General features: G+C 40.4%; 3 protein-coding genes across 6 annotated transcripts; 1 reads left to right on the top strand and 2 right to left on the bottom strand.

Moving 5' to 3' along the window:
- Positions 1–17,061: 17,061 nt before the first annotated feature.
- Positions 17,062–72,624, bottom strand: slc6a9 (solute carrier family 6 member 9). Of its 4 annotated transcripts, XM_061797632.1 has the most exons (15): positions 72,536–72,624; positions 71,730–71,834; positions 70,954–71,237; positions 38,319–38,475; positions 31,162–31,293; positions 29,974–30,241; positions 28,582–28,714; positions 28,293–28,427; positions 27,895–27,998; positions 25,619–25,856; positions 24,999–25,133; positions 24,488–24,587; positions 23,795–23,895; positions 22,091–22,261; positions 17,062–20,855 (listed from the first exon to the last, which is right to left on the bottom strand). In XM_061797632.1, exons 3-15 carry the CDS (start codon positions 70,981–70,983, stop codon positions 20,613–20,615), a joined length of 1,947 nt encoding a protein of 648 aa, XP_061653616.1. In that variant the 5' UTR covers positions 70,984–71,237; positions 71,730–71,834; positions 72,536–72,624; the 3' UTR covers positions 17,062–20,612. The 4 variants fall into 4 exon arrangements, with proteins under 4 accessions (XP_061653616.1, XP_061653615.1, XP_061653617.1 ...); XM_061797631.1 differs by lacking the exon at positions 71,730–71,834 and having other exon boundaries at positions 72,536–72,615; XM_061797633.1 differs by lacking the exons at positions 38,319–38,475; positions 71,730–71,834 and having other exon boundaries at positions 72,536–72,615.
- Positions 72,625–81,957: 9,333 nt separating this feature from the next.
- Positions 81,958–88,043, top strand: ppp1r35 (protein phosphatase 1, regulatory subunit 35). Its single transcript, XM_061798371.1, has 6 exons — positions 81,958–82,218; positions 83,499–83,709; positions 83,855–83,993; positions 84,493–84,614; positions 84,701–84,791; positions 87,580–88,043. Exons 2-6 carry the CDS (start codon positions 83,527–83,529, stop codon positions 87,882–87,884), a joined length of 840 nt encoding a protein of 279 aa, XP_061654355.1. The 5' UTR covers positions 81,958–82,218; positions 83,499–83,526; the 3' UTR covers positions 87,885–88,043.
- A 915-nt stretch (positions 88,044–88,958) lies between these two features.
- On the bottom strand, positions 88,959–90,917 carry klf17 (Kruppel like factor 17). Its single transcript, XM_061797230.1, has 3 exons — positions 90,751–90,917; positions 89,795–90,680; positions 88,959–89,717 (listed from the first exon to the last, which is right to left on the bottom strand). Exons 1-3 carry the CDS (start codon positions 90,817–90,819, stop codon positions 89,542–89,544), a joined length of 1,131 nt encoding a protein of 376 aa, XP_061653214.1. The 5' UTR covers positions 90,820–90,917; the 3' UTR covers positions 88,959–89,541.
- Positions 90,918–135,311: the final 44,394 nt, after the last annotated feature.

The raw sequence follows: 135,311 nt of genomic DNA, 5'->3' as shown, positions 1-135,311 counted from the left end.
TCACTTCCACACACAAGTGGATGTGTCATCATCTCCTGGCTTGGCGCTCACACACACAGTGAGAGCTGTCAGTGATTTTAACACGTCTGATAACAGAGAAAAGGATTACCTTCATCAGTAGAATCCCAGGAATCATTTCTGGAGGGGCTGTTTAGACTGACTGCATTGTCTGATTATTATGTCCATTTGAATCAATAGGAAAACCACAACCACAAACAATCATATCACAGAAACAATAGTTTATCATACTGGGAAGCCAAACACTAAGAACAGTCACAGGAGAAAAACAAGGAATGCAGTGGGCAGTGATATATTCAAGACAAGTAATCTTTTTGCGTCTAACCATTCACAATAATATGAAAAAATAAATTGCAGCATTTCTCGGGGGCCCTATGGGTGCTCTACTGAATTTCCAGGAGGATTTGTTGACCCCCTGCACTGCCCCTGGATGTGACTTATGGGTAGGACTTTGGCAAAACAACTTATTCGTCAATCAATCTTCTCATTTGTGGCGGGCCGCAAATGCCGCCAGATTTGGATTTCCGTGCAAGCGCAAGGCTTGCTACGCGTGTTTGCCAATTTGGCAGACTGGTCTGCGGGCAAGATGGGTGTTCCGGTACAGCGATGGTGTGTCCTTGGATATCCACCCGGCAGAGTGACAATTTGGTGGCAGAAAGTCGCTCTAAACTTATACCCACTCAGACCACATTAAATACTAGTGCAAGGTAGACCACGAGTCTAATGCGATTTGGGTGTATTTGATTCAAGGTCCGTGGACATATTTAAGAATGCATTCACACCAGGGAAGTCCTTTGGTCCACTTTATTCTTTTCGTTTGGTGCCGTTCGCATTCACATTGTACATTTTGTAAGCAAATTATAATTTGTAAACAAAGCCACACGTGTGACGATCATTGCTCCGACTGGACAAAAATGACGAGGACGAGACAAAGCACAGACCCCAAAATGCGCGCTGCATTTCTGTTCTGCAAATTTACGCTCTTATTAAATATGCAAAAATAAAGGACGACGTAACCTGACATTCAGCATCTGTCGTTCCTGTGTTAAGCCTGTAGTTTAAACAATACAGGCTGCCTCACTAACAAAACAAAGACCAGCTCATTCACCAAAAGAAACAAAAATAATACATAAACAGCAGAAACTCTTTGTAGGAAAAACACGGAGTAACTGTCTTTTCCGGTAAAAATACATGGAATACGATTGCCATGTATAATGTTTTCCATGCAAAAACGTAAAATGTGCTGTGTGGGATTTGAGCACAAGTCCACTGTTGCTTACAAAATTTTGGAAATAGCAAAAATTGCAGAGCTAGAGAACAGTAAAGTATGATAAATACAACAAAAATGGTCTGCATGGCCAGCTATCACAGGAGGTAATGAGAAAAGTGATGTCAGATATGGTAAATGGACCTTTTAATAGTGTGCTTGTACTTTGGTGCTCTCCATCTAGAAATAGTGCTGGCGAGCACACACACACACGCAAGTACACACACACACATAGTGGCAAACCAACAAATAACAAGGTGCAAACAAGCAGGACAGAGGTGTTTGTCTCTTCCTGGATATCCCCTGATGGCTTTTCATTTGTGATTTCTCAGGAAGTCCATTACTATTGCAGACGGGTATCGTGCTTCTGCACCACAATCAATACTCTTCCATTAAGGTGATGAACAGTCCGTTTCCCCAACCTTCTAGAGTCAAGACAAATTCTCAGGACCTACTGATCCAAATCCGTCAGTGCGGATATGACAGCATCCAGCGGCCAGACGGCTGCTGGATGCAAGATGAAGAGGGAGAGCTACAGATCCTACAAGAATGACACATTCAGAACAAGAGGGAATTTAATTTAATTCAACTTTGGGACTCCTGCTTACATGACAAGCTAGTATTGAGTGTAAACAGATGTAAAGACCATTATTTAATTTCTCAGTGTAAGGAGATCAGACACCCTTAAATAATACTCTCATTAAAACATTACTTTACCCAAGTTGATTATTTTCTGAAGTCTATTTAATGTGATTTGGCAACAGTTTTTTAATACATCAGGGATATTGAAATTCAATCTTTGGAAAACAACACTTGTCTTAACTTATGAGTATCGACATGTTGGGAAAAGCTTGGGAAAACTCGTGTTATGTAAAATCAGAGAGAAAGTTTCCTCCACACAGAAAGCATTTTCTTCAGTCTACCAACTGACATGTTTGATTATCGCTTGCTATTTGAAGAAAATAACTGAGCAAAAATACAATTTACTGAAAGGCTCATGGCTGAACATTGAAAACCGGGGATGTACAGTACTACAAAATGTTCATTTGAGCTGTCGCTTTAAAACAGGTTATGGTTACTAATCATGTTAAAGTTGGTGAATTACTCTAAAGAAGTAATTGAGGGGACTGCCATGTTTAAATGGGGTCGGTTTCTCCAGAAGACAGAAAGAGAGAATGCTTTTGACGGAACAAATAACAGATCTTCTAAATCTATATTTGATTTGTAAAGCAATGAAATGTGCCCGAGGGCTTTTGTGCTAAAGCAGGGGTGTCAAACTAATTTTTGTCGCGGGCCGCATCGTAGCTATGGTTCCACTAGGAGGGCCATTATGACTGCAAACCCATATGAATGTATGATTGCCTCATATTATTACATATACACAAATTAATGGACAATTAGTTTTGAAATCAGAAGCCAGTCAAAACAGTTTGTTCAACTACAGTATGACTCAATTTTATTTTAAAAGAGGGGTTGGTAACAAAAAATGCTTGCAATATCTCAATATTTTTAAAAGTGAAGACAATTTGCAATTTTGGTATTTTAGCAAGAAACACAAAGTCGATGCACACTCTCACGGGCCACATAAAATGATGTGGCGGGCCGGTTCTGGCCCCTGGGTCACCAGTTTGACATCTGTGAGCTAAAGCATCAGACTGCCTTATAGTGGGAAATATAAACTACTGACAGTGAGGCACATTATTGTTTTATTACATTCAACATCAGCACCCTCTTGTCGATTCACCCACACACATTTATAATATAATATTAAAATGTGATTTATGAGTGCATATAACAAAATAACGTTAAGTCATTTGACACTGCAGGTGTTCAGTGCAAAGCCTAAAAAAAAAGCCTAAAAATATGGAAGACTCTAATAAGGCCTTTACGTGTGATGCTTTCACACCACAGGACGTTTACCCCGGAATTAGGAATTCTAGCAGGAACTTGGCATGTTCACGCCACTGGAACGCTTCCAAAAGTGAAGTTCCTGGTCATTTTCCGGAGCCAAACAGAATCCCTGCTAGATGTGAGGGATGGGGGGGGGGGGGGGGGGGGGGGGAACGTTTTCCATAGAGGTGGGGGCCTGCAAGCTGAACAACATTTCTGATTGGATGACTACTTGCTCCATTATATTTCAGCCGGCACTTTAGAGAAGTCTACGGCTGTTCTTGCACTCGCTCCTGTTTTGATTTGACATTTTTTGCATGGAGATCTGATTTCCTCTGCAAATAATGCAAATAGAAAGAATCTATTCTTAACTGTCATATGAGTGTAAAAAAAAAAAAGAACTGTTGATAGGATCAAGTGAGAATAATTCTGCAAACTCCAACGACAAAAGCGGAATGCGAAAGCAATTTGTGCGGCAGAGGCTTATTTCTAAATTGTCACCTGGCATATACTGACAGAACCGTTAACATGTGACTGCGTGTATGGTCACGCACTTACCAGTACCACTCGGCAGTGTATGCACTCCTTCTCTTCTCATAACGCCTCCCACACCAACCAAAATAAAAGGCACAAAACCTTTGATACTTCTTGTGGCAGCACTGTTAGATCAACTGTGCTTGTAATAGTAGTTTAAATGCAACATACTGTACGTTTTACTTTTGCTTGTGTATTTCTGTTGAGAAGAAATGCCAATTTTCCTCTGTTACGTTGAGCTAAACTCTGCTCGCCACTTCTACAAGTATTTATTATTGTTTGCGCGACCTATTTTGGTTAGTCAGAGAGACTTTTGTCCCATGACTCTGTTTCGACAATACAACGTAACTACGAGTCAGGCCGCCACATGACTGCACACAGTTTCAACGTGGCCCCACACCGAGGCAAAGTTTTCAAAGTGACTCATTTATGTGAAGAAATGCACTAATGTTTTTTTTTTTTTTACCTTACAGATAGACTCCAGCTCACCCGTGACCCCAGTGAAGATCAGCAGTAAAAAAGAACAGCTTTGTCGTGTGCTGTCATCTTTGTTGCCTAAAATGTTGGAATTTCAGCCTACAACAACTCCAATTGGAGCTGGAGAAACATACAAGAAGCTGTCTCGGCATTTGCAAAATGTAGTTTGAAATGCTCTGTGCAATAAAACCAGCAGGTCAAACACGGCATGTGAACGCAAACTGCAGTTCCTGTAACCCAGTCAGACTCGTAGGAGTTTAATGTTCCTCGCTGTACAAAGGAATTTGCACATTCAAAAGGAGCAGGGAGAAAATCAATCTGTATGTGTATGTGCAGCACTGAAGATAAAGGTATAAATTGGCAGAACTCGTGTTGTGTTTGAGAAATGAAACACGTTTGCATTGACACGTTTGCTGCTAAATGTTGGAGAACAGAGTGATCTTGTTGGGCAATATTTGAATTTCCCGGCTCAGATAATAGCTGGATGGATGGATGGATATTCTTATGTTGTATTTTTTTTCTCGTTGACATTCATGTGCTATTTACAAAATAAATACATTAGAAGGTCCCCACCACTTAATCAGTACTTGAGTAGTTTTGAACTGAATATTTACTGACTCATACGCAATTATTTGGAGGACTACTTTTACCTGAGTCATATTATTCTTGAGTCGCTTTATTCTAAAGTAACAGTACTCTTACTCAACTTTAGAGATTCCCCTGCTCTGACTGGCTTGTGAAAGATGAACGCAACACATTCCTGTTCAGAGATTTTCTTTTTCTTTACCTATGAATCACTTGAGAAATGGCAAAGCTGTATGCGCCATGAAAAACATCCAATATAGCATTTGTATGCAGAATAACATTTGTGTGAATGCTTGACTTTCTTTGCAGCCAGCAGCTGTGCTTTCATAGTTGAGATGATACAACAAAATCTGCTTGGCTTGTAGTACTGAACCTTTTATACAGCCAACAAACAGGTTGATTTATGATAGACTGATCAGGATAAAAGATTGCATAGAGCACTAATTCATCTTGGCCAGTGTCTGGCGATCTGAATAACAATAACAGCCACTTTCACCAACCTTATTAATAAAAGTGTTAAATTGCTGAATCATGCTACTGCTTCGTTGTATCTTATCGGACACAAAAGTGTAGGTTGATTTTCTCGCTACTGTGCGCAGCAGTTGTATTCTGTTAGGTAGGCTTCCCTGAAGTAGTCACCTTTTTAAACTAAATGCTACAATGATTTCGAGGCTGCAAAAATCATTTTGTCAGAAAATGGGAATCTAGTCAGGGAGACGTCTTTCAGCCACACACACACACACACACACAATCACACAAAATGCAGTACCACTCTACTGCAGTGCAATGAGCACTCTTTGAGTAGTATTTGACCATTAAATAACCAACACAACTGCCCTGCATATTTGTTGCTGAGTAAAATATTACTTTGGCTGTACTATTGGTGTTCTATTTTTTTTTAACTCCTCTTGCCTTCCAAAACAAGCTTTCTGCAGTGAGCAATGACGCAAAAATGAACAGCAAAAAGATTGTTTTGAATGGTCAAGTTTGATGATAATTAACAATGCTGGCATGTATTTTTCTTCATTCAAGAATCTTATCCTGCAGGCACAATGATGGATGGCCAATAAAATAACCTTCAAGAAGAAGCGATGACTTCATGTGAAGAAGAAGGCCTGCACGTTGAAGCCTTTCAAGCTCACTAGCTTCGCTTACCTCACTAGCCGCTAACAGAGAGAAAAGAAGCGTTTGTGATCAACACATTGCTCATCAGGGATCAAGTATGCAAGTGGTGGTGCAGATGCTACTCTGGCATGAGTGGACAGTATTGGTGAACAACAGATATGCAAACAGTGCAGCGTGGCGAGAGTACTACAGTGTGTGCACGCGTAGTATATAATTGGCCCGACAGAAATGTGACAACAAACTCAAGACAAAAAAATTGGCAGCATGTTGCAATGGAATTGTAGGTTAGCTGTTTAAGAAGTTGATTGCAAGAGGGAAGAAGCTGTTGGAATGTCTGCTAGTTCTAGTTTGCATTGATCGGTAGCGGTTACCTGAGGGGAGGAGCTGGAAGAGCCGGTGACCGACTTGATCACCCACTTCAGGTTCTGAGAGACTGTAATTCCCAGGAACTTGAAGGTCTTGACGGTTGACAAAGGGCAGTTGGACAGCGTGAGGGGCTGCTGTGGCGAAGGAGGCCTCCTTAAGTCCACGATCATCTCTACAGTCTTGAGCGTGTTCACCTCCAGGTTGTGTCGGCCATGCCACAGCTCAAGCCGCTCCACTTCCTGTCGATATGCAGACTCGTCACCGTCCTTGATGATGCCAATGACAGTGGGTGTCATATGCAAACTTCAGGAGTTTGACAGCCGGGTGCGTTGAGGTGCAGTCGTTCGTGTAGAGAGAGAAGAGCAGCGGAGAGAGGACACAACCTTGGGGCGCCCCAGTGCTAATGCTGCGTGTGGATGAGGTTGACTCCCCCAGCCTCACCTGCTGTGTCCTGCCCGTCATGAAGCTTTAAATCCACTGGTAGATTGCAGGTGAGATGCTGAGCTGGAGAAGCTTGGAGGAAATGAGTTCAGGGATGATGGTGTTGAACGCTGGCCTGAAGTCCACGAACAGGATCCTCGCGTAGGTCTCTGCACTGTCAACATGGGACTGCATCCTATAACACTAGGATGAAGTGCAGTCCCATGTTGACTGCATCATCCGCAGACCTGTTCGCTCGGTAGGCAAACTGCAGGGGGTTGAGCAGGGGACCTGTGACGCTCTTGAGGTGGTCCAGCACGAGACGTTCAAAGGACTTCATGACTTCAGATGTCAAGGCGACAGGCCTGCAGTCATTTAGACCCGAGATTTTGGGTTTCTTGGGGACTGGAATGATGGTGGAGCGTTTGAAACAGGATGGTACTTCGCACAGTTCCAGAGATCTGTTGAAGATCTGTGTGAAGACTGGAGCGAGCTGGTCCACGCAGACTTTGAGGCAGGATGGGAACACATGGTCTGGGCCTGCCGCTTTGTTAGGACACAAAAGAGGAGAACGAGCAATAACCTCAAGTACTGGAGCTGAAACTTGCAAAATTGGTGGCATCTTTTAAATCACCTCTTAAAACGCACTTTCACAGACTGGCATTCATGTAGTGGTGTCTTCTCCCCCTTTGTATTTATTTGTATCTATTAATTGTATTTATTGATGTTATTTATTGATTTTATTTCTTAAGTATTATTATTTGAAGTAGTAGTAGTTGTATTTGGACTACATTTTATATTTATATATAAATAATATATATATATATATATAATTTAGAAATTGGATGGAGACTGGACCCAAGAGCAGACGGAGGCTGAGAGGTTATGATGAACTGTTTATTGAAAAGGGAAAGGTCGATGTCCTTGACATGCGCTGGCGGGTTGTTGAGGCAGAGAATACGTGGCAGGCAGTGACGAGGACGGGCGGCTGGCTTGACGGCGAGGTGGCAGAGATCCACTTGGCGAGGGACACGGAGGATACAATGAGGACTAGGAAGAACACGAAGGTCAGAACAATGACAAGGAATTTCTGTAGGCTTACTTGGAGACTGGGGAGCCGTTGCACCGCTTAGAAGCTCCAATACTCTGGCAGGCTGAAATGCAGGTGGTAACGACGACAGGTGCACGGCCGAGGAAGGTGCTGGAAGGAGAGAGGGGAGGGGAAAGAGAGAGAGAGAGAGAGAGAGAGAGAGAGAGGGGGGGGGGGGGCGCAAAGCGCCACCCAGGCTCCAACAGAAGAACTGCAGGATGGCTCATGACAGTGTCGGTCTTAACGACTATTTAGTATTTATTTAACTATTTTTAGCACTACACATGGTCTCATTTGGGTTTGTTGGGTTCTTGCATTGCTTGTGGCTTCTCTATCATTGTTGTTATTGTCATTGTTGTTGTTTTTATATGATCATGATGTTGGTATCCTTCTGTGTTTTTATGTATTGTGTCCTACGTATTCAATCTGTCAAAGGACTTTGTAAATGTGTTTTTAAAGGTGCTGTATTAATCAAGTTATTATTGTTACTCGACGCTGTTTCCAAGGCTCACATTTGTGCTACGAAGAGCACGTTCGTTTATATATTTAGCTCTCTATATATTATTAACACTATTCCTAAAATATTTTTCTTATGAAAACCTCACAGTGCTTTGTTTCTAGCCATTAGTGTTTGACTGTTTGGAACGGGGGCTCTTAAACTTTTGGTCCAGCGAGGTACAGTGGAGACATTTTTCTAAAGATCCCCTTATAATTCGACCACCAATTAAATATCTCTTTTCAAGGAAAAAAACTGGCCAAACAAATAAAATCAAAGCTGAAAAAATATGAATAACAATAAGTTGCTGTTTTCCCCTTTGTTATATTGCAAAGCAATATATAACAATATTTAATGACCATAATTAATTTTACCTGACTCAAAAAACAATAGGACATTTCACCTGTACTGTCTAGGATGCAGGTATTTGTTTCACAGTCACAATGGATGAATTTTGGGCTAAAACGTTACTGTCTGTTGCAGATTAGAGTGGCCATAAATCAAACTAAATTATACCATTGTTGTAGTGATGCAGATGACTATAGATGTGATTTCTCAGCAGACAAATGCAACAGGGACATAAGCCTGAATCCTTACACAGTTCCGCTACAAATTTGAGAACAATAAATCACATGTATAGTCATCTGCAGGCTTCTACGTTTATTAATATATTTATTTCTTCAAATAGACCCAAAGTTTTTCTAATGTCTTGACATTCAGGCGATTACATTTTTCTTCATACAGGTTCTCCAGCTTTAGAGAATACCTGCTCACATGGACCTTTTATTCACCATGTGCTATGATGTCATGTAATATTTCACATTGTACAGTTTGTATATGTATTTGCTTCTATTTTGTTTTGTCTTACTCAGCTGTCTGCAGCCAGATTACAAATGCCTAACCTGGATAAAGTTCAATACATAAATAAATAAAACTACTGACTGACTTAGACAGGTCAGTTTAGGTTGTTTTAAAATGGGGTAAATGTTTCGGAGGTCTTAGCCATGGACCAGTTCCCTCTCCTCATCCCAACTCATCCTATCGTCTAACAGCCAGAAAGGCAGAAAGAACAGTTGGCAGATTTACCACTGGTGCCGTGTTCTCTTCATAGATGACAGCAGTTTCAGACTTGGAGTGTGACAGACGGGAGACTGTGTGGGACAGGGACTGCTCCCTGCAACATCATTGGTGGTGGGTCAGTGATGAGGCCCACACAAATAGCCTCTTAGCGGGAACGATGTAGTAATTGGCGATGGAGATCTATTGTTAGATACTAATACTACTACAATTATTAAAATAATAAAAGTAGTAGCTAAGCATTTTTCAAAGTTATAATTTGTCTTGCAGTAATTAACATTTTGTCTTCTTAATCACTGAAAAAAAACCACTACCGTAGTGATTTTATACTTCATATCCTTTACTTTTGAGGAAGATTACAATATATTAACTTGGGGATTAACCAGGATAAACCTGAGTTATCCTGACAGTAAGCTTTCATAAAACAGGAAAGTCTGCCATTAAATCATCAGCGAGTGTGTGTGCTTCCTTGACCAAATATGGTAGATGGTTCCACAGGAGAGAAGACTGATAAACTCGGTGCTACCTCGTATTGTGCTTTTATGGATTCAGGACGCCACACATACATGCGAACTCTGTGATCGTAGTTCTCTAGCGGGTTGATAAGGCAGCACACGTTCTTTGAAAGTACAGTGGTATCTGTCCATTTCAGGTCTAATTTACAGGGCACACATATCGCAGGCACTAAATTGCGTGTTCACTCTAACAGATTGTGTACGCTGTTGGTGGTCGTATTGCAACTGGCCTACTAAGATTGTGATCTTTTACTAAAATCCCAAATAGCAATTCCGTGTTCACTCACTCTTAACACATAAAAGTGGTGGAGAGCACTGTATTTAAAAATGGTTTTGGTTTTGCACCTTTGGGTCATGCTGATGGTTTTCAGCATGCAACATTAATAGTGGAAGTTACCCACCAGAAGGGAATCATAGAAAGACTGAACAGTACAGGTCCAAGTATGGACCCTGATGGCACACTTCCTAACCTTTACACGCACAGCGGGACTGATTTACCGAAGGTAAATGTGTGCGAAAACATGCGGGGCTATCTTAATTGCTCATGCAAACAGATATGGAAAGTGTCAAGCTGATCTACTAAGCGGGCACACACAGGATTGCGTTTGCCAAACATGCAAAATTGCCATGCAGTTCATTTTGCGCAATCTGAGTGGACTACGTATATGCAAATTGTTGAATTTAGCACACGCCTCATCAAACTTAAGACAAATTGCGATGTCTTGAGATATCGATATATATATATATATATATATATATATATATATATATTTACAACCCAGCGTTAGAGGTAGAGCTAAAGCACGAAACCACTTTTATACCTGTTGCCAACAGTACCCACAATCTGTTATAATCAGGGGTGTCAAACTAATTTTTGTTGCGGGCCTCATTGTTGGTACGCTTTCCCTCGGACGCGCCGTTATGATGAAACCATATAAATGGTTCATCGCATGATCATATTATCATATATACACAACAAAATGGTGGATAACTAGATTTCAAATCAGAAATCGAGGATAATCGTTTGTTCAACTATTTTTCAAGTAACTGTGAAAAAAGGGGTTTCGCAATGTTATTTTTGATAATATATTACAATGTGAAATTTATAATATATTTTGATAAATTGATTTTTAGCAAGAATCGGAGAGGTTGATGCAAATGTTTGCTTTGGCCAGCCACATACAATGATGCGGCGGGACTGACGTGGCCACCGGGCTGCGAGTTTGACTTGCCTGCAGTATTTGGTTTTATTATATCCACTTGTAAAAGCTCATAACGTAAAAACGAACCATAAACGTAGTAAAGTTGCCCTTTTTAAAATGGTAACAGGCCCATAATGTAATAACTGGCCAATAACAAAATAAAATCCTGATCATATAAAATAATAACTTTTGTCTAATAACGCAATAAAACTCCTGAACCTATAATGTAATAACTTATTACGCTATTGGGCGATGATTACATTATTGGCCTGGTAACCAAAAAAATGCAAATGTATTGCCTTCTTGGCCGTTATCACGTTATGGGCCATTATGTTGAGCTTCAGACCTTTGACCCTGATTTTGCATTCAGGGCACGGAAGAGGGAGAGGGCTGTGGAATAATGGCGGACAGCATGAAGGAGGCATCTCCTCTGCTCGGTCGAAGACGCTGCTCCCTCAGGGGACGCTGCTGCTGTCTACTGAGGCAACAGCGAACACATTGTTTCACAGATCATCTATCGACACCCTTCCCCCTTCATACCAAGTCAAAAGATTGGAAACTGTATGAATAACATTTTGGGGATAATACTAAATGACTTATTCATAATAAAAATCATTCTGTTTTGAAGTATATAAAAATAACAGCATATCAAAGTAGCCGAAATCCCACTCTTTGCCACTGGAGTGCCACAGATATTGCGTATGAGATGAGACATTTAAGTTTACTGCCCGATATCATTTATTTCACTATTTTCATACTTATTTTCTGTCATCGCCCAACCTTCTGTAGAGATGCTGTATATTAAACTAACAAAAGGGTCATGTGACGCAATTCATGGCATCAGATGAAATAGTTGTCTATTGCTGTATAGTGTACACTGTTGTACACGATTCTTTATTTTAATTGCTTTATTAGATTTGATTGTATTATAAAGCTTATGGTCACGATTTAATTTTGATTCTTTAGATTTTTGCCACTTCTAGATCAGTCTAATATAGAATCATTGGTTTTATGCCATAATTGCTAACTTATTATTTTTTACATTCTTATTTCAAACTATGACCTACATGGTGTCATGAGTAATATTTATAATATACACGGTATGTACTGGTGCTTGAAATCCTTCAAAATAATACAAAGCACTTACTGGAACTGAAAATTAACTTTAGCACTTTTCAGACCTTGAAAACACAACATTGTCACATTTTAAGGTGTGAAACTTTGGGTTAAGTAATTGAACGTTCTTGGTATTTGACAGTAACACCTTGTCTTTCACAACTTTGGAATGAGACTGAATTGCTTTCCTACTCTACAGAGAAATAAAATCATTCTTCAAAGAAAGGTTCGTGACCACTTTTTGGCTTGGACTCCGCTGAAATTCTCTACAACCTGCAGTTCATCACGTGTCCAAGTTTAGCATTGTTTCTGAAGAGTTGAAACCGTGGAACCGCCATGTATCACATGGCTACATTTAATGTTGTGCGCGTTGAAGTTTCCTCACAATGTTACTACATTTCCTCAAGTATGTTGAACCATAGAGATATTACAATGTGAATTTTGTGATATCAAGATTTAAAGGATTCTTAACTTGGTTGTTGTAATTTGTGCTTTATTTAAAAAATTTTTTTTTTTTATAGTTTACATCATGAGCTGTGTCACATCTTCATTTTTGGTGAAGTGTCCCTTAAAGATTTTGTAATGATCATGCTTTGTTGACTTTTAATAAAGAATATTAAGATTCAGTCAGATCCAGATTGCTTTATTCATCCCAAAAGAGAATTTCATTTCTCCTCTGCCATTCGCTATAGAATTATAAAGCCTAATAATAACTGTATGTACAAAGATCTTCTGTATATCTCAGTCCTACAGTGAAGAGAAAGCCTCCAACACTGTTTCTTTGCTCCATCAAGATATGAAGTGGATGATCAGTGTTGTTTAGAAATGATATTAGAAATCCAGTCAGTTGGGAGAAAATTATTCAAGTCTTATATTATTTTAATTGCCTCAAAATATTAACTCTTTATCCTGGTAATATTTTAATGGAGAACCTGACATGTATCTTATGTGTTCCAGCATTTGTAGTGTGTGTGTGTGGGTGTGTGTGCACGACTCACATATTCCTCAATAGGAGCTCCAGTATTACTCATTTTCTTCCCCAAATGAGAAATAAATGAGACATTAAAAGCACTTATTTGAGATTAGCAAGGCATCTCCATGAAGTCTCAAGTATAACTCCCTCTACTTACTTGGTCTCAAACTTCACAGGAAATAATAATAGTGAATAACGTCCATATAGTTTTGTTATGGGTCCCAATCCTATAAACGTGTGATTCTCGACACCGAAAACACTTTTTGCAGTCAGGTTTGCCCTGTAACGACCGTGAAGAAGACATTGCCACAAATTAGAGGTCAGTTGGCGTTCTTTTCGTCGTTGTCGTTTGCCAGTCACTTTCACTTTAACTTTTTGCAGTCAGATTTGCGCTGGCACAACCACGAGTTATTCGGCAATGCGTCTTCATTCAATCGACAACAAACAGAGCTTCCAAAATTAGCAATCACAGTTACAAGCACCTGCGATTGGCTGACGACCAGTTCAGGGTGTACCCCGCCTCTCGCCCGAAGATAGCTGGGATAGGCTCCAGCACGCCCGCGACCCTGGTGAGGAGAAGCGGTTCAGAAAATGGATGGATGGAGTTACTTAAAATGCACAAGCGGGTGCATACGTAGCCATGTGGCTCCTTTGAAACTGGTACCTGACTGGCTGACTAGTATCCGCAACACCCCCTAGTGGCTTCTTCATGACTTCAATTTACATATTCTGCAAAACAAAAACAAAAAAAAAACTTGTTTTTCTTTTTTTCGTGACTTGGCTCAGACTGAATTGGTGTTTTGTCATGGCTGGCCACATATATAATATAAAGACCTGTAGAACGGGATAGTTTACTTACCTGTAAATCTCACTATGGGTGAGTACTGTTTACGAAGACACTGCTCGTGGAATTTACGTGCACGTTTGGCTGATGCCAATGTCGTGCTGACTTCAAATTGATCCCTCCGGCCAGACAAAATTGCTGCGGGGGCTGGGAGCTTGACATGTCTGTGTTATGTCTGGATCAGACTACAAGACAAATTTGGTCTTTCACGATTGCACTATGTCAGACTACTGCCATAAAATCTTCCGTATCTCGGACAGACAATGGCAACACTACATGACTTGTATGCCAATACCACTGTAGCCCGTCTATTATAATCACTGGGCTTTATCTTGTCAAATAAAACATTGTCGGGGAGACATGAACAGAAAATGTGTCATCTTTCACCGCAACCAGATTCAACCGTTACCATGGTGACAAGCTGCTGTCAAACAATCGAATGTTGGGGAAAAAAAGAACAAAAAGAGGAAAAAAAAAATCATGCTCAGGAGAGGACATTTTGGCCTGTCCATTGAAGAAGGGCTTGAGGTATGTTCACGTACATTTAATACGATACGGCTCGCAAGCAGGCAACAAAATGTTATGTAGCCTAGAAAGCTAGTTCTAGCGCTTACGTTTGTATGTAAACATGCCGACGTTCTGTCGAATCATGCACCAAAGCTTTGGTAAACATTGGTTTGTGCGCATCAATAAATGTTGACAACGGCAACCAAATACTGTACATTGACAACGCTAAGCGCGGGAGGCGATGCACGCTGGTCACAATACGCAATCCTATTGGTCGACGTCAAGGTGCGCTGTTGGAGAGTTGTGGTCGACATGTCACACTACATTGGAATCCATCCATCCATCCATTTTCTGAGCCGCTTCTCCTCATAAGGGTCGCGGGCGTGCTGGAGCCTCTCCCAGCTGTCATCGGGCAGGAGGCGGGGTACACCCTGAATTGGTTGCCAGCCAATTGCAAGGCACATAGGAACAAACAACCATTCGCACTCACAGTCATCCCTACGGGCAATTTAGAGTCTCCAATTCATGCATGTTTTTGGGATGTGGGAGGAAACCGGAGTGCCCGGAGAAAACCCACACAGGCACGGGGAGAACATGCAAACTCCACACAGGCGGGGCCGGGGATTGAACCCGGGTCCTCAGAACTGTGAGGCTGACGCTCTAACCAGTCGGCCACCGTGCCGCCACTACATGGGAATATCCCCAAAAATTAAATATGCTAAACTTTTCATTTTGGGATCGTAGGGCTATTGTAGTGCCAAATCGGTCGTGGATTATGTCACACTACAAGAAGTTTTGACGTTCCCAACCAAATGTGTCGGGCCTGATCTGGGAAATCACGCATGATGGCTAATCATTTCAATATCGGGGCTAAAATTCTGTAGTTTGATCTAGGCATTAGAATGAGTGAACATGCAATTTAGCAACCGCTACTTGGGATTTTAGTAAAATATTCTATTGGTAGTTCAAATCCCAAATCCAATGATATTGGGATGCTGTGTAAAATGTAAATCTAAACAGAATACAGTGATTTGCAAACCCCAAAAATCTGGGAGAGGGGCATGTTTCCCACTGTGTTATATCACCTTTCCTTTTAATAACACTCAATAAGCATTTGGGAACTGAAGACACTAATTGTTAAAGTTTTACAGGTGGAATTCTATCCCATCTGACTTGATGTACTGCTTCATTTACTCAACAGTCTGGGGGTCTCCGTTGTCGTATTTCATAATGCGCCACGCATTTTCAATCAGAAACAGGTCTGGACTCTGGACTGCAGGCAGGCCAGTCTAGTACTTGTACTCTTTTATTACAAAGCCACGCTGTTGCAACAAGTGCATAATGTGGCTTGGCATTGTCTTGCTGAAATAAGAAGGGATGTCCCTGGAAATAAAAAATGCTGCTTGGATGGCAGCATATGGTGCTCCAGAAGGATCCAAAAGACTCGATATTTCAGTTTTATCTGAATTTTTTAATAAGAATTTGTCTGTCACAATGTACAATTCCTGACCTTTTTTAAGGCACGCCTGAAGGTTGTGGAACTAATTGGTTTCAACAGATTGCATTCATAACTAAAGTTGTGCGTCATTTGCATAATAGTGAAGTTAAACACCTTAAACCTGGGACACACATACAATAAGGATTTTTCAAATCTTAAATGATTGTTTATCTGTTGCAGACCCCACACATGAAGATAGATAATCAGGTTTTGGTACCACTGTGTGTGGTATGCTCCAATAATCTCAACACAGAACACTACACACATAAAGATTCTGTTCTGCCACCAATCTAGAAACAAGTCCTCCAAGGCAGCAATCTCACGTGATCACCTGTGCGCTAACATAAATGAAGAAGAACAAACATTTCCGTATATGTTGCACCAATGTTTCCCCAGTGTTTCTGAAAGGACTGGAGGCGGGAGTATTATCGAATGGTGATGTTGTCAAGTAAAAGACTTGCTTTGGTAAATACTTCTTACCGTCTAGGGAACTCATTTTTATTTAAAAAAAAAAAAAAAAGGAGTAGGACATGTTTGTTTTAATTTACATCTGCTTCATTGTTCCTTAATCAGATCGCTTCTTGGATTGTTTACATTCTGTTCCACGTCACAATTCACAGTACCACGACTCGGGACTACTTGGCTTTCCCCACACCAGACACAGAGTTTTGGTCTTAAATACTGAACATGTTTAATATTTAAGTGTTGGCCCTGACCCGTTTCAAACCCTATTATCGGGGCAAATCCAATCTCAGATCTCAGACCTAAGGAGAATTTAAAAAAAATTATCTTATAAAACACAAAATAGTCTAGCATTTGTGTTCTTTGGTCAAGAAGGGACAAAATCGGGATAAAAGCAGCCAGATTATCTTTATGTGAGTATTAGTTTTTAAAACTTCAATATTTCATCCATCAAAATGTCTGCTTTAAGTATGTAATATGCTGAGGATGTATTAAAAGGAATGTGCTTTTATAGATCATAGATGAGAGATTCTAATGTGGGCATGAGCATGTGAATATCATTCGTTTATTCATGTTGACAAACGTAATCACACAAATGCTGATCTTTAAAATAGATTTTTATTTATCAATTTAATTGAACAGTTTTACAATATACAGCTGACAGGACTAAGAAGACATTTCAATGCATTTTGGCCCTAAAGGTTGAAGAACAAGACGAACAGACAGTTAGATAGAGATATGATAGAAGGTATCAGAAGAACTGTACTCTTTTAACCTGTGCATTTCCTCTTGAATCCTACCATGTAACATTTTATACATGGTAAGAAGACAGCAATTCAAGAACTACACGCACCATTTCTTTGTGTAGGACCACTGCAAATGTTTTTTTTTTTTTTTTTTTTTTTTCAACATGGAAATGTGCATTCATAGTCAAAGCACATTTCCTCTTGTTGCTTGTAAAAAAAAAAATAAAAAAAAAAAAAGTGCATTTAAATTAATATTACATGAGATAAATATTGGAGAAGTGGTAATTTCAAGAGGCAATGTTGCAAACAGGGTCGTAGATTTTGTACAATATTAGCAACATTTTGCACCTCAGTGTGCTTTTTTTGTTCTTTTCACATTAAAATATGCAGTGCTAACCATATTATAAATACCTTGTGCAGAATATACCACAGACTGCGAAATGAAAAATGGGTCCTGAAATCTGTGGAATCATTCTTCATCAATCAACTATTATTGCTATCATTGATATTAATATAATTATTATTATTTGGTGTTTGTTTTGCTCAGGTTTTAAAATCGTGAATGTCTGGGATTAGTGTGATCATTAGTGGCCACTGTCGGTATTGAGCTTTAACCACATGTAAAACAAACGAAAAAATTAAAATCAAAAACAGAAACAGAAACAATGTTATGTTGCTGCAACCACTGTCCATACACGAGACCACTCACTGTGAAAACTGACCATTTGTCTGTAGTTCAAGTTTCTATCCAAAGCTTTTTTGTTTGACAATACTCATATAATACCAGCTGGATATATGTTTTCTGATAATATACTTAAAAAAAAAAAATAAAAAAAAAAACAGTAGTGTCATGGAACGCAGATAAACAATGACTGAAATTGGAAGATAAAAAGGTTGATTTCTTGTTCTTCTCATAGTACAAAATAGTTTTAAAAGATGGGCTTTATATGATTAGCAGAATAAGAGTCAAGATTAGAGGTACATCGACATTAACTCTACGTCTGCGATACATGCAGACTCAGCAGTAAAAGCTTATCCACTACATGCAGTACACAATACATGACATCTTCTACATTAAACAACTAGAAATGACAACTCCAAAGGCAATGACCCACAATTCTCATACTCGCCGCGCTCACAATAAAAGTAGAGATAAACGTACACACAGTTATTTATAGAATTTATACATTTTCTATACAAAGGTCAGAAGAGATGGGGTGTGTAGAGCTAAAAGGACAGACAACATGATGTCTTTACTTCGAACTGCAATAATACAGAAATCCTTTGAGCTCTGTTTTATAACCAGACATCCTATATTATGTCAAGTGCATCTCTGGCCACATTGGGAGCTGTACTGTGACTTGACTGCTGTGCATGTCAACATGGGCCCATCTTGTGGAAACATTTAGCAACTGCACTATGGCACGTGGCGAGCAGACAAGAGGAGACTGATCTTGGGAGAAAAGTGTTTTCACTAGTTTTAAAAAAAATAATAATAATAAAATAAAAAATAGCAGGAGAATTGGATAATAGCTGGCTTGATGGGCTCAAACAAATGTGGTAAAAATCTTTAGGCATTCACTATTACTACTACTTCGTACTTATTGGCTGGGGACTTAAGTTTACACTTTTCAATTTACAAGAATAAACAATGTAAAGTGTTGCACTATTCCTTAATGCACTTTAGATTGCAATATAATGTATACAATATTGTATCACATGTTGTTATAGCGTTCTGGCTCTGAAAAGAACTTGGACGAATGAAGGTTCATCACCACACACGCAAGAAAGTAGTCAAATCTGCACCTGTGGACTTTCAGGTGTCCACAAAACATACCAAAGATGGAAATACAGAACAACCATGTGAAACACACACTTAATGGTATTGTAGTTTTGTGCAGGGTTTGTAGCAGGACAAACCTCAAATTTGTACTTTTAAAAACATCAACATCAATTATTCTCTCTCACAAAATCTCCAAATAAATCAGAAGTGAAAGGGTAAACATGAATATTTCAGAGTCTGATTCAAGTTTTTATTTTTATACAAAATAAAACAACTGTCTTAATAATGATTTACTACACTATCACTATAGTGAGATGATTAAATGATACTTCTCGTCCAAAACTATATAACTACATTTCACATTTATGATAAAAACTCAAACAAAAATGGGTGCTGTTCTGGAAACAAGCTGCCCTTTTTTTCCACATCACATCACAGCCTCAGAAGACGACAAACTTGTGCAGACCTGAACACAGGACACAGCACATTGGGTGGACTGCTACAACCACACAAAGTAAGACGAGATTAAAAACCAATCATGCCTTCACTGGCTACCTCCTCCATTTAAGATTCTCCCTAATGCACATCCCAAAATTTCATTTCACACAAAAAGGATTGCTGGAAGACTAGAGAAGAGGTGTCACTTCTTGATACATCAAATACTGTACACAGACGCACCCAGTGTGTGTGTTTGTGTGTCCGTGTAGGCTAATATTATATACTGTCGAATGTATCATTTTTCAATGAGTTCATTCATGAGGTCTCCCCAGGCACACCACAAAGTTTACTTGAAACCTGAGAATGGCCCTGGTGTTTATTTATTTTTTTTTAATTACCTGTATGTGCAAGAACTATGTGCTACAATGTGTGCGTGTGCGGTATGTATGAAAGGGAGACAGTGGCTAAAGTTTTCAATTCAAGCAGCAGCTCTGGTGGCGAAAAAAAAAAAAAAAACTTTTCACAGTCAATCACCCATCTTGGAAGCTTCTGGTTGTACTCAGCGTCTCATCATCGTCATAAAGTAAGAAAGAAAAACCAGCAATCGTTCAAATCAACTTTGTGTGAGGTGACTGCATTGTAAAACGTGCATAATGAATGCCCCAGTGTAAATTAGTGTTTGTAATTATATTCCTTATATGTGTATAAATCTGAATCAGCAGGTCCATAATGAGATGACAGGCGTGTGTCTCTGTGCTGCTGTGAGCCCGACAGACGCGATCAGCCTTACAATCCGCCATAGCTTGAACTGCATCTGAACATGGCATATGCAGGTACGTGTTTTTACAGACAAATGTAACGAAAAACAAACTGAATTATTAAATTATCTCAAACACAAACAATCCACGCACACACGCAAATGTACAAACTAAATCTTTTGGACAGTGATCCAATTTATTCTTTATTTATTTTTAAAAAAAATTTTGTGCCTTGTTTTTTTTTTCCCATAAAGATATCACGCAGGTAGCTAGCAGAGGTTAGATTGAATATAATAAGCCTTTACAATATGTAAAGGTCTCCAGCAAAAAGGGATCTTCCCCACAGAGGACTGTGGGAAAGTGTGGTGCAGATAGAGGAGAAGGGGGAAATGGCGTCAGTAGTGGGTGACAGAGCGGGACGCCATCTATGCACTTGGGTTGGGGTTGTTGTGTGTGTTGGTGGAGCCGTTGCTTCCCTGGATGGTGAGGCTGATTTCATCCTTCCTCTCATTCTCCTCCTCCGGCTGCTCCTCCTTCAGCTCGTCCTTCTCCTTGAAGGGATGAACCTCCGCGCTGTCTTCGGAGGCCGTGGTGGCGTAGCGACCCGTGCGGTGCTCCCGCAGGGCCGGGCCCCACTTCGGATCTGCCTGGCACGCGTGCTTCAACCGCTGAGCGGCAAAAGAGGAGGACAGGTGATTTAGAAGACGATGCAATACATGAATGGAGTCACTCACATTCACAACGAATTGTCTGTAGGACAATTTAGTCTTCAATTAACCTACCACGCATGTTTTTTGGGATGTGGGAGGAAAGCGGAGAAAAAATTTGTTTCCATTGTGGGCCCTGAATCTATAATCTATAATCTATGAATTATGGAAATAAATAAACTTTACCATGATATACATTTTTTTTGGGAAAAATGTGTATCTGTGTGAGTGAGGGGGGCGGGCATTGATTTTAACTAAGGAAAGCACTTTCATATCATTTTATGAAAGGTGATCTATAAAGCATTTAAAAACTGTATACATCCGTGATTGGCATAACTGGCAGCTAGTATACTATGTATAATTAAACATGTATACACGTGGTTAATAAATAAAGTCAACTGCATGTAGTATATTGTATATAATATTACATTGTGTTATGGAAGTAGTTTATGAAAATAATGAAATAATGTTGCAATATTCAAAATGTAATGCAGACTAAAGAGTAGAAACAGAAAAATTATACTTCTTCCTATTCCCTTTTGAGAACGGGAGTTAATCATCATCAGTTTAGAGTTTTTTTTTGTTAACTTTGTTTTGGTTGTTTGCATAGGTGATTGTTTTGTTTTGATATTGTTTGTTTGCCTTGTGTACTTCTAATAGCTATTTGTTCGTTTATTTGTACATGTTCAAAATAAACACACGCGCGCGCACACACACACACAAACCCAGCTTCTTCACAGTTTATGGATTTCTGGGGGGGAGCTTTGTCCTTTGTTTTCTAAAAAACATCCTCCACTATTCTCAGTTTTTATGTTAAGACCAAAGCCACGTGTATTATAAAAGGTATGGCTTTAGTGTCATTTTGGTGCCAGGCAACTACGTTGAACCTGCGGGACGCCTTCATTTGGTCAGGCCATAGCTTTGTCAATTTGAAAAGAAGTGTTACCGCCGCCATCTTCCGACTTTCATAGGCAATGAAGTCTGCAATACAAAGTTTGGAGCTGAATGTGAGTTGAATTTCCCCTTTCCCCATAATGAGAATAACTAATTAATACAATGAAAAAATTAAAAGATGACAAATCTTTATTGGTGGGCATCAATGGCTGACGGATTTTCGCGATTTGTGGCAGGGCTTAGTCCCTCCCCCGTGAATAGTGGGGGTTTACTCAATAAGTAAATATCAAAGCTGGTGATACCTCTCTGAAGGTGGCCCCTGGGGACCTTGAGATCTTGTAGAAGGCATAGATAGGTATGCAGACCACCGAGGACAGCGCCATTGAGAAGCCAATGGCCAGAGACCAACCGGGATACACGTAGTCATTATAGGTGATAGGTTTGTACTGGACCACTGTGAAGATTAGGATGAACTGTGGGGACAAAAGAGAAGCAAGTGAATGAGTGACTGTTGCAGAAAATGTAACAAATATACAATCACTGGCCAAATCTAACAGTAGATCTAATTCAACAGTTGTAGACTGTGCCTTTTCAAAGAAAATAATGCATTGCTGATTGTCCCAAACAGAGAGGTATTCAGTTTTAAATTTTAATTCACTTTTCTTGATTACAATTTTATTTTTATTACTATTTTGTATTACACTTTCACAAGATGCTCATCGTGAGTGTAGCGTATATTGGTTTGGATAAAAACCTAATTAATTTTGGAGAAAAGAATAAGATGGAAGCGACGCCTGCGTTACTTCCGGTTTAACGTGATTTAAGTTTAAGCGTTAAAATCTAATGATTTTATCTGGAAGAGGGGCATCATGTCTCAACCTACGTTGCGTGGAACACAACGTGGAACACGTGGTACCCCTGAGCCCCCGGAGGGCCAAAGGGGAGATTGACCGCCTCTTACCGCCATGTTACTTTTCCATTCTATGATTATTTTGTGGTTTAAAACCAGGGGGATAAAATATTAATTGTTGGATCTCAGATAACGAGACCGGTTTGCAGTTTTGCATTGTCACGCACTCATCCTCTTTAATCCCTGTAATGGCTGTTTCAATTGTATGTGGTTGTTGAGAACACTGTAATATTTGCAATGTGGCATTTGGGTTGTGTGGGGTGAAACGTCTCATCCGGTTCAGTTGACAAACAGATTTGACGTCAGATATTCAAATTTACAGAAATACAATCACGAGTGGTGCTGTTGTGATGGTAAACACTGGGAGTGGTCATGCAAAGTTCTTAAAATATCATACAACATTCAAATCCGGTGAAGATTGTGATTAGTTCCTCCGGAGTTTTAGTATATATATATATGTGTGTGTGTGTGTGTGTGTTTAGATATTTTTTTTTTTCACGCTTCATGTCAAATGTGTCTGTGTGGATGTGTGTCCATGCATGTGTGTTTGTGGATGTGTGTGTGTGTGTGAAGAGAGAGAGAGAGATGGGGGGGGGAGAAAGATAGAATGAAAGAGGAGAGTGCTCGCATTTTCTGGCAATGCAAGCGCATGTCTGGCTTAGTGTATTAGTTGTTAACATAAAACTAATTGTCAAACATTTATTGAGCGACATAATAACCCCAGTTAGATGTGCACTGACACTAATTGACTAATGGGTGAAATTGTAAAAGCATAACAACAGGCAATTGGTTTGATTCAAGAGGTCTGGAGAACAGTTTTTTGTCAGTGATGGAAAGGGTAAAAATGCCAAGAATCCGACCAGTAATCCACAACAATGAATTTATTGGTTGGCCTAGCAGCTTAGTGGACAAATACTGTATGTGTGGTTGGGAAATTCTACTGATAGCAGCTGCATATGTCCATTTCCCAGTCAAAAAGATTTGCACTCTGAGGTTGGAATTGGAAACAAAGCCCAACAGATTAGCTCCAAATGTAGGTCATATTCCTAAAATGTGCCAGCGGTATGCAGACGGTTTGTTGTGAGCGTTAACGTACAGAGATAATGACAGGGGAGATGAACATCCAGCAGACTTTGAAGAAGAGCGGGGGAGGGAAACCCAACATCATCTCGACATCTTTAAAGTAGTTTCGGTGACCTGAATGAAAGAAAAAAGTGAAGTCGTGATTTAGGAAAATTACAATTGAACTACATGCAAATAAGAGAATTAAAGCAACAATGTGTATGAATTGAAACTTTAAATGGTAGATATGAAATCATGATATGAAGAAGTGACATTGCATATTAGTCTACCAGGCCAGATGCATCTCAGGTCTTAATGCTATTTTAGATGCTATTGTTACAGTTAAAAATTTCTGTTCTGTTTCTGTGTTGTGTTTACCACAATTGGTGACTTGTTAACCTGGATAAGGTGAAGTAAATAAATGCATTAAGTAGGATGCAAAAAAAAAAAAAAACTAGATTCTATCATTAAAGTAAAGTGCAATAATTGGAGTAGTAATGATTTCAAATAGGTAAATTGGTTTGTTTTCCAAACTACAAACACAGTGGCACAGTTTGTTAAACTATTTAGTTTATAAAATGGCCTACCATTGACAAAGAAAACTAGGCCACCAACCTAAAATAAATAATAAGTCAAAAACCAGTCTTTTCTTACAAAAAAAGGTTCATCCCCATTCCACAAGAACAATGAAGAGTTTAAGAAGTGTTCAGCCCGTACTACTCCTTACCATAAACATACATGACGCAGACACACATGATGCAAGAGATGATAACCAGAGAGAAACTGGCAGCGTAGTTATCCATCAGTAGCAACCAGTAGATTCCTGCCTGCAGACATAAACAGAAAATGACTCAAAACAATTCTCAATTACGGTACAAAACATCTACGGCCATGTATGATCGCGTGTTCATGATACAGTACTCGTTTCATAAAAGTTGGTCAAAAAAAGAAACCAGGATGCAATGACAAGGTCAGATGAAATAAAATACATTTAAAATTTTTTTTTTTTTTGTTTGTTTAATAACATTGACCCAACAGTAGTATGGGTGTCCTAACTTAATCAACACTCAACAAATGGACACCATTTTTTGGCCCATGTTACAAACACAACAACACTGAAGTGAATTCAAATAAAAAAATCAATGTTCTGTATGGAGCATGTGTTTAAAATATACTGTAAATCCCACAGTGGGAAACAAAAAATTTTCAGCCATGGTGTGCATGTGATTTGGACTTACCTGAGTTGTTAGTGGAACTCCCAGGAGAAATCCAACAATAGCCACACAGAGTGTAACTACAGTCTTGTTCCTGATGATCCAGTCGGTGCCAATCTCATCAACAATGGCCGTCACCAGTGTCTCCAGTAAACAGAACTAAAGGGGAAAAAAATGGGTGAAAAATAGAAAATCTGCACAAACATGCAAAACGTTGCCCTTGAGAGTAGGCAGCTACACTCAAGTTTAGGATAATGAAAGCAGTTTGGCTGTACACTAAGTTTTGCTCTCGTCGCACTGGCACATGATTACGTTGCATCCTTTGTTGAGGAGGTACAGCATGACCATATTTGCAAAATATTTTACTGTGAACAAAAAGTCTGTTTGCAACAAGCAGTGGCAGACAAAACAGGTCAAAAAGGCTTTATTTTTATTGCACTTTACTTTCATGATAGTTTGTTTTCCTATACAATTTTTTACTTTGGACATATCTTCATGTCTATGCTATAAACAGGGCATGGAGGGTTACTTTAGATTAGGTTGTCTACTGCATTTGTGCATGCCCTACATAATACTAGTTAACTCACACATTATGTGGTGTATAGAAAAAAATTACTATGGTTGAACTTGCGTTCAAGCCTTACCTGAGTTCCCAGTCCTAGAAGGATTAACATGAAGAAGAAGAGTAGCGACCACAGTGGAGAAATGGGCAGCAGAGTGAGGGCTTCTGGGTAGGCCACAAAGGCCAGTCCTGGGCCATGGTCTGCTACCTGTGACACGGGCACGTTGAGGTGGTGTGCCATGAAGCCCAGGATGGAGAAAATGACAAAGCCAGCGTACACACTGGTTGCACAGTTGGTTATGCTGATGATGATGCTGTCTCTGTACATAGAAACACAGATTGGACAGTAATTACACAGCTGCTCAGGCACATGTTATTGCACTCATAACAACTACACGTTTATAGACCTTACTCTATTCTCTGGGTCACAGATATGCTGGCACACAAAAAAAAAAAAACTCTCCCAAAATGTTCACTTTATATCCACATACTGTGCATATAAAAAGTCTACACACCCCTGTTCAAACGCCAGGTTTTTGTGATGTTAAAAGAAGATGAGACCATGATAAGTCATTAAAATAAATCCGCCTGATTGTGACATTTAACCTGTGCAACTAATCTGACTTCTCATCTTCTCAGAGTAAAATAAAACCTAAAGACCTAAAATAACCTGATTGATTGAATGTGCACACCCTGTAACTATGACTTAGTTGTAGCACCTTACGGCACTCAGTCTTTTAGGGTAGTCGTATTCAAGAGTGAGTCAGAGTGGCACATCTAGACGTGACAATATTTGGCCACTCTTTGCAGAAAAACTCAAAATGTGTCAGATTACGAGGGCACCGATATTCGAGCAGATTCAAGTCTGAGGTTTTTTCTCGACAGTTGTTCATTTTCACTTCCCTCCTCTAGAAGAGCTCCTTCTTTTTCTTCAGTTGAGTTGCACAGGTTATGGTTAGGTTATACCATTATTGGTGTAAAATGTTTTGAAAAAATTGATCTTGGACTGTTTTTTTTTTTTTTGTATGTCACAAAAATCTGGCATTTGAAGAGGGGTGTGTAGACGTTTTAGATCTACCGTAAGTAAAAGCAGTACTTAGAGGTCTAACCTATTGTGAGACAAATGTTCTTGTTTGCAAGCAATAAACGTCACGAGAAATTCTTGCCCTGCCTTCCACCTGCCGCTCCAACTGATGTGCACCAATCTGTGAGGTTGCAGACGAGTCCACTGGGACGACACCGCTGAAGCAGATTAGTCTAGAGTGCAGCTGTGTGTACAGATAGCTTCGAGTCAGTTCACACTTTCAGCCATTCTACTCTCCCCACGATGCCCCCGCTCTTGTCAGCAAGTGTGGACGAGCTCAGGAGAGTAAATTACTAAGTCCTTTGTTTCCTTATCGCCTTTCCTCTCATTGATTGCCCCACTCCCTTGGTGTTCAGTGCAGTTACCACTTCCCAACAATCTGTGATTTTCCTGCTGTATTGCTTCATCTCACATCGCATTGTCTCAAATACAAATCACATTTAGGGCATTCACCCTTCAACTTGGCTCCTGGCTCAGTGGCCTTCATTTGGCGAATGTCACATATTCCTGTCCCTCTCACCAGTTGTCTCGAGGCTAGAGTAGCTTTACGTTTCCTCTCTAAAATTGCCTTTTCTTTTTGCCTCTTCATCATTTTAGGCCTATCTAGCTTCACAGACTATTGCAAATAATAAGACGCTGCTCTGTGGCGGTCAGCCCAGTGCACAAATAACCTGGAATAGGATATTCACAAATGCCGGACACAAACATTTGCCAATACTCCAACGCATCATGACATGCTTGATCACCACATCAGTTTCAGCAAACATTTTAGTTACACCACATGAGACATGAGATGACATACAGTAGATGGCATGATCTATAAAATAATGACATTTCATTTGTTTATCATTAGTTTATCAAATATGTTTTCTACAATGTGATCATTGGCTCACTTCCACACTGTAAGGAGGTCAAGAGTTTGATCAATGATTCTGCTTGATAATTTAAAAAAAACAAAAACACTTATGCTGGTTTGAACTAAGGTTATTATAGTAAACGAAAACTAAGTACAATAAAACTAAAATTGAAAAAACTAACTGAAACTACATTTTACGTAAACAAAACTAATTAAAACTAATGATAATTATAGCAAAAATATCCTTAGTTTTCATTTTTGTCAATTCATTTCATACGTAAGCTTTTGGAGTTTATTTTAAATGTATTTATTTCAGCACGGCCGTAAGGAACAAGGAAGATCGAACAGTCATTTGGGAATTGTAGTTCTTTTACTGTGTGTTGCCTAGAAACATTGATTTAAAAACAGTTCGAAGTACCTGAAACAATTGTTGTGGAACTTGTTATAAGAAGCCATGGTAATAAGACCACCCCAAGCACATCCCAGGGAATAGAAAATCTGTGATGCAGCATCTCCCCACACCTAGAAAAACAACATCAAATTGATGACAGTGTATGAAAGTGTATGTGATAGAGCAATTGATATTTCTATCTGTGTAATTGCAGAGGTTTTTCCCGTAACATAACAGATGTCTGGGTTTTCATAGCGGTTGCTAGATCAGCATGTAGCCCAATGTTGTGATCGGGCTTCATAACAACAACAACAACAAAGCATGATTTATTAATGATTAGAAATTATAATTAATCCCTGACGCTGAAGTATTTTTGGTTTCAGATGGTATTGTTTATGATTTCAAAAAAGCAATTTAAAAAATACCTTTGCATCAAGGACCTTCTGCCACTGCGGAGTCAAGTAATACATGATGCCATTGATGGCTCCATCTAGAGTAATCCCACGAATGAACAGGATGGTCAAAACAACATATGGGAACGTGGCTGTAAAGTACACCACCTGCAAATGCAAACATGTACACAACGACTTAATGAATTCTGCAACACAGAATAGCGAGATAAGAGGAAATCTACTTGCTCGGTCTGTTTTCATCAAGTCCAACTTGGAACTCTCAACATACAAGTTCTAAAATATTCACAAATGTTTGACTGACCTTTCCAGAGGATTTGACGCCCCTGATGAGGCAGAGAAAGACCACCACCCAGGACACAGCCAGGCAGCCCAGGATGGGGAGGCGTACTTCTCCAAAGTTCCCAATGCCATCAGAGATGTCCAAAACATAGTGTCTAAAACACATGCGCCTTTTTACAAGCATGTAGGAAATATTTTTTTTTCTCTTTACTGACTGAGGTTGCTGTATTCAAAACTGCTTTCTCAACTTTAACCCCCTCTATTGATTTTTACACCATTATTAAGTTTCAGCAGCTCATATTTGCATAACACTGGAATAAATTGACAGTCTAAATCTATACAGTTATTGCCAAGAAAACCACAATAATAATAATAAAAAAAACAGTAGTTAAAATTGACAGGTGGGAATCAGAGTACAAATTAAGGTAGGACCAGCAATTCCCATCATATTTCATTCATGCTTAAATAACGCACTGATGAAACTAGCTGTGCTGAAGACAACATCTTTAAAATAATCTCCTTTCACACAGAGCTGTCTTTCGCATACCATGCTGGCACCACCCACATGTGCATCAACTGCTTGTCTGAACCCAAAAGAGTCATTTTGATACTGTGCTTGGAATATATTTGGATTGAAAATTTGAGTTATTGAGTGTCCGTTCAACTGATCACAGTATTTGTACACTTGACCGGAGAAGCTTTATTCAGCGTGAAGGCATGGTGGACACAAATGCTGAAACAATTGCAATGTTCTTCAATTGTGAGACCTTTTTTTTAAGTTTTGCATTTTTTAATTGTAAAAATGCGCTCTGAAACACTTTTGTATGAGCAGGTGGCCAAAACGCTCCGTTTTTACTGACAGTTTTTATCCATTTTTTATTTCACAACTGTCTCCAGTAAGTGGCTCCTGACTTCCGATAAATGGGGAATGTCCACCAATAAACGAATGGGGCTGTTAAAAATTGATGAAAAGCATCTAGTCCAAATATTTGAAACAGGTCCGCTGAAGTGAAGCACGTGTGAGCCAACCTTATCTTTGAGGTGCATGTTGGTCCTTGAGCACAACAAACCAGAGTTCAAATATAGGAATTGCATAACCGATCCTTGTATGGCCTCCAATGGCATCCTTTTCCAAAAATCCCAGTTGACTATGGACAAAAGGCTGGGTACACCTTGGTCTTGTCACCAGTCAATCACAGGGCACATCCAGTATGGACACAAAATAGCTAACCTCAGCATGTTTTTAGAATGTTGAAGGACACCCACGCAAGCACAGGGAGAATATGCAAGCTACACACAGTATGGTCCGAGCTGCAATTCAAACCCAGATTTCTTTACTGTGGTGCAGGTGAGTAAACCACTCGTCGACCGTCCTGCCCATGATTCAAGATGTTCACAATGATCTGAGACTTACTTCCAGTATTCCTCGCTGGGGCTGGTTCTCTTGGTGCGGTTCACTAACTCACTGACTCCGTCCACCATGCTACGAGTGACGTTAGCCATACTGCCATTGCTTTGGGGTACCACTCCACTGCAGTCAGGCGTATTCCAGGGGTTGTTGCAGTACGTCCATGGCAGTACGTTTGTCATGGATGTGAAAAAGTAGTAGAAGGCAATGCAAATAACCACATTGTAATAGATCCCGATATAGGTGGACACCACCATCATGCCATAGCCCACACCTGCATGGAAGAAGAAAGGATTAGTTTGTGCTAAATACGGTTAGAATAACAACATTAAATACTTATAATTACAACGATAAAAATGAATCACCCTCACTTGCCTCAGTGTATGTATTAGATTAAGAAACATTACTTTACTTTTACATTTACTTTTTGAATAAGTGCATTTTGATTTATGTTTGTGGTTTTCACGTGCAACTGAAAGGCTTGAACCCAGTTTGAAGTGGAGGGTTGGCCAATCCTCCACTTCAAACACTGAAGTTGTGTTGACCCAGGTGAACACAACCCTGAACTTTGGACATAGCTGCCCCATCCACATTTGAATTCTATGAGTCACATTTTGGAGAAACGTTGATAAACTCTGGGAGATTGTTTACTGTTTGAAAAATCAAATTTTACTTTTACAAGAGTTTGTTTCTGAAGAAAACATACTAGGATATTTTCTAGTAAAAAAAAAAAAAAAAAAAAAAAAAAAAATGAAATAGATAGAATTAACATTGATAAAAAGTAGGGGTGGGCCTCAATTAAAAAAAATAATCTAATGAATTAGAGGCGTTGTAATTAATCTCAATTAATTCCATTTTAATTATATAACAATATTTGTCATAAAAGCAAGATGGTTTAATTTCAACGGATTTTGGTGGACAACTGAATAGAATAATTGACACAGACAGGAATGTTGTTAACTCTGGAAAAATGCATTTAATTGCATTTCAATACAAAACAGTAGAAAAACTAATAGAAAATATCCATGGCCAAAATTAAACAGACCTAAAGTTAAAGTGCCATTTTAGGACAATTTTTTTTAAGAACAGTATTGCCTTTAAATGGTTTCTGGGTGGCAGTTGAAAAGTTGGATCACATGAGTCTCCAAGAATTCCAGTTCAACGTTCATGAGAATCACATACAAAGACACAAACCTTTGAACATTGGGCTAATCTTCCAGACCCCAAGACACCCCTGGCTGGCGAACTGCCCGAAGGACAACTCAAGAAAGAAGAGTGGAATGCCACAGAACACCAGCATGATAAAGTACGGGAGCATGAAGGCACCTGGAAGGGGAGACAGTCACGATTCAGTCAACACAAGCTTGTAAAGAAGAATGAGTGCCCGGGAGAATTCCGATTATATCGAGCCAACTTGGAAACAAACTTGCATTAGGAAATGGAGGAATTACTTCAAACATAGAGAGAAGATTAAAAAAGAGACAATTAATGAAATATTGGTGGGGAGGCGGGGGCTGGGTGGGGGGGGGGGGGGTGGGGGGGGCATGACTATGTCGTACATAAATATCTGTTTCATTGGTAGCAGAAGAGAGCTGAACTAGTCAGTGGAATTGTAATCATCTGTAACGTTACAGTACATAATGGAAAGCAAAAGTCATAATAGTCTAATAATGAAGTTGTGATATTGCAGGCATAAACGTGCACTGCGACCATAAGATAGTGACTGTTGAGGATATTGACAAGTTAGACTTTTGTATAAGTTTCTCAAACAATTAAGGAGGTTTGGCTATTCAACACGATCATCAGTATAAACAGTTTAATGAGATTGTGTAAGCAATTGTGTCCGTTTCTATTCAAGCTATAATCCACAACTTTTTTTTTTTTAAAAAGTCATTTACACCCAAACCACTACTAGAGGAGATGACATAATGCTCCTCTAACAGCTTGTTGTATTTGTCAGTATCTTATTTTTTACATTTAGTGAATGCCCTATTAATTTCCCACGCTGGCCAATGACTGCACAGAAATGACGCATGTCCATCAAAAAGAAGTAAAAATGTTGTTGAATCTCATACAAGAGGCATAACATGCATTGCCGACGTCATATTGAAGCGATGGCTCTGTTCTTTTGTTGTAATGTGGAATTCAAGCTTAGGGGGTGGCAAAAGTTACATACGATAACTTTAAAGAATAACACAGATGCAAATCAGTTATTGTAGTGGCTTTGTTGATAATCGAAGCAGAGTTTTTTTTTCACAAAAAAATATATTTTTTATTATTATTTGATGACTAAATGGCAGGTCTCAAGAGAGAAACAATGGCTGCTCTCAGAGTGTTTCGTTTTGTGTAGTAATTTGAATCGTTGAAATGTATTCTTGTAATATAACACATTTTTTACTCATAATATGCCAACTTTATTCTTCTAATACGGTGACTTTTTCTTGTAATAGTACTTTACCTGGTCCAAGAAAGACCAACGCTACGCCTGAGGCCCAGCAAAGCAATCTCCACCGAAACAATAGATTTGATATCTCGGACCTAAAGTACCCATCCAGAGTTCCTATCCATCGCTACACCGAACTCAGCACAGTCCTCTCCCTCCAGTGGCTCCGTCTCAACCAAAAACCAGACGCTCTGGGACAGTTCACTCCAGCTCCGCAACAAAAATGCCGCTCTTCCCCAGTCAGCCACAGCCATTGTTACATGCCGACCACTTTGTACTAAATGTGGACTGTTAAATATTAGATAACAATCAAACAAAGCAGTCATAGGAAATGGTCTGATCTCAGACCTTCACATGAATCTCTTCTGTTTGACTGAAACCTGGTTTAGTCAAGATAAATATGTTAGCCCAATTGCATCTACCCCTCTATCAAATAATAAACGTAACTTTAACGCTTTTGAAAGTCCTGTTTTCGACCTTCCTCCTAAAGTTCACAGGGCCCAAAAACATTGCCATTATTTGTCATTTACCGCCCTTACTCTGAGTTCTTAACTGAATTCTCAGAGCTGCTATCAAGCCTAGTTACTAGTATAGATAAAATAATCAGAGTGGGTCCCTTTAACATTCGTGCTTATGTTGAAAATGACAGCTCATCTTTTATTAGAAGCAGTCGGGTTTGCCTTGTTGAGGAAAGCAAAGCAAAGCAAATTTATTTATATAGCACATTTCATACACAAGGTGCATATATCTTTAAATGATAAAAGCATTTAAAAACAAAGAAAAACAAAAGCTTGTAAAAAATTTAAACAAAGAGTAATCTAAAAATACAATTAAAAACAGCATACAGTGCAAGAAAGAAAAACCCTCACACTTGGGGCTAACGTCAATTCTGTTGGCAACTTATTCCATTTGTGTGCAGCATAACAGCTAAATGCTGCTTCATTTTGCTTGCTTTGGACTGTGCTCCACTATTTGACCTGAGTCTGTAGATCTCTAAACTATTAGACTAACAGAACTATTATAAAGCTGACTGGGACTGTTGTGGTTTAATTGAAGAACGTTTTGGCTCATCCATTTATATTGTTTTAGACAGTGACACAACACCTCAATTGAACTGTAGTCATCTGTAAACTGTGTGTCATCTGCATAACTATGATTGTCAACATTAAGGTTCTGAAGAATTTGACCCAAGTGTAGCATATACAGGCTGAACAGGAGGGGTCCAAGAAATGACCCTTGAGGGACCCCATAGGTCACTGCCATTCGATGAGATTGAGCACCTCTACTTCTTATGAAACAACTGTTTTCCTCCAGGTAGGACCTGAACTATTTAAAGACTGTTCCATTTAGTCCAACCCACATTTACAAACTGTTCAGCAGTATGTTATGATCTACCGTATCAAAAGCAGCACTGAGATCCAACAAGACCAGAATTGACACCTTTCCCGAGTCAGTATTCAACCTTATATGATTTGGTTCTTTGATAAGAGCTGATTCTGTGATTCTGAGTTCGGAAACATGATTGAATCTGTCAAAAAAGTCCATTTAAGTTTAAGAAATTGCTCAGTTGATGAAAAAAAACTTTCTCGACAATCTTGGCTTGAAGGGGAACATTGAGAAAGGTCTATAGCTTGCTAACATGAAAGCTTCCAGCGTTGTATTTTTTAGAAGAGGCTTAATGGCAGCTACTTTAAGAGCTTTACGAAACTTGCCTGACTGAAGTGAGCAAATAATTATTTGCTGCAAATCAGCTAGCATTTCACAATAGTTTTGAAAAAGTCAGAGACCTACTGTATGGCCTTAACATTTAATAATTTAACAATATTCCCACAAAATCCTCAACTATCTGACTACTGCCTATCCAGCTTTGCCTTCTAGTTAGTCGAATGCACTCACGCAGGCATAACAAACTCCACTGGGTGTTTACTAGATGCTTCTGTCGCTAAATTTAAAGGAGGCCGTTGGTCCTATCTTTGAGTCAATACTATGCATTACCAAAAAAGACAATCTCAACACCAGTTTCAGTCCAGCTCAAATGGATGAGTTTGTGGATGGTGCAGCTACCTCTCTGTGGGCAAATATAGATTCCATCACACCTCGAAGACATAAGAAAAGACACCAAAAGAAACTAGCCCCTTAAACCGCTAACTCAAAAAAAAGATTTAAAAAATTATAAAGGAAAGAAATGCCCTCTGTAACACCAGAGTAGCCTATTGCTCATCCCTAATTGAAGACAATAGCAAGCATATTTTTTTTGGTACTGTAGCTAGGTTGACCAAATGTCATAGTATTATTGATTCATCTATTCCTATCACTCTGAGCAGTGACCTTTTTTGATTTCAAAATTGTCACTATTATAGAGAAAATTATTCACATCCTGCCATCAGCTGGACTAAGGCACAGTTTATCAGTTTTTGTCCGATTAACCTCTCTGTGTTAGGCTCTATGATTTCATTTTGAAACTCTTCATCCTGACTGCTAGACAAAATCCCTACTCATCTAGATAAGAATGCTTTACTATTGCTTGACACTGCTGTGCTTAACATGATCGATATGTCCTTAGTGACAGGATATGTACTGCGGTCATTTAAAATAGCTGTTATCAAACCACTTCTTTTAAAAAAACAAAAACCAAAAAAAAAAAAAAACAACCTTGACCCGGCAGTCAGCAAAGTATCGGCAGGTATCTAATCTTCCGTTTATGTTCAAAATTCTTGAGAAAACAGTTGCCAAAAATGTGTATGAATTTCTACAAAATAACAATTTACTATTTGAGGACTATCAGTTGGCTTCAGAATACACTATAGTACCAAGACGGTGCTGGTGAACATTACAACCTGCTTACTGACGCTGACAAAGTCCGCGTTGCTATACTTGTCCTATTAGACCTTAATGCAGGCTTTGACACACTTGACCACCATATCCTTTTACAGATGGTATCAAGGGCACCACTCTTATTTGGTTTTAATCATTCTTGTCAGCTCTCTTACAGTTTGTATATATTGATAACAAAGATCCAATGTCTATATAAAACTTAGTCATGGTGTGCCTCAGGTGTCCTTAATCGGACGGGTATGTTTAGTCTTTAACTGCTTCCCTTGCGTAGGATTGTTAGAAAACATTTGGTCAACTTCCACTGCTATGAAGATGACACACAACTCTACCTATTTATGAAACCTGAGAAAACTAATCAGCTAAATAATCTTCAGGAAACTAATCAGCTAACTAATCTTCAAGGATGCCTTGATGACATCAAGAGTTGGATCACCAATTTCTTACTATTAAACTCGGATGAAACTATTTGTCCTTGGCGACTACAAACTTAAAGGCAAAGTCTCCAGTTACATACCTGCCCTATATTGCGTCGCATTCGCCTCAAGCAGCACAGTGAGGAACCTCGGCATCACCTTGGACCATGATTTATCATTCAACTCTCATAACAAAAAGTTTCAAGGACAGTTTTCTTTTACTTGTGTGAAATAAAAAAGAAATAAACATGATAAATCTAATTTCTTGCCATTAGCGGTGAAAAAACTAGTCCATGTGTTTGTGACCCCTATAGGCTGGATTAGTGTAACTGTCTCTTTGCAGGCTGCTCCAGCAAGTCGTTAAAGACTCTCCAAGCCTCCAACTGGTCCAAAATGCTGCAGCTCCAGCAGTAACTAGAATGAGAAGAAGAGATCATACCTTCCCAGTGCTAGCCTCACTCCATTGACTTCCTAGATTTTGAATAAAAATAAAAATCTTTTTCCTCACCTACAAAGCACTATAAGATCAGGGACCGCTATACCTTAAACACGTTGTGGTGCCTTCTAGAGCACTACACAAAGCTCACATTAACTTGGGGTCCCAGAATCGAAAAGGAAGAAAAGAGGAAGAAATGGGATATAGAATTTTCATTTATCAGGCTCCTGTCCTATAGAACCATCTTACAGATTTGGTCCGCAAGGCCGACACTAATTAATAGAAAAGCCATTGCTTTCTGCAAGTTTATCAGTTGTGTGTTCAATAACCACATATTTCATAGACTACTTCTTAAATAAATGCACGAGTAAATTGAAACGGGATCGTCATTATTTCAGATTTCATACTTTTGAGACTTTTTTTTGGTGGTGTGCCGTGAGAATGTTCTCATGAAAAATCGGTGCCTGTATGCCATAGAAGTTGGGGAACACTGAAGCAATACACGGGCTGCATCAGCTATGTGTGCTCTGCCCTATGAAAGACAAAACTTGGGGCTCTATTTTCGTGACTTGCGCAAATCCAGTGTGGTGCGTGGCGTCACTCTGTGAGGGGGTGGGCTAGACTGGGTAGACGTAATCTCTCGCACAGCAATTATATTTAATATTTAGCAAAAGGGGCTGTGCCAATCAAAATGTCTTATTTCATTAATTCCTTTTAAGTGAGGCGCAATGACGGTCTCGCATTTTCACTTGGCCGGTGTGGCAAAAGATCCGTGCATCCATTCATCCATTCGGGCGAGAGGCTGGGTACAGCCTGAACTGGTCGCCCGCCAATCGCAGGGTGGCAAAAGATATTGTGATTAAATACATTATGAGCTGGTGATAAGTGAGGGCGACTTAAACATGTCTGCAGACCTCATGAATCCATCCCCAGTCATGCATGATCGTTCATGCATGTGCCGACCTCAATCCTGTCCAATCGAAGCGGGTTATTGCATACCCTTTAAAAAAAACAGCACAAATAGTCTCAAATGTTGATGTCATGTAGAGGAGAGCGAAAGAGGACTCAGCGATCCATGCGTGACTGGATCACTGAACGTTAACGGTATACCCTTATTAAATACAGAATGAGCCGGTGAAAAATCGCTGGTGACTTAAATACTGTAATGTCCGCAGACTATATCCCCTCAAAAGATCGTTCATTTCCACCCCGCCGTCCCCGGCCCACATAGCAGCGTGCCAGCCAGTAACGTGGAAAGAAATATAATAATGATAAAATATAATAATGATGACAAAGGTAAGAATACATTAAATGATTATATATTTGTACAATAATTAAGAGGTTTGGATCTCCACTGTTGAAATAATCTGTCATCCACTACACACCTCTGAGGACCTCAAAATCACGTTAGATCCCTTAGCAACAATTTAGATGTGGTATGAGCTGGGCTAGGTTTTTACACACTTTCTGTGCACCAAGATCTCACTCCGCCTAGTGCATCTTCAAGGGCACACCCTCGATGCGCCGAAACTACCCAGCTTGGCGCAGACCAGTCTGCAGAGGCGGCAAACACGTGCAGCAAGCCTTGCGTGGGCATTAATATCAAGATGTACACCATTCGCACTCCGGTGCACACTGCGCAGTCGACGAATTTGGAGCCCTTGATGTTTAAACACAGCTTTGAGCTGTATTGATAGGCCTAATGTTACATGACTCATGTTGCCTCATTAATTACGACGGAGAGATAAACCAAAAAGCTGGGTGAACGCAGAAATGTACAGTGTGCCATAAATATCTGAATCCATGTGTGGTAATCTTCATCAAATCGCTGTGAAACCCTTTTTTTTTTTTTTTTTTTTTTTTTTTTACATAATCTTGTTTGTTTTGTGGAAGCTATCAGGACTCATGTGCCAGTGAACTAAAAAATTACATTTGATACAGGGTCATGTCCAAAAACATTGCTAAATGGAGCTGTAAATGCCTGATTTACATCCAAATGACGGGTTCCTAATTCAATTTCATCCAATTATACTGAGGTAAATATAAACTGTACAGTAAGCATGACTGAGTAGAGAATTTACTGTTCAATAAACTAAACAAAAATAAAAAATAAAAGTATTTGTTTTTGGTCTTCATTCATTCCTTTTTTGTTCTGTTCTGTGGATTTGTTTGATTTATTATGCACCTTTGCATGCAATACGTTTCTCTATGATAAAATGCCTACCTCCTCCATTTCTGTAGCAGAGGTAGGGAAACCTCCAAACATTGCCCAGGCCCACAGCATAGCCAACACTCGTGAGGACAAACTCAATTTGGTTCCCCCAGTTCCCCCGCCGGGAGTTTTCATCCTTCTTCACTGGCTCACCTGGAACTGCTCCATTCTACAACAAGGACACAGTGAAGGTCAGCTCATGTGACAGCCAGTCAATGTGTTACACATGTCACCGCTGCAACAAATCCAACAGAAATGTTCTGTGCATGTCAAACACATTCCTTTTACATGGATATGGGCGGCCAGGTGGGCATTATGCTGACCTGCAGGAATATATAAATTCTAAATTCTATTCAGAAAGTCGAGGCAGCGATTATACTGGTGGCAATACACACTTTTGCGGACAAGGACAGACACAATTAAGTGACTGGATTATAAATGAAGCACTATTACAACCGTTAACGATTTAAAATGATGATTCAAAAAATGAATTGTCAAAATAACTACAAATACTGCATTAGTTCGTGTTTTTTTTTATAAAGTATCATTTCAATTGGTTAACATCCAATCAGTGTACTCAATAGACATCTACTACGGCATGTCTTCTCTCTCTCCATTTCATCTTATGCAGGTACTCAGGGTCAATAGATTTCATATGCAAAGGACTTTCATTCGCAAGTTTAGCATGAAGTGAATGCAGTGGAGCAGACAGGATCTAAAGTGAACTCATCGCCTTGAGAAGAACCCATAAGCATTTGGTCTTGTCGTCCTGATTTCAAGCTTCCATCTGCTGCCATCAGATGGTCGCTCTCTCTCTCTCTCTCTCTCTCTCTCTTCTGACCTGCTCTATAACCTCAGCTACCGTGCTGTGAAAAAAGTATTTACCACTTCCTGATTTCTGATTTCTTTTTTCATGTTTATCACACTTCAATATTTCGGATCATCAAACTCATTTTAACATCTTACGAAGACAACTCAAGTAAATATAAAGTATAAAAAGTTTCTAAATGATGGTTTTCATTATTAAGGGGGAAAAAATATTCCGTACCCCTTGAACTTAATAACTGATTGAGCCGCCCTCGACAGCAATAACTTGCGATAACTGGCGGTGAGATTTTGGCCCACTCTTCCTCGCAGAATTGTTTGAAGTCAGTCATATTGGAAGGTTTTCGACCGAGGACTATCCGTTTGAGGTCATACCATTGCTTCTCAATTCATTTAAGTCCGACCTTTGGCATGGTCACTTCAGAACCTTCATTTAATTTTTTTCTGTCCTTCAGAGGTATAATAGACTTGCTAGTATGTTACGGGTCAGTCCTGCTGTATAACCCAATAGCACTTGAGGTTGAGGGCACAAACTGATCACTGGACATTTGCCTGCAGGATTTTCCGGTAAAGCAAGTGACAGCAAGTCCTTTAGATCCTAAAATAGCAAAGCATACCCCGACCATCACCTTGCCACCACCATATTGACTGTTGGCATGATGTTTTTTTTTTTCTTCCCCTGAATAAATCAAATCATCATTTAGAAACAGACTCTATGTTGATTTTTGTGTGTGAGGAAGCAAATGAACACACTTGCACTTGAAATTAAAATACAGTTTTACATTGATCACGCTGTGAAAACAGTTACTAGCAGAAGATGCTCTGTTTGAGCATTCTCCTCTGAAAATAGGAATGAGATGAATATCCAGCAAAAAGTAAGGATAGTAATACAGAAAGTAGGTTGAATCATTAGCCACTCTGTCCTCCCATTAACTAAACAGGTATGAGCTGTTTATGACTTATTAAAAAAAATGAAATGGCTCAGCATGAGCATTACATATCTACATATTGTGATACAGCAAATGGTAAAAGGCTTTTCACTTGTATAGTGAACTTCGACCTTGGAGCTACTGAAAGCACTCAGCCCCCATTGAACTAACAATGACTCGGCATCAGGAACAAATGGAACACTTTGACATGTTCGAAGAGAGCCGAGGATCAAACCCACATCCTTCGGGTTGGGAGACGGCCACTCTTAACTTGTGAGGCATGAAGCCCGCTGTGGCTAAAAGAAGTTGGACTGTATTAGGAGTAAGGCATTCATTTGAAGGAAGGCCTTTCATGCAAATGTATTTAACAATAATAATACAAAGGGAAAAAAAATGCATCCATCCATTTTCTATGCTGCTAGTCCTGTTCAGGGTCAAAGGATATTGGGGTCTATCCCAGCCAACTTCAGCAGAAAGGCAGACTACAGCCGAGATTGGTCACCAGTAAAACACGGGACACAGACAGACAGCCATTCACAGACATTCACACCGTCACTGAGTGAACCCATATGGCCTGCACAAATGAACCACTACATCACTGTCTTGGTAAATAACGTCTTATATATTTTTTACATTTTTCAGCCAACGTGCACCTCACGTAATTAAGGCCACCTTGTGGCATCACCGGTTTTTCTGTGCTGTTTTCATCTCCCCCATCTTGTTATTTACTGCATAGCCACAGTGCCATCGTGAGGTGTGGCATGCATTTATTGTCTTTTCAAAGCAGGCCACTATTTGAGGATTTATTGCAAGTGAGTTTATACAGAATTAATGAAGACTCATTGATATTTTTTTGTTGTAATTGGATGAAACCAAGTTCTGATGAGTAGGTAAACACCTTTCTTCTGGCACATACATAGGAAAGAAGTGAGTAAAGAAAATAAAGTAATTAAAAGACAGCCACAAGCGCAGATTCTACACTATGCTGAGTGGTGCCGTAGTTCAACCGAGAGGCATGAGTAAGGGAAGAGGCTGAATCAGCTGGGCACCCACACACAGCAACAAGTTCAAAAAGTAAACAGCAGACATTTTTTCCTCAGAAAGTCTTTTAAGTCTAGCTGTGCTTGCATGTCAGAAAAGTAAAATAACGGCTCTGTCTTTAGCATCCCATGATCTTAGAGCAGGTGGAACACACAGGGAGCAGAGCAAAGCAAGTGTTGTTGAGGAGATTGCTCAGAATGAAACTCGTCGCAGCAGTCGAGATGTGCCCTCGCAGCGGTTCACATATTACTCGGACCGTGTCTGAGGTTGATTTTGGAAAGAGTGCCTTCAGAAGATATACGCACACAGATGCATAAACACACAGTCTAATATGTTCGCTCAGGCAAAAGTCTCAAACTAAACAAATACTGTAAACAGTGGGAATTATATTGGAAGGTTAACAGAGTCCATAATATCCATCCATCCATTTTCTGAGCCGCTTCTCCTCACTAGGGTCGCGGGCGTGCTGGAGCCTATCCCAGCTGTCATCGGGTAGGAGGCGGGGTACACCCTGAACTGGTTGCCAGCCAATTGCAGGGCACATAGGAACAAACAACCATTCGCACTCACAGTCATGCCAACGGGCAATTTAGAGTCTCCAATTAATGCATGTTTTTGGGATGTGGGAGGAAACCGGAGTGCCCGGAGAAAACCCACGCAGGCACGGGGAGAACATGCAAACTCCACATAGGCGGGGCCGGGGATTGAACCCAGGTCCTCAGAACTGTGAGGCTGACGCTCTAACCAGTCGCCCACCATGCCGCCGAGTCCATAATAAGGTAAAACTAAACAAATACTGTAAATAATGGGAACGATACTGGAAGGATTACAGAGTCCATAATAAGGTATACACTTTCACAATAACTATGATATCCCACCATGAACTAAAATGAATCATTATTAAAAGTTAGTCTAATATGTTGGCTCAGGCAAAAGTCTCAAACTAAACAAATACTGTGAACACTGGGAATTATATTGGAAGATTAACAGAGTCCATAATAAGGTAAAACTAAACAAATACTGTGAACACTGGGAATTATATTGGAAGATTAACAGAGTCCATAATAAGGTAAAACTAAACAATAACTATGATATCCCACCATGAACTAAAATGAATCATTATTAAAAGTCAGTGAGACATTGTGTTAACATGTGTTGCAATGAGATGGAATTGAGTTGACATAAAATTGTATGTTGTGGTCAAACTGATATGATAGTTTTTCTATTCAAAGAAACACCAGCAACTTTCAAAAAGGAATATAACACAGTGCTTTACGTTAGGCTTGCAATGTTAGCATGATAACACTAACTTGTTTGGAATTCTGTTCACGTCCTAATTAGTAAACTACCAGTAAACAAACTACTGAGATAGATTAAACTGTTTTATAGTATGTCGGGTAATCAGGGTCGGCGTATACTTTCCATGGGAGGTTTTGGGGAAATCTTCAAAATTAGATGTCTTGAATATCTGGTAATTGAAATAAATTAGTGGAAGTACTATGTATACAAAAAAAAAAAAATGAGAGCTTTTGTCAAAAGCAGGCATTCATACAAAAACAAAAACAGGCATGTTAGCTGTACAAATCATCCATCCATTTTCTACATCGCTTATCCTCACTAGGGTGGAGCCTAGTGGAGCCTATCCCAGCTAACTGGGGGCAGGAGGCGGGGCACACCCTGAACTGGTCACCAGCCAATTGCAGGCCACATACAGTATAGACAAACAATCATTCACACTCACGTTCACACCTACGGACAATTTAGAGTGTTTAAATAACCTACCGTGCATGTTTTCTGGGATGTGGGAGGAAACCGGAGTACCCGGAGAAAACCCACACAGGCACGGGGAGAACATGCAAACTCCACGCAGGCGAGCCCCTCGTCAGGATAAGTAGTATAGAAAATAGATGGAGGGATGGATAAAATACTTCTACTGGTTGAGTGCCATAAAATGAAATCCTGCATTTGAATCCTCATCCCAAAGTAAAATTAATTTAATAACAACTACACAATTACTCATTATCTGTGATGTTTTGGGGAAAAAAAAGTTAAGGTGTTCGAGCAAAACATACAGTATAATGTAATGTATGTGCAACGACAAATAAGTAAAAGAAATAATTGTAACAGATATTAGAAATTGAAGGCATGCTGAAATGTTTACAATTGGTTGTAAAATCTAGCAATGTGAAGACAAAGTGATGTTTTCCTCCAGGCTAAGAGCTAACATAAATCAAAGAAAGGTAACCTTTGCTTATTAGCTGGACCCCCTGGGCAAAACTTGAACTTTGAACTTCTCATGACATGTTTTCTAACATAAGAGACCCTGATGTCTCCACCCAGGTGTTGTGGGCTATGGTGTTGGCTCCTGTGAGCTGTGTGGTCAGTCACACAACAGTCACTGACTCCATTTCTCTGTCGCATGTTTTTTTTTTTTTTTGGGACCATCTGGGCTTTATGTAAGACCACACATGGCCTTTGCCTAGTTTTAGCAACTTTCCTCTATTTTCAAGGTCGTTTTTGAGTCTGTTTACTTTTGTGAAGTGCGTGTACATCTGTCACTCTGTCACTTTGCTGCCCCCTGCTTCGGGACACCACAAAATTAACAACATACCTCTGATATTCATTTGACAAATACAAATGCAAATATGTACAATCGGAACATGTGATACTACATTTAAATAGTTGTTTTCAAAAAGCCTCCCATGTCATTTCAATCATTTAGTTGAACACATGCACATATTATCTTGCAATCAATGATCACGCCTCCGTTATTCAAAGTGGCACACCTAATCTTCACTCAACCTATGCAGAATTTAGTAAACATGTCTGTCTGCAATGACTGAATCCACTCAACCATGATGGAACAAAAAGCCCACCGGATCCCCCCAAAAACAGACGGTTCAAAGCCCTCTTTATGAGTGAGCTGTGAGGTGAAAGTAATCGGCCTAAAGACAGTGTAGACTGTGGCTTCTCAACTTGCTACCATTGGGACCACATATACCAAAAGATCCTCTTGGACAGAGACTGAATTCATCCTCGTGGACGGTTGAATAATAGCGATCAATGGATGAGGTGTCACGCATAGAAGGCTCGAAAAGGATGTCCATGGTGGATTGGTCATCCAGAAGTTTAACACGAGAAAACCCAGGGTTTTCTTACGACTAAAGATTACATCAGTCCATACACTGCAAACGTGGCTCAGTAATGTATTAGCAAGCTGGTGTACATCTGCAATCACGAGCTACATTTTAATATTGTGAGGTTGTTGGTTTTTTTGAGGAATTTTCATTTCTATCCATTTCTGACACAATTCTAATTTTGTTATTTAACACTAAGCGATCATATGCCCTGCGATTGGCTGGCAACCAGTCCAGGGTGTACCCCGCCTCCTGCCCGTTGATAGCTGGGATAGGCTCCAGCACTCCCGCGACCGGAGTGAGGATAAGCGGCTCAGGAAATGGATGGATGGATGATCATATACCGTTTGCTGTGGCCTTTCTCATAGGGGTACATGATGTTGAAATTAATTCATTCACCATCAGATTTGAACCCAGGTCCTCAGAACTGTGAGGCAGTTGTGCAAACCAGTCTTCCACCGTGCCACCATGTTGAAATTCTAATAGTATATATAATATAAATAATATTTATATTATAGTACATATAAACCGATCATAACTGAAGCTAATGCTGGATGTCAGGCCATTATTGGCGCCAACACTGACCTGATTGGTAAGATTTGTGCATGTATACAGCTACACAGTATTAGAAGACACATGAGGATGAACCACAGCAATCTGAAACTCTTGAAGTTTAACTCAATGTGCAAAAACGCTTTTAGCTCTATGACTGAGCACCAATTGTGACGGGTGTAGATCTTTTTGTTTGGATTTTTTTCTGCCTTCAGTTTTCTTGCACTTTTTTAAACATCACCTTTGTCTTTCTGGTAGCTTACCTTGACATGATGTTCCATGTTGAGTAACTTGCAAGAGCAGCATCGGTTTCTAATGGTCCAGATAATGTATGACTGGCCAACCTCACTAACTTCCTGATACTATTAGGACTTCACACAGCATGCTGGAGTCCTGAAATACCTCCCCCTGGGGGAGGGCTTGCGGGCTAGTTATGTCTATGTGTTTGTTTCTTTGTGAAGAGGGAAACGTGGTAGTGAAGGGGAGGTGTGGCCAAGAAGCAACTCGAATGGGGTTTGAGGTTGGGACCAAGGGCAGCGAGGGGAGCCAATCATTTTATGTTTGAAATCAATACATACTGAAAAGAATTCTGAACATGAACAAGGTGTGTTTATTCAAGTGTATATAAAGTTAATGTGGGTATTACGCTATGAGGAGTTTTAAAGAGAGTTGTCACAATTAACTTTCCCATAATTGTTAGTGGCGATGTTCACATAGACGTCAGTACTCTGAAGTCTTGACATATACACACAAACGGACACACGAAAACAATGCAATGTGTGTTGTGTATGTTCTTTAGATCTGGATCTTAATGGCAGCGCGCAAGATGTTTTAATAAGCTCAAGATCTGATGAAAATTTTATTACAAACATTGTTGGTGGGAGGCACGGTGGACGACTGGATAGCACATCTGCTTCACAGTTCTGAGGACCAGGATTCAAATCTGGCCTCACCTGTGTGGAGTGTCCATGTTCTCCCCGTGTCTGTGTGGGTTTTCTCTGGGTACTCCGGTTTCCTCCCACATTCCCAAAACATGCCAGGTAGGTTGATTGAATATATGATGAGACCCTTTGATGGAAACCATAACATGAAAAATGAGTTGACACTCATGCTCTAGTGTATGCAAACATACTGTCACTCGCCTGACAAGTGCAAGCAGCGTGGGTCCAGTTTCCACTCAGTGATCGTGTGAATGACTTTCTGTCTCTGTGGGCTCTACAGGGCATTTGCGGCGGGGCGCAAATGCCGGGGGATTCTGATTTTCCAAGGCTTCCTGCAAATGTTTGCCAATTTGGCAGACCAAAGCCAAGAACGCCAAGCTGGGCGTTCCGACGCAGCGAGGGTGTGCCCTTGGAGATGCGCCTGGCGGAATGACAATTTGGTGGCAGAAAGTCGCTCTAAACTTACGCCTGCTCAGACCACATGTAAAGCTGATCTTACACAGTTTTGGTGAATTTAATTGGGGAACATGCAGACAGATGCTGAAGTTCGCAGACATAGTTAAGTCGTCAGTGTTTATACCATTTCATCCTGTATTGAAGAAGGGTACCTGCTCACATTGTCATTACGCCACATTTAAAGGGAACGAGAGCAGCCACTTTGATTGGCGGCAAATTAAGTCCGCTCTCAACACACAACCCGCTCACTGTTGAATCGACCAGGCTGTGCTGGTCTATGAAATGGCCTATATTGGTCTAATCCACCCCTGGCACACAGTTGTGCTGCTCGCCGCGCCGGATTTACGCCGGTCACGGTCATGGGTCCCTATATGTGCCCTGGGAATCTCTGGCGACCAGTCCAAGGTGTAATCTGCCTATTGCACATAGTCAGTTGTCCCTCATACTACTGCAATCATTACTACTCAGGGGTTGTTGGTTTACTTTATTTTTTTTTTAAGACAAATGGACATTATATTATGGGAAAGGCGACAAATGTCATATCAATGGGATATTCTGCAATCTGTGTCACATTCATGATTAATGCAAAAATAGACAAAAAGACACACACACACACACACATTTGCTTCTAATCTAATAGATACACTTGTCATTGCAGTTATTCCTCATTTTAGAAGGAGGGCAATTTGAGGATAATATCTAAATCCGAACCTGTTCTCTAATAGAGCAGTCTGTCAACATGAGAATGAGCAAATGAGAAATAGGATGAGGCAGGCTGAAATAGAGATGGATCCTGAGAGCTGTTTGAGGAAAAAAGACTGATCAACAGAAAGTATAAAATAGAAGCATTTGAGACTGACAGACAGTGATGTTTGCAGACAGTCAGGAAGCCACAGCCGTGCGCACCCCATTCTACAACAAAACCCCCCCACACCCCTTGCTTATTCACTCATTTGCTTAACAAGTTCACTTGTGCGTAGGCCTTCATGGGTATGGCTGTCAAGTGATGCGCGAGAATGGCCTGCGGAGTTGTTGGCTCTCGCAAGCTGTTCACCTGCATCCCCCTCAACCCTCCCACTATAATCACCACACACACACCCCCACACACACACACACACACACACACACCCACACACACATACACACATACACACACATACACACACACATACACACACACACACACACACACCTCTCCTTTTAACATGCATGCTGTGCTCAATTATATGAGCAGTGGAGCTGAAATGTATTGTTGTAAGGCTTGCTTTGTCAAGTAATTAATTTACTCAGGTTAAAAGCTAAATGCCACTGGCTTCCAGTCTATAAGTGTGCTACATTTCTCCATTTTTCGTTTTGCTTTTCGAGCCTCTTTTTCAGACCAAACGTTCACACAAATAAATACAGTAATCTGAACCACAACAATAAAAGCAGTCGAGCAGAAGCATTACTGGGCTTATTTGATTGCTTAAATTAGTAGCACTATACATAAATTGCCAACAACTAGGAATTGGTAAATGTATAGCTGGCTGGCTGGATGTATCTTGGATGGAAATGGGGAAAAAAATGTAGTGCACTGGCTTGAACCATCAGAAACGCTGTTGATTCCATCTCATTTAGTTTGTAATATAAAGAAAATCATGATGTCAGCAGTGGGAACTTGGTCTAATCCACACAGACCACTGCTAAGTCAACTCCTCCGGGCAGCATTATTCTGCTCAACACAACACCTCCATTGGAACAGAAGTTCAACACACTCACAGGCACCATTAAAATTAGGCCTTGATAATTTAGCTACAGATTGTTCGAATGCAAACAATACAAATGGGTAGTTTTGAAAATGTATTACTTTCTTCCCTTTTAATTGCAGGTCAACAGTTTTTAGGAGTGAAAATGAATTTTTTTTTTGCATATGAGTATGATGTGTGCGGAATGTGGACTGGAATTTCATTTATTGATGAAATATCTTGTCTATCAGTCACAGTACTGTAACAGTGTGTTTGCTCGTGCTAGTCATTACCATTTTAGGTCAAAAAATGCTAACTACCATTCAGTTCACCCATACTTATCATGTTATATGTACATTACACATCTAACAGTGTCTTAAAAATCACTTACAGACGTTCCTTTGTCATTTTCGGCAAAGTTTAATTGGCCCAACACTTCATCCATCTGCAATAAATGTTCATGTGAAACATGGGTTCTGGCGGCAAAAAACATGGTTCTGGGCGAACTGTTTGTTTAGGCTCAGGCGGAGCTTCGAGGCAGAAATTTTGTGTCGACAATTTTTTTAAGTCGACTGAGCCGAGTTATTCGATTTTTTTTCCGACCTTATGTTGGATTGATCATCATTGATCATTGATCATTTCTATGACTACTTAATGATTATTTGTGTGTGTCGTATGTGTTCCAACATGGCAATGAGGCTTGAGGTCCGGAGTACGTTCAAACTGGATGGAGTAGACATTGGAACTGCACCCACCTATACTTAGTTCAGATCCAACCCAACGGGTTCAGTTTTCATGTTGGAAAAGTCTGTCCTACAAGAGACTTTTGGCAGTTCACCTTCCCAATTCTCACTCTTCAATAAGAAGCCCGTCAACACTGAGCTACTTATGTGATCGAATCGAAAGTGATACAGAAAGTGTATATTACAACACATTATCTGCCATAGTCTATGCGCGACTCCTCTGATTGAGAGCTAACCAGCTTCAACGGAGACAAGACCACCAACAAAACAATCTTCAAGATGTAAACCCTTTAACCCTAACCAAAGACCGCCTACTTACTTTAAGCAACACCATGTTGAGAACCAACTTCTGATGGCATGCCATTTGTTTGTCATTCATTTTATGAATGGAGCGATTGACTAGTACAAAGTAATCAAACTTTACATCAGAACAATCAATTAAAAATGTTTTATCTTCATTTACAGAAGACTTTGTCGACACAATCTCCTTTAGCACAAGGCTGCAAAGATGACTGAAAACAATGTAATTTCCAAGCTGGGCCAGTAGGACGCAATGTCACTTGAAGTTACACTAGTGGTTGCAAACCAACTGCTCAGTGGTTTGCAAGAAACGTCCAGAAACGTCTACATTTTGCTCTTTACCATGCAAATGAATGCCCAAAACCAACAAATGGTTTTGCTGTTCAAGAGTGGAATATTTTTTAAATATCTTGTAATCAAGATCCGTATTCGAGCACAGCTGCATTTATTGCCAATTTGTAGAATTAAGACTTGATGAAAGGTCATTTATAATTGAGGATCAACATAACAAATAAAAGTAAGTAATAAGATGCGGTGCATTAAAAGTAGAGTAAAATGATATATTCTACTCTTTTGAGATGACATTTCCAGCTCAAAAAGTTCTCACGAGGAGAAAAACGCAAGAGTAGACGAATAATATAGACCGAAAAAATACATGACGCAAAGCACTCCAGTGTAACTATGCAATTCATCACTTAAAAGTACAAATTATACACTTGACTTCATCACTTATAAGCAAAGGGATTTTGTTTTTATGTATTAATATAAAAAATAGGTATACATATATATATATATATATATATATATATATATATATATATATATATATATATATATATATATATATATATATATATATATATATATATATTATACACCTTTATGGAGAATGCTAGCCTGTATCTTCTTAGACGCTTTGACCCCAGGTGGGGCTTCGTTGACCAATGAAGTTCCTCCACAACAGCTCCATCTGGTTCCAGGAAAGACCCAGTTGCGGAATTTCTTGTTGTTTGACCTCCTCCAAGTTGTCGTTGGTCTTCCTCTAACTCTCATTCCTTGTGGATTCCACTTTAGTGCCAGACATGCTGTTTGTTGTTGCCGTCTGTCCTTTCTATCCCCAGTTTTGTCTCTCGATTTGAATTGCAATGAGCCGTTGTTGTGTTTTCTTCCAAAGTTCTTCAATGGTAATTTTCTCAAACCATCTGATGTGTAGGACTTGTCTCAGGCGTCTGTTAATGAATGGTTGAGGTTTTTTGGTAGCTGTTTTATTGGTGTGCCATGTGTCACAGAATACAAAAGGACTGATTTTATGTTTGTGATAAAATATATATGTATATTTTGGTTTTTAAGGATGCAGTGTGGGAATTCCAAAGTTGGTAATTCTGACACATATGTCCTTGTCTGTTCTTCCCGTTTTGCTCACGATGCTTCCCAAATACCATATGTGAAATGATGTATTTCAAATCCTGTCTGCGACGACAGTTTGTTTATTTCCATTCTCAGTAAAAATTAGCTCCCAACAATCACGCTCAAGTGATTACATTTGGCCAGCAGTAGACCAATAAGACTGTTCTGATAGTCTTTAAAACTCTTCCAACTCATAAGTGGAGCTCACATCTCTCTGTCCAGCCAATCATGAATGTGTTCTCAGTTTGCCGTCTGTGTGTTGTGGAGTTTGACCATGTTTTTCTGCAAGGCAGCTGTGAGCCTGGAGCTTAGTTTCAAGTCAAGTCCGAGTGAGACGGAAGGTTAAAGCCACCTTTGGAAGCTGGACAAAGTGCGCACTCACATGCACACACGAACACACACACATATTTTCTCTTTTTCGCGCATCTCTTATATGTATTACTTGCTAAGCCTTGGTGCAATGAGTAAACAGAACTTTGTTGCACTTCCATCCCATAAATTGCAACACCTGTCCCCTGATAAGAGTTGTCTGTCCCGATATGGTGCCCTGCCAGAACATATATACTTTTTATAACTACAAATGTTGCATAATTTTTTTATGCCTTAAGGTGGGCAATAGCAATGAAGTATGCTTCACATGTGCATGCTGTTTCTTTATAAAGTGACTTTGCCAGCTACTGGTGTTGCTTGCCTATTACAGCAGTATATGCTGTTTTTGCACGTACTGTATTTATTAATCGTGAATCTTTTGACAATGACAGATGCTGCCTTTTTGTACAAGCATGACATGGAATCTACATTAAGCAGGGTTAGGGTTAGGGTTTCACACCATTGAAATTTAAAGGTAAGGGTGATTGCTTGAAGATAATCTGTCATCACCGAAATTATCAGTCTGAAACCTTGACGAACTACAGGGGTGACAGGCTAAAAATGTCTATGTACTGTATGGTCAAATAGTAGACATACGTTCATACTGTATATGTATGTGTTGGTGTTGGAACTAAACTTGGTGAATCCCAGTACTTTTCAACACACCACGCCTCATTATCTTCTTGGCACAGCACCGTGTAATGCAGAAAATCTTCTTATGTACAAACCAATAATTTAGGTTAATCTGTTAAAGCTATTCTGTTATTTGTTTCTCAAATTGGCCATGATCAACTGTGCCGCTAAAAATATCATTACTCGGACAACGCAAGTAAATGTGCAGTGCGCATGAATACGTCATTTCCAGAGGAACTTCAAGAATAGATTTAAGTCACATTTAAACTAAAAAAAAAATAAAAAAAAACCCCAAAGCTTAATTCTTTTAGACGATGTAAAGTCAAAAGCAATGACTGAGCAATTAACTCTGATGATTGTTCTGAAGTTCTAATGATCTCATCTAATATTTTATTCCAGGGAGAGGATGTCAGAACTGATCACAAGAGGCTCACTTAAATGAATTCCTGTTTATCAGAACTCATTATTTTAATTATTAGTCAAGTATGTCAAGAAATCAAAGGACCTCAGACTATTTAATATCTTGAGTTCATTCTCCCGCTGAGAGGAAGGATCAGAATACCCTAGTGCTAACTCATTAAAGGAATTTGAAAAATGTGTACAGTCAACACAGTAGCTAGATAAATTTTTTTATACAGTTTTTTTTTTTTTTTGGGGCGAATTGCAAAACGCACTGATGTCATTCAAATGTCTGAAATGGCTATGCACACATTGCAAGTGCTAACCCCTTGACCACAACTAAAACAATAATCAATGTTGATATGACCACAGAGAGTAAATTTATAATAAGCGACATAAATTGTGGTGGACCTCTGTGCCAAGGAAAGCATGCGCAGACACAGTTCAAGATTTTTCCGTCATACATCACAACAATAGGTTTTCACAATTAAGATGTGATGTAAACTGAAGACTTTTGGCTTTAATTTAAGAGTTTTTTCCAAAAATATGCCATTTCAAATTTAGGAATTACAGCCCTGTTATAGCAAAAAATGTGATTATACAGAGTACACAGTACAGAGAGCTCCCTTAATATCAAGGGCTCAAATGTATTTGAACAATATAAACAGTTGTAAATATAATTAACATTTGTATTACTTGGACGATTGCACAGGACCGCTGAGAAACAAACGTTAATTATGAGATTTCTACTTCCTAATCCATGTCGGTGGTGCATGAAGGACTTTCTTCTGAGAAACGGTGCATAATATCTTAATATTTACAACATCTATACTGCTTTGCCCGACCAGAGAAATAGCTCACTGAAATGAATGAGTCGATGTTTGTTTTACACACATTTAGAATGTTTTCAAATGTTTTATACAGTTTTTCAATTTACTCAATTCAATGATGGCACACCATTTAAAGGTCTATTGCATTGAGCGCTTTAGATTTTTTCCAAATATAATTTGTTGGGACATACATTGCATTAATGACGCCTTGTGTTCTGGCATTACGGTTTGACAAGTTTGAATACATCAGCGCCAATTGAATAATGAAAAAGAAAAGTTTTGAACAATGTTCTGATGGTGCTGGTTGAACAAGTTTATCTGACAAAGAATTTAGGGAGAATCTAGTTCCTTTTTTTGACACTGTCAATGTTCTTTGACATACAGCACTTAGCAAATATATTAGACCATCAAGTAACGTGAGTTTTATGTCACAGCTAAATGTGCTGTGCGGTACTCAGGACCTTTGACATGAGTGGGGTCAGAGAGAGCCTGACCCACCCTCCATGGGAGTTCTTTAGCAGTCATGCCAGTAACAACTGGCCACTGTGGATTCCACACTTCTAGCTCCTAATGAATGCAATGAGACATATAATATCGCTTCTGTGTTAAAATGTGTTGCTTCATTTTATTAGATTTCTTTATGATGTCACCCTTTTGTCAACTTTGAACACACACCATATTCACTGTATATTGATATTTTGGGACCAATATTGCCATTCATAAACCTAACTATGTGAATTGTCCGCAATTATAATTGATCGTGTCTGTCAAAGATTAGGGGTGGGGTTCTTGTGTAAGCGGTGCTTCCATATTCACACGCACCATGCAACTTTAATTATCTTTAACCTTCTACTCACAATTCCGTTTGGAGCACAAACTATGTGTGAGACTGCAGGCCTCAAAACATCTGCGTATATGTCTCAAAGCGTGTGTACAAGTGTATTTGCCCACAGATCGCTGACAAGCTGACTCAGTCGACAGGAGCTGTCGGAAACAGGAGACTTGGCTCAAAGCATCGCATGGCAGCATGGTGGGGTCCACACACACGCACGCGCACTTTTTGTTGTAACCGACATATCATAAATAACCTGTTTATCTTCATCAGAGCAGGCAATTTAATTGTTTCAAAGTCTTTCAAAGTCAGCTGCCATCTTAAGAAAAAAGGACGACTGTGTCAATGTGTCTGATTATAGCGGCTTGTGGGTGGGGGAGGGCACTGTGGGCATAAATATCTTCCTTTTCTGGACACTTCTACTTCTATACTCTGTCACTCTCATTCACACACATGGCGGTACGGCCCACTTCCTTACCAGTCCCATCTCTCACAGTGCAAGCCCGGACTTCCCACTGCAATTACTTATAAAAACTTTTCAGGGCCGCCACACGTGGTCAGGTTTTTAAAGAGCTGTGTCCCCCTCCTCACGTGGTGTGGGGGGTATTGAGTCGTCACAGACCCCCTGAATGATCGCCGAAAAATAAGGCGGCGTAGACAATAGCTCGTCTTGATGAATTCAATTCTTTCAGGAGCCCGTACCGTTGTCCAGGCAGCTCTGGGCAAAACAATCGTTTCTTTGATAGTCTAAGAAACACGCTCAACTTGGTTGCGCCTATAAACTGCCTCTAACTACTTTCAAATTAGGATCTAAACACAGTTCACCTCTGACCGGAACTCTGTTTTGCTCCACGACGAGACCCCTCATGCTTTATCCAGTGCAGAGAGTAAAAATGACGTGCTTCTTGATGCAAGTAGAAAATCATCCAAACTAAAAATGAAAACATCTGGGACTGACCTGGTCTGCAGTAGAAGCAGCAATGGTGTTCGATTCAGACATGATGTGATGCTGTGATCCAGTGGTGCTACTCAGCTGGACCCTGTAGGTTCCGTCATTCACACCTTGCCTTTCAGGTCCTCAGCAAATAAGAGGGCAGAAAACCCAGTATTTGCTCCCTTTTGCTCTGGCTTGATTAATGCTGAATTACTTTCACCTCATTTCATCGGATGGAGCTCAGCTTCCTCTCCGCCTCTCTCACTCATTCGGCATGGGAGTCCACTCTCTCTCCCTAACCCCCCACCCCTCTCCCTCCTTCTGTGATCCCAGTTCTCCCTCCCCTCACCCTCTTGGTTTTTACTCACCCCACTCGCTCTAGCTCCACGCATTGATTTACTTTCTCTTTTTTGACCCCTTTTTCAGTCGTATTTCACCGTTTCTGGAATATGCGCCCTCACCGCCACATCCACCTCCCACATTTTTCCTGCATCCGCCCTCCTTGCACACACACACACACAAAAAAAGACACAGGAAACATCCACAGTCTTTCTCCTCTACATCCACAATGAATGGCCTGTTGTCACTCCAGCACCTTGGCAGAATACATAAGCAGAAGAGAGGAAGAAGGATGGAGGAATTTGTGTGGTTTGTGTGTTGTGTTGAACTTGTACACTGATTGGCAGAGTAAAGTACGATGGGTCTACAGCACGTATGGGCTGCAGCCAAGCACTTTTTTCCTTCACTCTTTCTCCCAACAGATTAAAGTTAGGCAACAAATAAGTGACGTCAGACTCGTCTGCCCCCCTTCAAGCTCTTTCTGTTTCTCTTATTTCTTCCACTTGTTTTCAGAGGCAGCTGCTGCAACTCCGCAGACCACCAACAACCTCTCTTTCAGTGGCACTTGACTCTTCCAAATCCTCGTCTGTCTCTACAACCTGACATTGCCAATGCCCCCCACCCGCCACCCGCTGCACACCAAACACACACATACATACTGAGAGCACAGCCCTCCTACTTGGTCTTGTCTGCAACATCCTTTCAAATTCAAACTCTTGCCTATAGGCTGTTTTGTGGCACATATTGTGCGTGTTTGTCACAAAATGGCAAATGTCAGATTTAAAAACAAAAAAGAATTGAGAAGAAAGGGAGGTAAATATGGATATGGAAAAGCGTAACAAAATTAAGGCGCAATTGAAATAACAACAAACGTATGAGCCAAGATGCAAAATAAGACAATGTCTTCTAATACATTGTTCAGTGACACAGTTCATATGATGTCAAAAGCTGAAAGGCAACTGGCAGATTGCCTATTGGGTGTTTAGAAGGATTGGACAATGGGCACTGCAGCTTCAGTGCATCACCGTCAAATATGTTTAACATGAGAAGATAAACCATGGCAAGCGGTCACTCATTTGTGTTCAACTTAAAGCCTCAAAATCTCACCCTGGAATTATTGACATATACCCGCCCTGTCCAGTGTACTGACAGGAAGAGCTGAGGGCAATAAAAAAAGAAGCAAAAAAAAGAACACTTAATAACCACCCCAACAACTGGGACTGGTCAGATGCAACAAACTCACCAAACGATTGTTGATAATGAACACACAGTGAAACAAATAATCTTGTCATAAGAACAAAAACCTCAACATTCAAATACAAACGCCATCCATCCATTTTCTATACCGCTTATCATGTTCTGGGTCACAGGTGAGCTGGAGCTTATCCCAGCTGACTTCAGGAGAAATGTGGATGACACCTTGGGCTATCCATCGTTCGCAGGGCATAAGCCGCAAATGGACTCATGAAATTACAACTAGCATCTATAACATCAAAAATCCGTATTGTCAAGCTTTAAGTTGATATGCTTGTTGCTTGTTAAAGTCCTTTTTTACAGTGTTTACAAATATGTTCAGACTTTGAAACAACAACCAAGAGAAGACCTTGGAAGCAGAACAAATCTGTTCTAGGGTCAAACTGTTCGCCATCTAAAATATTTATTAAATGTATAGCTATTTTAGCATTCTTATTGACCAAACAAGTGGAATTTTTTTTAACTAATCACTATTAATAGTAAAACATAGCAACATAAAACAAACAATTTGAAAAAGTCTATTTGAATGACAGGGGCGAAATAAAAACATACTGCTTGGCCAATAGCAGATATGGATTTTGTTAGTAATGATGACTAGGGTAGACGCGAGGGGTGATATACTTAGTCTTGAATCAAAGAAATCGACTGCAAACTGTGAAGCACACACACGCCTCTACAGGAAAGCAGCGATTCTATTGTCTCTTGTGGAGGCAACACTTCATCAGCAAGCCACCTAATTACTCTTGTTAATTAGTGTGCCAACCAGTGTAGGTATGTACCCATCACCAAAAACAAAATACACCCCCTCCACTTATCAAAAGCAAATTACCTAATGCTAATCTGTGCATCTAACAAAACGCAATTCAGCTCCGGCTCTTCTCCCAGCCTAGCTTCCAAGTCAAGGGCAGAGAAACTCAGCGTAGAGGTGGTTATTAAGTAAAATTCAGAACGGCTCACTCACAGACTCATTTTCATCCATCCATCCATCCATTTTCTTTACTGCTTCTCCTCACTAGGTTCGCGGGCTGCTGGAGCCTATCCCAGCTATCTTCGGGCGGGAGGCGGGATACACCCTACACTGGTCGCCAGCCAATCGCAGGGCACAGCAAACAACCATTCGCGCTCACATTCACATCTACGGGCAATTCAGAATCTTCAATCAACCTACCACGCATGTTTTTGGGATGTGTACTCATTTTCATTTACAAAAAAATATGTACTTGATTGTTCAATTTCATACTTGATGGGTAACAGAGTGATTGACAGACCCAACTATTTGTTTCCAAGCAATTAAAAAGTCAATCATCCCTAATATGTCCCTTTTAAGCTTAGTCACACAGTTGATGCACCACATGCATCGAATGTTTTAACATTCTCAATTGTCACATGAGTCTACTTCACAGCTTCCCTTGTACTGTACATTCGTCTTCTCATGTTTTCTAAACACTCGGGGCTGTACATTTGTCGACAGCGCATCTGCGCTGGAGCGCAGCCTTAAACGTAAGACTTGCGGCACGGGTTTGCCAATTTGGTGGACAAGTTTGTGACAAGCTGGGCGTACCGGTGCAACAATGGTGTGTCCTTTGACATGTGTTCAGCGCATGTGCCAATTTGGTGGAAGAAAGCCGGTCTAAACTTTTGCCTGCTGGGACCATGTCTAAGTCCAGCGCAGTAGGTAGACCACCAGTCTAACGTGATTATGGTGAATTTGAACAGGTTACAGGCAGTCAGATACGTAAGCTCCGTGGGCATGTGTGGTGGATATCTGAAGTATTCCATTCCTTTGTGAACAGCGAGCAACCATCTGAATCATTGTAGAAATCAATTAAGTGAATGCATTATTATAATTGTGTGTGTGTTTCATGAGTGTTTTGCAGGGTTGACCAGTTGGAGTCTAGCAGCTGCACCTTGTCATCCTAATTACACCTGACTGCTCTTAAGACGCTGTGGGACTCCAACTCGTCGCCAGACTATCAACGCTCTACGTCGATCTGCCAGCTGCCCTTGCTTCCTGCAAACCAGTGCTCACCTCTTGCGGCCCACCGACAACACGGACTCCTACCCTGCCAGACCGGTCCTCGTTGGAACCCTGCCAATCCCGGATTTAGTTCTCGGAGTTCCTTTGTTCGCTTCCAAGCTGCAATAAACCGTTATTCACAAACTCACCTCCCTGTCCTCTCTGCATCTGGGTCCGACTTGCAACCTGTATCCTGACAGCTAAGTTACTATTTATCACATTGCAGTGAGTGAATGTTTAGCCAATATTTCATGAACAAAGAAAGTGTAAAACAGATGAAAAGTTGTTGTATTAACTCTACATATTAAACCAGCAGTCATGTCCTATGGACTGGATGTTCTTTCCTACTTCACTAAACACACTAGAGGCAGACTGAGGTAATTAGGCTATGTGTGATGTTTTTTCAACGGAAAGTTGCCAGTGGGGTTTAAGAGTCAAATGAAAACAATGCATGAATGATCAACTGTTTAAAAAGACATTCCCAAAATACAACTTTTGGTTACTGTTTGTAAATAAAGGGTAGGACATACCTAAGAAACCATTAAACAATTCAGAATATATGGCTGTCTGCGTAACTTAGTGTCATGTCATCTGTGTCTATTATAAAACCTGCTTTTCCACCAAAAACTCAAACTTAAATGAGGCCAACTTGCAGCTACACTGATTACATCTTCCTCAATCTGTATATATGTCCCTTAAAACAATTAGGTTAATATCGCTTCACCTCTCATCAGCCCAGCATGCCTGTGATGAGACCTCTAACTGTGACAAAGGCCCTTAACTGAAGGAAGCATTCGTACGACCGATCTTCGTTCAAGAGCGAATTACATGAGAGCAGAGTAGTAGAGAAAAGACAGAATGACACAAGTGAAGGCGAGCTAGCGTTGGGGAAGGCTAGAGCAGGGAGAACACACATTTGTTGAAGTTCACAATAGGACACACACTCTCAGAGCCATTGAGAAGAAAGAATGATGGAACTAAGATAGATAGAACTTTGCATCAGTAGGTTGGCTTTGTTGAACATGACAAAAAGGACAAAATGTGTTAAATTGCACACGAAGCTGACTGAAAATGTGCATTTCTTGTTTAGGTTTACCAAGTCCCCTGTGCATCTTTGGCTGGAAGCAGAGGTAGTGCAATAAATGAGTATCAATGCCGTGAGAATTTAAAAAGAAGCAATTGAGAAAATGAGGACTTAGATGTTGGAAGAATCATATAAATGATGCTGGATACTTGTCCAATTGACCCGGCTGCCCTGGTTCCCCAAGTAAAAGAAGCACCAAGAGAAAGACGAGATAAAAAAAAGTGAACAGGGAGACATTTCCAACGCTTCGTTTAACCTGAAGTTTCCATGATAATTTCTCTACTCATTCCCCGACCCCCACTGCTTTAGCTGGGAGGGCCCCAGCTGTTGGGTCTGTATAAATAGCGTGAGGCTTCGGCCTCGGACCCCCAGGGAGAGCGGGGCTCATCGGAGGGAAAGCAGGGGAACAAATCAGGCTGAAAAAAAGCACACAGCACACACATTTTGACAAACATATGGGACCAGTGCTGGGAATGAAAGCAAGGTACATGTGACTGAAGTTGGACGCACGTGGCTGAAGTCACTGTCGTGCTTGTAATGTGACAAAAGGATGGGGAGGGCAAAAATTCATCATATCTGTCTCTCACCATCTTCAACTACCGGAAAAATAATTAATTTCATTTTACATGTGATGATTTTTAAAAAAAAAAAAAAAAACATTTCTAAAATATACGAAATTGGTGAAAATATACTAAATTGGTGAAAGATATCTGGCTCAGTCTGTTCAACATTTAATGAAAATTTTCAACTGGGGTAAAAGTAGTGAAAAATAAATATAGACCTGCAATAAATATTACTCACAACTTCAGGTAGACATGTACAATATTTTAAGAGCCAATACTAAACAATTCGACTTTTAATAACATGATGATAGTTTGTCGTGATAAACACTGTCAGAATTGCGGTAATTTAACAATACAGTGGAGCCCCGCATACTCACAGTTCAGCACCCTCAGATTCATCTACTTGTGGATTTTTTTTCAATTTCTTTTCAAATTTTTCTGATTGTTTTAAATTTATTTATTTATTCATCTTTTGTTTGCTGTTTTTTGGGGGGAAACCAACCCCCCAAAAAACTTATTGGCGGTTTATCCCTGCTTATTCAAGAATTGTTGGGGTTTAGTATACAACACCAATTCCAATGAAGTTGGGACGTTGTGTTAAACATAAATAAAAACAGAATACAATGTTTTGCAAATCATGTTCAACCTGTATTTAATTGAATACACTACAAAGAGAAGATATTTAATGTTCAAAGTGATAAAATGTATTGTTTCTAGCAAATAATCATTAACTTAGAATTTTATGGCTGCAACATGTTCCAAAAAAGCTGGGACAGGTGGCAAAAAAGACTGAGAAAGTTGAGGAATGCTCATCAAACACCTGTTTGGAACATCACACAGGTGAACGGGCTAATTGGGAACAGGTGGGTGCCATGATTGGGTATAAAAGGAGCTTCCCTGAATTGCTCAGTCTTTCATAAGCAAAGATGGGGCGAGGTTCACCTCTTTGTGAACAAGTACATGAGAAAATAGTCGAACAGTTTAAGGACAATGTTCCTCAACGTACAATTGCAAGGAATTTAGGGATTTCATCATCTACGGTCCATAATATCATCAAAAGGTTGGGGAAACATATGCTGCCATCTAAGCAACATCTTTTTCATGGATGCACCTGCTTATTTCAGCAAGAAAATGCTAAACCACATTCTGCACGTGTTACAACAACGTGGCTTCGTAGTAAAAGAGTGCGGGTACTAGACTGGCCTGCCTGCAGTCCAGACCTGTCTCCCATTGAAAATGTGTGGCGAATTATGAAGCGTCAAATACGACAACGGAGACCCCTGACTGTTGAACAGCTGAAGCTGTACATCAAGCAAGAATGGGAAAGAATTCCACCTACAAAGCTTCAACAATTAGCGTCATCGGTTCCCAAACGTTTATTGAATGTTGTTCAAAGAAAAGGTGATGTAACACAGTGGTAAACAGTGGTAAACATGAGCCTGTCCCAGCTGTTGCAGCCATAAAATTCTAAGTAAATGATTATTTGCTAAAAACAATAAAGTTTATCAGTTTGAACATTAAATATATTGTCTTTGTAGTGTATTCAATTAAATATAGGTTGAACATGATTTGCAAATCATTGTATTCTGTTTTTATTTATATTTAACACAATGTCCCAACTTCATTGGAATTGGGGTTGTATATATATCTCCACCGATTTTCACTATTTACGGTCCGGTCCCTATCCCCAGTGAATAGCGAGGGTCCATTGCATGTTTATTGTTGTGGTTGTACAGTATTTGCACTGGTCTTGAACTGGACTGCAGCATACTGATGGGTGTTTTAGGATAAATAGTTCGACACAACCCCAGACTACAGTTAGAATGAAATTTACTATGAAATCCATCCATCCATCCATTTTCTGAGCCGCTTCTCCTCACTAGGGTCGCGGGCGTGCTGGAGCCTATCCCAGCTGTCATCGGGCAGGAGGCGGGGTACACCCTGAACTGGTTGCCAGCCAATCGCAGGGCACATCGAAACAAACAACCATTCGCACTCACAGTCATGCCTACGGGCAATTTAGAGTCTCCAATTAATGCATGTTTTTGGGATGTGGGAGGAAACCGGAGTGCCCGGAGAAAACCCACGCAGGCACGGGGAGAACATGCAAACTCCACACAGGCGGGGACGGGCATTGAACCCCGCACCTCAGAACTGTGAGGCTGACGCTCTAACCAGTCGGCCACCGTGCCGCCTTTACTATGAAATATACCAGTAAATATAGGGGGTGAGTTTAAAGTATATGGTGGGCAAAATATTCATAGCACCTATCTTTCCAGGTAAAGGTAAAGGTAAAAAGTTGATAATAAATATATTGTCCAAAACAGTAGAATTGTGGTGAAACATTACATCTGATAAATGTATACATTTTGATGGATTTGTTGGGGGCTTTACGGCCCTAGTAGGGTCACTACAGTAGAACAAACAGTTACTGTATGAGTGACAAGACTTAGCACAATTTACAAGACCCCCTACGATAATATGGAAATAAACAGTAGACTTTTTCCTTGCCCAGAAGTACGCTTCTGGGGCCCCCTAGGCAGCCAGCCATGAGGGTGGGCCAGCAACATGGGTGCCCATTCCCATGGTCTCACCACCCATTGGAGGCGCCAAGGGGGTTTGGTGCAGAGGGAGCTGTTTGTGAACCGAAGGCAGGGAACTTGTCATTTCAATCCTGAGCTGCAAAAACTGGCTCTACGGATGTGGAATGTCAACTTTCTGTCAGAGAAAGAGGCTGAGCTGGTGTGCACAGTCGAGAGGTTCCTGCAAGGTATAGTAAACAATAGTTGAGGTCGCCTACATGGCTTGAGCTCTGGAACCACTCATTTTAAGGCGTTGAACTCTCTTCTACTCTGGACATTGAGTCAATCACAACTGGACTGTTCTAGTTGTCTTCGAAGATATTTCACCTCTCATCCTAGCAGGCTTCATCAGAACATTTAATTAAGCCTTGTTGCGATTGATTCAATGCCCCGAGAATTAAATGACTGGGATGAATGAGAATATTCACAGGCATGTTCTACTCTGGAGTCACTCTTGGTGAGAGCCATATTGGTGTCTGTATTTTCAGATTCATTCCAGTGAACAAGTGGGTAGCATACCTTTGCCTTTGGGTGCGGGAATGGGTCTTGACAGTTGTTGTTGGTGCTTGTGCACTAAACAGCAGCTCAGAGTACCCACCCATTATTGGGTCCTTGGAGGAGGTGGTATTGAGCACTCTTTCGTTCTGCTAGAGGACTTAAATTCTCACATGAGCAATGATAGTGAGATCTGGAATAGCGAGATTGGTGTCATAAATGATTGCTGCCCACACTGTGAAACCTGAATTTCTCCATTGGTTGGGTTGTGGAGGTGCATTAACACAGCACAAGAATGTTAATATTTCAGAAGGTATTGCCTGTACTTGACAATAAACCAGAAATTTTACAAATTCAACGTGAGTAAATGAGAGAGGGATTATCAAAGGAAAATTAATAACTAACACAGAACGACTATGTGCAAGCAGGACAGGGTTGTCTTGCCCTGAGAAAATCAGACACCCCTACAGCTGCTATTCACCTCTTATATACACACGAGGGAGCAGGTTGGGTTCAAGCGCGACAAATTACCTAAATATGGTTCTGTAATGCCTTTTGAAATCATTTCAGTGGGAAACCGTAGAAAGGTATACTGCTAAATGAAGCTGTGGGGGATTTAAGAGCCCTGTTGTGTTAGGGCCCATAATTTTAGAGACTTCAGAGGACAAGGGGAGCTCACGTCTTTTTTGTGGCAACGGAGAGAATGAGAGAAAGGGGAAGAAAATCACAGTGATTTTTTTTTTTCATCATAAAAAGTTAAGGTCCGAAGTAGAATGAGACATTTTTTCTCCTTAAAACATACTGTATGTAGGCTATTGGCTCTGGTTGTAGTGGCTTACTTTAGTGCCCAGTAGTGGCAATTGTGGACCTCGTCCATCAAATGAACATCAGGCACCCCTGGTCACTGCCTGTGCCTTATGCTTCCTGAAGTGCTTTGAATAGCTGCCTTTGCCCTGTTCATGACTTGCACCCTGAGCTGGCACCTGTGCCCTGTACTGCCACTTGTGCTCTGGTCAGGTGCCCTGCAGGATTGTTTGTGACCTGTATGCCCTGCACTGCCACCTGTGCTCTGTTCTACAAGAGTACCTTTGCCCTCTATGACTTCCCTAGCAACGACCTGTCCCCTTTATGAACCATGTTCCCAGTACAACCGCTTGTTTTCTTAACAAGTGTCCCTATCTTGTACAACATTCTTCGCTCTGCACTGGCACGGTGCACCGTGCAGCCGCTTGTGCCAAGTACAACAACCTGTGCCTGTACACTGCATGCCTGTGCCCATATGAAATCCCATGCTATTTGACAGTGCTTGCATTCTGTACTGCCCCTGTGCCGTGTATGTCTACCTGTGCAACCACTTGTACGCTGAACAGCTGCTAATGTCTATACTATAGCCGATGGTCTGCATGACTCCCTATGTCCTGTACAACTTCAGTATGTGTATCTTCTACTGGCTCCTGTGCCTTCTATAACTTTTACCCTGTACGACCAAATGTGGCTGACATCCATTTGCCCCACCTGTGCCCAATAGGACTACTTATGTGCCTTGCACTGTCACTAGGGCCCTATACATCTACCTGTGTCATGTATTACAGTCTGTGCAATAGCCTGTCCTGTTTACTGTCACCACTGTCCTGCACATTTTACTGTCACCACTGTTCTGTACAACCATGTGCACTATATAGTGCCCTGTGCCCTATTCAGAGAAATGCGCATTGTGAAACTGTGTGGACTGCGTCCAACTTGTGTGTTTGGCCACTAGACCCCGACACAAAGATGTGCAACTGCCACCCCTGGCCACTGCCTACGTATTCACTTTGCTGCTGCCTGTGTTTTGAACTGCAGACTTTGCCCTGTGAGACTACCCATGACCTGTAACACTTCTTCTTCTTCTTCATTCAGCTGGTTGATCAGGTGGGTGAGATCAGACACTCAAATCATGTCTGACTTTTCAACCCTCAAATGCCCGCACAACACTTTCTCTCTTCATTCACATCTGTTTGTTGCTCCCTCATCCAAGCTGCAGTCAACACGCTTGCTGAGCACTGCAGTTAACTGAACTGGCTGACTGGCAACTCAGTATGTCTATTACATAATAACGAATTAGAAGGAAGACATAGCAACTGTCGAACTATACCTGTAGTGAGTGTCCACAAAAAACACATGTAGTACACTTGATGAATACTTTATTTTTATTTGTGTATTGGTATGCAATAAATAGTAACTACAGTTACTGGATTTTAAGTTTGATATTTTAATACATCCAACTTTGTGGGATGAGCACTTATATGTGTTGGAATCAGAAAAAGGCTTGTGTGTGTTGTTGTGCACTTAATGTGAGTATTTCATCTGTCGTTGTGCATTGTGACCCCGGGGAGGTTTGGAGCCGTGGGTTCCACTATTTCTTTTCTTTTTCCTTTAACTTCACAGCCTAGAGCACACATTAGCCATGGTGCCCCGGGGATACACTGCATGCGCGTGCACACACATACACAAAACACACACACAGAGGGTACACGGGAATTGTGCAATTACAGCTTTGTAAAAATCATCGGGAAAAAGAGGGCAGCCGTGAGTCCTGTCGTTAAAAATCTGGGCTGTGACCAAACGACTTTAGGTTCAACTCCACCAACTTGCGCAGTTCGCTAGGCTCATGTGTCCTTGAGCAAGGCACCCGACTTCCACAATAGACTCCCTTAGAAAATGGCTTAGTGTTCCAGTGTGTGACCCCAGGTGTGGGATTATTAACTTCACAACGATGGTAAAATGCAGATGCCAATATGTGTGACATTTATGACAATAATCTCTTATGCCATAAATGCATCAAAAATTCTTTTTTTTAATGTTGATGTCTATCTATTTTCTATACTGCTTGTCCTCATGAGGTTCCAGCTGTTATTGTGGGAGAGACGAAGTGCACCCCACACTGGTCGCCAGTCAATTGCGGGGAAGATATAAACTGAAAACAATATACACATATAAACAAACAACCATTCGCACTCACATTCACACCTACGTGCAATTTAGAGTCATCAATTAACCTGCCATGCATGTTTTTGGGATGTGGGAGGAAACCGGAGTCCCCGGAGAAAACCCACACAGGCACGGGGAGAACATGCAAACTCCACACAGGAGGGGCTGGGGATTGAACCCTGGTCCTCAGAACTGTGAGGCAGACGCTCTAACCAGTTGCCCATCGTGCTGCCAATGTTAAACAGTTTATGATAATTGTATTTTGTGGCAACATATGTTCGTAAAAACTGCTAACAAAACTAAAAGTATTGTTAGTGCTACAATGTCTGTGCTGGTGCACCAATATAATAGAACAGAAAATTAGCACATACTTTAAGGAGTAAACAGCAAAATTGTAACGTTGTAAATGGATTAAAATAATAACCACAATGACACCCAGTAGACCGCAGACCTCTCCTAGGGCTCAACCAACAAAAGTGATTTTATGTTAATTTTTCCATCCATACACTAGCATTGTTCAGATGTAAAACAATGGCAATGTGACTTTTTTCTTTTTACAATGGATGGCAGAACTCAAAAGTGAAACATTCCTGACACAACATTTTTTTTAAATAAAAAATCTTAGATAAAAAAAATTCTTGCTTGGTACATGCACACAGAGGTTTGGTAAAATTGGTTGTGTAGTTTATACTTAATGCTACAAAAAAATAAAATAAATAAACAAACCAACAAGCCAACCAACCAGCAGTACATTTGCAGTTTCATACTTTACTACATACATACTACTACCGTACTACATCTTTTTTCTATTACTTTGTATTATGCCTTTTTCTCCTAGAGGCAGTACAAAAGGACATCAGGGTCTACAGAACCAGAAGCACTACGTAAAAACAGTGTCATGCAGAAAATGGTCAAAACCTCAATTGAACTCCTCCATCTTCTCCCTCTACTCACACAGCCCTACACATACATCTAAAGAGAAAAACAAGAAGTGGAAATAAGTAACCACGGAGTAAAAAAAAAAACAAAGAGACATCTATCCATCCTATAAAGGCTTGTGCCAATCTACTCATCTGTTCAGTGGAAGTGGTGGCTTCCAGGACAGTCAAAGACGCCGATGTTGGAAGATTGACGATGCGTGTCTCCCTCGAAACGGGAATTAAGTTTAGACAGAAAGAGAGGCGGCAGAATTGCACCAGCCAAGCAGGAAGCGAGTGCCTTGTGTGTTAACAAGATTTACAGTGATGGGACCATCCACCAACCGTTTGTAACAGCATAAATTAATCCAGCCATGTTGTAATAATGTACCACACAAAACAGCATTCTTTAACTACTACCAAATGAAAACAACAGAATCAAATGGTAAATTACTTTGACATTTTAACAAATAGTGTTAATATAAATATGAAAAAGAAAACGAGAACAGAGAAGTGAAGAATGGGAAAAAAGACAATACTTTGCCAATTGGTGACAGGAAGGCGGGCACACGCGTGCACGCATGCGCACATGCACACACACCGTCCAAAACACAATTGATTTATGTGTGGGCATGACTTACCATTCTATTATTTCTATACAACCTTTATATTTTATTTCTGTCTTTATGCTATTTCAGTGTTATTTTTAGCTAGAATGACTATCATAATCTCCAGCTGTAAAACTCAGCCTGTGTTGGGTTTTATCTAACACTTTCACCTGTCTTGTGAACTTTATACTATCTACCATATGCTGTAATACAACCCCAATTCCAATGAATTTGGGACATTGTGTTAAACATAAATAAAAACAGAATACAATGTTATGCAAATCATGTTCAACCTATATTTAATTGAAGACACGACAAAGACAAGATATTTAATGTTCAAACTGATAAACTTTGTTGTTTTTAGCAAATAATCATTACCTTAGGATTTTATGGCTGCAACATGTTCCAAAAAATCTGGGACAGGGTCATGTTTACCACTGTGTTACATCAGCTTTTCTTTTAACAACATTCAATAAACGTTTGGGAACTGAGGGCACTAAATGTTGAAGCTTTGTAGGTGGAATTTTTTCCCATTCTTGCTTGATGTACAGCTTCAGCTGTTCAAGAGTCCGGGTTCTCTGTTGTCGTATTTTACCCTTCATAATCCGCCACACATTTTCAATGGGAGACAGGTCTGGACTGCAGGCAGGCCAGTCTAGTACCCGCACTCTTTTACTACGAAGCCACGCTGTTGTAACACGTGCAGAATGTGGTTTGGCATTGTCTTGCTGAAATAAGCAGGGGCGTCCATGAAAAAGACGTTGCTTGGATGGCAGCATATGTTTCTCCAAAACCTGTATGTACCTTTCAGCATTAATGGTGCCTTCACAGATGTGTACGTTACCCATGCCATTGGCACTAACACAGCCCCATACCATCACAGATGCTGGCTTTTGAACTTTGCATCCATAACAGTCCAGATGGTTCTTTTCCTCTTTGGCCCAGAGGACATGACGTCCACAATTTCCAAAAACAATTTGAAATGTGGACTCGTCGGACCACAGAACACTTTTCCACTTTGCATCGGTCCATCTTAGATGAGCTCGGGCCCAGAGAAGCCGGCGGCGTTTCTGGGTGTTGTTGATAAATGGCTTTTGCTTTGCATAGTAGAGTTTCAAGATGCACTTACGGATGTAGCGCCAAACTGTATTTACTGACATTGGTTTTCTGAAGTGTTCCTGAGCCCATGTGGTGATATCCTTTACATATTGATGTTGGTTTTTGATGCAGTGCTGCCTGAGGGATCGAAGGTTGGTCAATGTTGGTTTTCGGCCTTGCCACTTACATGCAGTGATTTCTCCAGATTCTCTGAACCTTTTGATGATATTATGGACGGTAGATGATGAAATCCCTAAATTCCTTGCAATTGTACGTGGAGGAACATTGTCCTTAAACTGTTTGACTATTTTTTCAGGCACTTATTCACAAAGTTTTGAACCTCGCCCCATCTTTGCTTGTGAATGACTGAGCAATTCAGGGAAGCTCCTTTTCTACCCAATCATGGCACCCACCTGTTCCCAATTAGCCTGTTCACCTGTGGGATGTTCCAAACAGGTGTTTGATGAGCATTCCTCAACTTTCTCAGTCTTTTTTGCCACCTGTCCCAGCTTTTTTTTTTTCTAAGTTAATGATTATTTGCTAAAAACAATCAAGTTGATCAGTTTGAACATTAAATATCGTGTCTTTGTAGTGTATTCTATTAAATATAGGTTGGACATGATTTGCAAATCATTGTATTCTGTTTTTATTTGTTTAACACAGCGTCCCAACTTCATTGGTATTGGGGTTGTAGATAAAGACATCATTGCATCATAGCATTTCCACTAAAATACTCCTACGTATGTAAGAGATGTGGTTTACAATAATACCCAAATTAAATTCATCTGTCAGCTGCAATCACATCACACAGTTGTTACACAACCATCTATACTGTATGTGTTGTTCACCTCCACAGATAAGCTTGACTTTTTTTTTTACACTCCTGCCCTTGCTCTGCTCACAAAAATACATTAGGATGGCGTGCAAACAAAACAGTCAGGCACAATGAAAGCATTTAGTTGGGAGCGAATTCAATGATTAGTGTATCACACACACACTTACACCTTTGTATCTTCATCTCAATGTGTCGAAGGGTATGTGGATTATAGAAATGAAGAACAATATTTATGTTTCCCATATTCATACCCCCTACCTAATGGCAGGTACTCAACTCTAGAGGGGATGAGAAGTTTATAAGGGAGAGGCGTTTATAGGGACGGAGCTTACTTTGTACAAATGCATTCATGTGTCATCAACTACAACACTAAGAGCTTCGTGTGACTTGGTACTGAATAGATACTGCTATTTTTAAATTCTGCTGATCTTAGCTTAGCTTAGTAAACTCGGCTCTGTTAACTCTAATCATTAGCATTTACTGTATGACGTGTTTGCTTTTTTATTTTTTCCCCAAAAGCAGTCGTCCAAATGGGGCAAAATACTTTATTGGAACTTTAAGATCACTTTGATTTCGACACAAAGTGATTTGCTATCCAGCAGTTTATAACAATGCCATGAGTTTGTGGCTCAATTGTCCACTCACACTCTCAAATGGCTCTGAAAGCAGAAACCTTATCTTCTGTTCTCCAGCTACCTAATATTTAGAACTGAAAGAGAGAAGCATGCAGGAGCGATTGATAACATTCTCGTCTGAAGAAAAAGGGTTTGAAGTTGTGGAGCCAGAAATGAAGGAAAGGAATAGACAAAATGCCATTATGGAGGAAAGCTAACCTTCAGATAAGTGTGAATGTCAGAAGAGTGCTGAGGTCTTGCTTAGTAGTTTTCTTTTTCTTAAGATGGACTTGAGGACTTGGACTAAATGTCGTAACAGGACAAGATTTCCTGAAAATGACAGCCTGTCAAATGTTGTGTCTGGTTGTAATGGTCACTTCAAACTGAATACAATGCACCAAGAATTTTGAAAATCCAATGATGGTTTCCGGAGAAACTGAGTTTTTGGTATCCAAAATAATCGTCTTTTTGGGGAATGATTTGGCCTATCAAAAATCTCGTCAATCTTGACAAATTAAAGGAAAACAGTATAATTTCATTATTTCTCAACATACGGTATCTCCTAAATCCTTTCTTTTCATCTGCGACTCAGGAACCCCTTCTCCAATTGGCTGAAAAGTTCCAGGTAAAAATATCCATCAATAAGCTTGTACAGGCTATAAATCTGAGGGGTTTCTAAGTTGATTTCAAACTGTGTCACTTGTCCTTAAAACTTAACTTCAATACAGCAAATGGGCATTTATTCATGAGAAGAGCAGTGTGGCCAGTAAGAATAGGTCATGTTGTTTTTTCTTCTTGAATTTATTTGTTATGGAGAATTTTAGAGACATTTGAAGTGCTCATTTCATGTTTTTTAGAAAATTTGACAACGATGCCGACCACTTATCACATTGCTACTAAATGGGAAAGAATGGACAAGCAAGTGGTGACCAGAGCGCCACTGATCCCAAATGTATGTTTAAGATTCATCAACAGCGCAGGCCTTTCACTAACACATTTCCCTCTTCTCCAGATCACTCATCAGAAGCAAAAAGCAAACACCCCTGAAATATAACTACCCTAATTTAAATAGGTTGAAGGAAATAATATGGTATGTGCACTTCTTCAGTTAAGCCAGAACTTTTCAAATATTGAAAAAAATACACCTTTAAAATGTTAAAGGAGAGGGGATTTGTTGAGTGCTTTTGAAAGTGTGTATGAATATGATCGTCAAACTCACCAGGATCCCTGCAACCTGCTTCTCTTCCATCCTTCAGGACCTCGTGGCCAAAGATCCTTGCCTCTCTGATGCTCCCTCCCTCTCTCAGATGAACTTGTCTGCCCCCTACTATCAAGAGTTTGGAGGTTTTTCTGAGGTGGCGTTCGTTCGAGTGTCTTCACCCAGTCGCGTCACTCTCTCAGTCGCTGTCCCTCCTCTGCCTCTTCAAGTGTTGTTTGGGAATGTAGCTGGAGTGGCGTCGCCGCTTTGTGTTAATTCTGCCCTAATCCAGAAACTTTTCTATGCTGTGAAAAGAGCATGTGACAGGCAGAGAGGGATAGGGTGAGTCGAGGCGTGAGGGATGGGGGGCAGATTGTGGGGTGGGTTGAAAAGATTGAGGCAACACTTTCCAAACACTTTTTTTTTTTACCTTATGCTTAGTTAAATTAAATGACCACGGAATTAAAAATAAATAAAAAATGTTAAAAAAAACTCCACACTTGACCAAATGGTATGGAAGCAATTCTCTAAGAAAGAATTTTGATTTTTTTAAAAACATGTTGTAATAGATTTGCATTTTTTAGCAAAGCAGCTGCAATAACAAAGTGGCCTTTTGTGCGATGAGATTAACAGTTTGGAGGAAACGCTTGGACTACCCACTGACTGCTGCTGTTTATAAATTGAACTCCCCACCACCACTAAACAGCAATAAAGATTTAAGATAACACTGAAAACAAGCATCATCGTTTTTTGTCCCTTTCAAATAACATTTGACATGTCTAGAACAGTTAAATTACCTTTTTAAAAGGACCACATTTTCTGGAGACAGATGAAACTCCACTGCCAATTAATCAGTACCTGATTTGTAGGGACTTTTTTTTTATTTTTTTTATAGAGCCACACTGAAATGAAAAAAAACATAGTTTGAGAATAAAGTCATATTTTTTTCGTGAGACTAAAGTTAGAGTTAAAGATAAATTAAAGACTAATGTTAGCACAGGATTACCTGCTTTAAAAGATGAAGACTATCAGGATGTTGTCACATTAAACAAGTTTCACAAACAACGAAATTTATCAACACCACTTCAGTATGAGCTGTTTAATGTGATTATGAAAACATTTGTCTGGAACTGAAAAAGAACTACAAACATTTAAACACTACTGCTTTGCTCTTTTTGCAAATCTGAAGAAATTGCTTCTAAAGTTCACTGAAAACATGATTTGTGAAATAGTCTCTCTACAGGTAATTGGAAAAGCTAATCAGCTAATATAAATCACTACACTGTGAGGATTGTACCATTACTACCATTTCTGACTCCAGTGCAGACTGAAAGATAAAAACTTTTAACAATGTACTAAAATCGTCCCTGCAAAAACATAATAAAGGGCCCAAATATAGTCACCATTCTATGTTACATACTGTACATACAATACTACACCAGCGCTAACAGGAACCCAACAATGCCCTGGGACAGCCAACTTACAAAAACACAGCGCGCAGTGACAAAAGATATCCAGAGACAAACCCAAGTATTCATTCATTCAACTTGCCATCCAATATTCTAATATTTGAAGAAGGAAGACAATAATAGAAAATACAAACTTCAGCATCAGCAACTGACTGGTGTGTGGTGCGACGCAGAACAAGTCAGGAGTGAACTGGTCCAACTCTACTAATATTTATGTACACAAAGCATGTGTGTGTAGTGGAGGCGAGTCTATTGGACAATCCCAGGAGGAGTGGCAGTAAGAGATTACCAATACACTAAACTGCCCCGGAGACCAAATGTGTTTGTTACCTCTGAGAGATATATGTTGACAAAGATTAACAGAATGTTTTTGTTTTATTTTGATATCCTACTTCCGTCAAAATACAAAATAAAATGGATAACCTTTGTAGATGGCTTACTGCAAGCATCATGCTGTGTCTGAAAACAACCAATCACGCTCATTCCCACTCCCTGAGGCCAAACACTTCTCATCAACATTGCAGTATGTTAAAAATGTAATTACAGTGCCAGACACAAATGAATAAAAGTGGTTGTGTTGAGTGTTTGGATACCATATTATATACCATTGACAAAATGACGATTTCTTCTTCTACTACTACTTTCTTCTATGGGCTCATCTCATTTCTATATTTGCAACTTCCTTGCTCCTCGCTCCTATGTTTTCATGCGAGCTCGTCCCACCAGAAAATCCATTGAGGAGCAAGGACATTGACAGAGGAGCGAGGTGGCAGGAGGTAGGAATGTTTGGAGCAAATGAGACAATCATTCCTCGATGAGGTCACTTCATGGAGACGTCTACCAAAGATGACATCATGTCATTGACAAGTATCACAAATGAACCGTCTGCGTGTCTAAATTATTACTATCATCACAAATGTCCACTTTCAAGCGGGACTACATTAAAATTAAATATAATCAACACTCTTCACAACTCTGCAGATGCAAAGATGATCGTGATTGGTCTATCCCAAGCCCATTCCCCCTGCCCTTACCTCCACCATCACCCGGTACACAGCGCATATTTGACCCGACTATTACATATGTATAAGGTGTTGATATGTTGCTTATGTATTACCTTCAATGCAAAAATCTGAGTTTGTGTGTTGATGTGATTTAGGTAAAAGAACGACAACAACACTACCAAGTTCTCAGCTATCTTTGGGCGAGAGGCGGGCTACACCCTGAACTGGTCGCCAGCCAATCGCAGTGCACATAGAAACAAACATTCGCACTCACATTCACACCTACAGGCAATTTAGAGTCTTCAATTAACCTACCAGTAGTAACTATTGGCATTGATATCAAAGTAACTGTAATCTGACTACTCATATAAAATATATATATTATATAATATATAATAATATATATATATATATTATTACCATGCCAAGTTTGGAACCAAGGTCAAGCAGTGTGGCAAACCTTGCAGTTTGGGGGGCCAGGGATATGCCAGGGCTGGCACTCATTAGCAGCCATGGGTGGAGGTTAGGGCTGCAAGCTGTTGCCCATTACTGACTCCATATCCAGCCGACGTCTGCTGATAGATACTCCGCCGCTAAGCGCAGCATCCTTCCGGCACAGCAGGTGGACACAGTGATCGGCGGACACAGCCCCCGGATGGATGGCCCTAAATTTGACTTGGTGGTTTGTTTCGGATTGTTGTCCTGGTGAAGAATGTGCTTCAGCTTGAGGACACGAACTGATTGTCGAACATTGTCCTTCAGGATTTTCTGGTGAAGAGCAGAATTCATGCTTCCACCAATCACAGCAAGTGCTTCAGGTCCTGAAGTAGAAAAGCAGCCCCATACCTTCAAATACTACCACCATGTTTGACTGTTGGAATGATGTTCTTTTTCTGAAATGCTTTGTTACATTTAAATCAGATGAAACGAGACCAAAAAGTTAAACTTTTGTCTCGTCAATCCATAGAATATTCTCCCAAAGGTTTTGTTGTTGTTGTTGTAGTAAAGTGAAGTAAGATGAGCCTTTATGTTCTTTTTGTCAGCAGTGCTTCCTTATTGTTGTGTCATTAATACTGACCTGAACTGAGGCAACGGAGGCATGCAGTGCTTTACAAGTTGTCCTGTGTTCCTTTGTGTTCTCCTGGAGTAGTCATCGCTGTGTTCTTGTGGTAATTTTTTTTAGGCTAACATGAAGGAATAACATGAAGGAAAATATCCATCCATCCATTTTCCGTACGACTTCTCCTCACCAGGGTCGTGGGCGTGCTGGAGCCTATCCCAGCTATCTTCGGGTGAGAGGCGGTACATCCTGAAATGGTTGCCAGCCAATCGCAGGGCACATATGAACAAACAACCATTCGCAGTTCCGGCAGCCATTTTGCGTGATATGTTGTGCAATTTGCTTGACTGTTCAGCTTTTGCTGTAATCAACCAATCAAAGGACACAAAAATATCAGTATCACGATGAGCTTTCTAGTTGGCCCTGTTCATTGAATCTCAAATATGATTGGTTTGAAAAAGAAACAGCCGTTACTATTGTGTGTACGTGGCATGGACCAGCATTTAGGGCATTGAAGGGCCTGTGCAGATTATATTGACATGGCAACAAATTGAAGCTGAAATCTGATTGGACAAAAAAATACATTCCTAAAATAACCCACACACGACCAGGAGCTGGGCAGCCAAGACACATTATAACATGAAGACAAAAGGTTGTTGGAAATAATTTAATACAATGTAATGTACGTTGTAGTGCTTTAGGCCAGCAGAGAAGTTATTGAAGTCCAAGACTGTACGCCACTGAGCTTTTGTGTGTGATGATAATGAAAGTGGCATGATATGTGTTATACTTGTTTCACACACGCAGCTCAGCAAAACAGAATCGTATATTGGACCCAGACTGATTGTTGGTGGATTCAGAGTTGACTTCGTCTTCAGACTGGAATGTCCTTTCGATATTATTATTGGATGTGAGGAGCTTCTCAAAAAATACCAACCAGATAAGCTTTTCTAATTATGATAGGAGGCTTTCTGCTGGATGATGGACTTTTGATGTTTCATTGCATTGCATTCCTCTCACAGGTAAAATCAATGTCACTGGCTACATATCCTATCTCATTTTACATTACAAGGTTGTATGCAAATGGTTGGAGTGAGAACCTTAGGAGTGACCTCAATTATATGAAGGCGGTACAACACCTATGTGATGCTTTCATTTCATGCGAAGCAGAAACACTCCCAGTCGCGGGTGGGCAATATAGCCTCAAAATGATATCACAATATTTTTAGGAAATGTATGACGGTATTCAAAATGCTGCTGTGTTTTCAATTTGCAGGAAGCTGTGTTATTTTTTTCATTCCTTAAAAAAATACTCAAATATGGCCCAAGTAGGTCATTGCTGAACAAACTCATAATACTGTGCACGCTAGGCTCAAGACTTCTGACTGCGTCAAATACTCCAATTCTCGAGTCACACGTGCCACAGCGCAACTCATGTGACCTAAACTTCTCAAACAGCAGTATTCAAATGGTTACAAAATTAATACATGTTTAAAGGTGTCATATTTTGCCAAGGAGGTGGCAACTGCTTAGCACATCTGCCTCACAGTTCTGAGGACACATGTTCAAATACAGCCTCGCCTATGTGGAGTTTGTATGTTCTCCCCGTGCCTGCGTGGGTTTTCTGCGGGTACTCCGATTTCCTCCCGCATCCCAAAAACAAAAACCTTCATGGTATATAAATTGAAAACTCGAAATTGCCCGTAGGTGTGAAAGTGACTGCGAATGGTTGTTTGTTTATATGTGCCCTGAGATTAGCTGACGACCAGTTCATGGTGTACCCCGCCTCTCGCCCAGAGTCAGCTGGGGTGAAATTCCTGCCTTTGCCTATACAGAGAACTGAAGATTTCTTTGAAAATCCTAATAAAATATAAATATAAATTAAACTTAAATTTTTGAGCATGGATACCAGCATTTCTGGGACTTACATATGTACACGGAAAATGTAAGAAGAGCACTTCTACAAGGATTCTGGTGATACTCCACATTAGCCGATATCCGAAAATGTGTTGCCTCCTATATGGTCTGAAGCCAGAACCAGTATCTCACAAGGCACGCGTTGGACTCCTCAAACCTCAGACCGTGGCCTCTGTCCCATATTGCTTTGTATTTCATTACTAGCCATCCATCTAAGCTTCACACTGTCATCCTTTCCATTGTTGAGTGTTTCTCAGCGATGGCGCACTTTGGCCTTATGCCGACACTCCCATCTTTTAAGTAAATAGCGGAAATCACACTTAAAGTGGTCTTCAAAATCCTTGGTGATCCCACTGATGTCGTCTTTGATAGCGGCCCACTACTTTCCTCAGTTTTATCTAGTAATTGGAGCATCTTCCAATCTCTCTTTAGGCATCTACACAATGCAACAGCAAAAAGAGCAACTCAACCAGGAACTCGAAACAATTCTTCGTTGTGTTCCAGCTCCAATCAACTAAACTGGGTCGAGTACAATTGTAATTATCTTCCTTGCATGACCACAGGGGCATTATTCTTACAGTGCATGTTTGGTCATCAACCACCATTTTCCTGAACCAGGAACTTCCTTTGAAGGAAGGAAGAGGCCAGAGCCTCACTTCTTCGCTTGCCCCAGGACCCTTGAAATTGCCAACCATCACCTTTCCTCGGCTGTCGCTGCAGTCGTCACAATTTTGGTAACCAGAGATCTTTCTCTTTCAGTAGACCCCCGTAAGCTGGTTTTATGGATCCCCTCGATGTTCATGATCCCCTCAATGTTCAGAAGGTTAGCAATCCAGTGGCTGTACAACTGAAGCGGTTCAGGTTCCATAAGTCTTCACACCAGATTTTGTGTTTTTAAAGTGAAACTTTAAAAAAGGGCCTATTAGCTATTGTTATTGACTGTGTCATTGACCCCGACTGTACGACCGGATCATTGATGGGTGCCCAGTTTATATGGTGTCCAGACCCCTCGCCAGACCTGTCTTAATGGGGGTACATAAAATTTGTGGGGGGCACAATTACAGACAATACATATTTTTGCTCATCCTATACCCTCCTCTATTTACGAAGCACTGACGCACATCATCGTCATGTTAAACTTAACCAACAAGACGCTCAACAGCGTTGGATGTATGAAACACACACACACAAACACAGACCACAAACACACATTTGAAACCTATTTTGAGAAATGTGCCAATATAGCGTGAGGCAGCGTCTCTCCGCGCCGACCCTTCTCATCAATGCATTCCTTCCACTCAGATAGAACATTTTGAGTGAGGTCCTTTTCAAAAGCAAGCTGAATCACATGGGCCTGCGTCTGGGCAGCTATTACGCCGACTCCACAGATGAGAAAAGAGCTTTCACATATTGCCGCCAAAAGCTCCTGAGGTTAGAGCAAGTGTGTAGGCTGTGACAAACACAGTCGGGAAAAAGCTTGCAGTGCACATTTGAATGTGCAAAGTCTGTTAGCTATTGTCCATTTTCCATCTTTGAGGGAACCGGGGTGCAGTCGTTTACCAGGAACACACAACGAGCCACAGTATATTCTCATTCAACAACATGAGTCTCAGCTACAACTACAGGTGGGTGAATTTTCAAACACTTATGATTAATAATTACTAAAAATACCCACAGATTCGCTTCATTTATTATTTATAAAAGTTTCTCTGAAACTGTCATAATAAGTAAAAAATGCCAAATCCCAAACTAACCGCTTTATCTGTATTATCATGATACTGCTGAAATGTAATGATATAAAAAAATATAAACCTACAAAAACATCACTACTACTGCAATAGCTATTGTAAATGTAAAATAAAAACTGGTGCGAAAATTACTTGTTTGAGTTGTTAATGGGAGGTGGGGTGTGGGGGGAGTCAATGAATGTAAAAAGCCTACCTTCATCATGAATGGTCTGTATTTGTTCCACACATAAGGAGAGTACAGTTTGATAAAAACGAGTCCTTTTGAACCTTTTTTCCTCGATATGTATGCATTTTTCTCAACAATATCTTGTAAATTAGCACTGCTACAATGCATTTTTGCTCATTTTGTGAGCTCATGGCCTTTCGACGTGTGTGCTACTGCCTGAGTCGTTCATGAAATGAGGAAACAAGCAAGCTTCTGAGTGGATCATGATTTTGTGGGGGTGGGAGTGCATCTGGTTTAGGGTTGTGCTTATCTACTGCCGTTCATGCATGTGGAACTTCTGACATACCCTACTTTGACCACCCAGTTCAGCAACCTAGTTGATACACCTAGATTCGCTTGACTGATACTCTCTGCATAACATAATGTAAATAAGTACGCTTTCGCTCTCAGTACAGCGGTTAGATGAGGCCCCCAACGAGAGCATTCGACAAGAACCGTAAACTTAACTCTAAAGATCATATGAAATAGTATAAAGTTGTTCAAATTGCGTATAGGCTGATTGATGTTGTCTTCTAATGACTTATTTTCAGCAATGAAATTACATTAATTTTGTTGAAGCTTAAAGATCCCTTTCAAGTCAATAATAATGTTAACGCACCAACTTGTTAGTACAAGTTAACCTAAAAGTTCATTTTAACTGTGAAGCTACCGTTCAATCCACCATTGAAACTTAAGTCTGTCTACACCGTGATGCAAAACCCAAAAATGGTAAACTAGAAATTATGACATTTAACTTGACTTTGGGAGGCACGGTAGTAACTGGCTAGCGCATCTGCCTCGCAGTTCTGAGGGCCGGGGTTCAAATCCCGGCCTCGCCTGTGTGGAGTTTGCAATTGAAGACTCTAAATTGCCCATAGATGTGAATGTGACTGCGAATGCTTGTTTTGTTTATATGTGCCCTGCGGTTTTCCGGCGACCAGTTCAGGGTGTACCCTGACTCCCGCCCACAATTAGCTGGTATAGGCTCCAGCATGTTTGGAGGGAACAAATTGTGCAACTCAAGCGTTTTAGAAAGCTGTTTATTCAAGGGGTTTATTTGTCACACCAAAACACATTTACATATGATATGGCACTATATTTAATACCCACGGTCCCAGATTAAGCGGTACAGAAAATGGATGGATGCAACTTGACTTTCAGGTCTGTGTGACTCTGGCTCTGAAGAAGGCGACCACCTCGCACGTCAGTGACGTAACGTCACGGAGCGCCTCGGCACAATCCCTTTGTAATTGATTGTGTGCGATAAGACTGCGACAGAGCCCAATTAAAATTAATCACGATAAGATTTATTATTGAAACCGTTGTCAAGTTTGTGGCCAATAAGTGCAATATGCATGATAGGAAAAACTATTTGGCTTTTTGCTATGATGAGAAATATTTGTTGTTAAATATTTATATGTACTTTCCTTTTGTTTTGATGTTATGCAATAGAAGTAAATGTATCCTTTTTTTTTTTATCATCATGGAAATATGGGTCATTACAAACACTGTTGTAAGAGTAGTATGTCAGGAAAAAAGATGAAAGGAATAAATAATACAGTATGTATGGATTCAAACGCATGAAGATGCATTTGATAATCAGTCATAGTAGCCGTCTGAATCATAATTGAATTGAACCATGGGGGGTGAGAGATTATCGCCCCTAATTAACATGTAATAATAATTAGCAATTACCGTAGAAGCAAAGATTGAGAACCCGACCATACAATTAACCCACTACTTTCACTTCTTCCCACAAGCTAGAATTTTTTAATAAGCAGGTGAAGTATTGTTTTATTTTGTTGATATTATTTTAAAGGGTTTCCCCCCGCATTTTCCTATGAAATTTGTTTGTCGAATTTAATGCATCATACTATACATCTCTCAAGGAAAACGCAATAATAGATGCAGGAAGTAAATTAATTCCAAAAGCAAATGACATACAGTATTTTCTTTCTTTTGAGAAAAACAGTATTGCTGCATCATGCGACAGTTGTTAATGTCACTGTTTAATTTTGATGTTTTTTTTTATCAACATGACTTTTGTTCCTGAAACAGGTCAACCATTCCTGCCATAACAGTTGTGGTCCTCAAATATCAGTATGCTGATTGGCGTGCCAAACCAATTAGGCGAGTTGCCCATATTGAAATGAACTGCATTGTATGTGAATTTTTGGTTAAAAAAAAAACAAACAAACAAACAAAAAAACTACAATTAATATTATAGCCGATGCCACTTAATTGTGTGGCGTACACGTGTTCGAGCATCGTTCATTCTTTTGTGAACATGCAAGGAGATGTTTGTGTGTTGTGCGCGTGTATGTTTTTGCAAAGAAAATAAAAAATCATCGTAAAATCATTGTAAAATTGCTGACATGTTCAGCTGAACCAAGGTGGACATCTTGTGGTGAAATAACAGAATACAGTCATGCAATACAATTACTCAAACAATTCCAATTCCAATTCCAATTCCTACATTATTTCTATTTGAAAAACATCTTGATTGTGTCTTATGGAATATTAACTCTTTTCCCACGATGGTGTTTTTGGCGTTGGCTCTAAGCTATAATCATCAAAAGATTTTTTTTTTAAATGAATCATGAAATATTTCACTATGTGTGTACAGTGAATTGTTATACTATGCTAAGTAAGTTTCACTTTTGGAATAGTACTATTGAATTCAATGATGTTTTCCATTATATTCTAATTTATTGAGGTGGACCTGCATGTACAATCTGTGTGCATGCAGCTTGCTGTAAAGAAACCAAAATACAGTATATAATAAGAAAGCCAATTCAATATTGATGATGTATTTTATTTTTTCGAGCCCTTTCTGTCGCAGCTATTTTTTAACTAAAGAATACAATAACAGCACAATACAATCTGTTGATACTATTCACTGGCTGTGCGTTGTACTGTGTATGCTGATATAAATCATATTGTGGATTTGTTATTGCCAATTTATGAGTACACGGCAAAATTAATAATACCCTATGTAAAGTCTTTTGAGCTAAATTAAAGTCACTTCTTTTTTTTAATTTGAATGTTGTAAAAGTATGATTGGGAATTGTGCAAGAGTTAAAGAACAACTGCCTCGTCAGTTCATATCAGCGATGTTCTAAACTTTGCAAATCACCCTTAGATGAGCTGCTAAAACGTTGACAGTGTATCGAGAAACTTTGGATGTAGTGGCAGGGACACAACACAATGGCAAAGTTGGGGCCGGCCGCTCTCGTACGACAACAGACAGTCAATTGACAGAATACTTTTGAGACATAAAGATATTGAGAAAAACTGAGCAATAAAAAGGTTCACTCAAGTAAACACCGGAACAAAACAATGCGGCGGCCTCTAGCATGGCGGCCGCGGCTGTGAAAACTGTTGAAGTCTCTGGTGGTTGTGTCCAACGGGGTTCACATTAGGGTCGGCGTCGTTGAATGACAAGTGACCGTTTTGCATAAAACCAAAACCAAATAAAAGATCTGATTGATTCAAATATATTGCCCCATTCAAACCGAAAAGAAAGGGAAACACCTCATGTTGGTGTGTACGGTAGAAAAATCATTCATTGCACGCGCTGAAAAAGACCCACCACCAGGTGTCGCTGTGACATTTGGTGAAATCAGAACCCGGAACTGGAAATGCTTTTGGAAGGCGCACCCACAACGGAGGGAAAATTGACTGAAAAACGAAACTTTTCATTCCCGGAACAAAAAAAAAACGTCTACTATTATTGGACATGCCCCTGTCAGCTTTGATAGGTGGCAGACTGGCGGTAATTTGTCAATAACTACATTGAAATCAACACAGGAAATACAAACTGTGCCCCGGATGTTTGTTTGTGATTCCACTCGAACTCGGGTAGAGACGCTGCTCTGCTCAAGTAAGCTTCACTAACAGCTGACGGATTGATTGATTTTGATGTCGCGTTAGCTCGTTCACCGATTCCGTTGTTTGGTTGGTGCGTTTGTCACATGAGTGACATACTGTCGGTTGTGTTATTGACGTCTTCGATAAATATGGTCGTTACCACTGTGTGGACATGTTCCGGGAGGTCCTCGCTTTACGACCCTCATACATTTCGAGGACCCGTACGGGGCGCGGCGTTCACGGACACTCAGGATGCACATGTCAGGAAACAATGAGTCCTGGCCCTGGAACAACGAGTCGGTCCCGCTATATTGCAAATTTTTGTGTTATCAGTTGCTCTTGCGCACTCTCAATATATTATTTTCACAATAGCAAATTCTTTATATATATATATATATATATATATATATATATAATTGTATTTTTATTCCCCTGATATATATTGATGGAGCATAATAATTCAAGTACATTCTTTTTAAGAGCAGTTAACTTTCAATTCTAAAGAACATCGAACATTGGCATTGTAATGTAGAACAATAACTAAAGTGTCTTAGATAAATAATAATAAAAAAATATAATTAGGCTCAGTTCGCCAAAACTGCACCTAAACAAATCTTAAACATTTGACCCCTACGTATGGAATCATTAACCTGCTAAAGAGGCCCCAGAAATTTCTTAACGCATGCCAAATTTGAATGAATAAAAAACCCACCATGTATGTACTCGAAAGCATTTGGGCTCTGTCACTGTTTTTAAATCAGATACCATACATTTTAATATCACTGTTACCATACATTTTAATATCACTGTTATTTGTTCTTTTTTTTTAATTTATTGTATGAATGTTGTATTCTGCAATGTGTCATTTCTGCTCCCTCTTGGCTTTTATCTCGTAATAAGCTTTTACCTTTAAGTGAGTCAAAACATTATTTTCATTATGACTTTAGTATTACTACGTTATCGTTATTCCGACTTACATCCTCCAAAACCTCTCATTACACCGTTGCCATATGTGCAGAACTCTGTCATTAGCCGAGGAGCCACTGTATGGTTTTGGTTGTCATCTGACATGTTGTTTGCTCCGGCCATGTGGATTGACATGAATGAAGAGTTGTTCAACCGAGTTATAAGACCAACCTAACAATATCCAACTGAGGTGTACGAGCTCCATATGAGATCTTAACATCGGAAAAAGTCACCTATCCCGCATACATGCAAAAGATCATGCCACAGCTGCTTTGATGAACTTCACCGTTTCCTAATGATTTTTTATTCCCCCCCACAATTTTCAAGGGGTACTCCACTGCATTTCGCCGTCAGGATGGAAGGCTCAGTCTCCTTCCTCTCACCTCCCCCCTCTCCATCTGTGGCCCCCATCCCCGTCTCCTCCTCATTTGTGCTGACACTTTGTCCTGAACTTGACCTGTCTGTCGTAGTCAGTCCTGCCCCCGCGCAACCAAAGCGACACACGAACGAACAGACACGAAGAAAGACAAACAAAAAGGTGACCTGTTAACAGCATTATGCAGCGTTAATTCGGAACTGATGACTTTTGTTAGCTATGTTTTCAAACAAAATGTGAACTTCAATCAATGAGACTGATTCCAAAACAGTCTATAACTTTTGTGAACAACCATTGCCCTCAACAGGTGTGTTTTAAAGAGCCTGTGGTCGTGAAAGTAACACCTGAGCCGCAAATCCCACTGAACAGTGACGCACCTCCTCAACAACCAACCAACTGTCAGAGGAGGTGGAGAGATAATCACCATGGGAACCAGAAGCTAAATAGTGAGTGACTCCCATGTTTTCGTTTTTGTCCTATATTCAAGTGTACTCATTCTCCTGTGGCAAGCCCATCATTCCACCAGTCGCAATCCTACTGTGAATAGTTTGTCACATAGCAAAGAAACTGTCACGTAAAAACAAATCAGGAAACAACAAATGTACGCTACCTATGATGTTACATCGCAATATGAATCGCAGGCTTACAAATAAATTGCAACGTCAAAATGTGCAAGCCATGTTACAGTTGTTTACATTAATATGACATGTAAAACCACTGCCTACTTTTAGATGAACACTTGGGCCTACTACGCTGCAGTATTTTAATGTTGTTCATTGTGGTGGTACATGGAAATGATTAAAGTATTTCTTGAGGTGATTCACGGTGTAAAAGGTTTGAAAACCACTTGCCTAGTGTGAGCAGCCATGTGCATGGGCATGTGTAAACATGTGCAAGGCCAGTACTTTCCTGAAATTCTAGCGAAGACCACTTCTCCTCTGATAGATGGCGCCCTGACCCGGAGGGCGGAGCTAACGGCTGCAGTGTCCAATGACCATCCAGACAGTCTTGAGGAGGTTGAGCTCAACAGCACCTTGGCCGTAAAGGCAGAGCTCTTGGCGTTGCAGGTTTATTTTGTGATCAATAAAAAGAACATGTGTTTACCATTTAAATATGTTTAGCATACAATATTTCCATTTTTATTTGTTCCCAGGGGGCGGAGTTTAACACCCAGAAAGCCATTCAGGAGACATTACAGAAAGTGGAGCAAACAAAAAAACAGATAAACTACAGAGCGATACAAGGTAACCTGAGTGTTTTATTAAAGTGAAAACAAAGATGTCTTATAAATATGACACACCGGAGAGAAGAGTGTTGTTAACAAGCCTGTGAAATTTGAATGAATAAAGACAATGCCAAGTATATGAAATGGGGCTTAAAAATCCTGAGAAATCAAGCCGCTCAACTGACAATTAAATACATTGGCATTAGGGATGCACCGGAAATTTGGTCATTGAAAATCTTTGTGCATTTTTGGTTTTCAAACGAAATACTTTTGTCGCAGTAACAACACGGATGTTGTGATCACACAGGCAAAAACTGTGGCCAATGCACGGTTGTGTACACTATATTTATTTAACATTTCTTTTTAAAGGGCGCGTCGCTTAATTACAGTAAGTTAGCAGCCATTATTTTGTCATGTTGTAATGTTGGTTTGACTTGACTGAGTAGAATACACGATTGGAAAAATCTCACGGCACACCAACAAAAAAAAATTTCACAAAAGGTGGACACGTTAATTTCTGTATTTACTTCCTGCCATCTAATAGGAGACCATTTGTTCTGTCTGTCACTATGCCTCACTGGCATAAATAGCGGAACAAAGATACATTATTTATTGTAAATCAAATTTTTGGAGCAATTAAGTACACAAGTATATAGAGTTAATGAGCAGGTCATTTAAATAGACACATTCCTCCATCTTGTGATTGGATCGATTATTGTTTTTTTTTAAACTCGCTGATCGGTGATTAGTGATTAGGCCCAGAAATTTTTTTTATGCCACTGATATATATATATATATTATCAAGATTTTATCATCATTATATTATATCAAGTTTCCAGTTGGTCTTGACCAAATTTTAAAAATATGGAAATTGAGACAAATTGTTCTGAAAGTTAATTTCTGTAGGTTGGCAGCTCTTGGAGTCATAGTCATGCAATTTTTCTAATCATTTCAGTTTTTGTTCTTGGTTTCCTCATTTTCGTTTTCGGTCTAGAATTTTTATTTCGGCGTATGTTGGATTTATCTTACCCAACATTATAAAAAATAGACACAAAAGGAATGAAGACACTGGTTTCTTTTTCTCATGAGGAGGGCGTATGGGAGATTGTTCAGATCACAGTCTCTCAACACGCTCTAAACAATCTCCCCCCTCGCTCCTGCATTTATTTGAAATAGGAGGGATTTACAAATCATAATGTTCTAAGCAATAAGACACAACACAAAATATTTGATAATAAGAGGGTTTTTTCCAGACTTAGTATTCTAAGCAATAAGACACAACACATAATATTGGACCAACACCTGTCACGACCTGACCACATCCGATCACGTCATTGGTCCAGGCGCCCTTCCATCGGATGATGCTGAGTCTTCTTTTTGAAGGCGAGACATCTAAAATCGTCCATTATACTAATGCAAGCTAAGCAAATAAATGATAACTTCTACAATTTATTTAACAGCGTATCACTAATTCATTCGTCTGTCATTCTTCCACTTAATGGCTCCTGTGGCTGGACTTTTTCATCTACAAGTGGCGCTAGGCACCAGTTACCTCGTGGGCTAACAGGTTGGGGGGGGGGGGGGGGGGGGGGGGGGCTGTGGAAGGGCGGCAGGCTTGTCCCAATACGTCACCGCCTTGTAGGTCTGCACAATTATGGACAAAATAAGAATCACGATTATTTTGATCAATATTCGGCCAGCCGAAAAGTTGAAGTCAAGGCAGCCGCTACAACGATTGTTAATAGTGTCTTATCGTGACACGCGGCCTCTCTGCCAATGTGCTGCAAGGGTCAACTGCAAAATAAAAGCTTCATATATGACTACATTGGACATCAATACCATTTTCAACTTTTATTTTGAAGTTGGCCTTGGAACACGGGGTATGGCTCATAGTGAAGCCTTAACCACGCCGTTCGCCCCCTGTTGCCAGGCTGACTGCAAATGAAGCACTTTTCATATGCAGCAGTCCCCTAAGTTTCAATGTCAAAAAAATCACAGACGATCCTCATTTAAGCGTGGCAGCCAAAATCGCAATCGCCATTAAAATTCAATTAATTGCACAGGCCTACCGCCTTGCTTGGTGTTGTCTCGATGTGTGCACATAACACAGAGACAATCCAGCAAAAGTGAACCAAACGCAGCGGCACATGTTGTTCAGCCTGTGGTTCACACTAATGTCAGACATTTGAGCATTTGAGCTGGTTACAGTGTATACCCACGTTTTACCTTTCAACCGACTGTGGTAGCCTGAATAACACAAAATACATAACACTTGGGAATTCACATTACGACACAAGCGCTTCTGTAAATTGTGGCATCCGGGGAAAATGCCTTTTGAAGGGTGCAGCCATAGCTAGCTAGCTAGCTGCATGCTGTAGTGGGAGAAATGCGCCAAGTAGCTCACAATTGCATCAGATAGCCATTGACGTGAACAAAAGCAATCAGTTCTTATATAATGGGGGAGAGTCATGCTCGATGTCCCATTGCATAATTTGGCGCCATTTCAGCCACGCCCACGAAAAAATCAGGAAAACTGAAATGGTGAAAAACTATTTAACGCTGTTTCTCTACATGTAAGTACTGCCCAGTTCTGTCTTTGCACGTTTTCAGCAATGTTCTTCAAACGTATAATGTACTTTGGGAAAAAAAAGTCTGAATTCACCTTACAGGGTCTTTAAGTATTAATCAGCCTTTAAAGTTTTGAAGGAGACTGAATTAATCTGTGGATTCCTCGTGTTGCCTTCCTCTCCTTCCGTCCCAATTTTCTGTCCAACGTCACTTCTCAAATGTCTGCACTCTTTTCACAGGAATCAACGTCTCTCGGTCTCAGACCCTTTTCACCTCATTGGTCAGCGTGGATGTGCCTGAGAGTCAGCTGATAAGCCAAGCCGTTAAGGACAGGCTGCTTCTGGCCCCACCGCCACGAAGCGTTGACAACCAAGGAGCAGAAAGCCCCTCCCCCCTTATCTTTTTGACCTCTGACTTGTTTAGACAGAAGCCCCTCCCTGTGGAGGAGGAGCCAGTCAATGGCAACCCTATCCCAGCCCCTCGCCCTGCCTCCTCGACATTTGACCTTTACAGACGACGGCGTCGTTGGGAAGCCACCCCATAACACACCGTTTCTTCACAATGTGATGTCAAAAGTCAAGATGCTTTGCTATCGAGCTTGTCCTCATTAGGGTCACGGGCAAGCTGAAGCCTCTCAACTGACTTTGGGCAAGAAGTACACCCTGGACTCGTAGTATTTCAATAAAGTATTTTTATATGTTTTTGTAATAGTACAATGTTTTTTTTTTTTCGGATCATGTGATACCCATATATCCATACTAAACTGAAGAGCTCTACCACCTATTACATACCTACTGTAGCTAGGTGATGTCAAATCATCAAACAAGTACTCTGTAACACTGACTCAGAGATGACAAGTTGCTATTTTGGAAGGCAAAAGTCCGTTCGTTAGTTGTGGAAATGCACTTTTGAGTTTCATATCAATCATAACCCAATTTTAGGTTTGGCTCATGGTTAGGTCTAGGCTCAGGAACTGAAAGGTGGGTCTAGTAAAAGAACAGCGTTAGTACACTCACGCGAATCCTAAAGTCATGTGACTACAGGAGGACTTGGCTTCATGACAGAGTTCCCTAACTATTATAAACTACTAAAAAAAAAATTGCAAAGTAAAAATAGCGGAAACCGAGCGTGCATTCCTGTGCCGTGTGACGAAGTACTCTCACGCCTTTGCACAAACCTTACTTCAAAACTTTTTATACGCACTGTTTCTGGCCTTCATTCAAGCAGCTGTTATGTTGACACCTTTTTACTTTTGTTTCCTACATTTGAAAACACATATGTACGTTCTACTCCTTACATTGTCAAAATAGACTTGTTACCTTTTCGTCGTCCAAAAATTCTTGGTCTAATCTGGAAAAAAAAAAAAAAAAAAACAGGGTGACAACTGATCACTGGTTTAAAGCACTATCCATGCAGTTATAGCCCTGGCCGCCAGACGGCAGTCTTCCACAAGCATTCAACGCGTTCTCTCGCAAGACACATTTTCTGATATTGTGTCATAATTAGGTTTAGTAACTCACAAATATAGCTGAAACTAATTCAGAACTGGCGGACATTGCTGAGGGGAATAACACAGTCGCAGATACCTGCGGGTGGAAATGAAAAGTGCACACTGACAATGTTTTAAACTACTTTTATTTTAGATCCCTGAAGTACAAATTTCATTCAAGAAAATTGTAAAAATGCATTTCTTCACTTCAAATATATAATTTCATTAAAAAATAATCATCATAAAAATAATAATAATAGTTGTCCTGCGATCTTAAGTGATTGCACTTCATTTTTGCTTTGGAATCAGAATCACTCATACCGTCACAAAAAAAAAAATGGAAAAAAAATAGATATAATTTGACATTTCTCACTTTTGCCAACGTAAGAAAATTGGGAGTAAAAAAAAAAAAAAAAAGTACAGAAATATATACAAATTAAGCAGTATCAAAGACACCGGTGTACACTTTAAAGGGTAAAATAACAAAAACAAACAAACAAAAAAACCACATAGGTGCAGCATTCTGGGTCCTGCCCAACGTGCAGGCCTTCAGCAAGAGTCAATAACTTATTGAAGACGTGCTAAAGTTATTTAGCTCAATGTATGCACAGGTATATACATATATATATACATATATATATATACACATATATATATATGTATATATGTACAAGGCTTTGCGGAGGCGACGAGGACCTCCCTGCCGCGGTGTCTACATGTGCCGCTTCATGTGCAGGGCCAGGTGGTCGGAGCGGGAGAAGGCCCTCTCGCACAGGTGGCACTGGAACGGCCTGTGTCCAGTGTGCTTGCGAAAGTGACGCGTCAGCTCGTCCGACCTGGCAAACTTCCAGCCGCAGCCTTCCCAGTTGCAGTGGTAGGGTTTCTCACCTGAGGGAGGGGGGCGACAGGAGCATATATTTGGACCACGCCGAGATATTCGGGTGCTTAACAATGGCGGCGCTCACCTGTATGCGTCCTCATGTGCGCTTTGAGGTGCGAGCTCTTTGTGTACGTTTTGCCACATCCCGGGAATTCGCAGCTGTGTGTGGCGGCGCGCTTTCGCGCCCACGACCTGCGCCCTCGCTTCTGCTTCGCGCCGCCCGCCTCGTCTTGCGCGTACAAATCCAAAAGAGACGGCGACGACGGCGGCGTGAGCATGAGCCGCCGCACGTCTGCGTGCGCGCCGTGGTGTCCGTGGAAGCGCGCGGGCACGTCGTGCTGCGCGTAACGGTAAGGGCTGCCGGCGTAGCTGCTTTGGAGCTGATGACGCGTGCGCTCCAGATGCGCCAGGTGCGCCAGGTGCGCCAGATGACAGTCCGCGCGCCCCGGATCGAACCCAGCGGTCGCGTTCTGCTGTTGCATGAATGGGCGGCCCCCCGTCGAGTCCCCGCCGGCCAACATACACGACTGGCCGCTGGACTCGGTTTTCATTTTGTAGTGAGCCAAACTGGCGGCGCGCGTGGCCGGATCGAGCGCACCCAGTTGGGTGTACTCTCGGCCGTCTCCCGCCGAGCTCTCGCTCTCGCTCTCGGGCGCGTAGTTGACGTCAGGGGCGAGAAGTTCCGCCATGAGACCGCGCAAGGGGTCGGGTTCCGTGAAGCGGACCGCGCCGTGGTAGCCGTGGAGCTCCTGCGGGGAGGAGCGGTCGGCGCAGCTCTCCGGGGACTCGGGCAGGGCGTAGGCGCACGTGCGCCCGCTGCCGCTCACCGCGTCCGAACCCAGGCTGTTCGACAAGATGAACTCGAGGTCCACGAACCTGCCCAGCTCGTCGTCGTCTTTGGACGACAAAAGCGGAGACTGGACGATGCTGAACTCCACTTGGATGTCTGCGGCGCGTTCATCTTGACACCGCTGCGGAACAACACCGCCGCCGGCGTTAAGTCGCGAGTCTTACAAGTTTGCGGAAATGTGGAATACTCACGTGAAACGGCTGGAGACACGGACACGATGCGGCGCCGGAGGTGGGCCGCGCCATGTCAGTCAAAGCCATGCAGACCGGCGCAAATCAGACCAAACCACTGGAGAAGAATAAAGGAGCAGTGGAAAAACCAGCAGAGAGTTTCCCCTCTGTCCACGGAGTGCTTCGGGTTCAAGGATGCCAGGGGAGATGTCTTATAAGTACCTTGGGGGGGGCGGGGTGGGGGGGGGGGGGCGTGGCACCCTCCCCCCCCACCCCTGCCTTCCATCAACGCCCACGCATCACGTGCCATGCACGCAGCTAAATTCTCCCAAATTTCATTCCGTCAACATTGAAGCCATTCAGCGGTTGATTCGCATTTCAAAACGCATTCCAGTTGTGGTTTTACTCACTCGCGGGAACCTTCAATATGCTGCAAACATGATGCAGTGGTTTCTGTCTCTCACATTATTTCAACTGTGTGCACATGCAAACGGCATTGAATGATGGCGCATCTTCAAAATGATGGCAACTGCTCCCCCCCCCCCCCCCCCCCCCCCCGTTTTACAGCTCCCGGCACCCGTCCTCGCTCGAACCCTAATTTAATCTCTCACGCGGCACCATTCATTTGTCCGGAATTGATCCGCAAATGTGCGATTTGTGAGAGGCCCATCGAAACGACTCGTTCATCGGCATGTTTCTCTCAATGATCAAAAGTTGATTTATATATATATATATATATATTATTATTTTTTTTTTTAAGTTTCAGACCCACTTTTGATTGACATTTTACAGACATTTGTGTGTATTTATAATAACATATACATGCATAGATAGATTCAATGTATCAAAACCAAATTCAATATTCAGTGCAAAAACAAGTTACTAATAGAAAAGTGTCAAGAAAAGTAATTTATTTCCCTCCCTAGGAGTTGTCTGGCCCCTGGAGCTTTTCCCTACCATGTCAAGTCAAGTCAAGTTTATTTGGATAGTCGTTAATTTTAACCGACTCCTTTTATGCAAAAAAAAATGACACTTCTGCCTATAGCGAAATAAAGGCACCAAAAACGTAAGTGGGAAAAGCAGCCGCTTTTGCTTCCCATTCCTTGTCGCAGACCTGGAAAGCATTTGCCACTTCCATAAAATACAAATGATCATTATTTTCAATTTGATTCATTATTTTTTTTTTTTTTTTTCCGTGAGCAAATACAAACATGCATGCTCAGAAAAAAAACATCCTCCATCACGTCCCATCAATGGTGTGATCAAAATCGTGCAAGTTAGGTAGAACACAAATGGTGAAAACAGACAGAAAGACTTGAGATTTTAAAAAAAAGAAGAAGAAGAAGAATAAAAAGCACCCCAGGCTCAGGTTTCTCCCTTTGTGACTCTCCTAAAAGGGAGGAAGCCGTCCAGCTTGAGTGTTTTCTAAACACAATTACTGAAGATTACAGTCAGACAGAGCCGAAGCATGCCATCTTATTGATACACTAAAACGGCCTTAGAGTTTACAAAGAATAAAGACATTTTGTTAAGTGTTTGTTTTTTTTTTGTTTTTTTGTTTTTTTCACTTGACGGAAACTATTTTACATGTCCATTGCAGCTAAAAAAAAATATTAAAAAAAATAAAACACAGATAAAAAGAAAGCGCGTTAAGCAGAATATCTTCACTCTTTCTCCAGCCACCTTAATTACACCGCTCCCTGCCTCCCTCAAACAAAAAACCAAAATAAACAACTTGACATTTTATTAGCTATCGCAGCTTCTTCTGAACAATTACAGAAGTTATGATTTAACTCCTACAAGAAGCTGTAATATGGTTCCTTCTATGTGTGCCAACATGTTCAGGCAACAGAAGAATCAACTGCGACTCTCACATTGTGGGGGTGTTGGGGGGGCTCGTTATTTTATTCATCCATACATACCATTGTGTGTGTGTGTGTGTGCGTGTGTGTGTTTGTGCAAACAGGAGCTCTGTTCAGAACAAGCAGTCAAATGCACACATGCACTAACAGCAATTACACTTCATCCAAAACAATGTCGGGGGAAAACCAGCTTTTATCTCAGATAAATGCCCTAGTTTGCGTGGCATCAAAAAAAAAAAAAAAAAAAAAAAAAAAAAAACACAGCAACGGTTATTACCTTATGGAAAGATGTCAGAAGGTGGGGAGGGGGGATGTGGGGGAGGAAATACGAACAAGCCTCTACAGATGATCATGAGAAAAGGGCTTCGCAACAACATTGCAACCTCAGGACCGACAATTCAGTCATTCCGACTCTTTCCTTAGACAAAAGAGTCCAACTTACTTCATTGGGGGCCTTTTCCTGCACCAATGTTCAATTTCCTGCATAAAATCCTTTCAGCATGATTCTAATCTCGATATGACGTTCGATGTCGAGATTTGTCGTGCATTTGTCGCAAGACATGATCCCATATGCTAATTAGACCACTTGTTATATCAAACAAAAGATTACTGCCCCACCTCAGTGTTTAGTTAGCGATGGCGCTAAAAGGTTTATCTAGCGCCATTAAGCAGACGGCTCAAGGTGGCTAAATGGTTTAAAAGTGTTCAGCACTAATGAAGATATCAAGAGTTCGCCTAATGAGATCAGGTGGCCACATACTAAGCAGTGCTTGAATTTAGCATACCGGTGGGCCTAATTAGTCTACGATCAGAATATTGCAGTACGCATATTGATACACTGACTGAGGGTTCGCTTCAAGGAACGTAAAGTTTATTTGAGTTTACCGACACCGTTTTCCAATTCCAAAACCACGTCGCCAGAGAATTTATGTGCATGTGGAAAAGCAGCAGAGTACATTTGCATGACATTTCTACTTTGAAAAAGTGACCATGCATACATGACGGAGGCTGTTATGAAGGTTAATAACAGTACTATTGTTACAGTATATGATTTCACATTTCAGGCAGTTTTTTTTTTTTTTTTCCTTAAGCATTTAAAAACAAATCATTACGTACATCTCCATTTGATTATTGTGTCATGATGTTTATCCCACTTCCACCTACGCTACAAAAACTCAACATCTAATCAAGAATATTTGCCTCTATTTTTTGGGGGGGGGGTCAAACCTAATCTAAAACAAGAAGCAATTAAAAACAGAAGTGTCTCTGTTAGAGGAGTGAACTTGTGGAAGGACTATGATAATGAAGTGAAAACATCTCTTATTCTGCTTCGACAGATGTTTAAAACAAGAGTAATGCAAAATATACACGTCAAGTATAAGCAAAACTTTGATGATGAAGCAGTTGGCTCTGCAACTGTTGGGATTCCCTGACGTGGATTTTGAATATTTTGAGTATATTCTATAAGAATGGCTTCCTATGTCATTATTATTTTTATTAAAGTCAAATGTGCGCTCAAGTTTTTGGGGTAGGACCCAAAAAGATTTTTTTCTTCTTCTTCTTCTTCTTCTTCTTCAATTTGAACTCCACCCCACAATTGTGCAGGGAAAACAATGATTTCTTATTTCTACATTAACCTGAATTAAGCCTATCAATAACATGAGTGATCGTTCTGTTGAAAACGTATTTTTGTGAGGAGCACATACATGCTGCCAACTTCATCTTGGTTTACATCCCTGCTGTAAAATAATACGAGATCATCTTGAATCACTATTGTACCGTGATCATAGTCTTAATCCCCAGGGGAACCTGGTTCCTGCTTAGTCTCGGGATTTGCACTTTTATCCTCTGAAGCAGGGAAGAAACCGGTCTCGCTTCTTTCTTTTTGCTGTCCAAAGATGTGACTAGTGCCACCTACCAGCGAGCTCACTCATACCTTCGGGGCTATTTACCAGCTCCACATGTTAGATGTGTGTTTTCCATTACAAGATAAAGGTGCATAAGAAGTGCATACAAAATGCTGAATGTAGTGAGAATCTTGAACAACACCGAATTAACTAAGAAGAATAACTGGAATATTGAGAATTGCAGTGTGTAATTAGGGAAAAAAAAAAAAAAAACATATGCATGTTCACTTTTTCAAAGTAGAAATGTCATGCAAATGCACCCATTGCTGAGAAAGCAGATTAAAAACACTGCGGGCTACATGAAGTACCTCCTCAGGTTTGACAAGAACCATGCACTGTACTGCTGCCCTCCCACCAAGAATTCATCTTTCTTTACTTTCTGAAAATGAAAGAATATAACTGTGAAGGGCAGGTAGGACATAAATATGACAATTCAAATAAACTAAGTCACTGACAGGCAGCTGCCAACAGCTACCAATTCAACACATTGGCGTGACAGCATTTTGATGTCATCAAAACACGTTTTGTAAGGTATACTATGACAATCTTTTGCTCACTGCCATTATTCATCAAGATGCTGTGCAGTCTGTATGGAATGTTGAAGGTACCCAAATCTCGCATTGCTCGCCAGATATTTAGCTTTTAAGTGCAGATACTGACGTTGATAAATCTCTTATAAGTTATGACATTAATGCAGGACAACCAACAATGCAAAGGCTGATCAAGCCTTCTGTCCATTAGGTTCAAGAATAACACGAAATTTCAGCCAAAACTCTGATGACACTAATACTACCTTTGGCCATTATTCTGTGTGTCATCCATTAAAACAAGTGGGTCAAAGTTAAAATAAAAATAAATATATATATATATATATATATATATATATTATTTTTTTTTTTTTCTACAATAGGTTTCTTCTTTAAGATGTAAGAGGAGGAAGCACGTGTTAAAAAAGGGAAATGGTATTGGATTGCTGTGGAACCATAACGTGTGCGATGCGTTCGGGTGCAGTTTGTATGCTTTTTTGGGGGGGGGGGATAAAAAAATTAATAGCTTCTCATCTATCTTGGCTAATGTAGCTCGTCTTTCATTGGCTTAGCTGCCTTACCGCTAAGCAACCGTGACATTCGAGACACACGCCACAGGGTCAAAATCAGACCCATTGTTGTGCTTTTGTTAGACACAAAAGACAAAAAAAAAACACTAATTGTAGTGCAAATGCAGCCAACCTGTTCAACTTTAAGAAAGGTGACATGCATCAGATGATGAAGCGCGCTTTCCTTTACTTCACGGGACATAAGAAGCTAAAGACAGCTGGTTCACTACGTGGGTGAGCAAGATGCTAACAAGTGATACATCGGAGCCCAATACCTTGCATATATTGCGCCGCAGTTGCTTGTCGCAGAGACCGCTCGTGCACATTTGCAATCGAAGAATTGGAGTTGTTGTAATGGTGAACGCTCACAAATGTGCAATCGCCAGTTCCCAGTTCAGTTTACCTTGGGTACAGTAAAGGAAAAAAAATGAGAGACTTATATTATGACATTTAAAATAAAACACCAACAGCATAAATATTATTTTTTTTTTTTAGTAAAGTGCAATCATTTGCCTTTTTATTTTTTTTTTGCTGTAAAACAAGGAGGCAGACAAATGCAACCACAAATTTGAACAATCAGCATTATGATGCTATAAAAACATTAATGGTGGAAAATTTTTATTCCTTTGGCTCCATTTGAAGACAGGCTGTTTTTTTTATTTTTTATTATTTAAAGATAGATGCACTGTATTTGTTTATGGACTAGTTACCTTCTGCATCTGTGTGGGAACCCTAATAATTGCCCCACCATACATAATTGGTCCTGCATTTGCTTTTTATGATTTGACTGGTGCAGTGTGCGTACTTCTAAATTGCGGAACAAATAAAGTTGGATTGGACTGGATTTTATGACTAAGTTGGAACAGAAATCAATCATTGTAGCATGTTTGTGGGCCACATAAAATGACTCGGCGGGTCGGTACTGGCCCGCAGACCTTGAGTTGGACATCAGTGGTCTCGCGGTAAAGTGTGGCAACAGATTAAGCCAATGTCAGCTTGAATTTTGTATTTTTTTTGGGGTCATTTCTAGCTGTGTAACCTGCAAACTTATGAAACGATGACAAAAGTGTTCGAGCATCAAGCAGTCAGCAGTAGTTTTTGTCGCTCATCTGACATCGGCTCGGCATGCTTGGAACCGCGGCTGACACTTTCACTTTTGCTAACATTACAAGAGGTGGTATTTTTCAACCCTTAATTTAACAATGCATGCAATCTTATACTGTAGTTAGGCATATATTGGAGGTCTCTCAATTAGTTTTTTTTGCCCCGGATTACTCGGCTTTAGCGGAGCGCTGGGCCGCACTGAGTACAAATGTCGTTTCTGTTTCTTGTCTGACACGGCGGCTAAGTGTTCTGAAAGCTGGAAGATAGACAGGAGTGCAAATAATGACCTTTCCCAGGTATCTGGGCCGATTGTTGGAGCTGAAGCTTGAGTGAGGCGAGCTCTGTGTTTGACTGTGTGTGTGTTTGTCTGAACACGGTAAGTCCTTTTGACCTTGCAACGCTACAGACACACATTGGGAGACGGTTTTGTGTCCTCAGACAAGAGGTGTGCTTTCACCTGAGCAGGCCCAGCCAATTATACCCTTTGACCCCACCCGCCTCACCAACCCTAGAAGACACAAGAGACAAAAGGAAAGAGACACGGTTGAGTGACTGGGACCAGTCAGTGAGACCTTTCATTAGATGGGCGACGAGACTCGGAATTTTACAAATTTAGGAGAAATTTAGAAGAAAAGATCAATGAATCCAGTTTACATTTCATATATTGAAACTGGTAGCAGGAAAACAGGAAAAACAATAATCAGTACCTCATTGGGCATAGCATTTACAACCCGTGCAATGAAATTTAAAACAAAAATGAAATCTTTTAGAGAGGGGAAGTAAGAATAAACAACTAAGATAATGTGATTGCACAAGTGCGCACACCCTCTTGAAACAAGGGATGTGGCTGCGGTCAGAACTAATCAATCACATTCGAACTCATGTTAGAGAGGAGTCAGAACACAACTTGCACCATTTAAGGTGGCTCTGACTAACTCCAAATAAAGTTCAGATGTTCTTTGGATTTTAGGTTTTAGGTCACAGACTGGTATTTGGAACTGTTCATAATTCCCTCCACCTTGACCAAAGTCCAAGTTCCAGCTGAATAAAACCAGGCCCAACGCATGATGCTGCCACTACCGTGCTTCACGGTAGCTTTTGTGTTCTCTTGGTGATGAGCAATGTCGTGTTTGCGCCAAACAGGCCCTTTTTTGAATTATTGCCAGAAAGTTGAACCTTGGCATTATCAGACCGTAACATATTTTCTCACATGCGTTTGGAAGATTTCATGTTTTTTGTTTTTGTTTTTCCCTTGGTAATACAAGGCTTCCATCTTGCCAACCTACCCCATAGCCCAGAAAGCCAGAACTTGCCACAAATTTCTATGAAAAAAATATGTTCTCTTCTATTTGCAGTGCATTACCACATTTTAAACTAGCCTCCATAGTTCTCATGAGGACATGTTGTGTGAAGTCACGTTATCTCCGGTGTCATCAAGACAAGCACGTGCTGCCCCTCTGGCCGGGACCAGAAGACCTATTTTGTGGGCTCATCAGTGTTTCAAGCACTTTGCATTTTGTCAGAAAGCTCTCATGTTGGCCCTCATTTGTCATTTTTTTGCAGTTAATGGTGCAATTTTCTTGAGATTATAGCACTGACAGGTTAATTCCTGTGTGCTGTGCAAACCTCTCTGAAACGCTGAGGTGGTCTGTAGACGATTTGCACACAACATATCCAGCATGCATCCATCTTTTGGCCTTTTAAATGCGGGTGACACGTTTTCTCACCCCCAATTTGTCATGATATGTGCTCACCAGCTTTGCCATGTAAAAACCCTCCCCCAACCTTCTGTCACATTTAGAGGCCTAATGGGATCCACTTCAGATAACCGTTGTTTGACCAAGTCTGCCTCCGACCTTTAATGGTATGTTTCAACAAGCAGAGCAACAAAAACAAACTCGAGAAAAGAGATAATGCACGGCACCATTACGTGGACGGGATCCTAACAGAAACTCACGTACATGTAATTACTGACCTTTTCACCTTCACATGAACATTTCAATGTGTCAAATGAATGATTTATGTAAATGCTGGAGTGTTTTCAGTTTATTCGGCTTTCAGTCAAACACCCCCCAAACATACTCCTGAACAAAAAGGTATGACAACCACAAAATCCACTAAAATGCTGCTTCCCTAACTTTGCTGCTTTTCTTTTCCCTAACTTTACTGTAAATTCTTTATAAATAATATTTTAATATCCAGTATATACACCAGAAAACAAGAAGGATTTACGCAGTTTAAGAAAACATACAGTATTAGAAAATAAATCATACTTGTGAAAGGTTCATACTTATATTATATATTATTCATCACGAGTTCTGCAATTTAGTCTGACATACGAAGGTTTTTGGGCTATATTTAGAAAATGATGTGCTCAATATAACGATGCAGAAGCAATGTGAACCACACAATTTCAGTCAGTGGCAAAACATTTGATCATAATTGTGCACCATAGTGAAAATGTCCCATGGAATTAAAAAATTTGTATTTTAATGAGAATTTAAGTTTTTATACTCTCCATATTAAATAAATACATTAGTCAATATTTTTTTTAAATATTTTTCTTACAGTTCCTTCATTATATTTTACACAAAATCTAAAAAAGAAAAGAATTAAAAGTTTATTTTGGAATGTATTTTTTCTTGCATTAATATTTGACATTTTATGTTCCTCGCTCATAACTGTACAATATTTTCCAGTTAGTGGTGGACTATGTTAAAGGTAATCGTTTTCCTCCAAATGGTAACAATATTTTAAAAACACATGATCAACATGAATGCAGGTGACTGAATAGCTGACCCATTAGATAATGTAAAATAGATTTTATTGAATTTATTGCCATCACATTGCATAGTTTACTGTAAAAAAAAAAAAAAAAAAAAGGCAGCATTTCAGGCAGCAACACTATGGTCTGTATCTTTAAAATAACAAGAAACACATGAACCCTCTCTGGTACCAGCTTGACTGGATCATCAGGCCAGGTCTCTATTATGCGTTTCTAAAATGTGCCTTTCATTTAGTAACAGGTAGAAATGGATTATGCGGAACCTCAAGGTCAATGCAGGTTATAGGGAGTAAATCACTTAAAAAAAACAAATGTCTGCTAGTGTTTCAATTTAAAACCTGGACCCAAATCGAAGGATGCAAGGGCCACTTTCTTAATACAAACTATTTAGCTGTAATTGATTAACCATGGGGCAGCATGGTGGACGACTGGTTGCCTCACACTTCAGAGGTTTGTATGTTCTCCCCTGTGCCTGCATTCTCTTGGTACTTCAGTTTGCTCCCCCATCCCAAAAAACATGCATTATAGCTTGATTGAGGAGTGCGAATGGTTGTTTGTCTATAGGTGCCCTGCGATTGACCAGCAACCAGTTTAGGGTGGACCCCGCCTCTCGCCCAGAAGTCAACTGAGATAGGCTCCAGCACACCCGCAACCCACGTGAGGAGAAGCGGTTCAGAAACTGGATGGATGCGAAAAGTATTCCAACTCTGTAAGTAAAGATATGGGAAGCAACTCTTTAATGTTTATACATTTATATTTGTTTGAAAAAATATTCATAATTTGTCAAGATTTTTTCTGAATTTTTAGTTGGCAGTGGGCCCTGTATCCCACTTGTAGTGGTGGTTTCTGGCATGTGCGATAATGTGCACCTGCAAGAGGCGGCATTTCTAGCGGGAGCGCCTTAGGGAGGTCTCGCATAGGGCCCCACTCATGCAAGGACCGTTCAGAACCAACGTGAGGAATTAGAACGAATTTCTTCTCTTCTCCTGCCTTGCCATCCATTGTAAAAAGTAAATTGTACAATGCAGGCAAAGGACACAGGCCGTGTCAATTGTTAAGTATAGTATATGCCAGAGGCCGCAAAAAAAAAAAAAAACGGACGGCAGGTGGGCCGTAGTTTGGAGACCACTGATTAGACATGTGGACTGTCACAAGTTACATGATATGCAACTGGCACTGAAAACTACTAGCAGTCCATGAGAAGCATTTATTGTTTTCAGTGTCTCTCACACACCCAGACATCAACAGAAACAGGCGCCCATCTTTCATTAACAGACCACACATTTTGCCACAAAGCAGATTAGCAGTTTTGTATTTGATCCAGGAATGGCGCCTGTGGTTTGGAGATAGCATCACTCCCCGTGACCACATGAAGAAGAAAAAACAACAACAAACCAACAGTCAATTATAACAAATTAGTACTGCAGTGTGGCCAGATGACAGCACTTGTGACATAGATGAGTGTTCAAACTATTTAAACCAATTAAGGTGTGACCCAAAAAAAAATTATAGTATCAGGTTAAACAAAGTAGCAATGTTAAGAACAGTAAAAACGAAGGTTGCCAATGTTTGGGTGGTGCAAGAAAATGTCACATTAAAAAGTAGCTGACAAAAGGAAAAACTTCACAATTACTAGTGAGTCACATCTTGTCAAGGTATGTTATCTCATGTATTATATTATATTTAGTATATATCACATCAAGTAAAGAAAGCACATGCACCCAGACCTTTTCTGACCCTTGATATCATATGTTAAAACTTAGTCAACAAGAATTTACCTGCCTCAGCAAAAATAAAGAAATATGTTACCAGGCAAAAGAAAAAAAAATCTTCGCAATAAAGAGATTAATGAGTACAAATGAAACATGTCACATATCTGGCCAAAATCTGGTTGAGGGAAACATGCCACCCAAGCACATTTTTATTTTAAATGCAGAAAATGTTGATTTTATATTACCCACAAAGCAAGCTGAAAGTAATTGTACAGGGGAAAAAAACACTGAAGGAACTGCAAACTTGCAATGCATGTGCTATTTGGTTTCTGTCAAAATGATCAAAAGACAAATTAGACCTTGTGGGTGTGTTGTTTCTGGAGCAGAAAACATATCCCTGCAAGATCCATCCATTTTCTGTACTGCTTATCCTTACGGGCGTGCTGGAGCCTATCCCAACTATCTTCGGACGAGAGGCGGGGTAAACCCTGAACTGGTCGCCAGCCAGTTGCAGGGCAATACCTGCGAGATGTCAACTCACAAATGTATTTGACCCCAAAATTTGAGGCTCAATCAGCAGCAGCTTCAGGTGTGGTTGATTTCTATGTGTACAAATAAGAGTAAAGGCTCCTTTTCACAATTTCAGCTAACACATGCCAAACCTTTTGTTTTAGTAGTGTAGTTTGTATGCAGCATTTGTGATCGTATAATATGTTGCTGATTGAACCGGCCTTCAATGCATGTGCCCAATAGAACCTTGACCCTATCATTTAGCAGGACACTTAAAGGACCTATTCCTGTACTGCGAACACTTGCACTTATTGCATAGTTCTGGACTTAACAAGATGTCTGCAGTAAAAATCCTCCTCAAAATAGACTCAGTAGTCATTTTGGGTTTCTTTTCATATTTGATTTTCAGCCAGATTTCAACCCATCTCACATTTAGGTCGAAACCTGAGTGAGCCTGCTGACATCAGTGACAGAAGACGAGCAAATTTCCTTATATTAGTGTTTGTTCTTGGTTGCTCCACAAATCGATACTTTTGTTCTGTCCCCACTTCGTCTGTTATTTTTTTTACTAATTATTAACAAATTTAAAGTGGTGAAAACAGCTTGAGAAGAAATCTATAAATGCTCTTGAAGTGTTGTAATACACTTATTTGCTTGTTCCGCGGAAGCCTGCACCGTAATCGTCTATATTGAAAGTATGTATGTTTTTTTGTTTTGAGACAATAACGTGAAAATAGTGACGTCAGATACATTTGAGTATGCTTGTTTTGTTAAAATCGATTGCTGTAATCCTTCATTGAAGAAGGAAGGAAGCCACATGAGACATGCAGTATGGAGGGTAAGTGCGTGCGTGCAGATTAATTTCCATCTATATACACAGGTTTATTCAGCTCACTTGTACTGACTGCATTGCTCACATTTGAAAAAGTTTGGGAAGATGATGCTTCATGTGAAGCAAAGGCTCTGTACAGTAGTTGCGTCGTGTAACCGAACAGATGTTCATGGCACTGGCGCCCGGTGCTGTGTTTGAACCATCTTAATCAACGACTGCGTAATAAATAAAACATTTTTTTAGCATAATAAATGTGTGATTGAACATCATTTTGGGGGTGCTGTCGTGTTGATGTGAGTGTGCAACAGTATATAATAAAGTAATATAAGGCAATATAAGATATATCAACTTCAACAAAACAGTGTTTTGAAACTCAGTCAAGAAAAGTTGCCATTTTGGAGGTGGGGGGGATTCCGCCTGACAGAGACGATCAGAGGTAGGTAGAGTAGCCAAATACTGGACTCAAGTAAGAGTACTGTTACTTTAGAATAAAATGACTCAAGTAAAAGTAGAAAGTTGTCCACCAAATATTGACTTGAGTAAGGGTAAGAAAAAAAACTACTCCAGAGTAACTGGTGAGAAAGTTCTGATTAAAAAATAAATAAACAAATAAAAATCAGATCATAAAAGTCAAATAAAATAAAAATTAATAATTAATATGGGGGGCGGCACGGTGGCCGACTGGTTAGAGCGTCAGCCTCACAGTTCTGAGGTGCGGGGTTCAATCCCCGTCCCCGCCTGTGTGGAGTTTGCATGTTCTCCCCGTGCCTGCGTGGGTTTTCTCCGGGCACTCCGGTTTCCTCCCACATCCCAAAAACATGCATTAATTGGAGACTCTAAATTGCCCATAGGCATGACTGTGAGTGTGAATGGTTGTTTGTTTCTATGTGCCCTGCGATTGGCTGGCAACCAGTTCAGGGTGTACCCCGCCTCCTGCCCGATGACAGCTGGGATAGGCTCCAGCACGCCCGCGACCCTAGTGAGGAGAAGCGGCTCAGAAAATGGATGGATGGATGGAATTAATATGGGAGTCCACACACAACTGCCACCATTTCATTTTTAAAGTGACCAGAAACCAACAACACGTGCAATGGTCCCTACAAAAACATTATTTGCTTTATTCACCTAAATGACCGAATGACGCTATTTGCTGAACAAACTTATTGCTAGTGTGTGTGTGTGAGTGTGTGTGTGTGTGTGTGTGTCCATGTGTGCATGCGAGAGAGAGAGAGAGAAAGAGAGATTACAGCATGGCATGTATCCCACAAGAAGCATGTTTTTATGACCATAAAATAGGGCTAATGTTGCCATATTCTCAAATCTTTCTCAAGTTAGAAGTGGGCTGAAATGTCCACATTATGGCAGATGTAAGATTACACTGCATCATAAAGCTGTTGTCTTTCGGAGTCTGTAAAGTAAACACTCATGCGGATGTTTCTTTTCCCAAAATGAGTCATTTTGATGAGCCCGCAATGGCCTTGTGTGCGGTCGTGTGACTGCCTTTAGCCGTCTGATTGGTGAATTGGAGTCAAATGACACTAGTCATCACGTTGGATTGATACAACGGCCCCCTATGCGGAACTCAAAGATTAAGTCTAAAAATAGATCACAGATAAATAAAAGGAGCGAGCTGCATGTCGATCATTGTAACGGAGTAAAAGTAGCAATTCTTCGTAACATACTGTAAATACTCAAGTAGAAGTAAAAAGTATGATGTCTTCAAACTACTCTGACAAGTACAATTTATCCAAAATGTTACTTGAGTAAATGTAATGCGTTACTACGCACCTCTGGAGATGATATATAAAATATGAGTCAATACTGCCACCTTGTAGGATAGTACATTCCTTTGTCCACACCAACTGTGCAGCAAATTTCGTCACCAGTTCTGTCGCTGACATCACACCAAGACATGGCGCTGTATCGATTTTCGAGATGTAAAAAGGGGCGTTCCCGGGGCAATGAGTTATTTACTAATTGTATCTGTAGAGTATCTGATACAACTAATGTGATCTACACTGTTGCGGTTGGAACCTTCCATCTAGTTTCTGTACTGCTTATCGTCACTATAGGGTTGTTGGTGAGCTGAAGCCTATTCCAGCTGACTTTTGGCGAGAGCCAAGGTACACGCTTGAACTGGCCCATCGCAGGGCACCTATGGACAAGCAGCCATTCACACTCACATTCACACCTACGGACAATTTACAGTCTTCAGTTAACCTAAGACACATGTTTTTGGAATGTGGGAGGAAGCTTGAGACCCCAGAGAAAACCCTCACAAGCATGAGGAGACAAACTCCACACAGAAAGGCTGATGTGCTAACCACTGGTACAGGCTCCATCTCCCCACGACCCTGAATAGGGTACATGGAATTGGCCCAACTGTTGCATTCTTGGTGTCAAGTCACGCCTGAAACAGAGACAACATCAGTCACGTCTTACCTTGGCTAAGTGATCCAAAGTCCCGTGTTTTCAGAGGGCAGTAATTACATTTGTAAATCAAGGACGCAGATTTTGGGAGGAATAGTGGAGAGGCACACAAGCCAAGTGTAAAGTTTCCATAGTCCTTGATGCGTGGGTCGCCATATTGTCTGCACGGGTTGGTCCAATGTGTTGTCTGAAGTCCGTAGTCAGTGCAGTTGTTTACAAATTGATTTTTGGGCACTATATGCTTTATTCAGTCAGCAGAAATTTTGAAGTTGCAGACTTCATGCACCAGCAGGAATTGACACCTGTCCCTACTTTCAAAAGTACCAAGAGCTGGTTAAATAACCACGATATTGATGTGCTTGATTGGCCAACAAGCTCACCAGACCTGAACCCTATTGAGAATTAATGGGTTCTTTCAAGAAGGACGCTGATAGACAATAACGCAAACAAACTGAAGCCTGCTATTAAAGCACCCTGAGCTCCCATAACACCTAAGCAGTGTTACAGGCTGATCACTTCGATGCCACACAATATTGTTTCAGTAACGTGTATAAAAGGAGCTATTTGGAGGTTTCGTTAGCTGCAAGCTATTATCACCAGAATTATGAAAAATAAAATCATAAAATATTTCACTGCGTGTGCAGTGAATCTGTACAATGAATTGAAATATTGAAACTAATTACATTGTTCACGACATTCTAAATTACAGCTCCAGGCAGTGCCGTGAAAAAGTATTCTTATCCTCTTATCCTCAAATTTTGGGGTCAAATTCTTATATTTTTGCACATTCCCCACTTTGATGTTTCAGATTGTCAAACAAATAAACTGTAAATATCAGACAACGATAACCCATGTAAACATTAAAGGCCGTTTTTAAATGGTGATTTTATTTATTAAGGGGGGGGGGGGGAAATATTCAAAACTACCTGTCCCTGTGTGAGAAATCGCCCCCATTGTTAAATCATGAATTAACTGTGACTAATCACATTTAGTGGTTCATTTTCACTGACCACACCCAAACCGGATTATCTCCAGACCTGTTCAATTAAGAAACAAGTTCAACAGAATCTGTCCCGACAAAATGAAGTCAGCCAAAAGATCCCCAAAAAGCTGCAATAAGATGCCACCAGCCAAAGACATTCAAAAACAGAAGAGAAATAAAGTAAGAAATAAATAAATATAAATAAGGGGGCTAATACTTGAAGAGTTGTATAAATTGGAATGTACCATTTGCCAACTAACTTTTCTCAGCATTGCAAAAAGCTAACAGCTTCCATTGTGTGTAGTCAAAACACATAACTGTGTTTGTAATTCAGTTTATGGTGATGAATATTTAATCAGGCTTAGTGAGTAAGTGATTTACGTGCCATGTCTTTATCACACTCGAGTCTTTATTTGACCAACGTTGCGCGAGAGTTATTCACCAGATGGTTCATTATCTTGACAGTGTTTCAATTTAGACAGAAATAATAACAACTGTTTTTAAAACTTCCTCTTTGAGATACTTCCAATTTTAAAAACATTGATGTCATATGAACGAGAGGCTAAGATGACATAAAACAGTCCCGAGGAAAAAATACCCTAAGGCTTGCAGAGACAGGTGAACCCTGATTGATGTCCTTGACTTCTGACCTCTTGACACCTTGTATGCCCTGGGGATGACAGTAATTAGTTAGATGACTCCTATAGTCCAGTGACATGTCTTTACACCCTCTATCCCTGTTCAAAGAGTCATCTACCTGTTGTTGTTGGGGGGTTTTTTCATCTCCTGGAAGCTAACTTTAGTTTGTGCTCCCTGTGTTGCGAGGAAGTAATGGTGCTAATAGTTACAAATAATGCTATGTTACATTGGTTCAAAGAAGTGCTGTGTACGTCACTTGTTTATTGCATTGTTTTATGCAATAATCACTGGGCACAACATTAGATATCCTGAGAAGAGTATTCTAAACTAAGTCAAAATTGAACGTTCATGCTTTTTGAATTGCCCAATTTTGGGATATATAGTAGTTGTCAACTCTGACATTGCAATCATTGGACGAAAAAGTAAAACATTCTTCTCTATCTTGTCATTGTCACTTAAAGTAAACGTACAGGCTTGCGTTGTTTCTTTTTTAAAGAGTACCTCTCAGTGGCATGTTATGCTTAATCTGTGTTATACCTCCTCTCACCTGTCACCGAGTGACAGTGAAACACAGCCTTTTGGATGAAGTGACCCCTCCATTCTCCATTTTCTTGACACTTTGTATTCTCTGCCTACGAAACCAAAGCCTTTCATAGTAACTTCTCACTTCCTTAACCCCCCACCCCCACCCCTGCCCCTCCAGTCGTTTTTTTTCTTTCACCACTCTGATCTCGCCCCTTGCCATGTCCCTTTGTTTTCCCAGCGTTCTGCGCACTCACCCTCCTGTTTTCTCAGTCAGTATCATCGCCTGCCCACATGAGAATGTGGTAATTTTGTGGGCGAGCCAGAGGATCAAAGAAAATGCTTCATATGTCAAACCAATCCGAAGTGAATGGATGGTGACTCTCTCCTATGCAGGTTCCTCACATTAGCACATTCACTTCCGCAAGCCTCTTTCATGTATCAAACTGTCCATTTTTGTGTTTTACGGCTTCATGCACAAAAGGTTTGGGCCCTCAGGACATGCACGTGGAAGATACAAGACCTGATCGTCACCAGATCCTGCTGCATCTCCAGCGCCACCGTGACTCCTCGTCCTCAACCTGAACAGTATTTTTCATTCCTTCCTACCAGGAAACATGTTGATTACAAAACCGACAGTGTATCCAATACAATTCAATTGAACCTGTGACAACAACAAAAAAAATCACAACTTTCCGCACATTCTTTTAAGATTAATCAACAACAGCATCTTTCCATTCAGCCATTTTCTATACTGCATATTCTGTTCAGGGTCACACGAAGCTGTTTACAAAATGTGGGCTTCACGTTGTTTATGTTGACCGGACAAAAATGAAAAAAAAAAAACAAAGACGTTTGTATTAGAGATTGTAATTTCCTGCTGTGTGCTTCCCTCTTCAACAAATAATGAGGCATATACAGTACATGCTAATAAAACACGAGGATGTTATAAGAAGGTCGTCATGACAGTAATCAGTGTACCAATGTACACTGGTGACCAAAATATGTAAAAAAAAATAAATAAAATGTTTTCCAGTATTTTTACTAACAATATACAACTAAAATACTATAAAGAAAAATACAACTATACCAGTTATACAACAAAAGAGGAGTATTAAACTTTTATGAAAAAACATTTGTGGGGGAAAACCTTTTCCCCCTTATTATGTAAATTAGTTATTCGCAGTTTACTATTTTTGGTTTCGCAATTCGGTTTCCCATTTGCATCGACCCACTGCCCCTAATGTACCTACTAATAGTTTAAACAGCTTCATTGCCTCTGCTGTAGAGCAATTGCCAGCACATTATCTTGTTGTTAAGGCCTAAGGATGGACAGAAAGCATATGCAGCTTAGTATAAACATGCCACAAAAAGTGTTATTGTACAATAAAATTGTTGACTCTAACAATGTGTTAAATATACCAGCATGTTCCACTGTATCTTTTTTTCCCATGGAAACTCAATCCAGCTCGGTGGCAAATGCCGCAACAATTTCTCCCTGGAAAGAGGAAGTCGAGTTCATAAGTCAGTGCCGACACTCTGATCTATTTGCGGACGTAACAACAAAAACAAAGATTTCACCTGCAGAAGGGCCAAAGGTCAGCCCGCACACGTTCTGGGAGGCCCAGGATAAACAGATATTTCCACTGGTCATTATTAACTTGGCAGAAGCGTATGACATGCTCCGTGTGAGACCAAGCATATGAGAGCTTAACGTGACAAGGGCACCTGGTAAGCACAGACCAACGTTACAAAGTTTAAATTTAATGACTAATGGCCCAGTTGATTACATTTTTAACCATTAAATGTTTCTGAATTCATCTCGGTCAATTTCGGTAAGTACAGCAATGACATAAATTATAGTTATACATTACTGACTGATGAAATACCATTGAAATTGGTGGCAAATGAGGGAAAGGCATATGCAAAGAAAAAATAAAATAAAAGCGCTGAACTGGTCAAATGTGATAATAGCAATTGTGAACTTTTCATTAAAAAAAGACATACAGTACAATATAGCAAATAAGGGAGAATGTAGGATTGGAAGTATAGGTGTGCTAATTTATTTTAAGTCTGTGCGAACACTTTGCTCACTCAAAATAATGCCATCGTCGAAGCTGTGAATCAGAAGCAGATGTGAATACCTGGAAATAAAAGCTGGACCGTTGATCACTTGTCTCATATTCATCTATTGATGATGCATTCAGGACAGGCGTTGCAAAACCTGTCAAGTAAAAACTGCTTGGATTGACCTGCAGGATTGTGCAGACCGTTCAAACTACCTCCAGCTGAGTATGTCTGATGTGTTCTCCACTAATTGCAAAGGGAGCGAGAGCCACACCTTATTTCACCTGTGAGAAGACCTGTGAGAAGACTCCACCGAAAACAGTAGGATGCTAATTCGCAGAGCTTTAAACGCTTAGAGGTCCAGTTCATTGTTCATGATTATATGTCTGTAGTTTTGACAAACTTCAATGTCAACGCATTAGTGGATGCGCCTTGACTGCCATGCTTTAGCATTATTTATACAAATTAAGATGAAACTACATACATTGACACAGTGTTTCTCAAACCTTTTGGACATTTACATTTGGAAAATCTCACAGCTCACCACCAAACAAAAAATGTTTTTACATTTCTTTGCTTCTTTTGGATTTTCTTATCTACACCACATAAACCAGGGGTGTCAAACTCTTTGTAGTTCAGAGCCCAAATACAGCCTAATTTGATGTCAAATGGGTCTGACCAGAAAAATCATTGCGTATTTAATATATATCATCATATATCATGTTTTCCCTTTGTTTGTTTCCTTTTGCAAAAACATTTGAAATAACTTTGTGAAAAAAAACATGCAATTTAGTACAGTTTATCGTGTGCGCTTTATAACTAATCAAAGTCGTTGTATATAAAGAGACAAATCGGAAAAAATAGCATTTCACTTTTCACAGGAAGTATTTTTACTCCATTTCCTGCATGTGATTTTAAGTTGTCGTTACACCGTTCACCACTAGAACGCAGACTGCCTCAACAGACAGGTCACCATTATAGAAAAAAAATACAGAAACATTGTCAATTACAGTTGATTTTGAGGAACTGCTGAGTCACTCAAGGAAGTGGCAACTCCTTCAACACGGAGACGGAGGATTTATCGGGTCATGACGAGGATGCACAGGATAGCACAGCCGGGTGAGACGACAGGAAACTGTATTTTCTGTTTTACAACGGAAGGACCTGACCGGGATGTTACCGTATCTCACACAAGTCACAGTAACGGTTTCATGTTAATATCGTGTTTGCTTCAAACCCTTTGTGGATCGCTTATGCGTGCATTTGAGCATGCAATATTTGAAGATACTGTGATGTACATTCTTGGTTCAATAAAAAAAAACAGATATAGAGTATGCCCATATTTTGTTCATATTCAGAATGGCATTTTTGTCATACATTTGATTCGGAAGTGTGCAGTCTTGTGGCTTGGTAGCACTGACGAAAAATTGCGGCCCACTCCATCATTTAATTCGCCCATCACTGATCTACAGTAGAACATTCTAATAAATAATCAATTCTGAACATTGGATATGCATGTAATGAATTAATAAACAGCATGAATAATTTTGGACATCCACACTTTGCCGAAATCAAATCAAATCAAATACAGTATATGGGTGTCCACTGTAAACCAACATTTATTTAGTTGATGATTCCATTGAACTGTAAAGGTAATCTTCATAATATTAAGATTAAAGTTGATATTCAAGTAATGACTGCTTCTATGCAAACAGACTATGAGATTAGTTTAAACAGCCTCAAAAAAAAAAAAAACATGTCGTTTCAGTAAATGTTTAGTTTATTAACATAGTTAGCCCATATCTTTATAAACACAGACCTGCATGTTGCCCATGAGTGGCAAAATGCGAGTTTACCATATAATGATACAGAACATCGCTATATAAACACACAGTCACACTGAAGGGCACTGTGAGTGATAAGACATCAGAGAGAATTTTTGGTAATTACTCAGCAAAAGGAAGTGTATCCATAGCCATTGCTTAGATGCCAGTGGCCAGATGCCATAAACCAATTACCCTCTGCAAGGCATCATGGGCATACGATCACAGGCTACAAACCAGCCATGGCTCCTTAAGAACACAGAACTAAATATGAACAATTTTGCACAGTGGTAACAGTGAATTATTATTATTTTTTTTTTTCATTGGCCATTTTCCTGAGAACGGTCTCACTGCTTATTTCTAAGCATCAGAAATATATTAAAATCAAAAAGCACTATATCACTCTCTCGCTCACTGATGCAACTGATTCAAACTGGTTTGAGCAGGGTTGTCGGGCTTTAACGAAATGATAAATGTTCAAACTATCTACCACCCTCGCATTCTAGGTGTGGGCTGATTTGATATGACTCACTGCATGGGCAGACTTGTGCAACACCAACAAGTTACATTGCACTTTTTGTTTCTTTATCACCAAATCTAAAACAGACACATTTGAAAATGTTGTCCCAAGCAATGAACTCAGATGCCTCTCTTTCTTTTATTTATTAATTTTTTTTTTTGGGGGGGGGGTGAATAGTGAATATGCAGCCTTTAATCTTTGATACAAGAGACATGCAAGATGTTACGTGCTACCACTTCTGTGCCTCACGGAGTTGTCTAATGGGCCTCACAGCAGGGGCAACGATAATGGTCCATCCCCTTTGACTGAAATCCTGCCTACCATAAAATCACAATCAACTGAATCCCTACAATCTCGGGAGGTCCGGCTCAAGTTACGCTCAGGTATTTAGGATGGGAATGTGCTGTAAATATATATAGTAAAGGCTGAACAATGCGTGTTTAATTAAACCCGCCAAGACGTGGCGGGAGCTGGGCTGGGATGCTATTAGTTTACCCCATGGGGCTGCATAGTGCGCTAACAGCAGGACAACACTACCTGGCCAACACCTTTTCCTCTGGGCTCCCGCTCACTTGGAAGAATCGAAAGAAGATGACATTGGCCAAGATATATGCACATTTAGAAATGCTCAATGAATGGGACAAGAGCACATCAAATATCTGGTTTCTTTTCTTAAGGTTGTAAATTCAATATTTCCATTAGGAAATTACCTATCCTCGTTTGCACATGTACATTTCTGGAATCCCCCCAAAATGAGAACAGGTTAGCTTGACACTAAAGCATTTAGTGATTCAAAATGAAACAAAATGTCAATAATGTACATCTATTCAGGTTAAAAAGAAATTGCGCTGCTTGTTTTATGGAGTACGTTTCAATCAAAGGTGCAGCAAATAGGCCCCACAGCAGGGGCTACAATCGCTTCCCACCCCCTTTTGCGGGGTCCCGTCTACCATAAAATTACAATTTTTATTTATGGATGGCCTACAGCTCAATTTACTGTTTAATGTTTGGGTTAAATAGACTCTAAAATTCTGAAAGAACAATGGGAATACGACAGGTAAATGAAGGTGCCGTACGACCCGTGGTGCCAAAGTGGGCTCCATATTTTGAGTTGCGACGCAGGCCCAAGCTTTCGATACCTCAAACTCTCTCTGTTGGTTTTTAGCTAATGTACAGTAAATGTAGAAAATAACAAAATAAATACCATGATGCAGCCATGTTTTGATCTTTGTGATTCTGATTAGCAGCATTCGTACATACAGGAATGAGGGAATCAGGCCATATTATTTTATATTTCATCTTAAAGACTTATCTGAATTTGCTGCACAACAATGAACTATTGTTGACCTACACCAAGGGTGTTATGTTTTCATCATTGTTTTTTTTAAGCGGGATTACACAAAAACTACAAAGGCCTAGGGCATGGCTCAAGGAAGACTTTTTGATTGTTTGTTTTTAAATTGGAACTTTAAAAAAATACTAATAATAATATTACTCTTACATTTTGAATAACTAATTAAAGTTATGACACGCAGAAATTCACATCTGCAGGAAATCAATGTAAATTCGTGTGTGTGTGTGTGTGTGCGCGCGCGTGTGGTACTTGCCGAGGCATGCCTTGGGTGAATGCGTTCGTGTATCATTGTGTGAATCCACACTGCAGTTCCACCATCCATCGCTCACCTGTCGCCCCAGCAGTACCCTGCAGTGGGAGAGGCCTCACACTGTGGAATGCCTGTTGCCATTGAAGCACCATTACTACCTGCTGCTGTCCTATTCTCCCTGCCCTCTATTGCCTGGGGTTCATATTGGATAAGAGCCGTAAAGCCTTGCGTTTCATGGGGCTGGTTCGAATGTAATTGGAGGGAGGCAGGCCCCCTCATTCCGCACACGGTTGGGGGCTACAATCACAGGCTAGCCCTAGCCTTTGGGCTGGCCCACCGGGCACTTAAGGGGGTCTAAAGAGGGCACCACGGGGGACGATATCAAACACCCCTGTAGTCTTGGGATAACAGCAAATAACACTGCAGGAGTGGGAACACACTCAGTCTGAAATACTGTATGTCAGGACTTGTTGGTGGGACTAAAAAAAATTAATAAATAATAAAGCATTGGGCTAACAGGTGACAAGCAAAAATTAGAAGCTTTCGTGAATATATATTAGTCCAGATTTGTGAAATTCAGATATGTAAAATTGTTTGACTTTACTGTTGTGTCAAGATGCCAAACAAAAAAGAGGAAATTCTAATGTTTTTTTTTTATTTATTTATTTTTTTATAACTTCATATAACTTTCTCATTTTATTTACTTGCTCTTATTGTAAAATGCAGCTCTACTTTTATTTAGTACATGAGAGAACATGTTAGCAAACAATATGTTTGACTACAAGGGCAGAATTTGTAAGATGTGTACAATTCTTGATTATGCTCTCATATCATGATATCAATGGCATAAAAAAAAAAACGTCAACAATTCTATCGTTTATCGTTTTTGGGAAAATATATATATATTTTAAATTTGCTATCGTGTCCGGCCTAAACACATAATACATTCAGAGAAGAAAGAGCAATGGATAACAAAAATATTGTAAAAACAGTATAAAAGAGAATCACAACTGCAATAATATATATGATAAGAATCCAATTTGATTGATCCAGACAAATTCATTCATTCATATTCATTACCATGCAGTAGGGTCGCGGGCCCGCTGGAGCCTCTCCCAGCTATCTTCGGGCGAGAGGCGGGGTACACCCTCAACCGGTCACCAGCCAATCGCAGGGCACATCGAAAACAAACAACCATACGCACTCACATTCACACCTACGGGCAATTTAGGGTCTTCAATCAACCTACCACGCATGTTTTGGGGATGTGGGAGGAAATCGGAGTGCCCGGAGAAAAACCACGCAGGCACGGGGAGAACATGCAAACTCCACATAGGCGAGGCCGGATTTGAACCCGGGTCCTCAGAACTGTGAGGCAGATGTGCTCACTAGTCATCCACCGTTCCACCTGATACAGACAAATGTTAGATTAAAAAAAAAAAAAAAATTTTTTTACACAGCTATTGTGACTCATTACATGACATTAAAATCACTGAGAGCAAATAAACTCAGGGTTATTTTCAATTCAGTCAACAGATTTGCTTTCAACACTGCACTCTTATTCTGTTTTTGTTTTTGTCAAGCACGCAATATGTCAATTCCATTGACATATTTAACGACTCCTATGAATGAATAGCATGTAAACTATCTGGGATGCAAGTCAAAATCATGTACAACATTTCATCATTCAGTGTTCGATACACACGCATAAAAAAAAAAATGTTCCTAACTGTACAACCTGAAGTCGAACTTGTCGACCCACATGATCTCAGACAAGAACTGACATATTTACATTGTCAACGACAACAAAAAGGATGAGAACAACTCAGGATGTTCAAGCGAACACGAGCAGTAATCTCTCATGTGGGGATCAAAGTGTGTAAAGAAGCGCTGAACAGAAAGGTAAGTAAGCAAGTTTTAGTAGGGCAGGGTCTTATCTTTGTTTATATAACAAAGCTTGGCTTATTCGTGAGTGTGTGTGCATGCATTTGAGTCACATTCTGGACAGTACAGACATGTAGATGCAAGATATCCTGTCCAAATCTTTATGCATATGTATGTGTGTGTTGAAATGTTAGAGTATCCCCAGTGTGTATTTACTCTGGGTTACTTCTTTCACCTGGAAGCCATTGTGACAGACCAAAGCTGAGCTCAGGTATCCGACAGGTCATGTTGAGTTAGCACGGACAGACTGACGAAAGCCTGAATCGGGTCACCCACATGCCGTTTGGGTTGCGTAGAGGGCGCACGGGACTGGACCTCGTGCTGCCACCGTCGAGTCACAAGATGTGGGATCAAATTCTCATTCGAATGAGCGTTCGCCCCGCTGCCCTGCCTATAGGACAAAGCACTTGACGTACAGTATATCAGAATCAGAATCATCTTTATTTGCCAAGTATGTCCAAAACACACAAGGAATTTGTCTCCGGTAGTTGGAGCCGCTCTAGTACAACAGACAGTCAATTTACAGAACACTTTGGAGACAGAGACATTGACAAAAACAATTGTGCAAAAAGATGCAGAGTCCTCTAGCACTTAGAGCAGTTCGAATGACTAATATTGCAATAGACCGGTGCAATGACCATTGTGCAAGGGGCGCTGAGACTTCAAGGAGTGTATGCTGTTTAAAGTGACGAGTAGTGCGATAATCTGGGACAATGTTGGTTGTGCAAATGTTACAGATACTCCTCAAACAGTGTGCAATGGAGCAGATGCTACTCTGGCATGAGTGGCCAGTATATGCAAATAGTGCAGCATGGCGAGACAACTACAGTGAGTGCACGAGTAATACATAATTGGCCCCACATAAATGTGACAACGAACTCAAGTCAAAAAAATTGCCAGCTTGTTGTAATGGAATTATAGGTTAGGTGTTTAAGAAGTTGATCGCAAGAGGGAAGAAGCGGTTGGAATGTCTACTAGTTCTAGTTTGCATTGATCGGTAGCGCCTACCTGAGGGAAGGAGCTGGAAGAGCTGGTGACCGGGGTGCGGTGGGTCCGAGAGGATTTTGCACGCCCTTGTCTTAGTTCTGGCAGCGTGCAAGTCCTCAATGGTGGGTAGGGGGGTACCGACAATTCTTTCAGCAGTTTTGATTGTCCGTTGCAGTCGGACAACAGTGACACAAGAGACCTTGTCTCCAGGCTTCAAGTAAGTGCTACAAGATATATAATCAATAAGTGACTGCAGTTGTGCCTTGACTTTTACACGTTTAATTCATTCCGTGACCAAGCTTGTAACTCGATTTACCCATATTTGAAATCGATAGTCCCCATTGAAATTACCGTAATTGAAATGGCAGTATTTCCATTACATGCCACCAAAAAAAAAAAATCCCCACCATTTTTGGTCACGCTTTAAAAAATAAAGACAATTATCGTGTTGCATAAAAACATAATAAAAGATGATGCAAAGAGATAAAGCGGTTGTACAAAGTGTAATTTTTGTTCAATGGGACAAACTGAGTCCCAACAACAACTGTAGCATTGTATGTACGACTTCAAGGGGTGTGGCCTAAGTGAGTGATGCCAGGAACATCATGGTGGTACTATTCCAGCCACCGAAGGCTTTAAGCAGATGTATTTCTATGCCTCAAAGATGTAGAGTTGTGTGAGCATAAGAAAGATTTGTGGCATTTGATTTACAGTTCGAGAGGGGTGCGGTTTCAGCATTCGAGAGGAGAAGAAAACAGTTTGATTTTGCACGATTTTTGAAGCCTAATTTAGATACACTGATTTTTTTTCATCATTCGAAATTTGGCAGGTTTGCGAACAACATCGTTCTCTTTGGTGTGTTAAACTAAGAAGACATTTTTATTTTACACGAACTTCAAGGCCGCCCGTCAACAGCTGCCTTTTTAGACGGGGGTGTGCATTTGTTATGTTTGAGGATAGACTTGCATATTTTACCAGTGACCGTGCGACCGGTCATTTGGTATGAAATAAAAAATTTGCGTGATATGTTTCTCTCATACTACGTATTTACAGTAACATGTTTCCGTGTAATTTTTGTAGAATTTTCTAAAAATCCTAAATCAAATTCAAATGTGGATGCCAATCGACTTAACGCACCTCATTGCGAGAGACAAATGCAAGGAATGAAACTTCTTGATGGGCTGTCAAACTACTGAATGCCTGCGTAGGTTTTCTCCGGGCACTCCGGTTTCCTCCCACATCCCAAAGACATGCGTGCTAGGTTAATTGCCAACTCTAAATTGCCCGTAGGTGTGAATGTGAGTGCGAATGGTTGTTTATTTATATGTGCCCTGCGATTGACTGGCGACCAGTTCAGGGTGTACCCCGCCTCTCGCTCAGAGTCTGCTGGGATAGGCTCCAGCACCCCCGTGATCCTAGTGAGGATAGGAAGCGGTACGGAAGACGAATGAATAATAATAATAATAATAATAATACTGATTTAAAAGCAATAAAATAAATAATGAAAAAAATAATAAGGGCCGGCCTTATTTTTCATGATTTTAGAGGCATTAAAAAAATAATAAAATAAAATAAAAACTGTATTATCATTTATCGTGATATTTTGGGAGAAAATATATTGTCTGAAAAAAATGTTATTGTTACAGGCCAATTGGATTATGAACCTCATGTTTGAGCAGATGACAGACACTAAAGGTGTATTTTATCAGACCACTTAGATTCTCAATGGGGTTTAGATCCGGGGAGTTGGCTGGCCAGTCAACCACTGTGATGGCAATGGCATCAAACCAGGTTTTGGTGCTTCTGGTGGTATGGGCAGGGGCCAGGTCCTGCTGGAAGATGAAACCTGCATCTCCATAGAGATCCTCAGCAGAAGGAATCATGAAGTTCTCTAAAACATTCTGGTAAACTGTTGCGGTGACCTTGGATTTAAGAAATCAGAGTTTACCAACACCTGCACTGGACATTGCACCCCAAATCATGACTGACTGTGGATATTTCACTCTGGACCTCAAGCAGCTTGGGTTCTGTTCTTCACCCATCTTCCTCCAAACCCTTGGACCTTGATTCCCGAATGAAAGGAACACTTGACTTTCATCAGAAAAGAGGAACATTGACCACTAGCCAACAGTCCAGTTATGAACAGTCTTCTCCTTGGCCGAGTTGAGACGCTTCCTACGTTGGCTCAGGCTCAGAAGCGGCTTGACCCGAGAAACCTGACAGTTGTAGCGCATTTCCCAGATGCGTCTGAATGGGGTGGTTTTTTGAAGCTGTGGCTCCCGTCTCATTCCACTCTGATAATCCACTGAAGTTTAGTAGATGATTAGTGTGTGACACTCCATTTCAAACATTTATGCCCTGCAAAATCTGGGCTGATTTCTTCACAGTATTCCAATTTTTTGAATTGGTGATTTTGTGGGTTTTATGAGCTGGAAGCCCAAATTATGTAAAAATAAACCAATAAAGACTTTAAATTGTTTAAATTGTGGGCCCTGAATCTGTAATCTATGAAACTTTTCCATGATAGTCTAATTTTTGGGAAAGGCTCTGTATACTACTTTTTTTTTTTTTTTAATGCCAGGCTTCTTGAGACCCAGTTTAGACACTGGAAATACAAAGCTGGTGTATGACATAATAAACAGGAAGCTTCAAGATGACATTCAACCATTCAATAGATTAGATAGAGTAGAAGCACGTTGACTGCATCAACTGTATTATACAGCCAACACCACCTATGCCAATTAGAATTCCTATGTGACTCTCCCATGTGCACTCACTCTCTCAGTCCGCCTTACTCCTTGATCCGATTGACAGTAATGACAGTGTTTAGCTCAAATGAGTCATCATTGATCTGCTCACATCTCCCTGAGGTTAAGCCAGAGGGACATCAACTGTCAAGATGGCAGAAGGAGCAGTTAATATGCTTAGAAAGATAGGCAAGGCTAAGTTCGCACTCTTTTAAGTGAATGAAACTCTTAAAATGTTCAGCAGGAATGCTAAACAAATTTCATGGCACAGAAAGAACAATATTACACTCAGTATTGATCGTGAACATACAAATAGGCCCCAAAACTGCAAACAGGGTCCATTGGACAGCGATCCCACACACCGACACTTACCCATAGTTGTGGGACATGTTTGGGGCACCTTGGTTGTGAACTAGTAACTCTACTCGCAGTCCTGAAAAATATACAGAATATATTTTTTGCATCCACTATAGCAGCGTATCTTGTTCAACAACTTTACTCAACTCATTTGCCATCTTCCTGCAATAGCGTGGACTATTTTAATATACTGATGACACTTTTCATTTCATTTTCGATTTATTGATATTCTATTTATAGTCCTGACTGTGACTTCACACACGCTTATTATATTACTGTTTGTAGGATGGGGTCACTCCCACATCCCTATGGTGATCATATTATGTTTTAAGCTAAATGCAAATTTTGCTTGAAATATGGACTATACGTACATAACATTTTCTCTTCAATCATCTTGTCCTGAAACGTGCCTTTCCAATTATTTTGCAAATTGCCATTAAGCACACATATACAATAATAGCTACACATATCATTTGATTTTGGTTTGTTTGTTTATGTCCAAAAGTACTTGGTGCACATCATCAACGTGTACTGTACATCAGTGTGTCGCCTGAACAGGAACTCATTCATTTTGTCTTCATCTGATCAGGTTAAAGATCTGATCTCTGATTCATGAGTAATCACAAGTTCCCATGCAGTCCTGTCTCCACTGTTCACCTCAACCGTGCATGTGGGAAGTGGAGGGAAAGCCCCCTGAAATCCCTGCAGTCTGTGTGGCCTGAGAACCCCAAAATTAAGAGGTTCACAAATCATTCGTACCTAAGTGTTTGTGTAGGACAAACTATGAATATGTGTCAGATGTATGCAACGTCAAATTGATTAAAAGTTGTGATTTTACCTGAGGGAGTGACTTTTGCAGCTTATCATACAATTTCGCAATTGTTATTATTGTTTTTATATATTAGAAATCTCCAAAACCATTCTAATACTTTCACATTCTATTTACCTCTTTTTTCATTTTAATTCCATTGTACAAACAGATTTTTTTGGAGCAAAGACACTTTGGCCAAACCACCAACTAACCCCCACTGGATCTCCTTAATAATCGAGGACTAACTGATTGAGACAAACACAAATGGAGGAAGCAGACTGAAGTGGGTCCATAGCTGGACTGCTATGTCACTGGGTAAATGTCTTCTGCACTTTCCTCCATGAAGGAAATGCTACCCCCGGAGACTATTAGCTCGTAGCAGTGGAAAATTGAAACTCAGCCATTCTCGCTGGCAAGCGTGTGTCATTGAGAAAATGGCACATGAAAAGTTTGTTTGTTGCTTGCTTGTTGGGTCCTTCCTACTAACGGTAGTTAGCACAAGAGAGTGGAGCATGATATGAAACACGGAATATATTGCAGGGCTCTACAAACCCCATCATCTGTGAATCGGAATGTATCAACATAAATAACCAATAACGCTCACTGCCTATTTCATTAAGGTCAACTTCTTGTTAATGCAAATATGTCATCACCCTATCCAAAACCAAATGCATTTTAGACATGGTTACTCTGGCAGTTGAGTGTCAGGCTGGCGATAGTGAAATGTGGCGGATGTTGTCTATCCCATTGGCACCATTGTTCATCATTCTCTCAAATTGGTTTCTTAAAACTTCACAATACGTTCACATCATGGATGTGCAGCTGACAGATCTTCTGAAGGATGCTTTAAGCACGTTGTTGAGGCTATGCCACAAGGGATGTGGAGAATTCTGAAGGTAAAAGAGGTCCCAACCAGGTATTAGATCGATGTATCTATTACTGTCAAACCCATCATGTTGGACAGACTTGACTGAGTCGACCTGAAAAGATCTTTGAATATTATTTTACATATGCATAGGGAATTTTTACTGTGTGACAATTTCAAGAGAAAGGGAAAGAGAGAGAGCTAAACAAGTGCTATACAATTTGAGGCATTTAGTTTGGCACCCTTCCTGTACTCTGCCTTGTAGGATTATGGATAAACACAAACACACACACAAAAATGCACACGCATGGCTCAAGGCACGTATTGTTCATTCCCTTGAGAAAACAACCGCAAAGTGACTCTGTAATGCGGAAAGGAAGCATGGGGTCTCACCGCCGACAAACTTCAAAGTGTCCAGATTGGCCGCTAATTGGCTCTTGGAGATTTTCTATTTAGATGCCATTGCAACACTGGCACCACAGCACAGTCTCAATCGGAAGCCCCAAGTAGAATTCACTTCCGTTTTTTTCCATTCCATTCTCCTTACTCTCCATTATTACTCACTCACTTATCACACACACTTGTTACACTTACACTCCTGTAAATTAGTGATGGGAACAGCAGTTCTTTTGACAGTTCTGTTCATGCGATTTGTTGAAAATATTCGGTCACCAAATCTTGCAATGATACGTCATTCAGTTCATGAGTCAGCCATGTGGTTCACAGTCACTCTGTAACTCGGTCACTTGTTGAGGGACGGTGCTTACACGGACCATCGTACGCAGTCATTCTGAAGAGACTCAGCTTTACCGTCGGCTGTGGCTCAGTTGGTAGAGCGGGTCGTCCAGTGACCGAAGGGTTGCCGGTTCGAATCCTGGCTCTGATTGTATGTATGATGGAAGTGTCCTTGGCCAAGACACTGGCAGCGCCTTGCTCGGCAGCAACCGCCCATTGGTGTGTGAATGGGTGCTTTGTAAAGTGCTTTGGACACTCTGATGGTGTAGATAAAGCGCTATATATAAGTGTGGTCCATTTACTTTGATTGGGACACATGCAATAAAATTACCGCATGGTGAATGTGAGTCTACTTCCTTTTATATTACAGAGTTTACCAAAATATTGGAACCTAGGAGGGGCAGTAAAATGTCAAAAACAACAACAATAACAAACAAAAAATACATAGATAATATTAATTGCAGTGGAAGTACAGAGGGGATAGTATAATAATGTGTAATAAAAATCAAAACCACCCCCATACCCCTATGCCCTGCCACTGCCAATCTGCCTGCATTGGGGAATATTTTATTTTTACTGTAATTTCCTGTGCGTTTGTGTTTGTCAGGCTTTAAAATACTTTCAGGACTTATTTATCAAGCACAAATGACCCGAGGAACCCGACAGTTGTCGCCCATCTCCCGGATCCGTCTGAATGTGGTGATTTTTGAAGCTGTGACTCCCGCCTCATTCCAATCTTTCTGGATCTCTGCAAGATTCTTGAATCGTCTCTGTTTGATAATCCGCTGAAGCCCACGGTCATCTCTTTTGCTGGTGCATCTTCTCCAGCCACATTTTGTCCTTCCACAAAACTTTCCATTGATATGCTTGGACACACCACTGTCACTCTGTGAATAGCCAGCCTCCTTAGCTATGAACATTTGTTGCTTACTCATCCTATGGAGGGTATCAATGATGGTCTTCTGGCCAGTTGTCAAGTCTGCATTCTTCCCCATATTGAACCCAACTGAGACAATTGAACCAAACTGAAGCAATTTAATGACACCTGGGGAAACCTGTGCAGGTGCTTTGAGTTTAGGGGATGATTAGTGTGTGACACTCAGGTTAAAACATTTATGGCCTGAAAAATTAGGGCTGATTTTGTCACAGTATTGTAATTTTTTAAATTCCTGGTTTTGTGGGTTTAATGAGCTAGTAGCCCAAATTATGTAAAAATAAACAAATAAATACTTGACATTTTAAATTGAAATGAATTTATAATTTATGAAAGTTTAACTTTTTGAATGGAATTATGGAAATAAATAAACTTTTCCATGATATTCTATTTGTTTGGAAAGGGTCTGTAGTTCAGTACTCATACAAATTCCATCTGTCAGTGCGACTGACTGACTGCAACTCAGCTCCAGCTGAACAAAGTGGCAGCAGTGCATACAAGGCAAAAGGTGCAGTTATTGATCACTTAGAGTACAATTTAGTCTAATATTAAATGATTAAATGGGATCCCAACAGCCATTCGGCAATCTTGTTTAGCGGCAATTGGTGGACCGAATGGCAGACGAGGGCCACCAATCACGGAGGGGCAGTCCGGCGGTGGCATCCAATCGAACAAACACACCTGTACATGACTTGCACTGTTCTAGTGTCTTGGGACTAATCATGCATTCAGGTAGCCATGTGTAATATTCCAGCTTTTCAAGTCTTGTTTCTCATCAACTGATTGTTTTTGCAACCCCTTTGGAGATGGAGATATTCCATTTAGCTAAACCTGTTATTGTGACAAAGAAAAACGGGATTTATGAGGAATTATGCAAATCCTACTGCAGCACATGAACATGAGTTGAGTCAAGTGAGTGATTTTGGCAGTTACTTTCACAACAGGTGTCTGTCTAAAACAACATAACCCCCAAATATTCACTCTAGAATATAGAATAACCCTCGTCACTAGGTTTTATGGACAGGGGCACTCAGCCCCCAGGAGATGCACAGTATGTGATCGAAAGTAGCACGCAACCACTAATTTCACAAAGAGCTAACAAGGAATTGCTTTTCAATCTTTTTGGAAAACTTTAACAAACATAGAAAAATACTCTGTGTTTTAGGTCACTCTTAGATTTGTAGTGTTAGTTTAGTCTGTTTTATAATACAGTACACAAACGCAGGACATATGTTTATAGCAGTATTATTATTATGTAATATAAAAAAATAATCATATAATTATAATATATATTTAATCTTATCTTTATTATAATTATAAATATATCTGTTCATCTGTCTATGACAGTGACATATATTGTGACTGTCTATGTCTATGTCTTTTTCACTTGACTACAGAGTGGATTGAATTAAGGTGAATAACAAGGTTCAAGGTTCATGACGATTGGATTAATGTTTGTAGAAATTAATGTATTAAAGGTCCCATATGTTGGCTATTTAGACCTCCATAGAGTGACTCTCCAAAATGGACTTTGTACAAAAGTGTCAATTTCATTTAAAAAAAAACACCTCGGTTTTGTCATACGAGTATCCAGAAAAGACCCCTCTCACAGCTACTTCTGTTTGACCCAGTTTTGTATCCGCTTTGACCATATCTTTGTCCATATAGAGCACGTTTGTTATGTTGACAGCGATGGGTCAGGGGTCAAGAGCTAGGCGGAGATCATCACTAGTGACGTAGACAAGCTCAAGAAATTCAGATGAGCTGATTTCAGACATCTCGAGAGAAAAACGTCTGTAACTCAGGAATGTGTGGACGATTTTATACATTTTTCACGTTTACTGAGGCACCACCGACCCAATATAACATCCCAAATACTTGAAAAAGTTGGCTTGGTAAAATATGGGACCTTTAAAAGAACATTAATTGGATTTTACAACACAATATGGCATTTCACAACCAGAAGTCAGCCAGATCCTTTTATGCCTGTTTGTTTGTTTGTTTGTTTGTTTTACAAAATAGTGGAGTGAAAACCTGTTGGTTAAACCAGTCTATCGGGGTTGTCAATGGCCCAATTTGCCATTATCCAAGAGGCAAGAAACTTGACCAAAGGGTCAGTGGTTTGAATCCCTGCTCTGACTGTCTGCTGTCAAAGTGTCCTTGGGCAAGACACTGAACCCGCTGGTCGGCATCATTCCAGGAACAAAAATTGTATTAGACGAAAATGTTGAATTAGTTTGGACATAACTCAGGTCTAGTCAGACTCGATACCCACAACATGTATGTACTGACTGCCTCTGTCTGGGTCAGCGACGTAAGCCTTTGACTGGAAGCTCTTCCTATTGAAGCCCAAAGTAATTTCCTGTAACTCTCAAATGTCTTGTCTCTCTTTTTTTTTCACATAATTCCAGGATGTCAAGCCTAATGTTGACACTGTGAAATAATTAAGCAGATCAAAAGCAGTATTAACATAGATTACTGGTTACTGATATTTCCATTCACATTTAAAACTCACCAATGCTGCAGTTCCCATTTTGTTTGGTTTTGGTTTGGATTTTGTGTACTTTGGGAATAGCTGCAGTGGACCACGTTATTTCTTGTATCTGTTCACTAATTGTGTGGTTGTTACTTACACGCATATCTTGCTATGACCAGCCTCCCTGTGCCTCCAATCAGCACTCTACTTCCACTTGCGTCTTGTCTTATTGTACCTAGTTGTTATAACACTATCTATTGAGTTTGCTCTTTCTGTTCAGTCTTTGTCTAGTTGGCAGCATTTGTGGTGATTCTGTAACCTGTGCTGTCTGTGTTTCTCATTGAAGCTTTTGTATTTTAGGTTTTTGCTTTCATTCAGTTTTTCTTCAGGGTTCAAATGTATTTGTTTTTCATTTAACCCGTATTTATCCAGGTAAAGCTATTGAGAACAAATTCTCATTTGCAATGCCAACCTGGCTGCAGACAGAAGACTAAAACAAAGCAAAATGAAAGCAAGTACAAATAAATACATATGCTGTACAGTGTAATATGGTTACATATTTACATAATACGTCACATCACAGCATATGATGAATAACTGAAAAACTGGAGCAGTAATCATGTAAAGTATCCCTCACTAACCTTTTAAACAATGATATTGGGAAGAATGAAGTGAGTTCTATTATTTGTTGTAGAGTGTTCCAGTCATTTGCGGCAGAAAATTGAAAAGATCAAACAAAAGTAATGCAGACTTTGGGAACGAAGAGGTTAATAAAACTGCTGGAACAGAGAGTGCGGGTGGTGGTATGGATGGTGAGTAGAGAGCGAAGATCGGAGGGCACTTGCCAATGAGTGTTTAATTCTTGAATAATGATTTTCCGCATTTCCTTTCCGGTTTCAAACGATTCTCGATTCTTTTTATGGGGTTGGGTCAAAAACGTTTGCATGGTTTTAAATAAAGGGTGTCGCAATTATGAACATCCATTTTCTTAGCAGCCCGCAGCACAGACTAAAATGAACATTTGACTCGGGGTTCTTTATAACCAGTATCAATATCAAACCTATGAACCCAACTGACTTAATATTCATTAATTAATGTTTCATCAAAAAAATAGAAATTGTAGCAATGTTAAAATTGCTATTTGCAGCTTTTTTATCACATCAAATGGTTTATATGTGCAAGTTTTTAACTTGACTTTGTGTTTTAAGCTTGTAGCCTTTTTTTTTTTTTTTTTTTTTTTTTTTTTTAAAATGGTACGCACCAGAACTCATGAAAAATAACTTCATATGGCACTTTCGAATTTTGAAAACAAAAGTAAACCTACACGGCAAGAAAAAGTAATAAATGGAACCAAATACTATCAAACGTTGATTCCTTTACCTACCCACCGATGAGACACAAGGTTAGGATTAGTGATATTGTGAGACAATATTTATGTGAATTTTTTCCCAATTCATTGTGATGTAAAGTTACTAGTTTGACCTTTGGTGAAGTTTTAGCTCAATGTTTAGCTTTGTTTTGTGTGTCATCGGCTCATAGGTTGGTCTAAAATAAAAAAATCAGTGCAAAAGTGCAACCCACCGTTGAACTTGTTAGCTGCCTCAATGTTGGCGTAGATGTATTTTATTGTTTCACTCACCTAGTTTGACTTGACTGAAGTTCAGCGTGGTGTAGGCTGAGGCTCGACGCGGAAGGGAGCACATCAGACTTCTACACAGCGTGACAGCCGCCTTTGCATAATATAATCTTATTCTAAGTGATGCACTGAGGCAACGGGTCATATATTTTAACATAGTTAAAACACACTTTCGTTCGCCGTCGCCGTTGGGCACAAGCACGTCTTTGTGCACGTTCTTCTTGGTTGTTATTCACCACTTTCATCTTCGGGCTCGACAGACTGTAGGCATCAAAACTGGGAACGGAAATTTTTAAATATGAACCATTCCGGGAGACCCGGGACGTTAGCCCCGGTTCCAATCGGTTCCATTCGGTTCTCGATTCTCGATGGCCAACCCTACGGGCAACTCAGTGGTCATTTGGTGCAAACCCTGAAGATAAGTAACTTTTGAGAAGCCAAGGAACAATTCCTTTCTGTCTCCAGCAGTAGGCTTACTTACGATCCTTTTAAATTTACATTTCTTTATTGGGATAGCAAGGAGGCCCAGGCACAGTTATTGTTCGTTTTTTCTCCAAAGGAGGATGTGCAGAGGAAACTAGAAGTGTCAGTTCAAAATAAAAAGTTTTACAGCAAGATATCTGCAAGGTTTTGCCAGTTCATGATGCATGAATAAATGGAAACAAATACAGAAGTTAAAATGGGACATCTAAGAATTTCCGATATGTCCTTTGAGCACCGGGCAGCAATTTCAAGCAAACACTAACAGAACAATAAAACTGTGGCAACGCTTTATAATTATTATTACTGCTAGGTAAAAATCAGTAAAATCAGTTGGTACAGTGAAATCGTGTGAAGTGAAAGCAAATCAGGTATTTGGATAACTGTATCATACATAAAATGATCATATTCATGTCTTTGCTGACAGCAACGACATTTTGTTAAGGCACTTCCCAGACAACTCAGGCTGTGAGGCTGTTGTAGCAGACACTTGCCTTCCTGCCGCACAACTCAGGGACCTTCGCTCCAATGGAAGCTCACAGACAGATATGTAAATAAATTACGGCTCCCACAAAATAACTGCATTGTCATTAAGAATATGGGTTTTTAACCACACACTGTTTTATTTTATTTATTGCGGTGTGTTCTGGGGTCATGTATAGAAGAGGCCAATAATTTAAATACCGTACTCGACACATGAAACACCACTGGTGGCTTTTTGCAATGATGGAAACTTTCATTTTGCTTTAATAAAAGATAATGGACCTAAATGTATGTGTAACATGGGTCATTATAATTATGGTCTTAAAAATAGTAAGTATTCAAATCGAATTGTACTTGAATCATGAGTTAGCAAGAGATTCCCAAACCTACAGTATCTATGACACTTGAAGAGGCCACGACCCAGGTAAATTAAGAACTTGTGTTTGGCTTTACTTTGACAAAAACATGTTCAATGACAACAAGCACATTTCTGGAGGTTTTTTTTTTTTTTTTTTAAAAACAGCATGAAGACTTCCAAACACAAGTAAAATTAGTGCTTCTGTGAAGAAACCTGCGGCATATCTCTTTGGTGGTGCAAAAAAAGAACCCAACATTCAGGCTGACATTTCCTGATTAAGATGATTGCTGCCATTCACGTCAATCCAGTGTGTAAACTGGCATATCATACGGATGCACACTCATGCTTCCTCATGTCACCTGTCATTGACTGCTTGACACAGCCATTCCACAAAAAGCACACCTAAGGAATTCGACCAACAAGACGTACTGACGCTATAACTCTCCGCTTGCTTGAAATTCAATTCATCTTTGAAAGGATATGACAATGAATGTCATCAACATAACAAAAGGCTCATCATCATCATCATCACCACCATCATCATCAGTGCAACTTAACATTAAAATCTAATCGGCTCGATGATAATACACTTCTAAAACCTCCTTTATCCAGCAAAACAAAAGCTATTGTTTGTCACAATGCATGTGTCTTTCGTACGCAGAGAGACGATCCCCGTGAAAGGTATGGCTACTAGTATCAAATACACAGTTAATACTCCATGTCAATCCCTCAGTCATTGGATCCTATGAGGCAATCACTAAATCACACCACAATAGCCATGGACTAGGCTCATTCACACAGGCCACATGAAAAGAGACTGAGAGAAAGAGGGAAGTCTGACTTCCACGGCTCAGGCCAGACAGACAATAGGCTCAGGATCAGCTCACCCTCAGGACAAAATCATATGACACTGGCACACAGGAAATCACCCAAATTGTCCATTGTCTGGGACAACATCAAAATCCCTCTTCCTCCATGCAGGCACAGAGATGCATGGCGGGAGAGAGCTGAGAGATAGCTAGGTGAGGCCAAGAAAGTGGAAGATGTGAAAAGGGATCGGAGGGTATTTTTAGGTGTGTTCTCGCTCGTTTTGAAGTACAAGGTGATCTTTTTCACACTCCAATTTGTAGTGTGCTTAATTTCTATCAGCAGTGGTAAAAATACTGAATATTACACCCTGAACCGGTCGCCAGCCAATTGCAGGGCACATTTACATATATTTTTTTCAATCGTCAACTGGCTGTGTGTGTTAGGATTCGTGATGCAGCAGAGGCTCCAACAGCAGAGACGAGCCAAACAAGTAACGTTGATTTAAAAGCAACATGCAGAAAAGGGGAGGGAGAGTCACCCAGGTAGGGGTAGTTGAATTTTGGGCAGGCAGGTGTGAAGGCGAGGAAACAGGCGTAGAGGGCTTCGCCAGGCAAGAGGGTGTGCAGGCGTGGGGGGACTTCAGAGGCAGGCAGGTGTGGAGATTTAGTATGAACGGCTTCGCGAGCTCGATGCGACTGACAGTGTGACTATACAAGACGATCTGGCGACGAGGTGGCGTTGGGGACCGGCTTAAGTACACCGTTGACGATAATGAATCGCAGCTGGTCCCAGCTCCAACTCGTGTCTCCACTCCTGCACCTGCGAACACACACACACACACACACAGGGAGGGGTTCAGGGTGCTGAGACAGCAGCCCTGACAATGTGCCTCCAAACACAAGTTTAAGGCCGCTTTATGCTCGCCAGGCCGACAACATTGTATCACGTGACCGACGCAAAATTTTTTTGCTGCGTCTCATCTCTCGTGATTGGTCCGTTTTAGTCACATGCTATGATGACGTACTCAGCGTTCCTCTCAGTTCCACATACCACCTACGCCGCCGCCTTCGCGATCGATTTTGCAGCATAATTAAACATATCATCTTGTCATCTAGGTCCATTTGTTCTAGCAGACACTGTTCCAGGGTCGCCATTCTTGTTGCTTTTTTCCTTGTTACGGAAAGGAAAGTAAAGACGGCTACCGGAAATGGCCAAAAAATGCAGTGGAAACTTCAACCTGTGGCGTCCTCGCCAATACCAGCTGTAGCGACACCCTGACTTGGAAAGAACTGCAGTACATTTTCAAAACTCCACACGGTATAGCTGTAGTGACGTCAGTGCGGTCGCCTTTACTTATGCACTCAGGTGCACAGGCCCCACCTCCCGACTTGTTCATCCAATCACATTCAGACATTTCCTTATCCAATCACATTCCAATACGTTCATGGTGGAGCAGACAGTTTGAACTCGTCAAACTCTAACGTCTACTCGTTAGATGGTTGCTACTCGTTACAGTATTTCATAATTATATATACTTTATCAAAAGTACAAGAGGTGGGAATGCGTTGCAATAATGTATTGTAGCAAACCTGCAGTTGTGTTGAGTGAATGGCTGCAAGTTCAGACTGTCTGTAAGACTCTGAAGGCGTCTGTGATTTGTGATTCGATGAGTCGGAGGTCAGTTGTGATGTAGCACGTGATGGGCAATTAACCGACCACAAGCTATAACCATCATTCACAGAGGTGAAGTCGATGCGTTGACTAGTCAGTTCAACCCCTAGTATGTATTGGTATACATAGACACATGCACTTGGAGGAGGCCCCAGGGAAGACCTAGAAAATGCTGGAGAGACTACTGTGTCTCTGGGCTGGCCAGGGAACACATGGGCTTCCTCTGAAAGACCTGGACAAAGTGGCTGGGGAAAGTCAAGTCTCGGCCTCTCTGCAAGGCCAAATGCCAGTACCCTGACAAACGAAATGAGATGGATGGATGGATTGACAGATGGACGGACGGACAGAGGGATGTATGTACATGATAGCATTGCATCTTTTTTTTCCATGACCTTGTTTTCGACCTTCTTATGGAAAAGGACAAATACAGTGAAACCTCGATAAAACAGAATTAATAGGGTCGGGACTATCATCCGCTATAGCCGATTTTCCATTACACAGAAGCACTTTTTTTTAGGCCATATGCACCCATATTACTGTACAGTACACATTTATTGTTTTGTAGTTTTTTTGTCATTGGCTAAAATACCCAGTACAGTACAAAGTTATAATAAATAAATATTTTAAAAAAAAAAAGCTTGAAAATGTTCGTTTCACATTTCATCCAAACTTACCAGTCCCATGTGCATGGTCATGGTTACATTATTGACGTACTGTTCTCATCAGAGGCAAGTCACTTTCATGAGCCGCGAGGAGTTAGTGTGCTTCCTAGTTCCAAATCCATTGCCAAACTCGAATGGCTTGACAAAAAAAGTTAATGTAGATAAAATATCATATTTCAAACTCCAGTGTTTTGTACTCATCAGAGTTAACGCCGCAGCCATGCCGCTATCTCGCTGTTCTATGCACAATAGACAATAGATATAACCATCATCACATGACGCCATCAGAAAATGGAAAAAACTTTCACATTGTATAAATGTATGCCGCCATCTAGTGGTTGTAAAAACATTTTATTTCCAAAATGCCACCGCCACCTAGAGGTAATGAGAAAGGTGTCATTCTAACATGCCACCGCCAGTGCCACCGCCAGTGGGTGGTTATAAAAAAGGTGTGGCCTACACTTTCATTTCAATATGACAGGGGAACTTTGACTGCATATTTGTACAGTTGTGGTCATAAGTTTACATACCCTGTCAGAATTTGTGAAATATTTTGTTTTTTTAAATATGACTGATGACTGAACAACAACCATCATTAATTTCTTTATGGTTATGTTTTGTTTAATGATAATGCTTTTCTGAAATGCTTGACCGTTTAATTTGAATCCCATTAAAATAAAGTTGAATGTGTTTCTCCTGGTCCTTTATGTTTTCTTTAAAGAATTGTACCCATCTTACAAATTCTGCCTGGGTAATCAAATATATGAGCACAAATGTGTGTTTTCTAATTTACTAAATAAGAGTAGGGTTGTGAATTTAAAAATAAGAGCATGTAAATTTTAAAAAAGTATTATGTGTTCAAATAAAGTGCTTAACCAGAATAATTATTTGAAAAAAACTAACAAAATACAGATCATATTGCATGTTTTGATTATATGGGTAGAAGCAAAATAATGCTTTGTAAAAATGCATTATACATAGGTAGAATGGTTTTCCAGGGATTTTGAGGTCAACTTTGGGGGTGCATATTATACACAAGAAATTACGGTAATTGCACACAACACGGAAACAAAACACACCTGTTAGACATATTCCAATACTTCTCCTCGCATGGAAAATGGGTGGATTCAAGCTAAAACTTCTAAGTTGTATATTAGATCCAGATGTAAGTACTTTTAAATAAAAGCAAATCAAAACGTTTTCAGTCCACAGCAAAAACTAAAGGAAATGGCATTATTGATACAACACTGGAGGGGAGTGTTTAAGTATTTCATTTTCTGTGTATGAGGGCAGGGTGTTGAATACTCTCCTCTGGATATATTTGAGTTGAGAATTTTTTTTTTTGGAGGGATGCTCATTATCTTGAGTGAACCACAATAGCAGACCTATGTTCTGCCTTTCATGAATGAGTTATTTCTTTCCGAAGTGGTTGGTGTATGATGCATGCTTAAATAGAAGTAGTGTCATATGCTGTGTTTTTGACTGCTGGTGATGTCATTTTTCTCTCAAACAATAGTCTTGCTTGGTTAATAGGTGGGCAGAGCCTCCGAGCTGCTCCGAACCTTGGTTGGTATTGAGGTGCGGCTCCACTGGAAGGAAAGTGTTGCATTATTGCTGAACCTGACGTTTTCCAAAACCTTATCAATGACATTCTAGACAATACGAGTAACCAGTTTTGTTTTGTTTAATTACGGTAGACGACATTCTGATTTCTTCTCGCAATAATCAGGAACACCGCCAACAGGTGTGCCTGGTGTTACAACACCTTCTCAAAAACAAATTGTTTGTGAAAGTGTGAGTTTAACTCCACTTCTGTTCATTTTCTGAGGTTCATTGTGGGGAAGGGTCAACTTCAAGCCGATACAGCCAATGTCCAGGCTGTGGTCGATTGGACCACTCCAACATCAAGGAAGCTGTTACAGATTTTTTTCCCAATTTCTACAGGTGATTTATCCATAATTTCACCAGCAAAGCTTACATCTGTCAAATAACATTTGAATGGACCTCAGAAGCCGAGAAGGCGTTTGTACATTTGAAGCATCTGTTCAACGTCTCACCCGTTCTTACAAATCCTCACCTGGAGTTGCCTTACGTTGTAGAGGTGGATGCTTCGGATTCAGGAGTGGGGGCCGTTCTGTCCCAGCACTTTTTCAGTACATTTTCAGACCCATGGCAATCCTTCTGCTTTAGTTTCTGACAGAGGTACCCAAAATAACATCCCGGGCCTGGAAAGCGTTCTGCAGCCCCATGGGAGCATCAGCAAGCATATTCTCAGGATACCATCCAGAATCGAACGGCCAGACCGAGTGGGCTAATCAGGATCTGGAAGCCACACTTGGTTGTGTCTGGCACTAACATCCTTCGTCCTGGTCTCTTCATCATCCTTGGGTGAAATACGCCCACAACATTTTGGTTTGCTCTGTCCACCTCTTTTTGTGCTATCCACGTGTTTTCTTGTTTTCGCGATGACCTTCTGCCATCGTTGTTTTTCATTTTATTTCCTTTTATTGTAGTGTCTCATACCCGTGTGCTGTTTTGGGTCATACAAGTCTGCGTAATTGTTCTACATTTAGTTGTCTGCATTGTGGTTCATCTTTCAGCCGTCAGCCTACCATTACCAGTAGGAGTGTCGAAGATAACAAAAGATGTAGCACACAGTACAATCCACGACCCAGGCCTGCTGCAGTACACTGAAGGCTCGTGTGACATGATGATATATGGTTGTGCAACATTTGTACCCTTTAAACTTCAAAGTACCACCGTATTACCAAAAACGCAATAATTTATACTAGTCTCTTTATGTGTGAAAACTTCAACTTACAACCAAAGTCTTATATTTGCAAAGCAAACAACTTCAAGAAGAACCGAAGAGAATTTGTTCAACTGTGTTTACACTGACATTTTCCTAACTTCTGATTTTTAAATGTGTTAAGTCTCCTATTTGGAAAAAGCAAAGAGCAAATGTCAATGTTCATCAAAATGTCCATTATCTTTCACCTTGAGGTGCAATGCAAATAATGTACTGTTGTCTTAGAGTAAAAAGCCGCAAAAACATACTTTTAAGCAAATAAAGCAGGTGACACGAGTGGAAAATAGTAAAATACGAGACAGACCATATACTGTACCTAAACCCCTTCCACTCCTTCAGCCACACTGTCAGGTTGAGCCTGAGGCATCAAGTCAACTTTAGTGAACCCCAGTTTATCGCGCAGGACACGTTCCAGACCCACCCACAACAGGTGAAAATCTGTGATATAGAGACAATAGGAAAAAACATTTTAAATAGTTTTACCCCGACCACACACATTTCTTTGCCCAGAACGAGGTTCAACCTTGGGAGAAAATGTGATTAACCCAACTTGTGTTATTATGGAACTTATTAGTGAATCTCCCCAGGAGTCAAGCCAAGACAAATGTGAATACCCAACACCCACCCTATTACTATAGTGACCATTATCCCTGGACCGTGATCGTGTGTGGTGGGGTGTCGTGCATTAAAATCGGGGAGACTGGTGGGGGTGAGGCGAGACAGTCACAGGGCAATGATGACCCATAACTGCCCCCCTGCCCCTCCCCCCCAAGCCAACCAGCTCCCCAAAGGATGTGCGAATGTATGTATGTACTGTCTGTATGTATGAGGGTTAGTAGGTGTATGTATTAAAAGTCCACGGGGGAAAGGCATGGCGGCTGTTGTAAATGAGGAGTAGTGGTGTGAAGGCTACCTCACAGATATGTCGTGCAGTTTTAATGATACGCCCGAGAGCCTTACTGTCTCGTACAGTACAGTTCCAATACCATACTGTGATGCAGTTAGTCAGGATGCTCTCCACTGAGCTTGTGAAGAAAGTACAGAGCAATTTGGGAGGAATTCTCTTCCTCAAGAAGTACAGTCTCTGTTGAGCTTTCCTGATGATGTACTGCGTTTTGTGGGTCCATCCATATGAGGTCATTGCTGACGTGGGTCCCATGGAGTTTGAAGGTTTTCACAAGCGGTGTTACTTGTTTTTTTCCTCCGCCTTGGGTCGACAATCATCTTGTTCGTCTTTCAAGCATTTAAAGATTGTTTACATAGCACCAGGACACCAGCATAAACACATTTGAACTTATTAAAACACACATTTCAAATTATGCCTCAATGCCTGCTCACATTGACTACCTGTCAAGAAATGGGAGACTAGCATATAACATCACTTTGAGGCGGGGCTGCAGTGGGACACATTTTCAGCTATGG

Source organism: Phyllopteryx taeniolatus, chromosome 14, assembly GCF_024500385.1.
Source record: "Phyllopteryx taeniolatus isolate TA_2022b chromosome 14, UOR_Ptae_1.2, whole genome shotgun sequence".
Lineage (NCBI taxonomy): Eukaryota > Metazoa > Chordata > Actinopteri > Syngnathiformes > Syngnathidae > Phyllopteryx > Phyllopteryx taeniolatus.
This window is presented reverse-complemented; position numbering and strand designations above follow the sequence as displayed.

Excerpts from the sequence above, each read along its gene's own strand:
- slc6a9 (XM_061797630.1), bottom strand. The coding sequence starts at position 54,424 with ATGTCTGAATCGAACACCATTGCTGCTTCTACTGCAGACCAG. Across the intron at positions 31,294-38,318 it reads CTGCTACAGAAATGGAGGAG|GTGCCTTCATGCTCCCGTAC; the intron begins GTAGGCATTTTA and ends CTCCCCTTCCAG. Across the intron at positions 27,999-28,292 it reads AGAAGGTCCTTGATGCAAAG|GTGTGGGGAGATGCTGCATC; the intron begins GTATTTTTTAAA and ends TTGTTTTTCTAG.
- ppp1r35 (XM_061798371.1), top strand. The coding sequence starts at position 83,527 with ATGGAAGGCTCAGTCTCCTTCCTCTCACCTCCCCCCTCTCCATCTGTG. Across the intron at positions 83,710-83,854 it reads GAAGAAAGACAAACAAAAAG|GTGTGTTTTAAAGAGCCTGT; the intron begins GTGACCTGTTAA and ends TGCCCTCAACAG. Across the intron at positions 84,792-87,579 it reads AAACTACAGAGCGATACAAG|GAATCAACGTCTCTCGGTCT; the intron begins GTAACCTGAGTG and ends CTCTTTTCACAG.
- klf17 (XM_061797230.1), bottom strand. The coding sequence starts at position 90,819 with ATGGCTTTGACTGACATGGCGCGGCCCACCTCCGGCGCCGCATCGTGT. Across the intron at positions 90,681-90,750 it reads CGTGTCTCCAGCCGTTTCAC|CGGTGTCAAGATGAACGCGC; the intron begins GTGAGTATTCCA and ends GTTGTTCCGCAG. Across the intron at positions 89,718-89,794 it reads GCACATGAGGACGCATACAG|GTGAGAAACCCTACCACTGC; the intron begins GTGAGCGCCGCC and ends CCCCTCCCTCAG.